The sequence below is a fragment of the Schistocerca serialis genome, chromosome 7 (assembly GCF_023864345.2).
Source record: "Schistocerca serialis cubense isolate TAMUIC-IGC-003099 chromosome 7, iqSchSeri2.2, whole genome shotgun sequence".
NCBI classification, from domain to species: domain Eukaryota; kingdom Metazoa; phylum Arthropoda; class Insecta; order Orthoptera; family Acrididae; genus Schistocerca; species Schistocerca serialis.
The window spans coordinates 17,483,668-17,627,846 of NC_064644.1; positions in this window are offsets into that span (position 1 = coordinate 17,483,668).

Below are 144,179 nucleotides of genomic sequence, written 5' to 3' on the forward strand. Positions count from 1 at the left end.
ATAAAATTGATGAACATTCTTAAGCAGACAGGAATCAACTGGAGAGACTGGAGACTGTCAATTTCTACCTGGGAAAAAGATTAAAAGTGTGAGTGAACTACGGAGAAACAAACAGCGTGGAAGAGGAGCCAGAGAAGGGTGTTGTCTATAGCAGAGTCTCTTCAACCTGAAAGGATAGAAGCTACGAACGGATGCAGAAACTTCAGGATAGGAGGACGACCCCCCCACCAATACCATCGCATATACAGATGATCTGGTCGTACTCATCCAAAATCAAAGGCAACTTCAACGCTTGATGGACCGCTGATTGCAACTGGAAGGAAATATGACATGGAAATCAACATGGTGATTTCAAAAGTGCGGGTATCAAACTGGGAGAAATTTTTGAGTATAACTGTCGACAATCGAGAACTGGAGAATGTGATGCAACTTAAGTGAGTTACAAATCTATCCTTATAAAATTACGGTCGTACAGTCGAACAGAGACTGTGAGAGAATGTTTGATGTTTATGCTACCAATTATGCTTTGTTGACGATGAAGTTCACTTTCACTTGGACGACTTTTTGAAAATAAGCAAATCTGTCGCTACTGGGCAGCAAAAAAACACAGAAGAATTGTGTCTTAAACTACCACACAATGTTAAAGTGACCATGTGGTGAGGAGTTTCCAAAATTAGATTAGGCGAAAATTAATGTTTTGAAGGCGGCGGTAGTGTAACAGCAAATTCTGGAACTTATGATGCAACGCCACGCAATTTTTGGTGGCCTCAACGTGAGGCTTTGGGGAGCAACATGCCAGAAATGCGGTTGCAAAAACATGGAGCTACAGCCCACGCGGCTAATGCCCCGTGGCAGTTGTTAGAGAAATTTTTCTTCAACACTTGATCTCACCGCCATTCGATTCTTTTATTGTTTATTTAAGTAAAACCCAGGCTCTGAGCACTATGGGACTTAACATCTGAGGTCATCAGTCCCCTAGAACTTACAGGTACTTAAACCTAACTAGCCTAAGGATATCACACACATCCATGCCCGAGGCAGGATTCGAACCTCCGACGGTAGCAGTGCGGTTCCAGAATGAAGCCCCTAGAACCGCTCGGCCACATCGGCCGGCTACAACCCAGTTTTCCGCCTTTTATGCCATTCTCAAGTATCTGACTTTATGTCTTTAACATATATTGCAGGACACTTAACGTGTTGTGAGGCTCAAAGTTGGCAATAAATTACTAAAATATTGGCTTTTCTTAATTAATAGTTAATAATTCATAAAAATTACGAAAAACATTCCAGAATGAGATTTTCACTCTGCAGCGAAGTGTGCACTGATATGAAACTTCCTGGCAGATTAAAACTGTGTGCCCGACCGAGACTCGAACTCGGAACCTTTGCCTTTCACGGGCAAGTGCTCTACCATCTGTCCTACCGAAGCACGACTCACGCCCGGTACTCACAGCTTTACTTCTGCCAGTATCTCGTCTCCTACCTTCCAAACTTTACAGAAGGTCTCCTGCGAACCTTGCAGAACTAGTACTCCCTAAAGAAAGGATACTGCGGAGACATGGCTTAGCCACAGCCTGGGGGATGTTTCCAGAATGAGATTTTCACTCTGCAGCGGAATGTGCGCTGATATGAAACTTCCTGGCAGATTAAAACTGTGTGCCCGACCGAGACTCGAACTCGGGACCTATGCCTTTCACGAGCAAGTGCTTTACCATCTGAGCTACCGAAGCACGACTCACGCCCGGTACCCACAGCTTTACTTCTGCCACCTTCCAAACTTTACAGAAGGTCTCCTGCGAACCTCGGGCAGTTTTCTGCCAATAAATCGCAGTCTTTGGTTTGCTCTACTCACAACATTATCTATGTGATTGTTCCAATTTAGGATATTTGTAACTGTAATCCCTAAATATTTAGTTGAATTTACAGCCTTCAGATTTGTGTGAGATATCGCGTAATCGAAATTTAGCTGATTTCTTATTGTACTCAAGTGAATAACTTCACATTTTTCTTTATTCAGGGTCGGTTGCCACTTTTCGCACCATACAGATATCTCGTTTTGATTATCTGATGACTTTACAAGACGGTAAATGACAGAATCATCTGCAAACAATCTAACAGGGCTACTCGGATTGTCTCCTGTGTCGTTACTGTAGATCAGGTACAATATAGGGCCTGTAACACTTCCTTGGGGAACGCCGGATATTACTTCCGTTTTTCCGATTTTCTGACATTAAATCACGAATTCAATCGTACAAATGAGGCGATATTTCATAGGCACACAGTTTGGTTAGAAGACACTTGTGAGAAAGGGTGTAGAAACCCTTCTGGGAATCCAAAAATATGGAATCAATTTCACATCTCCTGTCGATAGCACTCATTACTTCATGAGTATAAAGAGCTAGTTGTGTTTCACAAGAACGATGTTTTCTGAATCCGTGATGGCTATGTGTCAATAAATCGTTTTCTTCGAGGCACTTCATAATGTTCAAATGCAGTATATGTTCCAAAACCCTACTGCAAACCGACGTTAGTGATATGGGCCTGTAATTCAGCGGATTACTCCTATTTCCCTTTTTGGGTATTTGTGTGACCTGAGCAATTTTCCAGTCTTTAAGTGCGGAACTTTCTGTGAGCGAGCGGTTGTATATAATTGCTAAATATGGAGTTATTGTATCAGCATAGTCTGAAAGGAACCTGACTGGTATACAATCTGGACAGGAGGCCTTGTCTTTATTAAATGATTTAAGCTGTTTTGCTACACCGAGGATATCTACTTCTATGTATCTCATCTTGGTAGTTGTTCTTGATTGGAATTCAGAAATATATACTTCGTCTTCTTTGGTGAAGGAGTTCCGGAAAACCGTGTTTAATAACTCTGCTTTAGTGACACTGTCATCAGTGACTTCACAGTTGTAATCGGGCAGTTAAGGTATTAATTGCGTCTTGCCACTGGTGTGCTTCATGTATGACCAGAATCTCTTTGGGTTTTCTGCCAGATTCCGAGACAAAGTTTCGTTGTGTAAATTATTAAAAGCATCTGGCACTGAAGCACGAGCTATATTTCGAACTACTGCAAAACTTTGCCAATATTGGGGATTATGAGTTCTTTTAAATTTGGCATGCTTTTTTCGTTGCTTCTGCAACGGCGATCTGACTCGTTTTGTGTACCATGAGAGATCAGTACCATCACTTATTAATTTATGTGGTATATATCTCTCAAGTTATTATGATCCCATCTTTTTTCAAATCATTCAACATCATTGGACTCATTGTTCAGAATCTCCATGTAGTTTACAGGCAGACAATTAACTCTGTTGAGACACAGCATAACTTATAAGTTTTTTCGATTTCAAGAGCCTCACAGACTTACTTGCACACCAGTTAATTTTCGAGTATTCTTATTACCCCAGTAGCCAAACTTTAGAAAGTTATTAAAAAGTACACAACAGTTGGTCAGTAAGTTAGCAGTTAGCTGACACCATATGGGTGTGATTGGTACAAAGTACAGTGGAGTACAATGTAAATAGTGTTTGTTAGAGTTTAAAACACTTAAACAGTTTTGCACAGAGCCAAACACATGATCCGTTCTGTAGTTGTATATTGTAGCCTCCAATCTGGTATTACGATGTTGTTTAGAAGGACATAAAAGTTTCTTGTAGTCGCATGTCTGGACACTTTACAGAACCCATAAGGAGGTGGTTACCGTACCTATGTTCACACCTGGGATTGTGATCTGACATAAAAATTTGTTGTAAATCTTTACTTTACAATTAGAGGTCATCCACATTAGACAGTCTATTCCAAATGTCTTATCGTTGTCCACAATAACATTGCTACTTCCCTGGCGCTTTCCTTCCATGCAGAAGTCGTGGTCTGATATTAGGTAGTCGCACATCTGGATTTTATTAAAAATCCTTACGAAATCTAACGTTACGTCTAAATCAAAAGGTAATAGTCTTCTACAAGTACCTGCTGCAATATTCCAGGCAACTCTTTCATTAGAAGATGAATTTTATCATCAGCTAATTCAATTTTATGTTGTATAGCAACAGGATTTTTATATTTTTTGGAAATAGTTTGCGGTGCTTCCTTGCCAATTTTATCCGTAGTCCTCTTCCTGTCATACATTCACTTCTGTGTAGGAGAAATGGCAGCTTCACATTGACACAATGTCTTGCAGTGATGAACTTAGAAAATTTGCTACGTAGATATAGCTAAATGAGCCACACAACACCTTCAACGTTACAGATCGTCCCATCTCTAACTGCTCCTGACAGTTCACTTGATCACAGATTTTAACTACCATAACGTTATCGCAAGACGGTGCTGTAATAGGAGTAAGCACAATTAAATTCTTCTACTTAAGAAGCGTACCATTTTCGGTGTAATTTATGTTGCCAATGTCAGAAAGAAGATTGTCCAGGTTCTCCAGCAGTAACTATAAACCAAAGCGTTCGTCGGTTGGTCTCGTCCTCCCAACAGCTGAAGAATGTTAAGCACTTTGGAAGAATCCATCCATGTTGACACTTTCAGCTACCTCAAAAAACTGATCGGTTGCGGCTGTCAGTCCTAATATCATATTCTAAAGACTCAAGATGGCGGTACATCCGGTCACATGATCTTCCGGTAATGCGTTCTAAATTTGATTATACTTGTAATCCAGTTGTAAACTCCTAGCGCAATTGCACTATTTTGTGTGCAAGATGTAGTGGGAGGGAGGCCCACTTTCTACTGCTTTGCATACACAAAAGAAGTATAAGGATTATCGTAAATAGGAGACCATTTTTGGCAGTTAAGGTGTTCTTGCAAGGCAGCGGGTAGTCGGGTGACCTGGAAAAGTAGCAGAAACTGGTGGCCGATCGCAAGACAACCCTCGTTTCGTATCTATATGGAAATCATTTCACTCCTCCACCAGTGCGATTGACAGCTGATGGTGTGTATTATCTGTGCTCTATCAGTTCATGTCCTGCAGAATACTGTCCTTGATTCACATGCAATTATGCATTGTAAGCCATAGAAATTTGGGTTAAATGCGCTGGAATTACGGAAAACACTGAGACGTGTTCTCCATCGTTGCACAAATGGGCCTGCTCCACACCGACGTCTCCTACGTTCATCAAGGAATGTAAGAGCTGAAAATGATCTAGAACATCGAAACCAATAGTCTAAAAAAATAAAAATTATACGTCTTAAATGAGATCACGACTGTGTGTATCGAAATATGTTATAATATTAATGGATCGCTGTTTTTCCTGCACATTTTGTAAGTGTCCTGTCAATAAAACGCACTCTTTGGTTAGCCTTTCCCACTACATTTACTACGTGTTCCATCCAATTTAAGTTATTCGTAATTGTAGATCCCAGGTATTTAGTTGAATTTACGGCATTTAGATTTGACTTATTTATCGTGTAACCGAAGTTTAACGGATTTCTTTTAGCACTCATGTGCATGACCTCACACTTTTTGTTGTTTAGGGCGAACTGCCAATTTTCGCACTATACAGATATCTTTTCTAAATCGTTTTGCGAGTTGTTTTGATCTTCTGGTGGCTTTATTAGTCGATAAACGACAGCGTCGTCTGCAAACAACCTAAGTCGGCTGCTCAGATTGCCTCCCAAATCGTTTATACAGATCAGAAACACAAAGGACCTATAACATTTCCTTGGGGAACGCCAGGAATCACTTGTGTTTTACTCGTCATTTACTTCGAACTGTGACCTCCCAGACAGGAAGTCAAAATCCAATTACATAACTGAGACGATATTCCATAAGCAAGCAATTTCACTACAAGCCGCTTGTGTGGTAGAGTGTCAAAAGCCTTCCGTAAATCCAGAAATACGTAATCAATCTCAAATCCCTAGTCAATTGCACTCAACACTTCATGCGAATAAAGAGCTAGTTGTGTTTCACAAGAAGGATGTTTTCTAAATCCATAGACCGTTTTCTTCGAGATAATTTATAATGTTCGAACACAATATACGTTCCAAAATCCTGCTGCATATCGACGTTAGTGATATGGGCCTGTAATTTAATGGATTACTCCTACTACCTTTCTTGAATATTGGTGTGACCTGTGCAACTTTCCAGTCTTTGGGTGCAGAACTTTCGTCGAGCGAACTGTTGCATATATTTGTCAAGTGTGGAGATATTGCATCAGCATACTCCGAATGGAACCTAATTGGTATACAGTCTGGATCAGAAGCTCTGCTTTTATTAAGTGACTTAAGTTGCTTCACTACTCCAAAGATATTTACTTCTACTTTACTCAGGTTGGCAGCTGTTCTTGAATCTAATTCAGGAATATTTACTTCGTCTTCTTTTGTGAAGGCATTTCGGAAGGCTGTGTTTAGTAACTCTGCTTTGGCAGCACTATCTTCGATCGTATCTCCACTGCTATCGCGCAGAGAAGGCAATGATTTCTTCTTGTCGCTGCGTTAAATTTCGAGCTTCTGTAAAAGATCGCCAATCTTGAGGATTTTGCGTCTGTTTAAATTTGGCATGTTTGGTTCGTTGTTTCTGCAACAGTGTTCTAACCCGTTTTTTGTGCCAAGGAGGATTAGCTCCGTCGTTTGTTAATTTATTTGGTATAAATCTCTCAATTGCTGCCGATACTATTTCTTTGAATTCAAACCACATCTGCTCTACACTTATATCATTAATTTTGAAGGAGTGGAGATTGTCTCTCAGGAAGACGTCAAGTGAATTTTTATCTGCTTTTTTTAATATGTATGTTTTTTGTTTATTTTTGGAGGATTTGGGGGTTACAGTATTCAGTTTCGCTGCGACAACTCTGTGTTCACTAACCCTTGTATCCGTTTTCATGCTCGTCATTAACTCAGGATTATTTGTTGCTAAGAGGTCAAGTGTGTTTTCACAACCGCTTACTATTCACGTGGGCTCATGAACTAACTGCACGAAATAATTTTCAGAGAATGCTCTTAGCACAATTTCGGGTGATATTTTATGCGTAACTTCAGAATTAAACATGTATTTTCGACAACGTATCGAGGGTAATTTACGGTCAGTACCAACTGTAATCGTATGAGCCGAGTACGTGTTTGAAATCAAACTCAAGTTTTCTTTGAACCTTTCAGCAATTGTATCATCTGAATTGGGAGGTCGGTAGAAGGATCCTATTATTATTTTATTCCGCTTGCCAACAATGACCTCTGCCCATACTAAGTCAGAGGAACAATCCGCTTCAATTTCACGACAAGATAAACTACTAACAGCAACAAACACGCCACCGACAAACGTGTTTAGCCTATCGTTTCGGAACACCGTAAGGATCTTTGTTAGATCTCCTCTCTCTCTTCTATCAGTCCTATCTGGTAGGAATCCCAGAGAGATGAACAATACCCTAGAATCGGTCGAACAAGCGACTTATAAGCCAATTCCATCATGGATGAGTTACATTTCCTTAGGATTCTTCCTATGAATCTGAGTCTGGCATCTTATTTTCCCTATTTGTTTTGTATGATCATTCTACTTAAGGTCTCTCTGGATAGTTACTCCTAGGTATTTTACGGCAGATACTGTTTCCAGCGGTTTGTCAACACTAGTGTAGCTACACAGTAGTGGATTTCTTTTCCTATGTATACGCAATATGTTACATTTATTTACATTCAGGGTGAACTGCCAAAGCTTGCTCCATTCCTCAATCCTCCGGAGGTCATTCTGCAAATCGTTACATCTTCTGGCGTTCCTACTTTGTTATAAACGGGTGGCTGTATGTGCCGGTTGGGTCGTTCCAAGCTAAGTGGAGTACGCAGTGTCGCATGTCTACGAGCGGTGCGTGTTAGCTTGGTTCAGTTCCACAAGTGCGTCGCACATTCACCAAAACTGCTTGACTCTTCGGTGAAAGTGTGTTCTCGAAACTTTAACAAAAGCCCGTACCGAGCTACTGAGCATCTCTCCTGCAGAGTCTTCCACTGGAGTTTATCTATCATCTCCGTAACGCTTTCGCGATTACTAAATGATCCTGTAACGAAGCGCGCTGCTCTCCCTTGGATCCTCTCTATCTCTTCTATCAACCCTATCTGGTACTGATCCCACACTGCTGAGCAGTATTCAAGCAGTGGGCGAACAAGCGTACTGTAACCTACTTCCTTTGTTTCCGGATTGCATTTCCTTAGGATTCTTCCAATGAATCTCAGTCTGGCATCTGCTTTTCCGACGATCAACTTTATATGATCATTTCATTTTAAATCAGTCCTAATGCGTACTCTCAGATAATTTATGGAATTAACTGCTTCCGGTTGCTGACCTGCTATTTTGTAGCTAAATGATAAGGGATCTATCTTTCTATGTATTCGCAGCACATTACACTTGTCTACATTGAGATTCAATTGCCATTCCCTGCGCCATGCGTCAATTCGCTGCAGATCCTCCTGCATTTCAGTACAATTTTCCATTGTTACAACCTCTCGATACACCACAGCAACATCTCTAAAAAGCCTCAGTCAACTTCCGATGTCATCCACCAGGTCATTTATGTATATTGTGAATAGCAACGGTCCTATGACACTCCCCTGCGGCACACCTGAAATCACTCTTACTTCGGAAGACTTCTCTCCATTGAGAATGACATGCTGCGTTCTGTTATCTAGGAACTCCTCAATCCAATCACACAATTGGTCTGATAGTCCATCTGCTCTTACTTTGTTCATTAAACGACTGTGAGGAACTGTATCGAACGCCTTGCGGAAGTCAAGAAACACGGCATCTACCTGGGAACCCGTGTCTATGGCCCTCTGAGTCTCGAGGACGAATAGCGCGAGCTGGGTTTCACACGACCGTCTTTTTCGAAACCCATGCTGATTCCTACAGAGTAGATTTCTAGTCTCTAGAAAAGTCATTATACTCGAACATAATACGTGTTCCAAAATTCTACAACTGATCGACGTTAGAGATATAGGTCTATAGTTCTGCACATCTGTTCGACGTCCATTCTTGAAAACGGGGATGATCTGTGCCCTTTTCCAATCCTCTGGAACGCTACGCTCTTCTAGAGACCTACGGTACACCGCTGCAAGAAGGGGGGCAAGTTCCTTCGCGTACTCTATGTAAAATCGAACTGGTATCCTATCAGGTCCAGCGGCCTTTCCTCTTTTGAGCGATTTTAATTGTTTCTCTATCCCTCTGTCGTCTATTTCGATATCTACCAGTCCTTGTGCGTGCAACGCGCTCATCTTTAGACGGGTCTCGAAGCGTGTGTAATGTATATGAGAATGGTATTATAGCACTCTCGACGAAGTGCGCAGTGTTAAGTTTCACTTCTGGTAAACACTTACACTGCTCAAAAAAATCCTTACTGAAGCAAACCTGTGCGAAGTTTTCCGCATTGGCTGCCAGACGTAGGTTTGTTTCCAGACCCCCTGTAGTAGCACGACGGAAAGACTTCATTAAATTAAAAAGTGTGGCACATAAAGAAGTTGGGATGCTAAAATGAAATTTTCACTCTGCAGCAGAGTGTGCGCTGATATGAATCTTCCTGACAGATAAAAACTGTGTGTCGGAGCGAGTGTCGAACTCGGGACGTTTTCCTTTCTCGGGACAGAGGTCTCCCGTCTAAACTACCCAGGCACTACTGACGACCTGTCCTCACAGCTTTACTTCCGGCAACACCTCGTCTCTCTGCCATACCGTATCTTCCTGGAGTGCTATTCTTGCAAGTTTCGCAGGAGAACTAAGGTTCCGAGTTCGAGACCCTCTCCGACATACAGTTTCAATCTGCCCGGAAGATTCAATTGAGGTGCTGTTTATTCATATTAAAATTTCTCAGCTGAGTTTGCCTAACGTGCATTTTTGTTAATTAACCTTTTTTTGTAAACTAAATTTCTCGACTCAAAGTGCACCAATTAATCGAGGCGCTGTGTTTGTTTTTAATGCTTAAATTTGACGATTTATTTAGAAATCAATTTGTCTAGCTTCCTTCTCTAGTTGAGTAATATTTTTGGGCAAATTAAAAGCCTTGTCTTAAAATCAGCTAACAACCCCAAGCTCTGATGTTATTAAGGGTCAAGATATTTTATGGACGTTGCTTGGTTATTGTAAATGTTTAACAGTTGTGCTGAAGAGCTGTTATTGTTAAGTGTAGAAACTGTGTTGGGGTAAGGACAACCTAACAGCCATGCAGTTCGCATGTACGAGTGTTACCAGCCGACCGCACAATCTAAAAATCCACCATGTAAAGGGAGTTCTCTTGGAAACGAGGAGCTTGATGCACACTTATTGTAAAAATGATGGATCTACCTGTCGTTGCATTGCTTATCTTTCGAGTGATTTAATTTGTTGATAACTGTGAATATTTGTTTTCAAATATTTATTACAAAGTTTACCCGATGAAATTTTAAAATTGATGAAATGGTTCAAATGGCTCTGAGCACTATGGGACTTAACATCTTAGGTCATCAGTCCCCTAGAACTTAGAACTACTTAAACCTAACTAACCGAAGGACATCACACACATCCATGCCCGAGGCAGGATTCGAACCTGCGACCGTAGCAGTCCCGCGGTTCCGGACTGCAGCGCCTAGAAACGCAAGACCACCGCGGCCGGCTAATTGATGAAAGCTCTGAAAGCTTTAAAACTGATGTCTTAATATATTGCAAAGTGATGGAACTTTTTTGAGATTTGGTTCTATTGCAAGGCCCCACGTAAATATAAATTTAAAATGTCATTAGTTTTGGAAGCAAAAAAGCTTTCCCTAGAGTCCAATAGACGCCACTAATGGTGATCTGAAAGCAACAGCCTTTGGTGATTTAGTAAAACAATTTTTTAAATGATGATGGTGAGGTCCCATACCCCGAGGAGCACTGAGGACGAGGCGGAAGACCCGCACCGCTGACTAGGCAAGGTCCTAGCGGAGGTGGTTTGCCATTACATTCCTCCGACCGTAATGGGGATGAATGATGATGATGAAGACGACACAACACCCAGTCATCTCGAAGCAGCGGAAATCGAACCCGGGACCCCGTGCACGGGAAGCGAGAACGCTACGACAAGACCTTTAAATAGTCCTTAACATTTGTTGCATCATACCCCTCCTACTCCACAAGCTTGGGCTACCCATTTGATCCGAAAGTAATTAATATTCATCTCATTAAAACTGTCCCAAATAATTTAAACTATATTATTTTCTAAAGTACAGGACCAAATGCATTGTAGTCCCTGCATGCAAGACTGTCTTACTTTCGAAATAATGACAACGTTGGCTGTGCCAGATATGCCATGTATGCCATGGACTGGGAAGAAATGTAGAGTTGCCACCAGTTTTCATTTTCTCCGAGTATATTAATAATGTCAAACCAGTATACTTAAAATAGCGGAAGCAATATCGAATATAATGAAATATATCCTCATAGACTGTGTTTTATTATTCACAACGTAGTATTATGTATGTTATGTTGTGGGCTTTCAAAAATGAAATGTGAGGGTGTGGTGGCCCTCAGCTATGTACCCTCCGACTCAGAGTTGAAATATTAAAAGTTTTGGCTGGTTTCATTGTCTAGGACCTGGATACATAGTTGCCGCATTACAAGTCAAATACTGCTGAGTCTACAGTTCACAATATGAATATGCACCTGAATCGAATGGACGAAGGTTCCTATCACTCAGCAATTGCGAATTTTGAACGTGGCATACACATTTATAAATGAAAGATTGCAATTAAATAAAATCTGCTGGTACTATTTTAACGACTTTGAATGATGAATACGATAGCAGAAGTACTTTTGAGAATGCCATAGATTTCTGCAAAACACTTATTGGTGTCGATGGTCCAGCAATTAAATAAAACATAAGTTGAATAACAGGGAAGCAATAGATTCCTATTGCACATAATTAGTTATGAATGACAACATTGCTGGCGAGATATTCATTTCAAAACGCACACTACTTCTTCACTGTAGAAGCCACGGAAATCTCACAAGTGCACAAGTCGGCATTCTGAAGTATTTCTATCTGTCACGACCACGCGCAAACCGCTCCACACTCTCCGAGTCTCTCCGCGACTCTGTTTCCGTTGCGCCGTCACATCCAGCTCCCCGTGTCCTGTTCCACTGTCCCTCGTGCCACACTGTGCCCAACTGCCACGTGTCCTCTCTCGAAACGATGCTCTTCTCCCACTTCCATCCAGTCTCCCCAATCACGACCGCTGTGATTGACTAGAGCGCTCGCGCCATGTCTTTAAGCCAATGCACACACACAAACGTAATGAAACACATTCGAAATACTGGATTTACATTTAAATAACTCGAAATTAAATAAATATTCCTACGGCTGGGCCATAAACAGGCTCTAGCACACATTATTAGATACATAAACAAATTAAATACACATATATCAAAGGAATAGAACAAAAGGTAGGCCAGTAGCCTAATGTCTCTCTGCTTTCTAAAACACAGTAAATATTTAACCAATATCTTCATGAATAGTATATATCGGATATAAACAAAGACATAAATGAACAAATATATTTATAAGCGTGTTGCTAACGTTTTTTCGTGTAATTGTGGAGTACGTATGGCCTGACGCTATCGATAGTAATCGGCCACTTTGACCTCCAATAACTCATGTACTATTCAAGCTACATGCCTCTAATTCATACCAATTTAGGTTTACACATATAGCTTTCTAAAGACATGGCGATCGACATAATCTGATGAACCGTTTAGATTTTGGAAATTCGTTGTTGCTGCATTACTTGTTTAATTTATTGTCAGGTCCTAAACTTTAAACTAATAAAGATATTGAAAATCTGATTACAGGAACAGAATCATCGTGCAAATAATGCTAATGTAGATGTCTCTTTTTGAGGTATCATGATTCATCTGGCAATTATTAATTTCTGTATGAACTGTGAAATGGCTGCCATTAAGGTTTCACAAATTCCGCCATCTTTGGCACTCTCAGCATACAAGTCTCTTTCGTCGACACAGCGTCACCATGGAATTCTCAGCCACGCGGTGTTGGCCCTCGCTAACCTTCGGCACCATGTGTTTGCTGCCAGGCGCCAGTTGTCGAACTTAGAATATTTCCAGGGTGCCACAACTAGCCTGTTACCTCCCAAAGCTGAAGCCTCCGTAAATGCGATTTTTATGAAACATTATGATAATGTGTGCAGCTGAAATTAGTAGTTGTTTTTCTCAGTCAGCAGCTTTAAATTACAGCAGATATTCTGATCGACTTATATTCTAACAGATCCCACATTGAATGTATACATGATAAGGCAAATTGAATATAGAAATCAAAAAATAGAAAATGTTGTAGAAGTTATTTAAATACAACAAAAATGTTCTTATTCTGAATAATAAATGTGTGACAATACGTGATGACTGTTGAAGAACATGGTGTTTTGTGAGGTACAAAAGCCGTAATATTTACACATGTCATTCATTCCATGAAATGATGTTTCCAGACATTCAACAATTGAGAAGAATACTTTGATACTGGGTCAAAGAAACAAATTATGGGTTATTACAAGGTGCACAAGGTTATAGAGTATTGTGCCAAGTCATCCAAGTAAGGAATACATTTTCTGGGTGAAGAGGACGCAATATTCAAAACTATTACGATTCGCCTGTTTCTCCTACGTAGATTCGGTCATGGTCTCTCTCTCTCTCTCTCTCTCTCTCTCTCTTCGCTCTTGAAGATGGAATTTCAGAATCTCCTTTTTCTTTCACTTGCCGCCATTTACCATTATGTGTTATTATCATCGGTTATCAGCTATGACACTGCACAAATTTCTTAATAATCAGATGTACACTTTCTATTTACGCAGCAAGATTCTGACTGCGTGGTACATACGCAAAAATCAATTTAAAAAAATTAAAAAGTTAGTCCTTTACATTGAAATCAATCTCGTTTCATCAGTGTGAAAAATGTATTCCCAATAATTCACTTTATTACTTTTCAATTTCGAGACAGAAGGAAGGGTACAGCAACGTACAGGCACTAAAGCCTCCGTAATTTTGTGTAGCAATTGCATCATCCGAGAGTTAGAGAGAGGTATCGCCATTTAACAGCACCAAAGTGCATATGCGGTGGCGTAGCGTTAATAATGTAATATAGCAGACTCACACAGAAAGCGGGTGACACTGCGCAGGTGCCAAATAGCGGCACGGTTCGTACAGGGTTAGCTTGCAAAGGGAATTCCATTTTGTGCATGCGCTGCTCTATCAAGCCAGATAAAAGGGAAAGCTCCGTGAATGTACAATGGTACTCCCGTCACAGCGGACTGATGGTATGTGACGTCAGGGGCCTTTCATCGACTCCGATTTCGGTATGACGAGGCCGAATCGGCCACCAGAGCAGAGTCAGCGTAACTTCTAACAATGAATAACGGGTGAGTTGTCAATGACCGATGACTGTGAAACAGGGAACAATGATAATAAGACTAATTGCATGAGGTAGAATCTGCGGCGTCATTCTCTCGCAACATTGCAAAGTTCGTCTAACTTTCAACAACGTTTTCCGGACATTCGGTAGCTTTACATGCTGTTAAAGGGTGGCGCACCTGCTTTCAGCGACCAGGCACAGCACACAAGGACACACGTTTTCGGAAAACTGAAACGGTAAAACGGCCGAGTTCTTTCCCGACCAAGACATCTCGAGTGATAAAAAACAGATTCCAGCAAACGGAATAGGTACCAAACAGCGGGGTTGTGTAACACGTTCATTTCCACATGACTGCTTGGCATGAGAACCAATTTAAAATGAATAACATTCATGCCGAAAACGTTTTTAAGACCTTAAAATGACAGAAAAATCTCTCAAACTGTTTGTTTTTAATAAAGAAATATTGATGCAATCTTGGCTTTAGAATGCTTTTAGCAACTTCATTTCTACATCTACATATACGTCCCCATCCACATCTTAATTTCACTAATCACATTGTGTGGCGGGAAGTATAGTGTGACAGTTATTGAACTGTATGAAAAAAACGTAAATTAGTTATAAGCTAGGGCGTACACACACTTTATTCAATATTTAAACGTCAATACAGATTCGGACTTAGGTTACGTCACGTTCGATTCTCCAGCCATCATTGACCGTGATGTGATGCAGACGATAGCGAAATTCTGCAGGACCCGCTGAGGTGTCGGAACATCGATGCCGTCGATGACCTCCTGAATGGCTGTTTTCGACTCAGCAATGGTTTTGGGGTTATTGCTGTACACCTTGTCTTTAATATAGCCCAACAAAAAGGAGTCGCACGTGTTCAGATTCGCAGAATGTGGCGGCCAATCGAGGCCCAAGCCAGTATACTCTGGGTACCCCAGAGCCAGAATACGGTTGCCAAAGTGCTCCTCCAGGACATCAAACACTCTCCTGCTACGATGGGGTCGAGCTCGGTCTTGCATGAACCACATCATGTCGAAATCAGGCTCACTTTCGATAATGGGGATGAAATCATCTTCCAAAATCTTGACGTACCTTTCGGTAGTCTCCGTGCCATCAAGGAATATCGCACCGATCATTCCGTGACTGTACACTGCACACCACACAGTCAACCGTTGAGGGTGAAGAGACTTCTCAGATCGCGAAACGCGGATTCTCAGTCTCCCAAATGCGCCAATTTCTCATATTGACGTACCCAACCAAATGAAACTGGACTTTGTCGCTAAATCAAACCATGCATGTGCATACTAATTTCCGTAGTGTCCCGCAACCAACCGTGCATTTTGAATGTCCTACCGCAAATAGTTCAGAATTTATGACGATTTTATTTCATGTTGCTGTTGTGGTCTTCAGTCCTGAGACTGGTTTGATGCAGCTCTCCGTGCTACTCTATCCTGTGCAAGCTTCTTCATCTCCCAGTACCTACTGCAACCTACATCCTTCTATATCTGTTTAGTGTATTCATCTCTTGGTCTCCCTCTACGATTTTTACCCTCCACGCTGCCCTCCTATACTAAATTGGTGATCCCTCGATGTCTCAGAACATGTCCTACCAACCGATCCCTTCTTCTAGTCAAGTTGTGCCACAAGCTCCTCTTCTCCCCAATTCTATTCAATACCTCCTCATTAGTTATGTGATCAACCCATCTAATCTTCAGCATTCTTCTGCAGCACCACATTTCGAAAGCTTCTATTCTCTTCTTGTCTAAGCTATTTATCGTCCACTTTTCACTTCCATACATGGCTACACTCCATACAAATACTTTCAGAAACGACTTCCTGACACTTAAATCAATACTCGATGTTAACAAATTTCTCTTCTTCAGAAACGCTTTCCTTGCCATTGCCAGTCTATATTTTATATCCTCTCTACTTCGACCATCATCAGTCATTTTGCTCCCCAAATAGCAAAACTCCTTTACTACTTTAAGTGTCTCATTTCCTAATCTAATTCCCTCAGCATCACCCGACTTAATTCGACTACATTCCATTATCCTCGTTTTGCTTTTGTTGATGTTCATCTTATACCCTCCTTTCAAGACACTGTCCATTCCGTTCAACTGCTCTTCCAAGTCCTTTGCTGTCTCTGACAGAATTACAATGTCATCGGCGAACCTCAAAGTTTTAATTTCTTCTCCATGGATTTTAATACCTACTCCGAACTTTTCTTTTGTTTCCTGATCCATTCGTGAATGGTGCGTGTGAAACTAACTATTTAATTATTTTTCTATTAAACACAGACCTACAAAATTTTCACTGACACAGAAAACTCAAATTTAACCTATTCATTTATTACCCGCAATATGCAAGTCCAACGTAATCTGAGTGCTTTACATTGACAACATGACTTCCAATAACTAACTCCAAAGAATGGCCCTGAATTGCAAGAAATCCTACCAATAATACAAACCCAAAAAATTTGAAATTAAAGAAATATGAAACTACCTCCAACTCTGTTAATTGCCTAAACTCATTTCAATCACGAATGACGATGGTGCACACCCAATTCTTTTTCATAAGTCACTTACCTCAGAGAAATTCTTTATAACACGAACTACAGCAAGTAACAACAATGGTCAGCCAAATAAAAAGATTTTAACTACTACAGACTCTAACTACTAGGAGGCATATGATTAGCAAAATGAAAGATTTTGTTGAAGAGTAAACATTGTATTCAGAAAATTTTACCATATTTTATGTGACATCCAGTTCCAAAAATTCTATACGAGGTGCGACAGTAAAGTAATGAGACTGATGTGAAAAAAATGTTGCTTACCGTTTTAGCCAAGTTTTGTGTTGCCTCCTTCAAAGTACGTAGTTCCCTTGTAAGGTGTCAGGCAAATCCAACACCTTCCATGAAAACCCTGACATGATAAGCAACTCCAGTAGTATATCACATAGGTCTGAATAAATCGTGACATTAAATTAACCAAAGTAATACGAGTAATCGAGTAACGAGTGAGCAAATGGAATACCACAGACTAACACAAGAATGCCTAAATGCATGTCATACCTTCCCACCGTGGGACAGACGCAGTTCCGAGAGGAGAAACGAGAACAGAAGCCGAGAGCAGAACCGTGTTCAGCTGGAAGGCCCTACGATAAGGGACGGACGGACACCCACGTCGCCAGCTAACCGCTAGGACCACACCACCCGCAAGTTTTAGCATGAGACTTTTTCGCGTCTCTGTTACGTTGCAAACTTTAAAAACATTGCCCCACCACGAAAAGTATAACGTTTCTTATTGGATAGACAGAATTTTTGTAGGCGGAGCTTAAGGTTAACATTGAGACCCTGATTGGTCAGATGAATACACAGCCAAGATAGTTTTTTTAAACCAACATAGGTAAATTGTAGTAAGGAGAAGTTAGAGAAGAGTTTCTTCCGAAACAGCGAGGTGAGCAGAGCTGTGCTGTCCGCCGCCCCCTGACGAACACCGACAAGGTAATGAACGCACGCGATGCCGCATTTTTGAGCGCATAAGGCTTCACTCAGAACTGCAGAAGTCTCATCTGTTACATCCCTTTTTTGCGTAATACTACTGTCGATCGTCAATTAAAGCTCATGGTGTTCACATTTGCCACTTGAAGTAAAAATCTGAAACGCGATGATTTTTCTGTTTTATAGTTATTGAGAAGCCACATCAGCCACTATAATTTACGACAAGTTAGGTAAGTAATTAAAGACAACTGAGGGTCACTGTAGACCATTTTGATAGTTTTCTCTTTTGTGAAACTTAATTTAAACCTAGATTATAGATGTGATATGGCATAGGTCATCCTTCGATCCATTGTAGAACTTGGAAACCCATTCAGGGAATATTCGTTCACATTTTTGTTGAACACAGTTGGTTTTTACCATCCTGTATTAAAACATTTCTTTTTATCAATAGCGCAATTTATAAACGATGTTTTGTGAGTAGAATAAAATTTCCAATGGTAAACTTAACTGCTTTTCCGACGTTATTTTACCAGCTAACTAAGAATAGGAAAGCCTTGGACCCCTTCCACTAAATTTAGTTAGTATTAAGATTCTTTTACAGGGAGTGCAGTGGAGCTGACGCTGAAATCATTAAGTATTTGGTTATATCATCGCTAGTCTCACTGAACTCTTCTGAATTCTACATGTCATGTGTGGTCTGGCGTCTCCTTACCAGCAACAGGTCCCAGGTTCAAACTAGTCAATTCCCTAAAAAACACGCTCAGAGCGTCGTTGCGCGAAAGTGGTAGGGAGACACGATATAGAACAAACAGAAACCACGCAGAATGTTTAGAAAATGTCGACCCTGCCAGGATGGTAAAATACCATGATTGAAGGTCGACCACATGCCTAGATAGGTCAGAAAAATATCCTGTTGAAAAATTTTCGTAATTAAAAAAAGTTTTTGAACGTTATAAATAGTCGAAAACAGTAGCTGCAGCGACAGATAGTAATAAAGTATTCAGTAGATAGACATTCTAGCAGAGACAACAGCATAATTAAGTTATGAATTTTAAAAATTGTTAGAATTAAGTTTTCTCTCCAATGCAAGCGCACGGGTGGCGGATACATCGTTGACAAGTTGGTTCTGACCCAACAAGTAAGTGAATGGTTTGTCAAGTCGTGTGAACAAAAAGTTTATGATACGCGTGAGATCGTATGAGCGCATGATGACTCGAAGTAGGGCGCGTGAATCGCTTTTAGAACAGAAAATAAGGGATTCGGAAAGATTAGCAATGGCAGATCGAGACCTTGACCGAATTGAGGTAGAGACCCAACATGAAAATGGACAGAGAATAGAGGACAGTACAACAGACGATGCAGTATCGCGAGAAATAGGACATATAACGCACCATAACGAGGATAATGTACGTCAAGGCATAGAAAATGTAAGTCAGCTTACGACAGAGGAGCAGGAAAGTAGAGAGACAGTCGATGAGGATTCTAACTTGCGTCTTGAATATGTGGAACCCATAGTACAAGTAATCAGAGCTCCCTCACCACAGAGTACAAGGAATGCGAGCAGAAACGTGTCACAGTACAGTTCAATGCAATCGGTTGCGATTCAACACTTGGGCCAAAACACAGAGCGTAGGACGTCGGAAGAAAACGCAATAGGACCCACCAATCTGGCAGAATTATTACAAATAATGACGGAAAACATGAAAAGACAAAATAAATAAATTGCGAACCAAATTAAAATTCAGAATGCAGAAATGACGAAACAAAACGCAGAAACCACGAGACAAATGTGTGCGATTAAAGAAAAAACATAAAAAGTCAGTTACACCTAAGTCATATTGAAGACGAGGCAAAAGAATCTCGAGAAGTGATAGGAAACTTAATAACAGGTTACAATCAGTTGAGAACAGACATTGACAAGGTACAAGTGGACGAACAAACATTGCGTAATGACATTCAGGACGAGATCAAAACATTACGTAACAACACCCAGGGAGAAGTCAAGAGACTAGAGAAACAGATAAACGAAATTACTAGACAAGCAGCAGGTACAGCGCGTGAAATTGTTGAAAACAGTGTGTTACACAAACGTATCATAAAAACAGGGCTGAAAAGATATGATAACCGCATAGTCAAAATAGAAGCGCAAACGAAGCGACAATTTCAGAAATTGCGAACAGAGTTGTTGCAAACCATTGAAGAGCGTAGTGAACAGGATCGAACAAGCACTGAGTCTGCAACCACATCCGTATCTGTAACAGCACCGGAAAAACAAGCAATTAGCGAAGATATTACGCATTTGCGATTGCAATCACAGGCGGAAAGTAACATACGTAACAATGGAAAGCCAGGTCGCGAAGAGTACAGTGCAATGCATTCAGCTACACGTTCACAACCGATGGAAGAAAATTATTGCGTACCACTCCAGCGATACTACGCAAGGGTAGGCGAAAGTTACAGTGGACAATATCCGATGGATCTACCACAACCGGAAAGAACGACGGGGGAAATGATCAGAAACAAAAGTGGCGAAGAATCGCGAATTTCATATGGAACTATGACGAAGTACGACAACGATCATTTCCTCACAGTCAGAAAACTTCAACACTTTCGAGAAGGAAACTCATTACATCCACGAACTTTTATTGATCAATTCCGAGTAGGATTAGCAGAACACTCGACGCGAGCACACAAATTAGACTTTATATGTGCACACATGTCAGGAACAGTCTCAGAAACCATGCAGAATGTTGCAGCGACATGCCGATCGTACGAAGATTTCAGAGAGAAGTTTCTCTCATGATATTGGTCCATCGAAGCACAGAACAGAGTGAAGTACGAATTATTACAGAACCCATATTTTGAAAATTCAGGAGAGAAGAGTCCCGTGAAATTTTTCGAATTAATGGCAAAGAAAAATCAATGCTTAGATGTACCATACAGTGACGGAGAGTTGATTAAATTATGCGCGTTGAAGCTACCATTGAAATACCAGCAATCATTAGTAGGTCGCGGAGGCAATGACGTCGAAGCATTTAAAGATATTCTAAGGGAACAAGAGTTCATATTTTCGGAAGATGACGCAAGAAAAAGACGAAGCGCACGTGAAAACGAAAGCAAAAAGCAGTGGAATCCACAAGACACAGTACGAAGAAATAATAATTACAAACCATGTGATAACTTCGCACCAAGAAACGACAATAGATTTCAACAAAGAACCGGTTATGCATTTAGAAGAGAATATGGCAATAACTATAATTCACCTAGGAACGGCAACAACTATTACAGAGGGAATAACGACAACCGGAACGGGTACTGGAGAACCAATAGACCGAAAAATTATCAACAAAGAAACCACTATCAACAAGCTGCACAAGAAAAGAGAATACAGATAGATGAGGTGGAGGTAAGACCACCAAACCCCGATAAACGTTCGAATTGACAGCTAAGCGCCCATGCCAAAGACAATGACGCACCGACCCAGGACAATTGCAGCACCTTGAACAGAGAAGTAAAAATCTTATCACGAGAAGAGAAGAAGGAAGAAACAAATCAGCAGGGACCAGATGAAAACGAGACAAGAAAATAACGATATCGTGTTGGGACGAAATTAATTGGGAGAATACTGACGAGGAAGATGAATTACCAGAGGCATGCACAACGAATGTAGGAGGAAAGGACGAAGTAATGAGTATTGCAGAGCTATTTGAGATGGAAACCAGGGAAAGCGAATTCAATGAGGATAATGCGCAGTCGACAGAAGTTGAAAATAAGTTACGAGTGGGCACACAACCCAACGTATATAATGAAGGAAGTTATGAAGCGATAATTAGAGCATTTAGATGCGATTATGTGGCAGTAGCGACGAAGAAGGAAAAGATAGACGAGGATGAGGAAAAAGTAGAGGATGTTGAAGAAAGCGTAAATGAAGGAAGAAATAGAGAAGAGGAAATAAAAGAGAGAGAAGTAGCAGTCGAAGCTTATCCTACAGAAAGTTCGAATTCACAAGGGAAATTCCCAAAAAGACTCATGTATGATTCAGTGGAGGATTCGTTGATGCAAGAAGAAGAAGAACAGAACCAACCCTTTCAAATTCAACCAATTGTGAAGGTCATGGTAAAGCATATCCCAGTCGATATTGTAATTGATAGCGGAAGTGAACTGACTGCGATCTCAGAAAATTTATTCATGAAGTGTAATGCCAATGAGGAATTGCCAGTTCTGAAAACACGTAAGATTGAAGTAAGAGGTCCTATTAGAAACAATGCTGAGGAAGTTACGAGACAAACAAGGTTAACTCTTTCGTGTCAAGGTCAAAAGATCGAAGCCAACTTCGTGATTATACCTAAACTAACTGTAGATTTGATTATAGGTGCAGATTTTTTAAATGAGAGACGAGCGATAATAGATATGGGAAAAGGTAGTGTAACATTCGGGAATGTCACACTTCTCTTTGAGCAAAAGCTAAAATTAGAAGAAATACCAGTTATGAACAAACATTTAAGAATGACGCGAGATAAAGAGGATGAAGAATTAGAATGGTATGCACAAAAGGGGGAATCGCCTCAACTCATGTTAGAAGCCCATAAAGAAATCGACGAAAAATTGCAAGAAGTTCAAGGTATTTCGGAACACAGTAAAAGAGAATTGGAGGGTATTTTACGAGATAAAGCAGAGGTATTTTTACCTAAGACTGGCAGTATTAAGCACTTTCAGTACAAGTTTGAAGTAAAACAGCACAAACCATTTGGAGTGCCACCCTATACAATCCCATTAAGCTACAGGAATAAAGTATTCCAGGAGATATCTAAAATGTTAGATGACGATATTATTGAACCAGCTACCTCCACATATAACAGCCCGCTCCATATTGTACAAAAACGAGATGGGAGCATCAGGTTAGTGCTTGATTCCAGACAGATCAACACAATCATAATCACTGGGACAGATCGCCTAGAGAAATTGGAGGAATTGATACAAAACTTCAACGGTGCTAAGATATTTTCATCAATTGATTTACAGAGTAGTTTCTGGCAAATAGAATTGGCCCCAGAATGTAGAAAATTTACAGCATTTATCGTATTCGGTAGATGTTACCAGTTTAAACGATTGCCATTTGGTTTAAACACATCATCAGCAGCGTTTATTAGGGGATTTAATACTATACTCAGTCCTGAAATTTTATAAAAAATTACTTGTTATGTTGATGATGTGATTATAGCAGAACCCTCTTGGAAACATCACAACGACACATTAAATCAGTTTTTAATGATTATGAAAGAGCATGGGGTCACAGTAAATATAACAAAATCCAAATTTGGAAGGCGAGAGGTCAAATTTCTAGGACACATAATTTCCGAGAAAGGGGTAATGCCCGACCCGGAAAAACTAATGGCAATCAAAGAATTCTGTACTCCATATAGTAAGAAAACTCTCAGAGGACTTCTAGGTCTCACCGGATTCTATAAAAAATTTATTTGGATCGACTCTCTCGCAACACCACGCCTATGTACATTGACTGGAAAAAACACGCCATGGGTATGGGATCAACAAGCCAATGGAGAATTTTTAAAAGTAAAAAACGCACTAACAACAGCACCGATTTTAGCACATCCTGATCTAACACAAAATTTTTTTATGGCCACTCATAGCGCGAAAACAGGTTTAGGAGTTGTTTTATTCCAAGAATACGAACAGGCAGGGCTAAGATCGTATAGAACAATTGCATTTGCCAGTCGGGTACTCACAAAAAGCGAAAAAAACTATTCAGTCACGGAGCTGGAAGCATTGGCCATTGTATGGGGCTTCCAACGTTTTCGATACTTCGTATTCGGAAGAAAAACAAAAATTTACACTGACCACAAAGCATTAGAATTTCTGTTATCCGCCAAACTAACTCACGGGAGGTTAGCCAGATTGATGTTAATACTACAAGAATTTGACTTCACTATTACACACATACCAGGACCAGCCAATGTATTAGCAGATGCTTTATCACGATGTCCACAGGGTGCATCCAATAACATAGGTTTGGAAGCAGCAGAAGACCAGTTTACAATGTACTATATGAAACAAGTACCTTTCGAAAACTACATTACGACAGCATTGAAAAACATAGGCAAAGAACAGGACAAGGATCTCGAAATACTAGGAATCAAACACAAGTGGAGAAGTATGGATTTTCCTCACATTCGACAGCACTATCTCGTAAAAAACAATGTTTTATTTTTTAGACGAAATGTTGCAACGAATGAATGGTTAATTTATATCCCAGATGAACTAATTAATAAGTACATATGGTATACACATTTAAGTAGTGGCCACTTTGGACCAAAGAAATGCTTTTTAAAAGTAAAACAAACAAGCCATTTTCCTAATATGGAAAGACGAATTAGAACAGTATTAGTAAAATGCAAAAAATGTATGAGGGCTAAATACGTCACTTTCCAAACCAAACCACCTATGTTTCTAATAATCCCTAAAAGATTAAAATAAATAGCTGCAACAGATTTGATGGGCCCCCTCCCACGCACAAAAAATTGATATATTTTCATATTTGTCGTTTTGGAACTTACTTCTAAATATGTTACCTTGACACCATTAAATCGGGAAACAGATCTTACTATAAGTAAAGCATTTAGACAAGATTTTCTCGGACAAGTAGGTCGAGTGGAACGAATAATTTCGGATAATGGCGCACAATACAAATCAGTGCAATGGCAGAACACGTTAAAACAACACAAAATAAAACCCATCTACATATCTAAGTACAAACCTAGCGTAAATCCAACACAACGATATATGAAGGACATAGGCACTTTATGCCGATTATATGCAGGCAAAAGACACAACACTTGGGATATATACCTTAAAGATTTTCAAGAAGTAATAAATGAAATGCCACATAGCACTACACTACTACCTCCTGTTACTGTACTTAAAAATATTGAACCCCCAAACATAACCAGAGAAAATGTTGGATTTCCTATTGTACCACGTAGACAGCACAAACAAGTCATAGCAACAGCACTCTCCAACATCAGAAAGACAGCTATTAAAAGAAAAGAAAGAGGAGATAGAACAGCAATTAAAAGAACATTCTCAGTAGGCCAGAAAGTATTTGTAAAAACACACCATCTCTCCAGCAAAAGGAAACACAAAATACAAAGGACCTGTCATAATTATCCGAATTGCTCATGAATAATGCTGTGGAACTAATGACCCCAAAAATAGGCAAAACCTTAGGACTTCACCATGTGAGCCATATCAAAAAGTTTGAAGATTAATTTTATTACTGGTAAATAATCAGCACAATATTTCAAGATTATGTTGCAGATAAGATCGTCAGGAGAAAGAAGAATGAAGGGAGAGGAAGGTGGGAAAAAGAAAGTAGTTTCAATAAAAACAAAAACATAAATAACACCAATACTACCATAGATTAGGGTGAAGGGATAAAGCGTAGATAGTCTAACAGCATGAAATACTAAAATGCTATACACCACGACACTACACAAAAATAAAAAACGAATTAGAGGATTTTTGTAGAAGTTAAGACTCGAAATATCATAGAATTGTAACATGAAAAGGGCGCCGAAATTTGTGAAGCTTTTTAAAAAGGCGTAAAACAATGTAGGTACCAGACATATGTTAGATAAATATAAGTAAAACTTTTTGTAAGAACCATTGTAAAAACTCCAGCAAAGACCAGATGCAACGACCCACAAGTTGCAACACGAGAAGTATCAAGAATGAAAAGGACGTAATTGGCAAGACACGATTCCTCATAAAAATAAAAGAATAACTATATTTTACTTATTTTCTTCTTATAAAAACAAAGAATAAAAAATTATCTTGTTGGATGTTTTCCCTTTTTTTAACATTTGTACCATTTGTTAAGATAATATCTCAATACTTGTGTATGTATATTTCTTTGTCAAAGCAATTCTTGGAAATAATTCTTATTCGTTAGTGTAACAATGTTGAAATCAGTGTCTAGAAACAAAAACATTTTACTTGTACATGATATTTAGAAAATGCGTTAGAATTGGTTTTACTTGATCACTACATTTATAAAAAAAATATATTTCTACGAAAATCGATGTGAAAGACTCCTCACTTTCGATAACAAACTTCTTAAAAAACAAACTTCACACTTAAATAAAGAAAGAAAATAATTAAAAATTAATAATAGCATAAAAATATTCTTCTCTTGCCATTTTTGAGAATAATTGGGAAGAATATAAAAATATAAATTAGTAATACAAACTAGCATAGGACCAGAATAACGTGGCTGAACAGTAGGCAACAAAATTTAGATAAAGAAATAATTTTTGACTGACTTAGACAACGATTCAATCATTGCCTAAATTCAGTGCATAAATTAATTTCGAAGGGTGGTGATATGCAAGGTGTCAGGCAAATCCAACACCTTCCATGAAAACCCTGACATGATAAGCAAATCCAGTAGTATATCACATAGCTCCGAATAAATCGTGACATTAAATCAACCAAAGTAACACGAGTAACGAGTGAGCAAATGGAATACCACAGACTAACACAAGAATGCCTAAATGCATGTCATACATTCCCACCATGGCACAGACGCAGTTCCGAGGGGAGAAACGAGAACAGAAGCCGAGAGCAGAACCGTGTTAAGCTGGAAGGCCCTATGATAAGGGACAGACGGACACCCACGTTGCCAGCTACCCGCTAGGACCACACCACCCGCAAGTTTTAGCGTGAGACTTTTTCGCGTCTCTGCTACGTCAAGACCACCCCCAGCCAATGTTAAAAGCTAGATCCCTCCAAAAGAACAGTATATATGTTACGATAACACTAAAGGACCACACCAGATGCAAGTTTTAGCGTGAGACTTTTTCGCATCTCTGATACATTGCAAACTTTAAAAACATTGCCCCACCACGAAAAGTATAACGTTTCTCATTGGATAGACAGAATTTTTGTAGGTGGAGCTTAAGGTTAACATTGAGACCCTGATTGGTCAGATGAAAACACAGCCAGATAGTTTTTTTAAACAAACTTCGGCAAATTGTAGTAAGGAGAAGTTAGGAAAGAGTTGCTTCCGAGACAGCCGGCCGCCGCCACCTGACGAACACCGACAAGGTAATGAACGCACGCGATGCCGCATTTTTGAGCGCATAAGGCTTCACTCAGAACTGCAGAAGTCTCATCTGTTACATCCTCTTTTCGCGTAATACTAGTGTCGATCGTTAATTAAAGCTCATGGTGTTCACATTTGCCACTTGAAGTAAAAATCTGAAACGCGATAATTTTTCTGTTTTATAGTTATTGAGAAGCCACATCAGCCACTATAATTTACGACAAGTTAGATAAGTAATTAAAGATAATTGAGGGTCTCTGTAGACCATTTTGTTAGTTTTCTCTTTTGTGAAACTTAACTTAAACCTAGATTATAGATGTGATATGGCATAGGTCATCCTTCGATCCATTGTAGAACTTGGAAACCCATTCAGGGAATATTCGTTCACATTTTTGTTGAACACAGTTGGTTTTTACCATCTTGTATTAAAACATTTCTTTTTATCAATAGCGCAATTTATAAACGATGTTTTGTGAGTAGAATAAAATTTCCAATGGTAAACTTAACTGCTTTTCCGACGTTATTTTACCAGCTAACTAAGAATAGGAAAGCCTTGGACCCCTTCCACTAAATTTAGTTAGTATTAAGATTCTTTTACAGGGAGTGCAGTGGAGCTGACGCTGAAATCATTAAGTATTTGGTTATATCGTCGCTAGTCTCACTGAACTCTTCTGAATTCTACATGTCATGTGTGGTCTGGCGTCTCCTTACCAGCAACAGGTCCCAGGTTCAAACTAGTCAATTCCCTAAAAAACACGCTCAGAGCGTCGTTGCGCGAAAGTGGTAGGGAGACACGATATAGAACAAAGAGAAACCACGCAGAATGTTTAGACCCTTCTGACTGACACACTTTTTCCAGCGCTTCTGCCATTGATGGTAACATTTCTGGACCTCATCTTCTGTAATATCCTCCAAGACCCTCGTCGGAGCTTTTTGGACATCTTGTGTTGTTTCAAAATGGTGTCCCTTAACCGCCGTATTGACTCTTGCAAATAGAAAAAAGTCGCACGGAGCGATATCTGGTGAATAAGGTGACTGTGGTAGTACTGAAATTTGTTTCAGGTTAAAAATTTCTGTACTGACAGAGCAGTATGGGATGGCGCATTATCATGATGGAGAATCCAATTATCATCAATGTTGGCACAGACACGAAGAACTCTTTTATGAAGTCTTTCTAAAATTTCTTTGTAGTAATATTGGTTAACTGTTTGTCCAGGAGGCACCCACTCTTTATGAACAATTGATGTCCGTCCGTGAGGTTGATGGTCGTCCACTGCGGTCTTCATCTTCAACATCCGTTCTGCCTTCATTAAACATATTATGCCAACGAAAAACTTAAGCTCTTGACATAACCTCATCTCCAAAAGCCTTCTGAAGCTTAGCGTAAGTTGTCATTACGTTTTCACCCAATTTAATGCAAAAAGAAATGGCGTCCCGTTGCGCAATATTATGCGGTTCCATTTCCGTGACGAGAGACACAAACATGTGTTAACTTACTACAGTACAGCTCACGACTGAGCAGTTGCATCGATGTGCCGCTTTGGACTATAAGCAGCTTATAGACCAAGGTCAAAGATATTGTACCCACGCAAGCCTTCAGGGTTGCCACATATTCCAAAGAAAATCAGTTTCGTTACTTTATTATCGCACCTCATAGTTGTCAATAATTCCACTGCCCAAACATTATTAACCATACATCCATCCTCATACATTTCCTTGCCTATTTTCTTATAAACACATCATTTCATCTCACTTTACAATGTATGTCCTACCAACACAGAGTCTCCACTAGGAATATTATGTCCTATCCACTCGCTAACTGCTAGTCCGTCCAACCACAGAATCTCTTGCCGAGTGGGCAGAGTGCTGTCAACGACATTAACATAGTCTACAGCGCTGCCAACATACAAATAGGTTACTTTATTAGTCCCCCTGCTCCCTCAAAAAAATTTTACAAGGTGTTTTCTGAAGTGACTAAGACTAAGATGTTAAAATTTTTATATTAACGACATCAAATAGAGCGGATGCACACAATGCTTAAGTAACATGCCGTTGATCAATAAAGTAAAATTTCTCCTCACAATCCCTAATGAGAGACCTAATAATTCATTAGAAGAGAAGTCTACATCAGTTTTACGCACAAAGGCTGAGCAGTATATGAAAATGCACAAGAAATCAGTGCACAACCATGCAGTCTTGAAGAAGTGTTGTCCTTCCCGACGGAAACATAGTGCTGACTCTTGACATGAAGTTTAGAAATGGTATCGTAAGATCGGTAATGGGCCGCAACAGAGCAGACCCACAGCAGTATGAGTTGAAGTCTTGAGGAATATTGGTACAATTGGTGGGTCACCACAGAGCAGACCCACTGTAGTCCTTGTAGAGATGGGCAGCAGCCATCCGTTACGACTGTGTGGTGCACATTCAAAACTGAAAAGTTTTAAGGATAATATAGCGAATCCATGAGCCACCATTGTCAGTACGCATGCATACTACAAGTCCCTGAACCATCACTTGTGCACTCACCAATTGTTTTGCAATGTCCTTACAACCAGCATTGCTTTTAACGAGTCCCTCGCTGAATTATCAACACACGTACAAGCACTAACACAGTCATATAATCTCTGAGATTTGATACATATAGTATGACCAACAGACAAATGTGTGGAATAAAAAGAATCCCTACTATTCACTTAACTTAGAAAACTGGTGTGTATACAACTACAATTTTAGAGGATAAGAAAACAGTAACAAATGTAAAGAAAACATCATTACAGTAGAGAACACGATAATATGAATAATAATATTTGTACTAACACAGGCTTTACAAAAAGAATAGAAATAAGCATATACATAAGTACTACAGAAATTATGACAGAAATAAATAAATGAAAAATGAGAATATCACTAGAAACATTAACTTGGCACATGAATCTGAAAAGAAAACATAACAGAATAAGTAATGTCTGAACATCTTCCTAAAGTAAAGAACATGGCACGAAAACAGATTACATTTGAAGATAACAGTATCTCTCATCATAGTCAATGCAGCTTAGTATTATAATGAAAAAAATTCTACCAAATTTTCTTATCAGGTAAACACAAAGAGACAGGAAGGACACAGAGACGCAAGGGTACACATAAACCTATCGTAGTAACACAAAACGAAAGGACACGATCTGTTTTCAGGTGTAAATGTGTCAAAGTGTAAGTGTAAGTTCAGTCATTGTAGTGTGTATTTTATACCTCTGTTTCATTTTTCTCTTTTCAAGAATATCTTTCATGGTCATGTCTCCTTTGCTTTCAACCAAAACTATTTCATTTCCCACCAAAACTTCATTTAATTCTCGCAGACCTCTCTTACTTTAACATTTGTTTCCACAAAAATCCTAACTAAGCATGCTCCCTGTATTTATACTTTCAACCAGTGCAAATACTTCCATATTTTTCTTACCTCATCATTCGTTTCCAAAAAAATCCTACCGAAACCTGTTGTCACTATACCCTGCTTATATCTGTTCGTTTCCTCTTTCAAAACAACTGTTCCCCATTATGCAGTACTTTTTGGCCGGACCTTTTCCTTATAGCTTCTCAATGCATTTCTTCCCACTCATCACAACTCATTTTCTTATATAGAATACCCCCTCTAAAGCTAACTTAAATCTACTGAGCTCAGACACATAAACCGGAGAATGAGGCAATGCAGCAGCACAAAAAAATTAACACAAACAAAAACAACAAAAATGCATATTGGCAAAGCAAACACCAACATATCTAAATTAGCAAAGCAAATGCAACAATATGGTTAATATAAGGCAATATGCAGCAAACAAGAAAAATAAATCAGTGGTAAAACTGGCTTAGTACAGTAATACAAAGTAAAATTCAGTAGGACACTCTCTGACAAACAGCAGCAGCAAATGCAACAACGTATACCTAAACACGACAAAGCACAAGCAGAAAAAATATTACAGCAAAGACAGCAATGCAGATAAGAGAAATATATGTGTAAGCTTACAATAGCATGTGTGTATCTGTGATCATCAAAACTATGCACACAGTCAGCACAAGAAACAATATCTATAATGTCTCTCATGTCAAATGTAATGGTTCTAGTCACATATTCACACTAAAGTTGTGCACCACAACTACTTATTTTATCCAAAAATAAAAATTATCAGGTTCTTGAAAAGAAAATTATGTATGCCGTTCCTGTTACTAGTCCCTTCACCTTCTTATTGTTCCATTCTTTCCAAGTGCTCGTATTTACGAATGTGGATCATAAATTATTATTTAATGGATCCGTTGACCGAAAGTGTTCACATTAGCATACGTATTAAATTTTATTTTACAAAACCAATGGTGCAGCGAAGCCAGAAACCAGATATCAAATAAAATAAGAAAATGTGTACAAAGCAAAGCACAGAAACATCATTCAGTAGCAAAGTGGCATTTCATAAGTCAGTAGAAATTCTCTCAACTCTGTAGAGAGACACTTGTCATAATCAGGTATGTAAATGTAAAAATATTTCTCATTTCATAAGCATTGTGGGCGTACAAGCTGTGGCAGGAGATTAGAGCGGCAGTTTCCCGCCACAAAGTACGTGGCTGGCGGTTGCTATGGGGGCCATGGCGAGTGGATAGCATATACACGGGGTTGGAGAAACCCGAGTGGACACTTGGCAGGGGCGCATATGGCCGTGATTGCGGTCTTGGAGAAATTTATATGCCACAGGAAAATTCATAAAAACAGAACTAAGAGTGACACGGAGGTGCGAGTTAGCAGTCATGGACAGAAAAATATGTAAAGCTAAACTATTTGGAAGCGCCACAAAAATATTCAATAGTTAAGAACTTATTGTTGTCTTAAAAACTGTAAAGTTATGAAAGTTCAAAAGCTGATATCTCGGCAATGCTTCAGCCGATTAATATTAACAAAATGTCTACGGACGCAGCTAGTAGGGATCCATCGAGAAATCGTAGCCGATTTAAAATAATATGTACCATTTTTGAATTAGAGGTCGGAACATGGGATTCGACTGGGAGAAACTGTGTTTTTGGTAATAAATAAATTTAACTAACTAGCGGGAGCATTCTAAAGTTTAAAGAGGTAGATGAGTAATTAGGTATGTATTTTTATTTGTTTATTTATGTTTAGTATCAAAAATCGCAGAAAAGCAATTTCACGACACAAGAACATTATTTGCGACGAAACGGTGGCAGATACAGAAAATTGGACCTTAAATTGTTATTGCCCAGAAATTTTCCATATTTTTCAATGTATGATATGTGTTTTTGTGTTTAGTTTTAGAATATTCATAATTCTTTTTGTTAAACATTGAGTTCGGCGGTCCTTTCGAGGTACATAGGGCAGCTACATTTGAGCACAGTGGGGTTTGAGCGACGCTAAGAGACGGACCTGCCGCCCATTTGGGGGTAGTAGTTACTTGGTAGCCACGTTCAGGGACAAGTATGTATGTAGCGACAATTCAGAAGCGATCAAGTGGAGCGAAATATAGTGGCTTAAGACAGCAGACAAGAGTGTGTTTTGTGAACTGTGAACAGACTGTCGAGTGCCGCGATCGCGACATATGAATTTTATAGTGAAGTGTTGTAGCATCAGTTATTTACGGCCATCCTCACCTTAAAAATTGAGTTCACGACAGGTATGAGCTGGCACCCTATGACGAAAAACATAGCCACACATTTGAGATCAGCAACATCTCTGGGCCACTCAATTAACCTGAATGTAACAAATTATATATTTTCGTGCCATAGCACGTGGGGCTCGAGCCAAACTATTCAAACTTCAATAAGTAGTGCCTAGCACTGTCGTAGCATTTCAGTAAATAGCACAAATTTCAATCTCCAAAGCGTAATCATATGTTTGCAAGCAACACAACAACTGGTATATTTCAAGGTGGCTAGCGCGCAGCCCAGCACAGCAGAGCGTTACATCAAGGACACATATACTGTTTACCAAAATATTTATAACAACAGTTTCGGCTATGATGACAGTTTGTAACACCACAGCTCTTATGCTGTATGGATTCATTTCTTTATTTAATGTTACATTGTTGATCTTTTGTAAATGTGTTTGAATCGATAACATAAAATTGTGTACTCTTTTCTTTGTCAAACTTTGATGTTATGATTTGATTGTATGCTGTGTAACATATCTCTCGTTTAAATGCTTTGACCCATTTGGAGGGAACAATACTTACTGTATATGATTGTAATTTTGTGTGAATAATTTTTGTAGAAGTGTCAATATGTGAAAATGTTCTGTTTTATTTAATACATTTGGTTGCTATTATGTAAACTGCTGATCCTCACTTAGGGCTCTTAGTTATTCTGTATGTAAGAGGTAGTGTGGTTCCCCTTGGGAACGGAACTGTGTAGCGCGCACAAATTGTGGTTGGCTTAGGTGGAAAAGGTGGAACTGATAGTCAGTCGGAGACGAGCCACCAGTCGGAAAGGAGCTACCAGTTTGTGCACTGTCAATGTAGAGGTGCATATCATGCTGATTCAGAGAGAGGCTTTTACTGCTTCTTTCCAATGCCTCGGATGGGTGGATAAATAGCTGGATCTATTCTGGAATTTGTATGAATCATCGCCATGAAGATACGATAAAGTCCGGCAATTCTACCTGTAATTCCACTTACCAACATGCAGTTGCCACCACATTGCGCAATCACTGTAACGTAATACTATATTGATGTACAGTGAAGGATCAGCCTAATGGATGTGTTAGTGTGCTGAAATATAAGGTAATTCATATCGGAATTTATTTACCTACCTTGATTTTACTCCTCATCATAACACCTCTCAGGGTCCTCTCCGTTTGAAGTAAAGTGATTACCGAGTGTCCTTACTGAAAGTACGTTGAAGCCTAGAGCTTTGTTAAATAATGCCTCTTGAACTTATTAGAAAGATAGTTAAAGCTAATGTGGTAACAGAGTGAGTTAAAGCAAATGTTATTTGTCCAATAATAATTTTCCTATTGAAACTGTTATTTAAAGTGCTGTTACCAACCTCAAACTTTAGGCTGAGTCTTATGAAGTAAATGATCACGTTGTTGTCTGTAGTAAATTCTAAAAAAGGAGAGTCAGTTCCTTGCAATTTTGTCAACATTGTGTTTCGTTGTAGTAAAAGTGAGAAAGCTGCAGTTGTGAAACGTTACATTCTCATGTATGCCAAGTGTTTGTCTCTCTTGTGTGCATATTAACAGTATAAAGACCACTCAGTTTGTGTAAACCCTGAAAGTGATAGTGTTTTTCTGTACCTGTTATAATTTCGAAAATAGTTCCTGCTGCTCTAACTGTTAGCTTCAATCTTAAAACATGTGTGTTAGAGTTCATTGCACTCGCGTGTTGCTAAGTCTAGGTTGTGTCTGTTGTGTTGTCCATTATAGTTACTTATACCTACTTTCATAAACGAGAATGTTAATCTTTCTCTTGCCTAATTAGGCTGGCGACCGTTTCCCTTATTCTATAAACAGTATAGCTAGGCAAAATTTTGTTTGTCACTATTCCAATATTAACGTAATTCTGACTTTCATTTCCGATAAGCCACTTCCATTAGGAACAATACGGTCAACTTAACAAAATTCCTCTCAGAGGGTAACACTGCTCTGTTGCTTTGTGCCATAGTTACTTTTACAAAATTGTTTTATGTTACAACCTGCTTCTGGCATTGAGGTTATGGTACAGTAGTTAGCAGATGGGGAGTGTTATACGTGGCGCCGCGTGACAGGACGTTGTTCAGTTTGCACCTACAGATGGAAAAAATTATAAGTAGTTAGCATTTTACAAACATTGAGTGAACATAAAACGTCCAGCGGCACGAACCTGTACATTACCTGACAGAACTGGTAGTGAAAGTTCAGTTTAAATTAAAAATAAAAGGTGTCAGTACTTAATAATAGCTAAAATGGACAGGAAACTAGAAATAAATCTAGTCACGCGAGAGCAGAATGCAACCGAGAGCAGTTCAAGCAGCACACCAACAGATGGCATGACGCGCGAGTTAAATTACGTACGTTATCACGCAGACATCAATAAACAGATCGAAGCTGTGTGTGTCGCGCGTACTAAGCAAGACAATATGGGCGATGTTGTCGAAGACAGTGGTTATGTCAATGAATCGCGGGATATGTTCAAATCACCAGAAACTGAGAGGGGTGTAGAATCTGAACACGAAAATGCAGTTGAAACCAAAAGTGAAAAGACACCAGATGTGACTGATTTGTTAAAAATGTTGTCTGCACAAATTGCAGCACACAGTGACAATATTAATGCACAAATCGCAGCACTAGGGCAACAAAATGTAGAACAAAGACAGCTAATTGCAGCACAGGGGCAGTTAATTGCCACACAAGGTAGCGATATTAGCAAACAGATTGAGAAAGTTGATGTAAAAGTAGACATTGTGAGTAATGAAATTAAAAACCTTAAAAGCGAAATTACTGTCATCAATGGCAATATTGCCAACATGCAAGGACAAATTGATGACATTAACGAAAGATTTGACTCTGAAGTAATTAAAATTCAAGATCAAATTGAACCCTTAGTCTGTACTAAGGTTGACGAAAAGGTATTCGGTATTAAATCCGAAATACAAACCGAATGTAACGCGGAATTTGCACAGATTAAACAATCTGTAACAGAAACAAGCAGAGCTCTAACCAAACAGATTCTTACTTGCGAAAAGAAGTGTGAACATAACACTTCACAAATCCAAGGCAAAGTGTATGACTTGGAAAGGAAAATACAAACCGGACCTACACATTTTACTGAAAGAATGCCTCTCAGTAAAATATTAGAGGGCGAGGAAAAATTCGACCCAGCGAAGAGACATAACGGCTGGCACCCCCTAGACTTTGTAAAGAATTGCGAAAGAAATTTTCCTGAATATTTGTCTGATCAGGAAAAAATTAATGTTGTAATTAGTGCACTAACGGGAGAAGCAAAAAGATGGGGGTTGAATCTGGATACTAACCAGATGTATTTTGAAACGTTTAAACAAAAATTTATTGACGAATACTGGTCAGAACAAAAACAAGACCAGTTGTGGCGTGAATTTCTAATGGCTAGGTTGTATGACATCAGAGGTAGGGAAACCATGAAAGAATTCTGCGAATCATGGTACAGAAAACTGATACATTTGAAGGCTAGAAGAACTGAAGCTGAGATCGTTTGGGTTCTTTGGCAGAAACTGCCTGAGGATTCGAAACGATATGTTGGGAGTACACACAGTAGTTTTTCTGCGTTCTTGGAAAGGGTAGAAGATGAAGATCACTGGCGAAGAAATCGCGAGTACCGTCCCCATAATAACAATAATTATTTGCGAGAAAGTAATGACCAAAATGAACAACCTGAAAACGAAAGATATCGTGTAAACGCGATTCAAAGAGGTCGTGCGAGAGGTAGAGGAAATTATACGACGCGCGGCAGAGGATACATAGCACGAAATTCCCAAACTAGAGACGAAATGGAAAACTAAAGACCGCGTGTGTTACGGGCCGGATTCACGCGGAAACCGGTTTTGGGCCCAAAGAAAAGATGCCAAATATTAGATTCGAGAAGGAAAGACGTGAACTACGGGGCAGGAAGGTTAAGGGTGCACCTATAGCAGACGGGCGCGGAATGATACATAGTGGCGTTCCCAGTGCGAAGTCACGTGACCGTTCGTGCTCGGGCCAGCCGTTGCCGAAGCAGCGTACATTGCACTTGGCAGCAGACACAAATGGCAGACGTAAGAACAAGATGGCTGCCATAGAGAGAAACAGAAGAGGCGGGATCGGACACTTCCGATGGCCGGTTTCAGTAGTAGATGCATGTAGAAATGAAAATAAAGTTAATATGTCATATGATAAAGATAACTCAGTATCGGAATCGTGCGAAAAGACTTCATTAAAGAATGAAAGGGAGATAGGAAACGCGAATGAAAAAGAGAATATTGATACTGTTAATAATGTATATGAGGTAAAAGACATAGATGTGGGGGAGGTTATGATGAATAAAGAAGAGAGGAAGGTAGAATACGCCACGCAAAAGACGTGTGCACAATTAATGATAGGTGAAAGTGATATAGAGGAGGACGTTAGTAAACATGACATTATAAGCAGTGCAGGTGAAGTTATTGTTGATGTAAAGGTGCTTAATGATTTTAATGCAGAAGGATCTGATAGGGATTTCGCACGATTTCCTGAAAATGACAGCATGGAAGAAAATGAAATGAAAGTTATCGAAGTACATGACGATTATACTAAGTATGAAGTTAAGGCTGAAATCGTTCAAAGTGATAAAACAGAAGTGTCTGACTGTCCAAACGATGTGCATTGTGTAGAAAATGAGTTAAAAAACGAAGTGGCTGAAACATCTAGTGATAATCTGCCTCATTGTTTAAAAGTTGCCTTACTGCTCGAATCTGATAACGAAATAGAACCTAGTGATAGCTCAGACGAAGGAGAGACGACAGATTCAGATACAGATGAGTTTTCGGAGGTAGACAGACATACTTATACCTTTACAGAAAGAGGTTACGAAAAAATTGACGACATCTTTTCGAAACAAAATCCGGAATGCGTAACTGAAACAAAACCGAAAGAGCCGCCGGATGACACTATATTAGGGCAGGCTTTACTTAATGTAATGACAGAAATAGATTTACAGAAACCTAAAGAATATTCAAAGATAAATATAGTAGAACGTGAACTGTTAAAAGATCTGTAAAGATGTAGAGGTCCACAAACCCAAAAAGCCACCTGATACACAGCTGAAATCAGTAGGTAATATTTCCTGGAAAGACATTATGGTTGAGCAGGATTTGTTATGGGAAGAACAGGAGAAAACGGAACAGAGAATTATTAAACAAACTATCATACCTGTAAATGTTTGTAACACTGAGCTGCAAGTACTTTTAGACACAGGATCCCAAATCAGTGCCATATCAGAATCATTCTTTGATCATATTTCATGTAAGCCAGGGTTAGTAATAATGTCTGTTAGTGGAGTGAAAATTATAGGAGCTACTGGCAGGTCCAGCAAGCCCATTCAAAAACAAGTATTGATGGACTTTGAAATAGGAAGCCAAAAATTTGAACATGATTTTTTAGTGGTCCCTGAACTAAGTGCTGAAATGATTTTAGGTATTGATTGGCTAGACAAGGAAAAAGTAATTTTAGATTGTGGTAATGGAACTGTTAAGATTAATAGGAAAACCGAAACAATAGAAATTAAATTTGAAGGTGACAACCAGGTCCAAGCTGTGAATGTAGAACCCATTTTGTTAAAAATAGAATCTGAAAATGATGGTTTGTCCCAACTATATGAAATATACCATGTGAAAGGTCTATTGCAGGATGATCAAAAAACTGACAGTTTTAGGGAAATTATTGATGTTATTCAAGAAATATCATGTGAACAGAAATATGATTTATTTGATATCTTGAATAGTAATAAGAAAGTGTTCTCTGATAAACCAGGTGTCGTAAACAACTTTGAATACCGTATGGATATCCTGGAACATGAACCATTCTTTGTCAGACCATATCCAATACCTATAGCTAAGAAAGAAGCAGTACAAGCTGAGATTGATAAAATGTTGGAATGGGGGGTAATAGAAAGAAGCAATAGTGAATACAATAGTCCACTTATTATAGTCAATAAAAAGGATGGAGGTGTAAGAGTAGTCATTGATGCACGGACATTAAATAAAATTGTCAGGAGAGAAGTAGACAGGCCAGAAAATTTAGATGATTTATTACAAAAGTTCCATAATGTAAAATATCTAACCAGTTTAGACCTTACTGCTGGATATTGGCAGATCCCATTACACAAAGATTCTAGAAAATATACAGCTTTCTTGTTTGCAGGAAAATGTTACCAATACAAAGTTGTACCGTTTGGTTTGAATACTTCTGTTTCTGTTTTCATTAGGGCTTTGGATTCTGTATTAGGAAAAGAACTTTGTGCCAGATTGACTGTATATGTAGATGACCTATTGATTGCTACTGATAACTGGGAGGAGCATTGTGACCTATTAAACAAAACCCTTATTGCTCTTCAAGCAGGGGGCATGACTTTAAAGTTAAAAAAGTGTGAATTTGTGAGACAAGAAATTAAGTTTTTAGGACACATAATAACCACATCTGGGATTGGCAAGGACCCAGAAAAGCTTAATGCTATTGAAAAGTGCCCTCCTCCAAAGAACAGGAAACAGTTGAAAGCGTTTTTAGGTCTTTGTGGGTTTTACCGCAAATTTGTGAAGGGGCAAGCTTTCAACAGCCCACATTTGAATAGCTTATTAAAGAAAAATAGTGTATATATTTGGACATCTGAATGTCAGAAAGATTTTGAAAATTTGAAAACTGAGTTAGTAAGGGAAAACATTTTACTTCACCCAGTTTTAAGTAAGCCATTCCACATGATTACAGACAGTAGTGCTTATGGTATTGGTGTTGAAATATTTCAGGAAAACACAGAATTTGGGGAAACAAAACATAATACCATTGCTTTTGCTAGTAGGACTTTAACTAAATATGAGAAAAACTATACTATTTCAGAGAAAGAGGCCTTAGCAATCATTTGGGGATTAAAGAAATTTAGGAATTATTTATGGGGACATAAAACTATAATTCATACAGACCACAAGGCATTAACCTTTTTAAAAAACTGTCGACTGTTTACTGGCAGATTGAGTCGATGGGCCCTGTACTTACAACAGTTTGATTATGAGATATTATATATTAAAGGTAGTGACAATTATGTAGCTGACGCTTTATCACGATTGCCTGAGGGTATGAACAGCTTACCAAGGGAATGTAATGAAGAAGGCAAATTTCATATAAGATATATTAAGGAGGTACCAGGTAGGAAAAGAATAGAGCAAATTTGTAAAAGTATGAGGTTCCATCAGAATGAGGATGAAATATGGAAGTCAGTGAAGGTTAATTTTAGTAATCCTAATTACCCACAAATCTGCAGATTTTATAAAATATTTAATGGAATTTTATATAGGAGAAAGAATACCAGCACTGAAGAATGGAAGGTGTGTTGGCCTAGGCAATTTGAAACTGAAGTGATTGATTACTTTCATCTTGCCTTAGGGCATTGTGGTCCCAAGAAGTGTATTGAAAAGTTAACCGATGTCATTGCAATTAATGTAGGTGCTATTAAGAAAATTACTGAGAGAATAAGATCTTGTGATGTATGTCAGAGGGCAAAAGTAACAAATAAAATAAATCAAGGTTTCATGCAGAATACAATACCAGAGGACACATTAGAATTACTGTCAGTGGATTTGTATGGTCCTTTACCAAAAACCTCAGGTAATTGGTCTTACATTGTTGTAGTGTTGGAAGTATTCTCCAAATTTATTAAATTATACCCAATTAGGAAAGCCACTGCTAAAGCAGTCTTTAGTAAGATGACTGAGTATTTTAACACCATTGGTAAACCTAAAGCAGTTTTGTCTGATAATGGGCCACAGTTTATCTCAAAAATTTGGAAGGAAGGCATGAAGCAACATGATGTTCAAGTTAAATATATTTCAGCTTACCACCCAGCTAGTAACCCTGTCGAAAGATATATGCGTGAATTAGGAAGGTTAGGTAGAACCTACTGTCACCATAACCATAAGGCTTGGGGCAGATTTGTAAATGACTTTGAAAAAACCATGAACACCTTATACCATGAAACCACCGGTTTTACCCCTGAAGAAATTCTGTTGGACCGTAAAAGTAAAAGTATTATTGAAGAAATATTGCAATTTCCACCTATTGTAGGAATTAATCTGCATGAGAAAAAAGAGTTAGTTAAGAAAAGAATGAAAGAGAAAGGGGCCGCTAGATCTAAAAGGCATGATAATAACCTAAAAACAACTAAATTTAAGCTTGGAGATTATGTTTTAGTGAAAACCCATGAAAAATCTAGCGAAATTAATAATGAAATTTCTAAATTCAAATACATTTACAATGGGCCTTTTGAAGTGCAAGGAACTCCTCATGCAAATGCTTACTTTCTTGTGTACCCTAGGTCAAGGAAACCTTTAGGAGTTAGAAATATAGTTGACCTGAAGTTGTATGTCCACAGAAACCAATGATAAATGAAATGTAGAACCCTCAGGGGGCAATGCACTCTTTGCATTGTCAGGTGCCTGACGAGCACCAGGGACCCGAGTCGTTGCTAGCACTACTTCCATTTCTTTTCGTGCTGCCAACCTTCCTCTTCATCATTCAGAACTTTTACTATCTTCTTTCCTTCTTCTCTATCAGAGTGTATTGAATAGTGTGGCAATGATGTAAGATATTGTGTATTGTTTGTGGACAAGTAAATGGAAAAATAATATGGGTACACTAGAAAATGGCAAAGAATAATGAAAATATAGTGGGTACTGTAAAGGAAAAATGAAATTAAAAAGTAATTGGAAAGAGAAATATGGATGAGAAAAGGTAAGAATATTGAAAAGAAAAGGTAAATGAATGCCATAATATAATTAAATGTAAATGTTTTTGAAAAAGAAAGGGGCAAATATGGTGTTGAAAAACTGTATATGTGTTTAAAACTGAGGAGATGAACCTGGCTAAGGTATGTGTAAAGTAGATGTGAGGTATGTGTCTAGTGCCAGCAAAAGAGTTGGCAGAAATCACTTGCAATAGGATATGAAATTATTGTCCTGATCTTGATGTATGTAATGACCTAACTGTGTGTGGAAAAGCAATGTTAAAGGAGTAGTAAGAAATACTTTATCCTAACTTGAGCCTGAATATGACATTTAATTCTTTCTCGATTAATGTATATGTTAACTGATTGTGTCATTTAAAAAGAAATGGTTTTGTTACCAGTGTCTAATTGCTGTTTCAAAGTTACAGGTTTCATGTTTTATACCACTAATGCAAATTTTACCAAAAGTGTGTCAGAATGATAAAAAACCTGGAAATGATGACAATAAACTGCTCAAAAATATGTTGATGGGCAGTAAAACAAGACAAAATAATAAAAATGCTGTGGTCCTGATGCTAAGGACTACAAAATATACGATGTGAGCAGTAATCAAAGGATTTGCCATTGTGGGGCAAGGAGCTGATAAGTGGTCATGAACTGCCAAACCTAGAGGATGGGGCAGTGTGTCAATTTAAAAATGTGTTTTTTGTGTATTCTTATTCTAAATTGTGTTTTTGTGTCTAAATATGTATGTAAAAAGACTGCTAAACCAATAATGGGTAGAATGTGTAACATGGACTGCTTGTGCTGAGGCAAGCAGTGAATTAAGTTAGGTTTTTTTGAGCAATATGTTATAAACTGACTATTCTTATTGAAGTCAGTGAAAAGTTATTATAAAATGTATAAGGAATCTTATTTAAATGGATGTAGATGTTTTTGATACTAGGTTTTTTGAAATAACGTAAAGTTTTGGACTGCCTTGTTTTGAAACACAGCAGTGATGATTAAAGATAGGCTCTGAATATGTTAGTGTGTTTATGTGTAACAAATATTTTGGACTGCTATTAATGAAGAGCAGCTTTAAAGTTAATTATTTTGAAACAATCTTGCAAAGTTACATTGGTATTTAAGGAGTCAGTTGGAAAAGGTTTCTCATAGTTGTTTGTATAAATAATTGTGCATATCTGGATGCAAACTGAAATTTTCAATATTTCATTAATTGCTGAACCTTGTTAAATATACTGTGATCATTAATATGCTTGTGTGTCTGTGAAATTTTACATTCCTCTATAATTATTGATATGTAGATGAGTTTGTGTACTGATTGCCTATTAATTGAACTGTGTGTGTATGAAAAGAACATGCTTAAAGATATCTTGTGTAATGGTGCAAAATTAGTTTCCTTAAACCAGTGTGAAATTGAAAATTGCTTTAGATACTTTACTTTGAAAATATTTTGGAAGAAATACATGCAATTTCTTAGTGTATATACTGTATATTTGTAATGTGTGTGTGTGTTTTTTTTTCTCCCAACTGAAGTTGGATGGAATAAATTTTTTTTTTTGCAGCTAGCACCACTTAGGTGTTATGGATGTTTCCTTGAAGTATCCCTGATGGGAAACTTCAACGAAACATGGGGCATGTGTAACACCACAGCTCTTATGCTGTATGGATTCATTTCTTTATTTAATGTTACATTGTTGATCTTTTGTAAATGTGTTTGAATCGATAACATAAAATTGTGTACTCTTTTCTTTGTCAAACTTTGATGTTATGATTTGATTGTATGCTGTGTAACATATCTCTCGTTTAAATGCTTTGACCCATTTGGAGGGAACAATACTTACTGTATATGATTGTAATTTTGTGTGTATAATTTTTGTAGAAGTGTCAATATGTGAAAATGTTCTGTTTTATTTAATACATTTGGTTGCTATTATGTAAACTGCTGATCCTCACTTAGGGCTCTTAGTTATTCTGTATGTAAGAGGTAGTGTGGTTCCCCTTGGGAACGGAACTGTGTAGCGCGCACAAATTGTGGTTGGCTTAGGTGGAAAAGGTGGAACTGATAGTCAGTCGGAGACGAGCCACCAGTCGGAAAGGAGCTACCAGTTTGTGCACTGTCAATGTAGAGGTGCATATCATGCTGATTCAGAGAGAGGCTTTTACTGCTTCTTTCCAATGCCTCGGATGGGTGGATAAATAGCTGGATCTATTCTGGAATTTGTATGAATCATCGCCATGAAGATACGATAAAGTCCGGCAATTCTACCTGTAATTCCACTTACCAACATGCAGTTGCCACCACATTGCGCAATCACTGTAACGTAATACTATATTGATGTACAGTGAAGGATCAGCCTAATGGATGTGTTAGTGTGCTGAAATATAAGGTAATTCATATCGGAATTTATTTACCTACCTTGATTTTACTCCTCATCATAACACCTCTCAGGGTCTTCTCCGTTTGAAGTAAAGTGATTACCGAGTGTCCTTACTGAAAGTACGTTGAAGCCTAGAGCTTTGTTAAATAATGCCTCTTGAACTTATTAGAAAGATAGTTAAAGCTAATGTGGTAACAGAGTGAGTTAAAGCAAATGTTATTTGTCCAATAATAATTTTCCTATTGAAACTGTTATTTAAAGTGCTGTTACCAACCTCAAACTTTAGGCTGAGTCTTATGAAGTAAATGATCACGTTGTTGTCTGTAGTAAATTCTAAAAAAGGAGAGTCAGTTCCTTGCAATTTTGTCAACATTGTGTTTCGTTGTAGTAAAAGTGAGAAAGCTGCAGTTGTGAAACGTTACATTCTCATGTATGCCAAGTGTTTGTCTCTCTTGTGTGCATATTAACAGTATAAAGACCACTCAGTTTGTGTAAACCCTGAAAGTGATAGTGTTTTTCTGTACCTGTTATAATTTCGAAAATAGTTCCTGCTGCTCTAACTGTTAGCTTCAATCTTAAAACATGTGTGTTAGAGTTCATTGCACTCGCGTGTTGCTAAGTCTAGGTTGTGTCTGTTGTGTTGTCCATTATAGTTACTTATACCTACTTTCATAAACGAGAATGTTAATCTTTCTCTTGCCTAATTAGGCTGGCGACCGTTTCCCTTATTCTATAAACAGTATAGCTAGGCAAAATTTTGTTTGTCACTATTCCAATATTAACGTAATTCTGACTTTCATTTCCGATAAGCCACTTCCATTAGGAACAATACGGTCAACTTAACAAAATTCCTCTCAGAGGGTAACACTGCTCTGTTGCTTTGTGCCATAGTTACTTTTACAAAATTGTTTTATGTTACAACCTGCTTCTGGCATTGAGGTTATGGTACAGTAGTTAGCAGATGGGGAGTGTTATAAGTTTCATACAAATAAAGAAATTTCACAGGTTGACAAATTACAGGAGTAGTATTTAGAAACGAAATCTCATCAATAACATTATCCAAAAACGTCTGTCAGAGTTCTGGTACTCACACCCACATATATACTCACCTTTCAAAACCCCTCAAGTACAATTCTTGATTTCCCTAACCCCTGCTCATTATTCATTGCCTCATTACAAATACACATATTCCTTGATAATTCTTCAATATTTCGGCATAATAAACATGTAGCGTAATCATAATCCTCGTATAGCATCACCTTATTGATCATAACCATATCACAACATCATAATACACATCGTCGTCGTAATAATGTCATCGTAAAACATCAATCAAATCTCAAAATCGTCGTACCTTCCTTCAGTAATATCACAACCTCTAAAAATGCACTCTGCTCCTTTCAATAGTGTCACCTACCTCAAACGTACTTCAAACATCATGATCCCGTACAATATACATCACTCAAAGTCCTCGCAGTATCGCAATGGTTCCTAAAATACATGTGAACAGTTCACAAATTGCAGATAAAGTACAATTTCTTAAATGCAATGTAATCCAATTGTGTAATTATGTAGACATGTGTCAGTGACGTATTAAAAGTATTCATTTCTCTCTGCTAAATGACCAGATAGCTGTGTAATTCTGTGTTAGAGAAATATGGTACCAATGTGTAAAACTGTATAAGCAATTACCATATTAGCTAGGGCTCCTTGCACTTGCCACACACATGGTACACAAAGTGAGTGTACCCTTTGAAGGATAATGTAATTACACCTCAGATCATACAGACTAAAATTGCTGAATGAAATGTATCACCGAAAACCTTCTCTGTATCATTGTAGTTCAAAAATATTTCTAATAATGTTTCGATTACAAAAAGTAAACGCTCAAATGCGTGTCATGTAGATCTAAACTGTACTTCTTGCTGTAAGAAAATTTCTGTCATCGCTTATCGGTAAAAACGTGCCAAGTGTCGTAGTTATCGCCGTTCATAAGCAAAGTTCTCCAAAAATCAATGTACTTACCTTGTCATATACAAAAGTAAAGTGCTATGAGTATAAACGTCGTAGTTACTACGTTCATTGCCGTGACCTGTAAAGTACTGTACTGTAATGTGTTGTTTTGTTACGAAAATAATTGTCTCATGACATCCATGCCACGAAAGTCATTACCAAAACGCGTTTTACTTTCCAGAAGAACGTAGAAAAACTGTACAGACATAAAACAGATACAGCGTAAAAGCAATAATGAAAATTGAGTCATTCATTAGTAGAGTCGTAATATAATCGTGTAGCTGTCAAACAAACCAAATACTGTGTCATCTGCGACCTCTCAGAAAGTGCTTTAATTAAAAATGTTTTTTTAGTAAACCAAAATGTTGCAGTATATCCTCATTAGCAGTATATGTTGCAAGAATGTGATTGTAAGATCTCAAAAATGTTCTGCGTATCAGTGTCATTACAGATCTCATTTGTTGATTTCCTCTACATGGTTTGAAAGCCAATCTTCAAATTTCGAGGCTATTGACTTACCTTCTTTCTTCACACTTATTTCAGTGTCGTGAAAGTGTAAAAGTGCTTTCTACTCATTCTACACCTAATACAATGTCTGTCGACAATAATGGAACAATAAGAAAATTCGTAATAAATCCGTGGCTTTGACAAAAGAATTCTAATTTAGTTTGTTGATATATATCTACACTTTTTCCAAAAATTGCACCTCATAATTCAATTCTATGTAAAGGAAGTATAGGGCAATCATTCGATTTGTTGCATTTACTGAAAGCTGTTCCACTCATTACCGAAATATGACTACCAGAGTCAAAGTACTGCCGTAAATTTTATGTCATTTTTTGAGATGTGATTTACAGGATATGCAGTCTTGTTCTGTTGCATGTCATGTTCCTGGAGTAAAATGTCCCTTACGTTTTTCATTTTCACATAATTGATAGTCATGGTAGCTACACTGTCAGCCTCATAAGTACGTTTTGTAGCTGCCTGCGGTGCGAGTCATTGTCTATTATCTCTTTCTTGTCGCGCATCGTCACTGGGATTTGGAGGTCTAAATTCTACAATTTCAACTTGTCAGCAGGACCTTGCCCTATTTGAATCAAGCCAGTTCTGATTAAATTCAGGTCTGTTGCCATGATTATGGAGTCTGTCGTCTTCTTGGTAATTTCTGCGGCTTCTTTCTTGGTCATTAAGTGGTGGAGAATTTCTTCCGGAATCGTAATTACGGGGTCGACTGTTGCCTCTGAAGTCATTTTGTCTCCCTTGATAATAGTTATTCTGGTTCCCATATATCTATGGTTGTCCCTGTCATAGTCATTAACACGGAAATGTGATCTGTCTGTATAATTATTGTTATTCTGCCAATGGTTGTCACAAGGATGGTGTCTGTTTTGGTCATGATTTCCGTTATAACGGTAGATTTTTCGTGTACGGTTATTGTTTCTGTCGTCACGAAATTGTGATAGATTTGACCTGTAATTGTTGTTGTTTTCTTGTTTCCCACCATCCAATTGTACGTGTCGATTTCTAGTTCTTACAAAAGTCGCTGAAAAGCTTCAATATCATCTTTACAACGTCCAGCCAAAACAATGTCTTAAACGTTCAGGCAATTTAATCAAGCAAAAGCGAATAAGTTCCAAGGGACTGTAAGGGTTTGACAAATACTGATCCTTGTGTAACATATCTTCAAAATGTTTTAGTGGGCTGGAAAATTCAGACTGTTCGAAACGCCTCATCATTATTCATCATTATAATACTATGTTTTAATCGATCTTGTGTAGCCTGAGACCAATATGCAGAATGGAAGGCATGACAAAAATTTCCTTCACTATGACAGTCGCGAATTACTCTATTGACTAATCGGGAGGAAAACAGAAAATTGATGAAGCCAAGTTTGTGGATGTATGTCATTACTAGAATTCTTGAATGTTTTAAATTTACACATTGTGATGAAGAGCTTATAGTCAAAGTCATCGTGTCGGCGCTTCCATCTCAAGGCTCGGTGCACCCTCCAACTTCTTTCAAGTTCTCCGAAATACCATGTATTATTACCGTGTAAATTTCCTTATTTCTAATTCCCTCTTCCCGTGTCGGAGCGCGAGTATCCTCTGAAATATGTAATTCTTGTATCACCTGTGCCAACTGGTCTGCACTTCCCGTATTTCTTTTTTGTGTTGCGTATTAATTTGTTTCTGCCTCTGTTTAAATTGTCGTGATTTTCGCGTACAGTGGTCTATAGTTCTTTTATTGCTGCTTCATGGTTCTGTAACGCGGCTTCATGTAGCGAAAAAAATAGGTTGAGAATGCTCACAAATTTGTGTTTTTACATCCTCAGAAATGTTTTGATACTTCGATTCGATTTTGTGTATCTCAGCGGTTAAATCTTCACGTGTTTCTTCAAGTGTTGTTTAATTCTGTCAATTGTGTGCAACTCTTGAAGCTTTTGGTCTGTTTGATCAAATTTTTGAATCAATTGCAATAATGATCAAATTTTTGAATTAATTGCAATAACAATGCATTAGTGACTGAAACATGTTCCTTTGTGTTTTTCGTCAGTGTGTTTGCACCGGCTATATTCGTTTTTTGAAAAGCAAGATGTGTGTATTGACTTAATAGAGAAAGGTGTATAGATGCAAAACGTAAATATACGGAATTTGCAAGATTTTGTTCTGGTATTTTGCATTTCTGAGGTGAACTGCTACCGACCGACAGTTCCCTGTTCACTGATTATTTCAATTTCTACCCCGATATTTACTGTCTGGTCCATGTCCATATGCACCACTACCAAATTGTTGTCTTGAACATTTGACAATGCGATACTAGGTGCTGTTAACAAGCTACATTCGTCGTCACTGCCATTTCTCAATTTTCTTTGCAGCCTAGTGTTACGCTTTTCATTCGCCATGACTATCACACTATTTTACACAATATCACAGACGCAATAGGTTGAAGAGCAAAAGTAAGAAGAAACACAGAAATAACACTGAAAATAATAAATACCTAATTAGCTGCAAAAGCGACTGCGATATACTTAGTGCAAACCCACATGCATGCCACAACTACATTGCTCAGCACAATACAGTACAAAAATAATAAACTATAACTACAAAGGAAATTCCACACATACAATTACGCGCTAGCCGTAAACAATAACTAATTTCTACATGCACTAATTATTCAAACTACAAGGAAATCGGAAGATTACAGTGAAGTATCCTCGGCTAAGGGTCGACAGGTGAAACTACCTGTTTAATTGTTTTTATTAAACACTAACCTATAGAGTTTTCCCTGACAAAGACAACTCAGACTTAACCTATTCATTTATTAGTCACAATACACAAGCCCAAAGCAGTCTGACTGCTATACATTCGCAACATGATTTCCAATAATTAACACAAAAGAATGGCCCTGGATTGCAAGAAATGCTAACAATAATACAAATCCAAAAAATATGAAATTGAAGAAATACGAAACGACCTCCAACTCTGTTAATTGCCTAAACTCATTTCAATCACGAATCCCGAAAGTACAAACCCTATTCTTTTTCATAAGTCACTTATCTCACAGAAAATCTTCATTACACGAACTACAGCAATTACAGCAAGTAGCAACAATGACCAGCTACATAAAAATATTCTAAGTACTGTAGACACTAACTACTAGGAGAGCTATGGTTAGCAAAAAGAAAGATTTTGTTGAAGAGCGAACAATGTATTTAGAAAAATTTAACTTCTTCATGTGACATCCAGTTACAAAGATTATATAGTTGTCAATAATTCCACTGCCCAATCATTATTAACCATACATCCACCCTCATACATTTCCTTGCGTATTTTCTTATAAACACATCATTTCATTTCACTTTACATTACATGTCCTACCGACACAGAGCCTCCACTAAGAATGTCATGTCCATACACTTCCCTATCCAACCACAGAATCTCTTGCCGAGTACGCAGAGCTCTGTAGGCGATACTAACACACGCTACAGCGCTGTCAACATACAAACAGTTTACTTACACGTGGGACGAATGGCGAATGATAAATTTGCATATGAGCTCTAACTTCTCCCTTTCTTTAATTGTTCATGTCGGGAAACGTATGTGGGAGGTATTTATATGGAACGCACCCTCTCGTAATTTTATCAGTGAACCTTCGAGTGACATAGAGCTTCTCTCTTACGAATCCTGTCAGTGGAACTCTCTTAGCATATGCGCAACTTTCTCGCGCTTAATAAACGTTCCCGTAAAAAGAACTAGTGTTATTCGTTGGATTTTTACTATCTTTCTTATTAACTCAACCTTGGTCGAAACTAGAGGTACTGTAACAATTTTTAGTTTGTTTCTGCGGTAGTTTGTTCACCTCAAATTCTCTTTGTATTGCCCCTTCTCCCTCCTCTCAGTCCTTCTCCCATCTCTCTCTCTCTCTCTCTCTCTGCCACATCCTCCACCTACACACTCTCACCATCTCTTCCTGCCCCTCCCTTTGTCCATCTCCTCTACTTTCGTTCCTCTCTCCATCTGCTCCTCCTCCTTTCACTGACCATCTCCTCCCCCCTCCCCCGTAAATGTGTCCATTTCTTTCTTGCCCCTCTATTTCTGTCCATCTCTTCCTCTTCCTTCGCCCTCATGTTACCACCCCCACCCCGGTATGGGCCTGCTGGCTCTTACCCCCGCAGTTTTTCTTTCCTGACGATAATGATATGGATACCAAGTTTCGTTAAAATCCATCCAGAGGTTTACAAGGAGCTTTCTACCTGTTGCTTTGCACATATATGCACATGCCAGACATATAATTTCACATACATTTAATACAAAAAAATGGCTCTGAGCACTATGTGACTTAACTTCTAAGAACTTAGAACTACTTAAACCTAACTAACCTAAGGACATCACACACATCCATGTCCGAGGCAGGATTCGAAACTGCGAACGTAGCGGTCGCGAGGTTCCAGACTGTAGCGCCTAGAACCGCCCGGCCCCGCCGTTTGAGTCTCGTACAGATTCCCGTATGGAGGACATAGTGATAGACTTCCCTGCCGGGGTTGTGAAGCAGCTGAATGGGTTGAAAATAAACAAATCGCCAGGTCCTGATGGAATTCCAATTCGGTTTTACAGAGAGTACTCTACTGCATTTGTTCCTTACTTAGCTTGCATTTATCGCGAATCTCTTGCCCAACGTAAAATCCTGAGCGACTGGAAAAAGCGGAAGTGACGCCTGTATATAAGAAGGGTAGAAGGACGGATCCTCAAAATTACAGACCAATATCCTTAACATCGGTTTGTTGCAGGATTCTCGAACATATTCTCAGTTCGTATATAATGAATTTCATTGAGTCAGAGAAGTTGCTGTCCATGCATCAGCACGGCTTTAGAAAGCATCGCTCCTGCGAAACGCAACTCGCCCTTTTTTCACATGATATCTTGCGAACCATGGATGAAGGGTATCAGACGAATGCCAAATTCCTTGACTATCGGAAAGCGTTTGACTCGGTGCCCCACTGCAGACTCCTAACCAAGGTACGAGCATATGGGATTGGTTCCCAAATATGTGAGTGGCTCGAAGACTTCTTAAGTAATGGAACCGAGTACGTTGTCCTCGATGGTGAGTGGTCATCGGAGGTGAGGGTATCATCTGGAGTGCCCCAGGGAAGTGTGGTAGGTCCGCTGTTGTTTTCTATCTACATAAATGATCTTTTGGATACGGTGGATAGCAATGTGCGGCTGTTTGCTGATGATGCTGTGGTGTACGGGAAGGTGTCGTCGTTGAGTGACTGTAGGAGGATACAAGATGACTTGGACAGGATTTGTGATTGGTGTAGAGAATGGCAGCTAACTCTAAATATTGATAAATGTAAATGAATGTAGATGAATAGGAAAAAGAATCCTGTAATGTTTGAATACTCCATTAGTAGTGTAGCGCTTGACACAGTCACGTCGATTAAATATTTGGGCGTAACATTGCAGAGCGATATGAAGTGGGACAAGCATGTAATGGCAGTTGTGGGGAAGGCGGATAGTCGTCTTCGGTTCATTGGTAGAATTTTGGGAAGATGTGGTTTATCTGTAAAACACTAATACGACCTATTCTTGAGTACTGTTCGAGCGTTTGGGATCCCTATCAGGTCGGATTGAGGGAGGACATAGAAGCAATTCAGAGGCGGGCTGCTAGATTTGTTACCGGTAGGTTTGATCATCACGCGAGTGTTACGGAAATGCTTCAGGAACTAGGGTGCGAGTCTCTAGAGGAAACGAGGCGTTCTTTTCGTGAATCGCTACTGAGGAAATTTTAGAGAACCAGCATTTGAGGCTGACTGCAGTACAATTTTACTGCCGCCAACTTACATTTCGCGGAAAGACCACAAAGATAAGATAGAGAGATTAGGGCTCGTACAGAGACATATAGACAGTCATTTTTCCCTCATTCTGTTTGGGAGTGGTACAGAGAGAGAAAATGCTAGTTGTGGTACGAGGTACCCTCCGCTACGCACTGTATGGTGGATTGTGGAGTATGTATGTAGACGTAGATGTAGATGTATTCATTTTGTCTGTTTTCTATTAGAAACGAAAGGAGAAATTAACAGTGTTTGTAGTGTAATACTGAAATTACGCAGTAAGCTTGGCGTGAGATGACTCCAGACAATTTCCGCTGGACACAGCTGCTTCGCGTGTCTACAATGCTGTTTCGTATACATTTCTATGGCAACGCCTCTTAATAACTCTATAGACGGCTATTGTTCTCGCCTACAACCATCTGCACTTCGCAGTCGAAAGCCGTCAGGATGTAGCATGAATGTATGAGTGTCTTAGTAGTATAGAAAAAAAATGGCTCTGAGCACTATGGGACTTAACATCTATGGTCATCAGTCCCCTAGAACTTAGAACTACTTAAACCTAACTAACCTAAGGACAGCACACAACACCCAGCCATCACGAGGCAGAGAAAATCCCTGACCCCGCCGGGAATCGAACCCGGGAACCCGGGCGTGGGAAGCGAGAACGCTACCGCACAGTAGTATAGAATAAATATATTAAAAATACAAGCATGATGCGGCATTTTTTCACGGATCTCAGTGTTTATGACATCATATCTCTTTAATTACGTGTTCTACAATGGTACCTTTATGAACTTTTTTCTTTAGTTTTCTTGTAGAATAACGTACTGAAATATCTGCATATCTTTGTGAATCACCCTTTATATATGAACTTTCATTTTTTTAATATACTATCTGAGAAACCCACCTTTACCCGAGTATTCATTTTGCACTATTCTTTTGGAAACGAAAACAGAAAATGAACTGTGTTTCTAGTGTAATATTAAAAAATTTCGTTTCCTTGTATTCGTGAAAACATCTTTGAAATTATGAAACAGTCGTACAAAAATCCCGGGTAGTTTCTGTGCGCCGGAAGCAGCTGCTTCGTGTGCCTACAAAGTGATTTTGTAAACGCAAGGCAAAGTCTCTTCACATCTCTATAGGTGGCCACTGGTATCGCTGTTGTAAGCTGTGAGAAGCGCTACCAGGTGTCAGAGATTTCTTTGAGTTGACTCGACTGTATGAGTATCTGGGTGGTAAAAAATAAATGTATTAAAACGTGATGCGTGAGATTCACAAAAAATAGCTCTGAGCACTATGGGACTTAACATGTAAGGTCATCAGTCCCCTAGAACTTAGAACTACTTAAACCTAACTAACCTAAGATCATGACACAGATCCATGCCCGAGGCAGGATTCGAACCTGCGACCGTAGCAGTCGCGCGGTTCCGGACTGAAGCCCATCTAGAACCGCTCGTCCACCGCGGTCGGCTGTGAGATTTACACACCTCAATGTTTATGACGTCACATCTCTTGAACTACGTGTGGTACGACTATACATTTGAGTAGGTACATTCACTTTTGCATGTGGGCACTGCCTGTGAAATACGTTGCAACTAGAGTTAGTAGCAAATAAGTGTTAAACTTAAGCGCCACGCAAGATGCGGCAGATTCTCACGCGTCTCACTGCTTATGAAATCATATCTGCTGAATTACGTATGGTACCATGACATAATTTTTTAGTTGCATTTGGCAATATATGTGGTTACTGCCTACGAAATCAATTGCGAATAGAGTTAGTACGACACAAGTAATAAATTTAAACATCATGCATGATACGGTAATCTTTCACGCATCTCATTGTTTATTACGTCATATTTCCTTAACTATGACAGGTAGGTGGTTCTTACCCACACAGTTGTTGTTGTCCCACCGTGAGAGATACGTGTATCAAGTTTGTCTGAAATTGGTCCTGTGGTTTAGGAGGAAATGTGGAACATACACGCATACATGTAAGGCGGGCCTTAAAAAAACAGATTATTAAGGTTTATAAAAGACATCATATTTACGCCAGTTGTAAGCGTATTGTCATATCACTGGCTTAGTTGTGGAGCATTTTTCCGCGCAGTCGCGTCTGTACAGTGGAGCATGGGACACGGAACTGTTACGTTGCGTAGTGTGTAACTCTGCATGCGAGAGGCATTGTTAGTAAGGAAGTTGAAGTATTTCTGCGAGTGATATTACAGTAAAGTGATGGAATATGGAAGTGACTCAGAGGAAAGTGCGTAATGATGTAATTAAAAGTGAGCAGTGCCGCCGATGGCGTATTTGTGTGTCCTCTCGTTGCGCGTCACACTATTCATCAATCATCCGCGCCGCGTTCGGTCTCCAAGAGTGAACTGATGTGAATCGGTAATACTGTTTACCACGAACGATAGCATTTAAGTGGCAGTGCCTTGTAACGAGCGTGAGAACGTGCGTTCGATCATCGCGTTCCGCATATTCGACAATCAACCGCGCCGCGACGGTTACGCGCACGCTCGTACAACTGAGAACTGTGAACTGTAAATTTACCTTTGTGAACAGTGTTAAAATTTATTACTAGTGTCAAGGAAGACTGGTACCAAATATCTGTTCAAAAATGGTTCAAATGGCTCTGAGCACTATGGGACTGAACTTCTAAGGTCATAAGTCCCCTAGAACTTAGAACTACTTAAACCTAACTAACCTAAGGACATCACACACATCCATGCCCGAGGCAGGATTCGAACCTGCGACCATAGCGGTCACGCGGTTCCAGACTGCAGCGCGTAGAACGGCACGGCCACACCGGCCGGCCAAAATATCTGAGTATGCGTGAAGGGCGTAAGAACTTTCGTGCGATCATTCGGCTTCCGCATCATCAACAATCACCCGCGTCGTGTCGGTTACGCGTACGCTCGTTCAAAAATGGTTCAAATGGCTCTGAGCACTATGGGAGTTAACATCTTAGGTCATCAGTCCCCTAGAACTTAGAACTAGTTAAACCTAACTAACCTAAGGACATCACACACATCCATGCCCGAGGCAGGATTCGAACCTGCGACCGTAGCAGTCGCGCGGTTCCGGACTGCGCGCCTAGAACCGCAAGACCACCGCGGCCGGCCGTACGCTCGTCTGAGAGATATTGTGGACTGGTAATCATCCATTAATTGGGATAAACACTTATGAATTAGAATGTAAACAGTGCAACCTGCGACTTTCTTTTATCGTCTCAGAATATAGTTGTTCATACCAGACGTAGAACAGTGTTGTGTTTCAACGTTGAGTGGCTCCCTTAACTCGCTTGCGTATTTCGATAGATAATTTCAGGCAAGCCAACTGTGGAGCAGAGTAGTACGACCGCCGCGGGATTATCAGGTACGGGGTGTGGACAGGGTGCACGGTCCAGAAGTGAAAACAGTTTAAAGGTACCCCACCCACTTGTACTCCCGGGCGTGTTACACAGTGACTGTAGCACTTTCTTTATTTCACGATTGCAATTTCGGCCTTAGGCCATTATCAAGTGCAGATTTATGTGGCTTTAAGCCAAGTCAACTTAAAATGAGCTGACACATTTATATGTCGTTGTTATTACTATTCGATACAATTATATAACAGCGTCACGAATGTGTTTAATAATAATTACACCGACATATAAATGTGTCAGCACATTTTAAGTCGACATGGCTTAAAGCCACATAAATCTGCACTTGATAATGGCCTAAGGCCGAAATTGCAATCGTGAAGTAAAGAAAGTGTCACAGTCACTGGCGTAAATATGATGTCTTTTATAAAGTTCTACATGACTGTGAACCCCAGGTATAAAAAGTTAATTAGATTATTAGGCAGTTGCACTACAGCTCGAAGTGCAACATATACACGACCCATTTTTCAGTGTAGTCGCGAGGTCTCTGTAAACAACGATTGGAAGCTTCTGCCAGGCGTTCAGTTCTTTCTTTCTTTCTTTCTTTGTCTGAGACTTGTCCCACAGTGACGGAGGGTCGGCCATGATTAATCGGATGGGGCGTGGTAAGTTTAAGGGGTGGCCGGATGCCCTTCCTGCCACCATTCCGTATCCCCTGGGAAGGAATCAGTGGGCCCCAGCTATCTGTGTCTAGTGTAAGCCATGGAATAGTGCGAATGTGTTGCAAATGTCTGCGAGTCATGTAACTGAGGCGGAACGTGGGGACCAGCCCGGTATTCACCTAGGGGAATGTGGAAAACCGCCTAAAAACCACATCCGGGCCCTACATCGTTAATCCGCCGGGCGGTTTCGATCTGGGGCCGGCGCGTCTACCCGAGTCCAGGAAGCAGCGCGTTAGCGCTCACGACTACCCTGGCGGGTTCTACCAGTCGTTCAGTTGGCGACAGAAATTCGCTCCTTGTTCACAGTGGGATTCGTCCACTTCCTATTAGTTGGAAAAACTCGTTCCCCTGTGACGTTCTTTCAGCATGCCATATAAATATGTAAGTAGGCTGTTTATGTTTTCTTATTGGCAACGTTACGTAGCGCTCAATATGAAAATCACTGGCTGTGCCGTGTGCAGTCTGTGGCTAGTTTGCATTGTTGTCTGCCATTGTAGTGTTGGGCAGCGGCAGCTGGATGTGAACAGCGCGTAGCGTTGCGCAGTTGGAGGTGAGCCGCCAGCAGTGGTGGATGTGGGGAGAGAGATGGCGGAGTTTTGAAATTTGTCATGAACTGCTATATTTATATATGATGATATCAAGGTAAATACATTGTTTGTTCTCTATTAATATCTTTCATTTGCTAACTATCCCTATCAGTAGTTAGTGCCTTCCATAGTTTGAATCTTTTATTTAGCTGGCAGTAGTGGCGCTCGCTGTATTGCAGTAGCTTGAGCAGCGAAGATTTTTGTGAGGTAAGTGATTTGTGAAAGGTATAGTTTAATGTTAGTCAGGGCCATTCTTTTGTAGGGAATTTTGAAAGTCAGATTGCGTTGCGCTAACAAAATATTGTGTGTCAGTTTAAGCACAGTCTTGTATAATTGTTCAAAGGGGACGTTTCATATGTCGACCCTTAGCCGAGGATACCTCACTGGAATCTTCCGATTTTTTTCTTGTAGTTTGTGTAATTAGTGTAGCTATTGTTTATTGGTAGCGCGTAATCATAGAGAGAATTTCCTTTGTAGTGGTAGTTTTTCATTGTTGTACAGTAAAACAGTTGTGGCATGCATGTAGATTTGCACCAAGTATTTCGCAGCTGCGCTGGCAATTAAGTAGACATTATTTCCATTGCTATGTTATTTTATTTTGCTCTTCAAATTGTGCTTTTCTGTGTTATCGTGTGAAATATTGTGACAATTATGGCGTGTGAAAAACGTAATACTAGGCTCCAAAGTAAACTGAGAAATGACAGTGAAGACGAAGGCAGTGTGTTAGCGCCGCAGAGTAATGAATTAACTAATGTTCAAAGTAGTAATTTGGTAATTGCGCATAGGGAAATGGAGCGGGCGGCAAACAATGGTGTAGACAGTGAAACAGGTAGTGAACAGGGAAGCGTTATCGATCGATTGGTCGGCAACAGCTCGCCTCAGGAATCGGGAATGACAGAACACAATATTGCAAATACTGCAGACTCAGGTTTTGGGTTCTCACCGTTTTCTCAAATGAGTCAAGACACATTTTCCGCTTGTCAAAATGTGAATGTTGCCGGTGCAACTTCACTGCCGAAAAGCACTGAGGAACATGTTTCAGACACCAGTGCATTGTTATTACAATTAATGCAACAAATGGGACAAAAGCTTGAAAAGTTAGACACAATGGAACAACACCAGAGACAAACACAGCAACAGTTAGACACAGTGGAACAAAATCTCAAAAAGTTAGACACAATGGAACAACACCAGAGACAAACACAGCAACAGTTAGACACAATGGAACAAAATCAGAGACAAACACAGCAACAGCTTCAAAAGTTAGACTCATTGGAACAAACTCTTGAACAAACGCGTGAAGATTTAACTACTGAGTTACATCACATTGAATCGAAATGTCAAAAAGTCTGTAATGACGTAAAAACTCAAATTTGTGAGCATTTTCAACCTATTTTTTCGCGGCATGAAAATGCATTACAGAATCACGAAGCAGCCATAAAAGAACTGCAAATTATTGTTCATGAAAATCATGAGACCTTGCAAGCTAAATTTGACTCAGTTGCATCTACCGATTCGGTTACGCAACTTGCAAAAACTCAGGAAAACTTTAAGGACACAGTAGATACTCTGAAACTTGGTTCAGAAAAACACACTGAGGAAATAAGTACACTATCGGAGAAAGTAGCCGAACTTTTGGATCAGTTCACTATCTACGAAGGTAGATGATAATCTGATTGACGCAAGACCGGTAGTCTTTAATGACACAGAAGAGTACGAACAAATTAGGAAATTCAAACAAAATCAGAATCAAATTAATACACAACACCAAAGAGAAATCCGGGAAGTACAAGATCAGCTGACACAGGTAATACAAGAATTACGTATTTCAGAGGACACTCGCGCTCCAACACGGGAAGAGGGACTTAGAAATACGGAAAAGCCGCAAAATAACAACACAGGGCATTTCGGAAGTTATGAAAGAAATTAGCAATGTGCACCGAATTTTGAGATGGAACGGCCGACACGACCTAACAATGACCGATATGCGACTCGCCGACATGATGATTTTGACTATAAGCTGTTCATTACTACACGTAAATTCAAAACATTTAAAAATTCTGGCAACGACATTCATTCACAAGCATGGCTCCATCAATTCTCTCATTGTTTTCCTCCCAACTGGTCATTGGAGCACAGATTAGAATTTATGTGTGGCTACTTAGAGAATGAACCAGCTGTAAGAATGCGATCGGTCATTCACGATTGCCACAGTGAGGGAGAATTTTACCATGCCTTCCTCTCAGCATATTGGTCTCAAGCCACACAAGACCGTGTAAAACATAGCATCATGATGATGAAACACTTTGAACAATCTGAATTTTCCAGTCTTATGAAATATTTTGAAGACATGTTGCACAAGAATCAGTACCTGTCAAACCCATACAGCCCCTCAGAACTTATCCGCATTTGCTTAATCAAATTGCCTGAACATTTACGACACACTATTTTGGCAGGACGTTGCAAAGACGACATTGAAGCTTTTCAGGGACTGTTACAAGAATTGGAAATTGACACTGACAATCGCGGAATGCGGAAACAGGAACACAACAATTACAGGTCACATCCGTCACAATTCCTCGATAATAACTGGACGCGACAAGGCTATTCTCACAACACAAATCGTGACCAAAACAGACACCACCCGTATGACAACCGTTGGCAGAGTAGTAATAATTACAGGGAAAGATCACCTCTCCGCGGTAATGAATATGACAGAGATAACCATAGAAACAGACAATATGGTAATCAGAACTATTATTATCAAGGGAGACAGAATAACTTGAGACGCAGCGGTCCAGCGCGCAGTTACGATTCAGGGAGAAATTCTCCACCACTTAACCGACAAGAAAGAAACTACAGGAACTACCGACATGACGACAGACGATGTGATCGTAAAGACAGACCTGAATTGCATCAGAACTGGTGGGATTCAAACAGAGCAGGGCACTTTCGACAACGTGAATTTGTAGAAGCTAGGTCTCCTAATCCCAATAACGACGCGCGCCAACAAAGGGACAGACAATGACTCGCACCGCAGGCAGCCGCGTGCGCCAGGTGGCTCAGAGAAAAATAACATAGACGCTAACCTTGAGAAAAATTCCAGTATTCTTCACCGATGTATACCGCCTGACAATTGCATTCAAGTTCAAACTCTGAGTACTAGGAAGAGTAAAGGTTTACACCACATTTCACATGTAAAACCGTTTATTGAAAGATAATCTGCTTTTTAACTTAGTCTTTGTCATAAAATTTTTCGCTTCACATTACTAATATGCTTTGTCAGACTTAGAATCTGTTAACATACAACAATGTTTGAAGTTAAATATCCAATCAAGAACCAAGAGAACTTATTTAAACAGAAATGACGAATGCATTGTTATAGTAAACAGATGTCACAGTGTTATTGTGTGTGTACATTCTTGCTTGTTTGTTGCACGATTACGTAATGACTATAAGGCTCACATACTTAGAACATTTACCAGTACTGCTAATGAGATTTTAATGCAACATTTTGGTTTATTTGAAAATACATTCTGAATTTAAAGTGCTTTCTGAGAGATACCAGATGACACAGAGGTTAGTTTATGTGACAACTACACGGTTTTATCACGACGCTACTAATGAGTGACAATTTACAATGTTGCTTTTGCGGTGTATCTGTTTTATATCTGCACAGTTTTTCTGAATTCTTCTGGAAAGTAAAACATGTTTTAGTAGTAACTTTTGTGGTACAGCAACAATGAGATTGTCTTTTCCGTAGCACAACAATACGTTACAGCACAGTACTTTCTTCATCACGGCAATAAGCGTAATAACTACGATATCTATACGCAAAGCATTTCACTTTTGTTTATCATGAGGTAAGTACATTGGCTTCTGCAGAACTTGGCTTTCGGAGGACGATAAGTACGACACTTCCACAGAATTATCTTACAGCAAGACGCACATTTAGCGCTACAGGACACGCATTTGAGAGATTTTATACTTAAAACATTTATTTTTAAAGATTTTTGAATTACAAAGAAAGTTTTCCGTGATACATTTCATTCCATTGGTGTAATGTGTAACACCTGAGGGTATAATTACAATAATCCTCAGGGGAGTACACGCCTACTTTGTGTACCATGTGTGTGGCAACCACAAGGAACCCTAGCTAATATGGTATTTACTTATACAACTTTACACATCGGTACCATATTTCTCTAACACACAAATTACACAGCTATCTGATCATTTAACTGAGAGATAAACATTTTTTTTTACTACATCAATGACACATGTTTACGCAATACACAGTTGGGTAACTTCACACTTATGAAACTGTATTTTGTCTGTACTTTGTAAACTTTTCATATTTTTTCGGAATCATTGTGATACTATGAGAGCTTTGAATGATGTATTTGGTAAGGGAGCATGATTTTAAAGTACATTTGAGGTAGATGACACTATTGAAATGAGCAGAGAATTTTTTTTAGGTTTTGAAATTATTGGAGGAAGCTACGACGATTTTGAGAGTTGACTAAGATGTTATGATATTATTACGACGACGATGTGTATTATACTGTTGAGGTATGTTTATGATTAATAAGATGATGATACCGTATATGAGGAGTTTGATTATGCTACGTATTTCTTATGATGAAATACTGAAGAAGTGTCGATGAATAAGGTAAGGAATAATGAGTAGTGATTAGGGACTCTGATTTGTGAAAAAGGTTGTTGGAAACCAAGAATCGTACTTTAAGAGTTATGAAATGTGTGTATATGAGTGAATGTATCACAATGCTGGCGAAAATTTTTTGGACACTGTTATATTTATAGGGTTTTGTTTCTACAGATTTGCAACGCTAATTCTTGACCTGTGAAATATTTTTATGTGAGACTGTCACTGTAGCGGAAACTGGTGTCGTAAATATTTCCGTAAGAAAGTTAAGTGACCACCTGCGCGTAATGCGTTGTGGGCACGCACTGTGTCAAACACCTGGAGAACAAGCCATTAGGGTGTGCCTTTCTGGAAGCACAGGTAGAAAAAAAAAAGAAAAAAAGGCAGGCCTTTATCCTCGCCATTGACATTCCTTTAGAGAAAATATTGAAAATGCGACACCCTCATTACTTCCATTAACCTTGCTATTGACATTCCTTTGTAGAAAGCATCACAAATATTACACGCTCATTACCTGAAAACATATGATTACTCGTACTTTGTGCTAATTACCGCAATGCTTATGAATTGATGGGAAATATTCGTACATCTGCACACCTCATTATGACAAGTGTCTTTCTATGAGAGTTGAGAGCTACTGACTTATGAAATGTCACATGACTACTGAATGATATTTTTATACTTTGCTTTTCGTAGTTGCTTATTTCACTTGATATCTGGCTTCCAGCTGTGTTGCAGCATTGCTTTTATAAAATGAATGCATTTGCTAATGTGAACACTTTCTGTCAACAGATCTATTAAATAATTATTTTATGATCCACATTCTTTAAAAAAGGAGCACTTGGAAAGGAAAGAACAATAAGAAGGAACTAGTAACAGTAACACATAATTTTCTTTTCAAGTACATGGTAATATTTCTTTTTACAATCAGTTGTTGTGGTGCACCACTTTAATTACGTAGACATTAAGATGTGAATATACATTTCCCTTATCTGCATTGTTGTCATTAGTGTAATGTTTTTTTCTGCTTGAGCTATGTCATGTTTAGATATAAGTTATTTCTGCTGCTATTTGCCAGGCATAGTGCTACTAAATTTCACTTTGTATTACTCTGTTAAGCTAGTTTTACTATTGATTTATTTTTATTGTTGTTGCACATTGGCCCATATTAGTTGTAATTTTGCATTTTATCTGTTAATTTAGATTTGCTGCTGCTTGCTTTGCAAATTGGCATTTTTTTGTCATTGCTGTTTGTGATAATTTGTTATGTGATGCTGCATTGCCTCGTCCCTTAGTTTAGCATCTGAGCTCAGTAGATTTAAGTTAGCTTAAGAGGAGTAGACTATATAAGAAACTAACTATTATAAATTTATAAGAAATGCATTGAAAAGCTATCAGAAAATGGTCTGGCAAAATAAAAAGGATACTGTACGGTGGAGAAAAACTATTATTGACAGAGGATGTGATAAATACAGAAAGCATGCTTAGATAGAATTTTTTGGTGGAAACAAAGGATGAAATAAGAGGAAAGATATATGAAGTTTTGGGTTGGACTGCAGTACCACATGTTACACTGAAAACGAACCCTGTCCTTTCCTATTGGTGTTATCCCACTATATGTTTGTGTACCCTTGTGTATTTGTTTTCTTCCTGTCTCTGTGTAGTTTCATAGAATTTTTTCTCCTATTAATATTAAGCTACATTCACTATGATGAGGAATACTGTTATCCTCAAATATAATTGGCATTCATAATATGTTATTTACCTTATAAATATGCTTACACATTATTTATTCTGTTTTAATGCTCATGTGTAAAGTTGACGTTTCAAAAGTTATTCTGATCTTTTATGTATTTACTTATGTCATAATTCCTGTAACACTGATGTATATGTTTATTTCTATTCTTTTGTAAAGCCCCTATTACTACAAACGTTATCTGTATTATTATGTTTTTAATGATGTGTTTTGTACCTTTGTTATGGTATTCTTATGTTATAAAATTGTAATTGTCACCAGTTCATGATATTATTAACTTGTTAGTTACATTTCACTGCACACGTTTCTGTTGGTCATAGTATATGGACAATATGTGAGAAGTAGGGACTGATAGTGTTTGCACGTGTGTTAATGATTCAGCAAGGGACTGGATAACAGCATTGCTGGTTCTAAGGACAATTTCAAAAACTTTGTGAGTGCACAAGTGGTGGTTTATGGACTTGCTATATTATCCGCAAGATTCTTCAACGGTGATTGTGCACCTGCACAGTCACAACAGATGGCTGCTGGCTATCTCTCCAAGGACTACAGTGGGTCTGCATCTTTGATGACCCACCAGTACCATTATCTCTACAAGGACTACAGTGGGTCTGCATCTATGATGACCCACCATGCCATTATTTCTACAAGGACTGCAGTGGGTCTGCACCTCTGGTGGCCCACCAATACCGTAATCTCTACCAGGACTACAGTGGGTCTGCTCTGTGATGACCTACCTACCAATACTCTTCAAAATTTCGACTGACTCTGCTGTGGGTTTGCTCTGTTGTGGCCCATTACCTATCTGCATGTCGAGAGTCAGCACTGTCTTTCCATTGGAAGGACAACACTACTTCTTCAAGACTGCATGGAAATCCACTACTTCTGTGTGCATTTTCTTTTACTGCTCAGACTTTGAGAAAAACACTGCTATTCTCCTGTTATGTACGATTAGGACTGTCTTTATGGACTGTGAGACAATTTTAGCTTTAGACCAACATTGTATCAATAAGTATGTGCATTTGATTTCTTTGTTATTGTAATTATGAAAAAATTTTTTTCAAATCTGTATTGGCCACTGCCCAATCCAATTTGTAAAATTTTTTGTGGGGAGCATGGGGGCTATGTAAGTAGGCTGTTTATGTTTTCTTATTGGCAACGTTACGTAGCGCTCAATATGAAAATCACTGGCTGTGCTGTGTGCAGTCTGTGGCTAGTTTGCATTGTTGTCTGCCATTGTAGTGTTGGGCAGCGGCAGCTGGATGTGAACAGCGCGTAGCGTTGCGCAGTTGGAGGTGAGCCGCCAGCAGTGGTGGATGTGGGGAGAGAGATGGCGGAGTTTTGAAATTTGTCATGAACTGCTATATTTATATATGATGATATCAAGGTAAATACATTGTTTGTTCTCTATTAATATCTTTCATTTGCTAACTATCCCTATCAGTAGTTAGTGCCTTCCATAGTTTGAATCTTTTATTTAGCTGGCAGTAGTGGCGCTCGCTGTATTGCAGTAGCTTGAGCAGCGAAGATTTTTGTGAGGTAAGTGATTTGTGAAAGGTATGGTTTAATGTTAGTCAGGGCCATTCTTTTGTAGGGAATTTTGAAAGTCAGATTGCGTTGCGCTAACAAAATATTGTGTGTCAGTTTAAGCACAGTCTTGTATAATTGTTCAAAGGGGACGTTTCAGATAGTATGGAGTAAGATCCGGAGTCTATCATTCACGTCTGTACGGCCCTTGGTCTAATTATCGGTAGCATTTCACTTGGGATGAACGCGACGTGACATGTGGTCCGCTCACTGATTTGACGGTGAATCTGTGTGCAATTTAGAAGTTTTTCCCACAAGAATCGTACTGTCCCGCCTACTTGAACTTTGAAGTACGTTTTCAGCTACCGCGACATTTCACCCACACTGTGATGCACATATCCGTTTCGCGGCGAAACTGTCTCTGCAGGAACCCTATACATGTGTACTCCCGAGACTATTGTTGCACAACGGTAGTAGAGTCGCATGACATGCGAAACCTACTTTCTGAATTCTCTCTCTCTCTCTCTTTGTCTCTCTCTCTCTCTCTCTCTATGCATATGTAAAGGGTGAAGAAATATTCGCGCACTTTGCAGCGCGGTTCCTCACGTACCAGCAATGCAAAAGATATTTCACAACGTCGCGTTCCACTGACTAGTCCTGAGAGGGTGTAGGAAGGACTCCACGAATGTGCGTCATGGAACTTACCGATAAGGTACGTCGAGAACAACTTCTGCTAGTGGGCCGCCTGCTCTTCCCTTGCTTGGCCGAAAAGTAGGCTAGTGAATAGGTTAGAGAATGGAACTCGGCAGGAGTATCGGGGAGCCGAGGAGGATAACATAAAGCTGGAGGTAGGATTACTATTACTAGAAGCACTCCCTGGCACATTCCCTATGTACAAGTCTATCTGCATTTTGTTGTAAGACATCCTGTTCTTCTAAGTCTCGTGGTGCAGAGGCGCGCGCTCTGGCCTGAGTGTCGACTACATCCAGCCGCTGCCACACAGGGACTCTCGCAAACCTCCTCCAGGCGACTATGCAACAAATGGTTCAAATGGCTCTGAGCACTATGGGACTTAACATCTGAGGTCATCAGTCCCCAAGAACTTAGAACTACTTAAACCTAACTAACCTAAGGACATCACACACATCCATGCCCGAGGCAGGATTCGAACCTGCGACCGTAGCAGTCGCACGGTTCCGGACTGCGCGCCTACAACCGCGAGACCACCGCGGCCGACTATGCAACAAAAGACCTTTCCAGTACGGGGGTTATAGCCCTTATATAGACGTGTTTGCGCACGGCCCAATCCTTCTGGAAGTTTCTAACCTGATGTATATGGGTGGGGCTGATCACGCGGGAGTATATGCATGATATTTCCACACTGTGTTCACAGGCCACTTTTCCTGGCTTACTCCGAGCCTCGTGATGCTACAGAATCCGCCGTTATTGGCAGAATAAATAGCAAATAGTGGCTGCGTCCGGTAACGTACGCGCCTCTACTGCTCTGGCCAAGAATTTATGTTGTACTATATTACTAAATCTAACTTGTTCTTTCTGATATTCGAGACAGCAAATAATTTCGCCCTGCGCATGTTTTCGGCAGTAAATGAACGTTACAGGCTGGCAGTCTGACAACAATCGCATCCACCGGAACTACCTCTGTCGGGACACACAAGCAGTGCTTTGCGGCTGGTGCAGTGGATAGCATTTAGGTTACCATGCGGAAGTTCGAGGGTTCGATTCTGAGATGAGGCTCATTTGCTTTTACTTGCTAAAAATAGTCTACGTGGTGCGGTACCTGGCATCTTAATTTTCATCGGTTAACTTGTAAAGAGACCTTCCACATGACGTGGAAGCGAATTGTTTTATACCATTGCATCTACTAGACTTCAAAATTTTGTGTGTACCCTCCAACAATGGTCCATTGATTAATGCCAACTACTATTCTTGCCACGTGCAGGTCCTTTACATTTCGCTAGGGCCTTACGACACCAGTAGAGCTATTACAAAGTGCTTTGCAAATACACACATCAAAAAGTTTTGCATCACTTCGGTTCCGAGAGTTCCGGAACCTGAACGGAAAACTGAAATAGAGACCAACATAAAAATCATTTCCGCCCTTTTTATTGCTCATGAAAATCGCATATTGCATGTTGTACCACCATACAGCGAGACCTTCAGAGGAGGTGGTCCAGATTGCTGTACACACCGGTACCTCTAATACCCAGTAGCACGTCCTCAACCATTGATGCATGCGTCTATTCCTCGTGGCATACTACCCACAAGTTCATCAAGGCACTGTTGGTCCAGATTGTTCCACTCCTCAACGACGATTCGACGTAGATCCCTCAGAGTGGTTGGTGGATCACGTCGTCCATAAACAGCCCTTCTGCATCTATCCCAGGCATGTTCGATAGTGCTCATCTCTGGAGAACAAGCTGATCGCTCTAGTCTATCGATGTCGTTATCCTGAAGGAAGTCATTCACAAGAAGTGCGCGATGGGGGCACGAATTGTCGCCCATGAAGAAAAATGCCTCACCAATATGCTGCCGATATGGTTGCACTATCGGTGCCTTGCATGACCACCAGCGGCGTACGTCGGCCCCAAAATAGCAGGGAACCTCCACCTTGCTGCACTCGCTGGACAGTGTGTCAAAAGCGTTCAGCCTCACCAGGTTGCCTCCAAACACGTCTCCGACTATTGTCTGATTGAAGGCATATGCGCACTCATCGGTGAAGAGAACGTGATGCCAATCCTGAGCGGTCCATTCGGCGTATTGTTGGGCCCATCTGTACCGCGCTGCAAGGTGTCGTGGTTGCAAAGATCGACCTCGCCATGGACGTCGGGAGTGAAGTTGTGCATCATGCAACCTGTTGCGCACAGTTTGAGTCGTAAGACGACGTCCTGTGGCTTCACGAAAAGTATTATTCAACATGGTGGCTTTGCTGTCAGGGTTCCTCAGAGCCATAATCCGGATGTAACGGTCATCCAATGCAGTAGTAGCCCTTAGGAGGCCTGGGCGAGGCATGTCGTCGACAGTTCCTGTCTCCTTCCATGTCCGAACAACATCGCTTTGGTTCACTCCGAGAGCCCTGGACACTTTCCTTCTTGAGAGACCTTACTGGCACAAAGTAACAATGCGGACGGGATCGACCCGCGGTGTTGCCCGTCTAGGGAAGGTTGAACTACAGACAACACGAGCCGTGTACCTCCTTCTTGGTGGAATGACTAGAACTTATCGGCTGTCGGACCCCCTCCGTCTAATAGGGGCTGCTCAAGCATGATTGTTTACATCTTTGGGCGTGTTTAGTGACCTCTCTGGCCAAAGAGACTGTGTCTGTCATAGAGTATCCACAGTCAACGTCTATCTTCAGGAGTTCTGGGAGCCGGGGAGATGCAAGACGTCTTTTGATGTGTGTAATTTTGATAGGCCCATTCGGGGAGGCTACACAGAAAACAAGTTTGGTATGTAGTGGATGCAGTGGGGCGAAACAGTAAGCGTCCACGACGAGCAAAGGGTTTCTTTGAAAGCTGACCAATGAAAACGATTTCCATTTCTGTGTTCCCAGCATGTAACAGCAAATGTTTTGTAGAAGACCCCCGATTAAGACGCCTGATACAGGAACACGTAGACTACATTTAGTAAATAAAAACAAATAAGCCGCGACCTAGAAACGAACCCCCGACCTCCTATATGCTAACCTAAAATGCTACGCACTGGACCAACTGCACAGAACTACTGTGATCTCCTGACAGACGTAGTTATGGTAGACGTGATTTCATTGTTTCCAGAAAGCCAATCATTAACGTCCATTTACTGGCCGAAATATACACAGGACGAAATGCTATGACATCACTACACTTGATGAACTGTGGTATCTTGCTGAAGCTGCATGGGCAGCTGTACCTGTACACGCCTTCCAAGCTCTGTTTGACTCATTGCCCAGGCGTATCAAGGCCGTTATTACGGCCAGAGGTGGTTATTCTGGGTACTGGTTTCTCAGCATCTATGCACCCAAATTGCGTGAAAATGTAATCACATATCAGTTCTAGTATAATATATTTGTCCAATGCATGCCCGTTTATCATCTGCATTTCTTATTGGTGTAGCAATTTTAATGGCCAGTAGTGTACGTTACCTTGCATCTTTTTATATCAGTTATTCCGATCGTGAGGTCAGTAAAAAACAAAGGTACTAGGCGATGTGGAACGCGGCCATGCTGTATAGTTTCGACGGGTCAACTTGAATAAACCCATATCGAGAACGAGCAAGACGAGTGGATGCTAAGTAGGAGGAAGTGTAGGCCAAGGAAACAGTTTGCGGGGGCGGCCTGGCCCTCGCCAGTAGTCGGGATGAGCGTTCGTTTATTGACGCAGCCTCCGCAGGTCGTTTGCGTTCAGAAGCTCTACAACATCTGCTGGTTCCGAAGCAGCGCGAGTGTGTGAGGACGTGGCAGCTCGTCTGCGACGGCGCCGTGTCGAAGGCAGTGGCTCCTAAATGAAAAAAAAATGCCACTGAGAGAAATGCTTCAAAGTGTGCTGAGCTGTTGCCCGTTGGTCGCGATCAGTTACTTCGCCTACTCAGCGACCATTACAAAAGGTCGATTAGAGGGAAAAAGTTGTATAGTCGCATATTTTTGCAAGGTGGAAGGAGGGAGTTCCTTGATCAACGTACCGGAAATCCTAGCCAGTGGGATGTGAGCGTGGGGTTGTGGTAACAGTAGCCTTCAAATGCCACTTTTTATGTGTTTCTTGAATAACTCCAACACTGCGGCTTTTGGTGAAAATGTTTCCATGTACGAAGTTAAACTACACTAAACATCTTACTCCTTTTTTTCCTCTGGAACTAACAGTTTGTGTTACAAATGAAAGCTTATTGTAACGCTTAACATCGTGTTTGTGTCAGGTTAGTATCTGAAAAATGTATAAAACGTATTTCGATATCGAAATACATAAATCTCAGGTCAGGAGAACAGAACTGTATTAAATTTTGAATGGAAATATGTGAAGATCACGCTACACTATGTGAAATGAAGACTAGGCGGTACAGTAAACAATTCGCCTGCGAGAAAGAAATCCATTTACAATGAACTACACATATGCTATCTGACTGCAAAACAAATGACTCAGATTAAAATGTTGACCCTGAATATAGCTAATATTTATCTGTGGCCTTGCAGGCAATCATTGTACCAGAACTGTTACAAAGGACATGAGCTTCGATGCTAATTAAATTTATTGGCATACGTGTGCGAACGGAACGTTCGTCTGCTCTGCAACCTGTCACTATTAGCGATATTGATGTACCTGTCAAGAACCAAATATCATTTGTCGTACTTGCGATGTGCGATGCAAGATGGCATCTTACCAATGTTCACAAAAAAGTGCTTCTCAGTAAACAACTCGCGATGTTCAGTGCTAGTGTGAAAATACAGTCATGAAAGTAAATGAAAATAAGGTACTAATCTTAACGACTGCTAAAAGAGAACAAAGGCTCCAAGTTTAACTATGCTTCATTAAGCCATAGCAACAACACACCTTCTCATAAAGTTTTCACACCTAGGCAAATAAGGAGAATATTTCTTAATAATTTCTTTGTGTGTAATTGCCTTCCTTGACACTTATTTCAACTATCAGCCAACTTCATGTGCTTCACTATAAAATTCTTACAGCAAACTATAACCATACCCAATGTTTTAACAATAACAAATGTAAGTTGGCTGTTTAGGTTTTTATGTTGGTAACGCCACCTTGCGCTCTTTATGAAAATCACTGATCTGTGGTTGGTTGACATTGTTGGAATATTCGCTATTGTTGTGTTTGGTATTTTGATGTGAACAGCGTGTAGCGTTGTGCAGTTGGAGGTGAACCGCCAGCAGTGGTGGATGTGGGGGGAGAGATGGCAGAGTTTTGAGAACGGACGAGCTGGACGTGTGTCCATCAGAAAAAGGAAATTTGTAAGACTGGATGTCGTGAGCTGATACATATATATTATGACTTTTGAACATTATTAAGGTAAATACATTGTTTGTTCCCCATCAAAATCTTTCATCTGATAACTATGCCTATCACTAGTCAGGGCCTTCATTAGTTAGAATCTTTTATTTCGCTGGAAGTATTGGCAGTCGCTGTATTGCAGTAGTTCGGGTAACGAAGATTTTTGTGAGGTAAGTGATTCATGAAAGGTATAGGTTATTGTTAGTCAGGGCCATTCTTTTGTAGGGATTAATAAAAGTCAGACCGCGTTTCGCTAAAAAAAAAAATATTGGGTGTCAGTTTACTGTTGATCAGAATAAGTAAAGAGAGAAATGTCTGAGTACGTTCAGTTTTGCTCAGCTGTTTGAAAACCAAATAACGTAAGAGGTTTTCCAGCACTGTCATTTATAAATTTTTCTATGGGGATGTTTCACACGGAATACATGTACGACTTACTAATAACAGTATTAATGCAAGAAAAGCGAATGGACTGAATCTACGTGAAAATCTGCTTACTGTTCTATACTGCTAGAGGGGAAACTGACTCTTAGTCATCCTGTACGCACGTTCCTCTGAGAATGTTCCTACCCCCCCCCCCCCCCCCTCCCAAGAAGAACGCTGCTCGCTTCTCAGTTTACAAATTATACTTCCCCACTATTTCCTGTCCAGCTCTTTTATGTATGCAGACAAAATAACTTCAGTGAGCTAATGTTCAATCAGGGTGGACCATTTAACCCATAATGGGGAATAAAGAGAGATAGAGCTTAAATATAGCAAAATGCGTTAGATAGAAGTTGTAGGTCGCAAAGAGGATCACCCATTGCTACTAATGACTGCTACCTTGAACATGATTTTCAAGGTAATTTGAAGGTTAAAGTGATTTTATTTTAAAATGGGAACCGCAATTTTAGATTCAAGATTTGAAAACAGTGGCAAATTTTACGTGTAAAATCGTACATTATTCAAGATTATGGCCATGTTCAACCGTAGAATAAGCAAATATGTTTTTAGTTCTAGCACAGATTAACTTGGAACAGAGGAGGGATACAGCAAAATACATTGTTAGACGCAGATTGGAGGGGGCGTGATGTATCATTATCAATACCCATGATTTTAAGAGTAGTTATGGAAGGTCATTCGAAGGTTGAGTTTTGATTCATGGAAACCCTATTTGTGACGTCATATTTGAAAAGAGCAAAGAGAGTTTTGAACTTCAGGTTTTAATTAAAATACTTATTGGCAAAGATAAATACATCACAGCTTATAAATGTTATTCTGACATTTGCTAGACAGAACAAACACAAATAACAGGTATATCATTGATTTACAAAACGTTACATGAGCCCCTTGCCTCTCATTCCTCCCTCGGAATGCGCCTTCCCATTGATATCTAACACTGTATTTTGCAGTATCCCTCCTCTGTTCTAACTTAATCCGTACCAGAAATAAAAACATATTTGCTTATTTGACGATCATCGAGCTACCCACGACCTTGAATAATGTATCATTTTATACGTAAAATTTGCCACTGTTTTCAATCATTAATCAAACATTAGGGTTATCATTCCAAAAATCACTTTCAGCTCCGAATCATCTTGAAAATCACTTTGAAGACCACGGCCATTAGTAGCAGTGGGTGGCCCTCTTTGCCATCTACAAATTTTATCCAATACATTTTTCTGTACTTCATTTTCATCCCGAGTTATTCCCCGTTATGTGTTAAAATGGGCCAACCTGTTATTCTGTTTATTAAGCGGTCACTTACTTGAAGTTGTAAAGAGAGCTTGTAAAATACGTGCCTACACAACAATAGCTGATAAGTGTTTAATTTGTAAGTGTGATGAAGTGTTGGTGAAAAAGGGATAGATAGGACTGGTAAATGTGGCACTTTGCTGCTATCTATCGTTGACAGCGCATCGTAAAGGGGTGTAGCTGTGTTGTAGTCACTTGGTGGAGAAGTAATGAATGATCAGTAAGTTATTTCACTTGTTTCACCATTGATTCTGTTATTCCTGGACTACATAGATATCCTGCAGTCAAGAATTGATGGCACTTGTAGAGTGGGCTGCACTGAGTGGTCCCAATTACCTCACTTCCACAGCATGCCTTCCAAGGTGGACTTGAATATATCTGATGGAACAGGGTTGATGACTTTCAGGTCTAGAAACATAATCCGCTTTAATGGACTGCTTGGCTAGTGTTGACATATGCGAAGTTCCATAACACCTGTGTGACCTTCTGTTGCCAACAGAGACAATTTAAGCCTCTGGCCTCTTCAGATGTCCGGAGAGCTGAAGCTGGGGTGATAGATTTGATACCCCTCATGCTGCGAAAAACAGTTCTGCCATTCATAGTGGAGACAATGAAATCAACACTGTAGAATGTATATTGCCACCATGTTAAGCCTGGGGCAGGCTTTTCAGTGTGATAGACGGCTAACAGCTCCAGAAGTGGTGTTTCACTTTTACTTAAAAGCTCACTTAACAACGGTAAACACGTTCTCACTTCATAAACTAAAAATGACTGCAATGTGTAAACACGAGCCTAGTGAAGTGGTTTTTTTTTTTTTTTTTTTTTTTTGTGAGAGAACTGCACAGGAAATCCTGGGGAAATATAGTCTCTCTGTAAACTGAAAAGTGGCCAGCGCTCTTAATGGGAAAACTTGCCTTTCCCACAAGAACGGTACATTTGTTGTACAAAATGACTAAGAATCTTTTGCCCTCCAGCAGCGTAGAACAGTGCACATACGAGGACGTGGTAAGTAATACGTCCGAATTTTTTATGCGAAACCTCTTGGACTTCCTTAAATAAAACACACGTTTTTAACATTATACACCTTTATTCTTTATGCTTACGTATTTAATTCTCAACATAGTAACCCTCGTGACGAACACATTTCTCCCAACGAGAGACCAGTTTGCTGCTCCGTCGCTGCAGAATGTTTGAGCTTGTTGACGGAGCCACAACCTCACCTCTGCTTACACCGATTCATCAAAAAAATGGTTCAAATGGCTCTGAGCACTATGGGACTTAACAGCTGTGGTCATAAGTCCCCTAGAACTTAGAACTACTTAGACCTAACTAACCTAAGGACATCACACACATCCATGCCCGAGGCAGGATTCGAACCTGCGACCGTAGCAGTCACCGATTCATCACTATCAAAGTGAAGTACTCGTTGGCGTTCTTCAAGATAGGCCAGTTGGGACTGTATATAGGTTGGTCGATGACAGTGAACCCAAGGCGTCGGACTGTTGCAGATGTCGCAGCGCTCATGTGTGGCCTGGCATTGTCATGCTGAAAGGGAGGGGGTGGGGGGTTGGGGAAGGGGGGAGGGTACTCCATGTGTGGACGATGTCTTCTTAGAACTCGAAACTCGATTACAGCACGCTGTTCCTCTGGCACCGACATAGTTACGTCACAAAACCGCCATGTTACACGCTACATTTCGGAGCGCTCTACAAGCAGAGAACTGCAAATATCTATACATGAAGAATAAAGACATTCAATATTAAGAAAGCTTAGACATAAAAAATTCGGAGGCATTAGTCTGAGCACGCTCTCGCAATAAAGAGCCGTTTTAAAGGTATGATGGCATCTACCAGCAGGACAATGCAACGTAGCACGCAGCGTACGTGCTTTGTTCGAAGAGCACCAGCATGAGTTTACCTACTTCCTTGGCCACTGAACTCCCCGAATTTAAACCCAATTGGGAATGTGTGGGACCACCTCAATCGGATGTCTCCACATCCCTGTCGGTACAGTACAGAACCTCACTGACTCTCTTCTTGCACGTCTCGCAGCGATCCGCGCAGCCAAAGACGGTTATTCAGCCTTCCGACAGGTGCTCACATTGATACGACTGGACAGTGTACGTTCGCTACTTCTCTGATATACCTTCCTTGAAATGTATTTCTTGCCAGTCCCCATTTTCTACCCTCTCTACTTCGGACAAAGTAGTAACACTCATCTACTACTTTAGGAAGCCATTTCTTAATCTGAATTACTCACTATAGCCTGATTTAATTTCAGTTCCATTACACTTGTTTTACTTTTGTTGATTTTCGTTTTGCAATCTCATTTTAAGACATAACCAATTCCGTTGAACTGTTCTTCCAAGTTCTTTGCCGTCTGTTGTAGAACACAACGTACTGACGGAGTATATCCCAAAAGTTCAAAGAAAGGCAGCACGTTTTGTGTTATCGCGAAATATGGGACAGAGTGTCACAGAAATGATACAGTATTTGAGCTGGGCATCATTAAAAGAAAGGCGTTTTTCGTTGCAACGGAATCTTGTCACGAAATTCCAATTACCAACTTTCTCCTTCGAATGCGAAAATATTGTGTCATTTTGCAGAGTATTGAAAGGTGGTTACACTGAGCCACAACGCCAGAGATTGCGCCAAAGAGTATTATTCCGCCGCCTCCACTGGCAGTGCTTGTCGAGAACTCGTAGTAGTCAGTGCTTGCTGAGATGTCGTAGTGAAGAGTGCTTGTCGAGGACTCGTAGCAGGCAGTGCTTGCTGAGATGTCGTAGTGAAAAGTTCTTGTCGAGAAGTCGTAGTGGAGAGGGCTTGTTCCATGTTTTATGCAGTTGTTTAATGGGCTAGACAGCAGATGTTGTTCGAATGGAGATATTGTAATGATCAAAGTGCTTTTCGTCAATATATATGAAGGTAAAATATTCCCTGTTTTTTCATTATTTCAGTGTCTTAAATAATGCGTCATTACAGGTTCAGTCAACAAAGCATCTGGCTCGTGTTCTTGTATTAGAGTGTAATTCTGGTTTCCTTACGCAATTATAGTATTTATATTTTTTTAATTACTTCAGTATAAATGATATTTAAAATTTCTTGTCTTATTGAAGAAGAACCGTGCCAGATGTGTACGTTGAATCACACTTCCACACACAGAACAATTACACTTGTGCTTTGTTGTTGCGTTGGTTTTATAGCTGCTGGGGACTTAATTAATTAATTGTGTTAACGGAAAATTTCATTCCATTCTTTGTTGTTATTCTATGCAGTCAGATTGCGTACTAAAACTAGTCAGGGCCAACCGTTTACGAGACCTCGTAATCGGACATACAGCGACTAAAAATTTAAAAAAGAATTTGCATTCATAATATTTAATTAAGCCCCCATGCACGTGGCGACCGCTGCTTCGGATCGTCCCTTGGAATTATTCTGATTGTAAAAATAGTAGACAGTAGTATTGTTGTAGTAATTTCTAGTTTAGTAATTGTAGTCTATTTTGCATGTGTAGATTTGGTAATTGTCATTCTTCTAATGGTATTTCAGAATTTAATTTTGTTGTCTTGTATACGCGTTTGACAATTTAGTGCAATTATTTCAATTGTTCGTTAATCGTGTTTGAGGGAAACATTTCGTGTGAATGGTATTGTTGGAGAGGAGGAGTCATTGTGTGTAATTTTCGTACAGTGACGAGTTTTGTATGTTTTGTTAAAGATTACGCGATCGGTGAAAAAGGCAAATATGATGAATAGTCAGAATAACGAAATTGTTAACATGGCGAACTCGCCAACACAGAAGAACAGTGTTATGAATAATGAAGTGGAAAACAATTTAATAAGTCGGGAAAATAGTCCGAAACTAGTTCAAAATTTTTCACAATCGAAAAATTTTCGGATTACGTGGTTAACGACGGAAGATATGGAGCAGTTGATGGGTGCTATATTAAATTTGGGAGCACGAATGGAAACACAGTTTAGATCTGAATTAAAAACGCAGATGAGAACAATGGAAACACGGTTAGACTCACTGGGATCACAAAAAGGAACAATTAAAACAGAGATAGGAATAATTACAACTGGTATGGGAACAATGGAAACACGGTTAGACTCACAAATAGGAACAATTAGAACTGAGATGGGAACAATGGAAACACGGTTAGATTCACGAATAGGGACGTGTTGCAAAAATATGAAAGATGAATTAAAGAAAGAAATCAGAGAAGAAGTACAACCGATTTTGAATGCTCACAATAATAGATTAATGGCAGTAGAAATCAGACAAAAGGAACAGGATAGAGAACAGGACGAAAGAGATCGCGTGATAGTACAAAAATTTTCAGAGCTAAATTTACAACGTGCACACGATAAGGAAGAAATATTTGAGAGAATCGAGGAATCCGTACCAAATGACAGATTAAATAACCTAGCACAACAATATGAACAGTTAACCACCAAATGTGTCAATACTGAAACCCGAGTCGTGACACTTACAGAAGACGTAAATAAACAGAAAGAACAATTAGGTGACTTATCGGAAAGAGTTGAGGAGATTTCAGATAAATTGACAAGTCTTAGCTTAAATGGGGACAGAGATTCGGATGATACAGCTCCATTACCATTTGCAGAAACTGAAGAGTACCAGAACATAAATAAACATGTTGAAAATCAGGGAAAATTTAATGAACGCGTTAAAAGGGAAGATGAGGCATTACGAAAGCAAGTCAAACAAATTGAAGGCGAAATCGTAGGAAAAGACAGCAGAAGAAATTTAGAATCACAGATAGCAGAGGGCTTTGAAGAAAATAATTTATTTCATTTACGGGATGCAACAAGAGAGCGCCAGGCGCGTGAACTTGACAATAATCGTCATTGGGACTGGGACAGACGCGGTAGGTCTTTGTCGCCACGAGGAGAAAACTTTGACTATAAACACTTCTTAACTGTTCGGAAATTTAAGATCTTTCGCAATTCTAAGAATGACATACATCCATGTTCATGGTTAGATCAATTTACGTACGCACTTCCGCCAAGTTTGCCACTAAGTCACAAACTGGAAATTATGTGCAGCTATTAAGGTCCTCAGGGGATTCACTACACTAAGTGAATATGTGCCATAGCGTGCATTGGGCCCCGAGCTGTAGTGGTGCTATTTCCCTTTTAGTTTTCTGCACCGCTGCTTACTCTTTTACTATTCTTTGCATCTGTCAAAACAACTCTTCTACTATCAATCTATCTAGAGAGTAAGTAAACAATAACCGGATATGACTATTTTACCCAAAAGTGATTTCGGAAATTACCGTTTGGACTTACTGTATCTTCATCAGCATTCATTCCTAGTTTAAACGAAATTTTACCTGTTTATCCTCGTGACAATATTACTTCATATGTTGACGATATTCTTATTGCTAAACATTCTTGGAGTGAGCACAACAAAATTTTGGATTCATTATTACGTATTTTTGCAAGAGTTGGCATTACAGTGAACTTAGAAAAATCTGAATTTGGTCGTTCTCAGGTGAAATTTCTCGGTCACATTATTTCTACAGAAGGTATTCTTCCTGATCCAGAGAAACTAGACGCTATTCGTAATTATGCTGTTCCTACCACAAAACGTGATGTTCGTAGTTTCCTTGGTGTCTGTAATTTTCTTAGACGCTTTGTTAGATTGGACAATTTGGCCACACCTCGTTTTTGCGAACTATCTGGAAAGTTCTTTTTGAATGAAAATCTGTTGACAACTCTGTTTGGTTAGTTTGTATCCCTGATGAGTGGGTTAAAAAATTGATTTGGTACACACATTTCAGTTATGCACACTTTGGTCCCAGAAAATGCTTTCATAAATTACGGGAAAATTGCTACTTCAGTAATATGGAAAAATGTATTCGATCTGTTCTGACCAAATGCAAATAATGTCAAAAGGCTAAGCCGCCGACAGTTTCTCACAGAGCGCCGTTGTTTCCTATCATTCCAGCGAAATTAAAGGAGATGGCTGCAGTCGATTTGTTCGGTGCAGTGGTTCGTTCTACTTATGGTTTTGCGTACATTTTCGTAGCAGTGGAATTGACATCAAAATATGTGTGTTTTACACCTTTACGCAAAGCAACATTTTCTTAAAGAAGTTGGTCATGTTGATAAGGTTATATCAGATAATGGATCACAGTTTCGTTCTAAAATTTGGCTTCGTACTCTACGTCGTCGTAAGATTAAACCAATTTTCATTTCACTTTTTCACCTTCAATCTAACGCTTCAGAGAGATGGATGAAGGAAATCAATAAATTGTGTCGTCTTTATTGTCATCAGAATCACAGAACGTGGGATCAGTATCTTCATATTTTTCAAAACATTCTGAATGAACTCCCTAATGATTCAACTTCTTTACCGCCTTTACTGATATTAAAAAACAAAGCACCGACACATCGCATTTCTGAAATCGTTCCTTTTCCGCCTTCACGGAAACTGCGGCATTCTGAAGTTGTGAACCTGGCTGTGCAAAATATTGCATCTGCGGCTGCTAGAAGAGAGAAATCAGCTAAACGTCCTGGTCGTTTAAAAGCCTTGTCGGTTGGTCAAAAGGTGTTAATTAAGTCTCATCGTTTGTCTCACAAATGAAAGGCTTGTGTCGCAAATTTTTTCTGCTTTATACCGGTCCATATAGAGTTCGCAAAATTATTCATGATAACACTGTCGAAGTAGAAACTCTTAAATCTCGACGCTCTAAGGGAATACATCGTATATCTAACGTTAAAATTTTTGTGGAATGACATACTTTTGAGAAACTAACAGTTACATGTAAACACACGGAGAATGCAAGGATAGCGCGCCGTGTTACGGCGGCGGCACATACTCAAAGCAACAGTCAAGTCTGCGCGCCGCACAAGGCAGTCGTTGACCGCAAATAATTACTTCCTACGTCACGCGCCTACAGCTGATCGAGTGCTCAGTGCGAATGCACTGACAGCCGTAAACAAATACGCAGTCTAATTTCTCCGATTAAATTCAGTATAAAGCTATAGTGACTTGATAAATTATGTTATTAACGTTCAGTATTTTTCAGGATACGGTTGTATAAAATATTTAAGAACTTCAGGTAAATTCTGTGTGTGTCCCACGTTAAGACGACTTGCTATCGAGAACATTTCAGGAAGAATGTAATTTCGAAGAAGAAACTAATATACTAAAAAGGTAACTATTAATTGAGTTTATTTTTCAGGTAACATATTTCCACTTAGGTACGTACTTTAGACGTAATTTTCTGCTCGCGATTATGTGATTCATACATTGTGCTAAATTTCATGTTCTATGAATTTACTTGTGAAGCGACGTGCTTGCGTACATTAACTGATTTTGACAATGATTGATTAATGAACAGGGTTGTTATTTGTATATATTATGCATCCCTTGGCTGCACTGCTTTTTCACTGATGTCATATTTTTTAATTATGTGCCAGCTGTGCTTATTTATTTAAATTATAATTGTCACCTGATTAGTTGTGCTGACATGTATGTAAGTTATACTTTGTGATTTATCTGTTTGCCCCTTCATGTTTACTTATTAAGATTACATGTGAACATTTATGTGCCTGCTGTGCTTATTTATTTAAATTATAATTGTCACCTGATTAGTTGTGCTGATATGTATGTAAGTTACACTTTGTGATTTATCTGCTTGCGCCTTTATGTTTACTTATTAAGATTACATATGAACATTTATTTCCTTATGCTGATATGATGCTAATGATCTGTTTATTATGTAAGATATATGTTTGCTGCTGTGCGTATGGATTGCATATTTATACATTTCTGTTTGTTGTCATAACTATTCTTCAATTTGCTATATATAGAAATGCTGATATACATTGTACGAACATGGAGTTTAGGTTACACTATGGTATTAATTATTGTTCGTTTGGCAGAGCCTCGTTGTAGGGATTGTGCTGCATCCACTTGTTGACATTCTGTTCTCTCCTGGTATATTTACTCGCTATTGCATGTTTTGCTTACGCTCAGTGCCTTGTATTTTAAAGATAAGAAAATGAACTGCTATAATTCGACGAACGACATTGGTACAAGGAACTTCGTTGAAGTCACATGAGCTGGAGGTTTTATGGAAGCTGTATAAATTTATGCTAATAGGAAGGAAGCTAACGACATGACATACCAACACTAGGGTTAGACCATTGACAGTTAATACACTACATTCTTCGTGAGCAATTGAAATAGCAAGTGACACTTGACGCAAAAAATACTCCACATGTTTGCTTCTGCCATGATTCTTGAAGTGGTGTACACACTGTGAAATATTATGATCATTCATACTACGTAATCGTACTTAGTTACTGAGAGTTATTAGAACTAAAGTCTGTTAGAGGTCATGTATGCATTTTTTTTATTTAAAGATGGACAAGGTAACCAAAATGTACTTTATAATTCATAATGAGTAGACGATTTGGCTCAGATGGATTACACAGAGGTTGTGTGTGGACATTGTGTCTTCGGATTGTATGGGATGATGAACTGAAGTTTGCACTAGGATTTTCTCTGTACTTGTTCGAGAAAACTGACTAGAGGAAAGAGTTGTTATGGAAGTAAAATGATATTGGTAATAAGGTTTATATGTATCGACATATTGAAGAGGTATTATTGAGGTATTGAGATTGTGTGAAGTTGATGATTATTGGAGTTTTGGTGGACAAGAGGTAAGGTAAATGATATTGATGATAATGTTTATATGTATCAACGTAAGAGGTATTATTGAAGTATTAAGATTATGTGATGATAATGATTATTGGAGTTTTGGTGGATGAGAGGTAAAGTAAGTTAGGAGCATACTTTTTTGTTGGTCTATATGGAACAAGGAGGATGAAGATAGCAGACTAGAACACTCAAGTGGAAAGAAGATTGCCTACACACACACTTTGTTAAATCAATAAGCAGTATATACTTTTTTTTGGAGAGAGGAAGTAATTGCATATCTTGGCACACTGACAGTTGTTCAGCAAGCGTACATTTTGATTTGGCTTGGCAAACAGCGGTCTTGACATGATGACTATGACGTTGACTAACTATTATTGACTGTTATACACTATGCCACTACTACTTGATACACATGATGAACATCAAATTTTGACAGAATTGCATTCACACAGTTAACACTATTCAATTACACAGTAGCACTAATGTGGATGAAAGATGAGTGAATGTGTTTTGTGTGTTTTCCCTTCCTAATCCCAGAAAAGTGGTACCGACTTACCTCCTAAATATTATTTTACTTGCTTGTTGTGGCTTGCACTGACACCCATAAATATTATAGGTTTACTGATATTTGTGTATTCATAATAGTTAATATGACAATTATCTGATATCATTTGTGTGTGTATTATAATTTGTATGTTTAGTGTAAGAGCATTGATAATAATTTTGTAAAAGCAATTGTGTGTGCATTCAAACTGTTGTTCACACCTGCACCTGTTCAACATTGATGTGTGACACTTAGAAATGTTTAATTTCTGCTGATGAACTGTGTGATTAGTGATAGTGAATATTATGGACTGTTACCTGCACTTTTTCAACATAATGGGTGCCACTTAGAAGTGATTAATTTCTGCTGATGAACTGTGTGATTAGTGATAGTGAATATTATGGACTGTTACCTGCACTTTTTCAACATAATGGGTGCCACTCAGAAATGATTAATTTCTGCTGATGAACTGTGTGATTAGGATAGTGAATATTATGGACTGTTACTTGCACTTTTTCAACATGATTGGTGCCACTAGGACATGTTTAATTTCTGCTTATAAACTCTGATGAACAGTGTGATTAGTGATACTGAATATTATGGACTGCTGTCTGGACCTGCTCTTCATTGCTAGGTGCCACTGATGAACTGCTTCTACTGACATAATGTCACTTGTTGGTGTCTGCACCTGCTCAACATTGCTGGGTGCCACTGATGGACTGCTTCTACTGAGATAATGTCACTTGTTGGTGTATGCACCTGTTCAACATTGCTAGGTGCCACTGATGAACTGCTTCTACTGACATAATGTCACTTGTTGGTGTCTGCACCTGTTCAACATTGCTGGGTGCCACTGATGAACTGGTTCTACTGAAATAATATAACTTGTTGCTGTTTGCACCTGCTCAACATTGCTGGGTGCCACTGATGGACTGCTTCTACTGATATAATGTCACTTGTTGGTGTCTGCACCTGCTCAACATTGCTGGGTGCCACTGATGAACTGCTTCTACTGACATAATGAACTGCTTCTACTGAAATAATATCACTTGTTGCTGTCTGCACCTGCTCAACATTGCTGGGTGCCACTAATGGAACTGCTTCTGTTGAATGATGTCACTTGTTGGTGTCTGCACCTGTTCAACATTGCTGGGTGCCACTGATGGACTGCTTCTACTAAAATGATGTCACTTGTTGGTGTCTGCACCTGTTGACCATTGCTGGGTGCTACTGCTGGAACTAATCATTGAAAGCATTTTATGTGAACATTTGTATAAACTGATTTTTTGTGTATTGTGTGAACTATTATGTAAAGTCACATGTATGAAAGAAGTTGTATTGCTTACTGTATTTCATATATTAGATTATTGAAAGGTCAGTGCAAAGCCAAAACAATTTTATCTAATTATGTGACATTTATGTATTAATATTATCTTATATTTTTGTCTGTATTTTTGTGGACGAATTTGGTGGTATTTTCACCACCAATGCTGGCAAAAATACCATCAAGTTCTGGCCCGTGGAGGAGGGGCATATGAAAGGTGGTTACACTGAGCCACAGCGCCAGAGATTGCGCCAAAGAGTATTATTCCGCCGCCTCCACTGGCAGTGCTTGTCGAGAACTCGTAGTAGTCAGTGCTTGCTGAGATGTCGTAGTGAAGAGTGCTTGTCGAGAACTCGTAGAAGGCAGTGCTTGCTCAGATGTCGTAGTGAAAAGTTCTTGTCGAGAAGTCGTAGTGGAGAGTGCTTGTTCCATGTTTTATGCAGTTGTTTGATGGGCTAGACAGCAGATGTTGTTCAAATGAAGATATTGTAATGATCAAAGTGCTTTTCGTCAATATATATGAAGGTAAAATATTCCCTGTTTTTTCATTATTTCAGTGTCTTAAATAATGCGTCATTACAGGTTCAGTCAACAAAGCATCTGGCTCGTGTTCTTGTATTAGAGTGTAATTCTGGTTTCCTTACGCAATTATAGTATTTATATTTTTTTAATTACTTCAGTATAAATGATATTTAAAATTTCTTGTCTTATTGAAGAAGAACCGTGCCAGATGTGTACGTTGAATCACACTTCCACACACAGATCAGTTACACTTGTGCTTTGTTGTTGCGTTGGTTTTATAGCTGCTGGGGACTTAATTAATTAATTGTGTTAACGGAAAATTTCATTCCATTCTTTGTTGTTATTCTATGCAGTCAGATTGCGTACTAAAACTAGTCAGGGCCAACCGTTTACGAGACCTCGTAATCGGACATACAGCGACTAAAAATTTAAAAAAGAATTTGCATTCATAATATTTAATTAAGACCCCATGCAGTATCCATGTAGATGTAGATGTACTGGACAATCTTCGAAGTTTTAATTTCTTCTCCTTGAACTTTAATTTTTTTGCAAATTTGCTTCACAAATTTATCAACATACTGATTGAATAGCATCGAGGATGTGCTACAATCCTCCCTCGCTCCCTTCTCAACTACTGTTTCCCTTTAATGTTCTTCGACTCCTACAACTGGTCTGGTGTTGGTACAAGCTGTAGAAAACCTTCCGCTCCCTGTATTTTGTCTCTGATACATTCAGATTATCCATTCAACAATGTCAAAAGCTTTTCCTAAATCTACAAATCCCGTAAACCTAATTTCCCTTTTTTTCAGCCTATCTTCTAAGATGAGTCGTAGGATAAATATTGCCCCGTATGCTCCTAAATTTCTCCGGAACCCGAAATAATTTTCCCGGACATCGCCTTCTAACCAGTTTTTCCGTTCTTCTGTAAACAGTTCTGAATGATTTAAATAATGAAAAATTGCAGCAGTTACTTATTTTTCCACACTTAGCACGAAGCGTTTCGAGAATTTATTCTTATTTTCAAGTGCGTATGTTCACATAAATATTTTTTGGTAAAATTCTCTCGAGCTTCCAGCCGCGTAGAGCGGTTTAAAATGCACTACCTGGAGAAGAACCAGTGACGTTAAAGAAAGCAGTGCAACTGCATAAGTCCGGTAGCAGCAACAAAAAGACGGTCTACGCGTGACAATGGCCAATGTGAACTATGCCGAAAGCTCGTGGATTTCAACCACTTAACGCGGCATGAACATTGAGAGAATTTTATCATTATACATCGCCGCGATATGATGCGTTCGTATAAATACACTCCTGGAAATTGAAATAAGAACACCGTGAATTCATTGTCCCAGGAAGGGGAAACTTTATTGACACATTCCTGGGGTCAGATACATCACATGATCACACTGACAGAACCACAGGCACATAGACACAGGCAACAGAGCATGCACAATGTCGGCACTAGTACAGTGCATATCCACCTTTCGCAGCAATGCAGGCTGCTATTCTCCCATGGAGACGATCGTAGAGATGCTGGATGTAGTCCTGTGGAACGGCTTGCCATGCCATTTCCACCTGCGCCTCAGTTGGACCAGCGTTCGTGCTGGACGTGCAGACCGCGTGAGACGACGCTTCATCCAGTCCCAAACATGCTCAATGGGGGACAGATCCGGAGATCTTGCTGGCCAGGGTAGTTGACTTACACCTTCTAGAGCACGTTGAGTGGCACGGGATACATGCGGACGTGCATTGTCCTGTTGGAACAGCAAGTTCCCTTGCCGGTCTAGGAATGGTAGAACGATGGGTTCGATGACGGTTTGGATGTACTGTGCACTATTCAGTGTCCCCTCGACGATCACCAGTGGTGTACGTCCAGTGTAGGAGATCGCTCCCCACACCATGATGCCGGGTGTTGGCCCTGTGTGCCTCGGTCGTATGCAGTCATGATTGTGGCGCTCACCTGCACGGCGCCAAACACGCATACGACCATCATTGGCACCAAGGCAGAAGCGACTCTCATCGCTGAAGACGACACGTCTCCATTCGTCCCTCCATTCACGCCTGTCGCGACACCACTGGAGGCGGGCTGCACGATGTTGGGGCGTGAGCGGAAGACGGCCTAACGGTGTGCGGGACCGTAGCCCAGCTTCATGGAGACGGTTGCGAATGGTCCTCGCCGATACCCCAGGAGCAACAGTGTCCCTAATTTGCTGGGAAGTGGCGGTGCTGTCCCCTACGGCACTGCGTAGGATCCTACGGTCTTGGCGTGCATCCGTGCGTCGCTGCGGTCCGGTCCCAGGTCGACGGGCACGTGCACCTTCCGCCGATCACTGGCGACAACATCGATGTACTGTGGAGACCTCACGCCCCACGTGTTGAGCAATTCGGCGGAACGTCCACCCGGCCTCCCGCATGCCCACTATACGCCCTCGCTCAAAGTCCGTCAACTGCACATACGGTTCACGTCCACGCTGTCGCGGCATGCTACCAGTGTTAAAGACTGCGATGGAGCTCCGTATGCCACGGCAAACTGGCTGACACTGACGGCGGCGGTGCACAAATGCTGCGCAGCTAGCGCCATTCGACGGCCAACACCGCGGTTCCTGGTGCGTCCGCTGCGCCGTGCGTGTGATCATTGCTTGTACAGCCCTCTCGCAGTGTCCGGAGCAAGTATGGAGGGTCTGACACACCGGCGTCAATGTGTTCTTTTTTCCATTTCCAGGAGTGTACATTCTGAGAATTCAGTACCCAGAACAACCACCTCTGGCCGTAATAACGGCCTTGATACGCCTGGGCATTGAGTCAAACAGAGCTTGGATGACATGTACAGGCACAGCTGCCCATGCACTTTAACAGGATACCACAGTTGATCAAGAGTAGTGACTGGCGTATTGTGACGAGCCAGTTGCTCGGCCACCATTGACCAGATTTTTTCAGTTGGTGACAGCTCTGGAGAATGTACTGGCCAGGGCAGCAGTCGAACATTTTCTTTATCCAGAAAGGCCCGTACAGGACATGCAACATGCGGTCGTGCATTATTCTGCTGAAATGTAGGGTTTCGCAGGGATCGAATGAAGGGTAGAGCCACGGGTCGTAACACATCTAAAATATAACGTCCACCGTTCAAAGTGCCGTCAATGACAACAAGAGGTGACCGAGACGTGTAACCAATGGTACCCATACCATTACGCCGAGTGATACGCCAGTATGGCGCTGACGAATAAACGCTTCCAATGTGCGTTCACCGCGATGTCGCCAAACACGGATGCGACCATCATTATGCTGTAAACAGAACCTGGATTCATCCGAAAAAATGACGTTTTGCCATTCGTGTACCCAGGTTCGTCGTTGAGTATACCATCGCAGGCGCTCCTGTCTGTGATGCAGCGTCAGGGGTAACCGCAACCATGGTCTCCGGGCTGATAGCCCATGTTGTTGCAAACGTCGTCGAACTGTTCGTGTAGATGGTTGTTGTCCCTATCTGTGACTCAGGGATCGAGACGTGGCTCCACGATCCGTTACAGCCATGCGGATAAGCTGCCTGTCATTTCGACTGCTAGTGATACGAGGCCGTTGGGATCCAGCACTGCGTTCCGTATTACCCTTCTAAACCCACCGATTACATATTCTGCTGACTGTCATTCGATCTCGACCAATGCGAGCAGAAATGTCGCGATACGTTAAATCGCAATCGCCATAGGCTACAATCCGACCTTTATCAAAGTCGGAAACGTGATGGTACGCATTTCTCCTCCTCACAACAACGTTTCACCAGGCAACGCCGGTCAACTGCTGTTTGTGTATGAGAAATCGGTTGGAAGCTTTCCTCATGTCAGCACGTTGTAGATGTCGCCACCGGCGCCAACCTTACGTGAATGGTCTGAAAAGCTAGGAAGTTGCATATCACAGCATCTCCTTCCTGTTGGTTAAATTTCGCATCTGTAGCATGTCTTCTTCGTGGTGTAGCAATTTTAATGGCCAGTAGTGTAGTTTCATGTGTGTCAGTAATTGGTTTTATGAACTGTTACACCCATTTCATTTAAGGCACGTGTAGCTGAGAGGCATATGTTGCAGTTTACCATCTCATTGGCCGTTTCTCTGTTAGTAGCACATTTCTCTGCAAGGTTAGATTACTGCGTTGTAGTATGAACAGATATAAGGAAAGAGTTTAGTGTGTGTGTCAAGGAAGGTTAGGTTAACCTTAGCACTGCCTTCTGCTTTGTCATTTTTCTTGACAGAAGAATGCCTAATTAGGCTGACGACCTGTTTTAATATGTAATGTTACAACTTGCTTTTGGGCTTGGAGAGCGTCCTTTCCTGACCCACTGTTTACTCTTGATTATACTTTGCTAGAGTGTTTCGAAAACGAATCTCAGTTTGATTGTTCTGTTTCCATTAGGTTATCTCACGGTCAAAACATTCCAAAATTTCTCGCAGAGGTATAACGCTAGCATCGTTTGCCGTTTCAAGGTGGTCGGTGGTAACGTCACAGAGTGTCAGTCATAGATAAAAATTTATGCCTCTGATAGTAAGAGCAAGCAAAGAGTCAGAGAAACCACAGTGAAGACGAAATATTTGGTTGATTATTATGGATGACACATTTTGTAATACTGGCCAGTGAAGACCTAGAACCCTAGAACAATGTTTCCTTTGAGAGCGCTGACGTGAAATGAGATTTTTCCATGATTTATCGAACTGGAAACTCTCGTCTCGATTGAGCAAGCTGTCTCCTAATTTTATTTCCACAGCTTCCTTGACCACTGAATCCCAATAGGATGAGGCTGTGGCCAGTATCTTAACTTCCCCTTAATCCATGGAAAGGCCAGGGCGAATATAATGTTTGGCCACTGAAGATTGGTTGGGCTGTAGTAGGGATTCAGTGCAACGTTCTTTTGTAGTGCGTACTGTATGCCCTATGTACCTTTCGCGACATTCACAAGGAATTCCATATACACTAGCCTTTCGTAAAAGTAAATCATCCTTCACAGATCCCAGAAGAGCTGCTGTCTTAGTCGACTTTATGAGGATCTCATCCACTTTTCTCTTCTTCAGTGGTCTTGTAATCTTTGTAGAAATATTTTCCACGTACGGTAAAAAGGCTGCAATTGTACATCATTTTCTTCTTGCTCTTCTTTTTGTTGACTTGGTGTTTTCGCTTGCAGACACTTAATTTTATGTCTTATATATCCATTCTTACGGAATATACTATGTGATCAAAGGTATCCAGATACCCCCAAAAACATACGTTTTTCATATTAGGTGCATTGTGCTTCCACCTACTGCCAGGAACTCCATATCAGCGACCTCAGTAGTCATTACACATCGTGAAAGAGCGGAATGGGGCGCTCCGCGGAACTCATGGACTTAGGAAGTGGTCAGGTGATTGGATGTCACTTGTGCCATACGTCTCTACGTGAGATTTCCACACTCCTAAACATCCCTATGTCCACTGTTTGCGATATGACAGTGATGTAGAAACGTGAAGGGACACGTACAGCACAAAAGCTTGCAGGCCGACCCCGTCTGTTGACTGACAGAGACCGCCGACAGTTTAAGTGGGTCGTAATGTCTAATAGGCAGAGATCTATACAGACCATGACACAGGAATTCCCGATTGCATCAGGATCCACTGCTGGTACTATGACAGTTAGGAGGGAGGTGAGAAAACGTGGATTTATTGGTCGAGCGGCCGCTCATAAGCCACACGTCACGCCGGTAAATGCCAAATGACGCCTCACTTGGTGTAAGGAGCGTAAACATTGGACGACTGAACAGTGGAAAAACGTTTTGTGGAGTGACTAACCACGGTACACAATGTGGCGATCCGATGGCAGGGTGCAGGTACGGTGAATTGCCGGTGAACGTCATCTGCCAGCGTGTGTAGTGCCAACAGTAAAATTCGGAGGCGGTGGTGTTATGGTGTGGTCGTGTTTTTCATGGAGGAGGCTTGCACCCCTTGTTGTTTTGCGTGGCATTATCACAGTACAGGCCTACACTGATGTTTTAAGCACATTCTGGCTTCTCACTGTTGAACAGCAATTCGGGGATGACGATTGCATCTTTCAACACGATCGAGCACCTGTTCATAATGCACGGCCTGTGGCGGAGTGTTTACACTACAATAACATGCCTGTAACGAACTTACCTGCACAAAGCCCTGACTTGAATCCTATAGGACACCTTTGGGATGTTTTGGAACGCCGACTTTGTGCCAGGCCTCACAGACCGACGTCGATACCTTTTCTCAGTGTAGCACTCCGTGAAGAATGGGCTACCATTCCCCAAGAAACCTTCCAGCATCTGACTGAACGTATGCCTGCGAGAGTGGAAGCTGTCATCAAGGCTAAGGGTGGGCCAACACCATAGTGAATTCCAGCATTACCGATGGAGGGCACCACGAACTTATAAGTCATTTTCAGCCAGGTGTCCGGATACTTTTGATCAGATAGTGTATTTCACCCAGTTATACCATTTCACTTTCTAGGCTTCACCGTGAGACACAACATGAGCCCTGTACAGTAAAGTTTTAAGTTCATTCACAGTTCGCAAACGATGTCGGCAGCTAGAGGTCTGCAAGTATAAATCGATATAGGGGGGCTTACGGTAACTGAATGTCCTAAACACCCATCTTCCTTTCGTCGAAGTAATATCTCCAGTAAAGGCTTATAGTCATTCATTACCTGTTCCATTGTAAACTTGTAACGTTTGTGAATGTAGTTCCGATGTTCAAGAAAGTCGATTAATTTGTCCTCGCCATGGTGCCAAACTATAAATGTATCGTTGACATATCTCCAAAACACTGTAGAGTTGAGTGCTTTCTCTTCGAAATCCTCCATAAACAAAATACCGGCAAATTAAGATACTGGCCGCAACCTCACTCTACTGGGATTTAGTGGTAAAGAAAGCTGGGGAAATAAAATTAGTAGGCCATCTCAGCCGAGGCGTGGGCTTCCAGGTCGAGTAACCATAGAAAACCCTCATTTCTTGTCGGCGCTCTCAAAGGAAATATTGTTCTAGGTCTTCACTGCCTAGCATTACAACATATGCCATCCATAATAATCAACCAAATATCTCGCAATCACAGAGGATTCCTTGACTCTGCGCTTGTTTTTATTTTTCTATATGACTCACATTCTTGTTACCAACAGTGTTATCGTTCACGCATGCGCGTTTACTTGACAGCGTAAAGTGCTTTAAATATGTTCCAAGCGACTCACCTTAAGAGTGGCTGAAAGATTGTCGGCCGAAATATCGGTACACGAGTTATTAATACCCCGGATGTACTCCCAAAAAATGATGCAATATTTGATGCACCAGGAAAACTTCAAGAAATTCTTTTGTGATGTTCGCGTGTTTGATTTTCTGCTTCTCTTGCTCCATAGTTCTGTTTTTGAGGTTATAATCGGACAAAGTGGACAAATGAATCTTGTAATAGTTTTCACATACTTACGTTATCGATAGTATTGTCTTCTACTGAAATGTATTGTGCCTCCTCCATTAAACAGAATATCACACACACGCAAATCATTACTTACGCTGTTTGTTTTTGTAATCAAAACATACAACAGAGATATTACGACAGAATTGTTTCGCAGAGACGTTGTCTACAGTCAGAGGTTTTACATTTTCTAAGTATTACGTTATATACCTAAAGTGCACTATTCTGGCAATTCCGAGAAACTCACAAGACATGTTTTACATGTCACAAAAAAAGGTTACTTTACAAGAAAACACTTCTAAGAATTACATTATATATATAAAGTTGTCAACTTTAAAATTTACCATTATTGACTATTGAGATGTCAATTACGTTTCTATTTTGTTGTAGATGTTGGCTAGAGTCTCCGGTAAATCTACATGCTTATGGAAATTATAACTGATTTCCGTCCCATATTTCCTTCGTGGTGAGTCTTTTTCTTTTTTTTTTTATTCTGCGTAGCAACTACGACTTATTAAACTGATAATTTCGTAATACTAACGGTGGTCGTCGTATGCCTAATTTGTAAGTGAGATTACTATTTATTCTTGGAATATGAGGGTAATTCGACTGTCTCATACCACTAACATACCAGGTGGAATAGTTCTGTCAAGCTTACCGACCTGAGTACTCAGGTCTGAAGATGGTCATTGAAGACCGAAATTAATAACCTGATTAAAAACAAAGATCGTAATCCGAGACTGGAATTGTAATGATGCAATTACTTTCCCGGAACTGTGGAACGTTTTCGTGACTATGTCTCAAGTTACATCTTTGTCATGGCCGGCTGTCCCAACGATCTCAACAACTTTGAGAGTTGCTGACTACATCGGAGGGCTTGTTTTCACATAGGTCTGTCAGTGCTCCATCATATACTTCTCACGGTATTATAATCCGCATCTGATCTTCACTTACTTCCTCTTCCCTTATAATTTTGTCTTCATAGACTCACTGCATATTGCTTCCACACTTCAGCTTTCCCTCCCTTGCTTTGTACTGATTTACCATGTGAGGTCTTAGTGTTCATACAGGTGGTTCTTTTTTCTCCAAAGGTTTCTTTAAATTTCCTGTAGATGGCATCAAAACACTTTTCAAAGTCATACACGCTTCGACGTGTTTTCATTTGCCCTGTAAACATTCCTGATCCGCCACTGTGCACTTTCTGAAGTTTCATATTTTACACATATGTATTCCCGCTTGCATGCTTCATATCCTGTGTTTTTATATTTTCTCCTTTCGTGAGTTAAACTCAGCATGTTGTGTGTTCTACAAGGACTCCTAAGTGAGATTTCTTCTCCCCGTTGATTGCTATTTATAACACTTATTACTGTAAGTAAAAGTCTAAATTTAAGTCAGGCAGCCTATCACAATTTTCGAAAAAAAAAAATACATTACGGTAGCAGATGACATACTGAAATGTAATATCGGAAAAAATGTGGAGGCAGTCAGAAGCAGAGCCCCCTCCTAAAATATTCGACTTTCTATGGAAAGGAGAGTGAATATCTTTCTATGGGAAAAAACTGTATTTGTTGTCATTGAGAAAATGCTTATGAATTAGTTTTTAAATTTCTGTTCATTAAATCAAAAGGACGAAGCGAGGATGATCCAACTGTGTCGAAGCACGCTTGGGACAAATATTCAAATACAGGTAATACTGTTTAGCAGTGATGGAATTCAATTCATAGATTTTTATTTCCCTTTTAATTTAAACAGACACGGTGCTATTTATTTTGCCGTATATGTATACACGTGGCTGTTTTTACAGGTTGCAGAGATGAAGTAGACAAAGGCTGCCGCACAATGGTTCATCAAGCTCGTGTAGAGTTATGTGGCGCTTCACACCACATCTCCATATGGCATTAGCCCTGGAGGACTTGCGATAGATAAATAAATACGTACGGGCCGCTGTCCAAACCGCACTGCAGACAATGTGCACAGTAAACGTCTGTGACCGTCCCTTCGGAAGGCACTAACTGTATTATTTGACAGAGCCGAAAGATCACTTTGCCGCAGCAGTAGCGAAGTTTACGTGTCTAGCTAAAACAGCGTTCAGACTGAAAGTGGCAAGCGTCGCTGTTTCTCAGAGCAAGCTCAGAAAGAGGCGAGGGAATTTTTTTTAACAAAAAATATGCAAGGGTGATGTAAAGCTCGGTAGAGTGTGTTTCCAAAGTACTAATAAGTTAGAAGGCGGGCCGCCAGTTGCCACGTAGCCTGGAGTTCCAATTTCTTATTGAAAAAGGTAAACCGAGACTGTAACTTTTAATTCTAAGAGTTCCATGAACGATTTGCATAAATGTGCTGCGAGGAAGCCGCTCGCCGAAACTTGAAACTGGACGATGTAACACCAGGTTTTTGGGATCGCGTTATCTCCTGTCTCACCGTGGTGAACGTTCGTGCAGAGACCTCCTGCCTTGAGCAGAAGTCAAAATACGTTTCATTGTTTTGCATCTTCTCTTGTGCGTTAAATACATTTTGCAATAAAGATATTTTAATCCGCTCCGATGCCTAGACTGAAATCAAAGACAACTACCTCAAACTCTGCACGTAAACTTTTGCAATCGTCATATGACTAGTGTTCGCATAGAAAGACTTAGAAATAAGGTGTTCTGTCGTTCCGTTCGATGTGAAGTAGTTGATCACGTTGGGAAAGTATATGAAACGATGAGAGTAAGAATATCGTAATTTCGGAGAGAAAGCATTTATACACTACTGGCCATTAAATTGCTACGCCACGAAGATGACGTGCTAAAGACGCGAAATTTAACCGACAGGAAGAAGATGCTGTGATATGCAAATGATTAGCTTTTCAGAGCATTCACACAAGGTTGGCGCCGGTGGCGACACCTACAACGTGCTGACATGAGGACAGTTTCCAACCGATTTCTCATACGCAAACAGCAGTTGACCGGCGTTGCCTGGTGAAACGTTGTTGTGATGCCTCGTGTAAGGAGGAGAAATGCGTACCATCACGTTTCCGACTTTGATAAAGATCGGATTGTAACCTAGCGCGATTGCAGTTTATCGTATCGCAACATTGCTGCTCGCGTTGGTCGAGATCCAATGACTGTTAGCAGAATATGGAATCGGTAGGTTCAGGAGGGTAATACGGAACGCCGTGCTGGATCCCAACGGCTTCGTATCACTAGCAGTCGAGATGACAGCCATCTTATCCGCATGGCTGTAACGGATCGTGCAGCCACGTCTCGATCCCTGACTCAACAGATGGGGACGTCTGCGAGACAACAACCATTTGCACGAACAGTCCCATGAGGTTTATAGCAGCATGTACTATCAGCTCGGAGACCATTGCTGCGGTTACCCTTGACGCTGCATCACAAACAGGAGCGCCTGCGATGGTGTACTCAATGACGACCCTTGGTGCACGAATGGCAAAACGTCACTTTTTCGGATGAATCCAGGTTCTGTTTACAGCATCATGATGGTCGCATCCGTGTTTGGCGACATCGCGGTGAACGCACATTGGAAGCGTGTATTTATCAGCGCCATACTGGAGTATCACCCGGCTTGATGGTGTAGGGTACCATTGGTTACACGTCTCGGTCACCTCTTGTTCGCATTGAGGGCACTTTGAACAGTGGACCTTAGATTTCAGATGTATTGCGACCAGTGGCTCTACCCTTCATTCGATCCCCGTGAAACCCTACATTTCAGCAGGACAATGCACGACCGCATGTTACAGGTCCTGTACGGGCCTTTCTGGATACAGAAAATGTTCGACTGCTGCCCGGTCCTGCACATTCTCCATATCTCTCACCAATTGAAAACGTCTGGTCAATGGCGGCCGAGCAACTGGCTCGTTACAATACGCCAGTCACTACTCTTGATGAAATGTGGTATCGTGTTGAAGCTGCATGGGCAGCTGTACCTGCACGCGCCATCCAAGCTCTGTTTGACTCAATGCCCAGGCGTATCAAGGCCGTTTTTACGGCCAGGAGTGATTCTTCTGGGTACCGATTTCTCAGGATCTGTGCACCCAAATTGAATGAAAATGTAATCACACGTCAGTTCTAGTATAACGTATTTGTCCAATGAATACCCGGTTATCATCTGTATTTCTTCTTGGTGTAGCAATTTTAATTGTAATTCGAAGCTCAGTAGGTAGAGCTACGTGGTAGTATTGGCATACAAAACACTATCTGCGAAAGGTGGTGAATAGCAGATAAAAAAAAAACTCCGTAGTCTTGTGATAAGTCGGGACACGTCACTCGGTTGTAACTACGAGTATAATGCTTCCCTCTTCTCACAATATACAAGGGTCAGTCAACAACAGGCTGGAATTTTTTTAAAGGATCTATTACGAGAATAGACTGCAACACCTATTTATTTTTCGACGCAGTCCCCCTCAAGTTCTATGCTTCTGCCACCGCTGGACAAGCTTATCTATTCCACGTGCAAAGAATTCTTGGGGGCGCGTGCGAAACCAGATACGCACAGCTGCCTGAACGCGCCCATCATCGGCGGACCTTGACCGACTATGAGCTTCTTTCAGTGGGTTGAAAATGTGATAATATGAATCTACCAGACCTTGGGAATGGGCGCTGGAGGGGGGGGGGGGGGCAAGGAGACGAACTTCACGTTTCTCTGCACACCTCCACGTGCCTTTCTTTCACTTCTGGTGTGAAATGTTTTGGAACCCAACTCGCACACACTTTGTAGAACATCACTACGTGTACATCTATTTCTGCATGAATACTCCACAAGTCACCTGACAGTGAGTGCAGAAGGGCACTCCTGGTAACACTAACTGATCCCCTCTTCTCTGTTCCACTTACGAATGGCGAGTGAGAAGAACAATTGCCAGTAGCCTGCCTCTGTGTTACCTCCAATTTGTCGCATTTTTTCATCGTGGTCATTTCGTGAGATGAATGTGGGAGGAAGTAATATGTCGTTCGACTCTTCCCGGAAACTACTGTCTCGACATTTCAATTATAAACCTCCGCTTTGTCGTTGATAATTCTTCCGGGTTATAAAGCCGTGGTCCATGGAATTCTTCAATCCCTAACGTTTCGTCCAATACTACGTTGGACATCTTCATAGGTATGGCTAGTCCTGCTGAGTCCTGCCGACTCAGCAGGACCAGCCATACCACTGAAGATGTCCAACGTTAGGAATTGAAGAACTCCATGGACCACGGCATTATAACCCGGAAGAATTATCAACAACAGTACCATCCGGTCGTGAAAGCCTTCATTGTAAAACCTCCGCTTGTTGCACTGTGACTCTTTTGCAGCGTGTGCCACTGGGGTCTCTTGAACATCTCTTAACGCTCCCGCGCCGGCTAAACGACCGCGTGACAAAATACACAGCCCTTCTCTATTACTTTCAGCCCTGTCTGATAGCGGCCCCAGACTGATGAACAATACTGAAAAATCAGTCGAACAAGCACCTGGTAAGTCACTTATTTTGTGGATAAGTTACATTTCCTTCAGATCCTTCCTATAAATCAAGGTGTGGCATCTGCTTTTCACACTATTGGTTCTACATCTACATGATTACTCTGAAAGTCACGATTAAGTGCCTGGCAGAGAGCTCATCGAACGACCTTTAAGCCACTTCTCCACCGTTCCACTCTCGAATAGCGCGCGGGAAAAACCAACACATGTGCGGATTCTGATTTCTCTTTTTTTATTATTTTTCACAAAATTAACCATTATTGTTACAGTGAGCAACAAATTAACGAAGAAATCGGCAAAAAGTAATCAATCAATTGCTTTAAAGTTGTTTCAATCTGGAAGCACTGGGACATCATAATGTTTTCAACCACCCATCATTTCATGGGATATAGTTGAAAGCAGTTTCGTATTTTTCGTGGACACGATTCCATATCTCGAAACTTCCAAGAACTCATAATGCCTAAAACAAATTATAGTCCTAAATAACAAGCAAAAATTGGGCGATAATTTAATAAATTTGTATCAGAAGTATATACTGCTCCGATGATTTCATTTTGAAACCATTTATGACAGAGGTAGTACAAACTCAAATTTATGTTACAAAAACTTTATATTACTCACTTTCATTGTCAGTGACCTCCTCTACATGATGCGGGCTTTCAAATGAAAATGAAGTGATGGTGGCCCTCAACTACATATCCTCAGACTCAGGGTTGAATTATTAAAAGTTTTGGCTGGTTTCATTGTTTAGGGGCTGAGATATGTAGTTGCCGCATTACAAGCCAAATACTGCTGAGTCTACAGTATACAATACGAATATATACAAGAATCGAATAGTCGAAGGTTCCTATCACTCGACAATTGCGAATTTTGAACCTAAACATTCATACATGAAAGATCGCAATTAAATAAAATTTTCAGGTACTATTTTAACGACTTTAAATGACGAGTACGATAGCAGAAGTACCTTTAAGAATGCCCTTTATTACTGCGAAACACTTACTGGTGTCGATGGTCCAGCAGTTAAATAAAATACAAGTTGAACAACAGGGAAACAATAGATTCCTACTGCGCGTAATTAGTTATGAACAACAACATAGCTCGCGAGATATTCACTTCTAAACGCATACAACTTCTTCACTGCAGAAGCCACGGAAATCACACAAGAGCACAAGTCGGCGCTCCGAAATATTTCTGTCTCCCGCCACCACGCGCAAACTGCTCCACTCTCCAAGTCTTTCCCGCGACTGTGCGTCCATCGAGCCGTACTGTTCAGGTATGTCCTGTGTTCTCTCCTGTACTGTCCAGAACTCTCTTCGTGTCCTTTTTGGAAAGATTGCTGTGATTGGCTAGAGCGCTCCGGCCCTGTCTCCAAGCCAACGCACACTCGCAGTCATAATGTAACACATTCGAAATACTGGATTTACATTTAAATAACTTGAAATTAAATAAATATTCCTATGGTTGGACCATAAACACGCTCTAACGCACATTAATAAATACATAAACAAATTAAATAAACATATATCAAAGGATTAGAACAGAAGTAAGCCAGTAGCCTAATGTCTCTGTGCTTTTTAAAACACAGTAAATAATTGATCAATTTCTTCATGAATAGTTTATATCGGATATAAACAAAGAAATAGATGAATAAATACATTTATAAGCATGCTGCTACTGTTTTTTCGTGTAACTGTGGAGTACTTACGGCCTGATGCTATTAATAGTAATTGGCGACTTTGACCTCCAATAACTCGTGTACTATTCAAGTTACATGCCTGTAATTTATAGCAATTTAGGTTTACACTAATAGCTTCCTAAAGGCACATCGATCGAAAAAATCGGATGAACCGTTAAGATTTTGGAAATTCGTTGCTGGGTGTTATTCGTATAATTTATCGTCAGATACTAAACGTTAAAGTAATAAAGATATTGAAAATCTGATTACACCACCAGAATCGCCGTGCAGATAATGGTACTATACAAGTTTCTTTTTGAGGTATCATGATTCATCTGGCTACTATTACTTTCTATACTAACTGTGAAATGTCCAGCATGGTGGTTTCACAAAGTCCGCCATCTTTGGCACTCCCAGGATACAAGTCTCTTTCATCGACACAGCGTCACCAAGGAAATTCCCAGCCACGCGGCCGGCTAGCAATCACGTGGTCCAGCTACTGTACGGCATCAGGCGGTTACTAACGAGCCGCAGCTTTGACGAGCGTCCACTGCCGCCTCCCCAACTCCGAACATGCAATATTTCCAGGGCGCCACAACTCGCCCGTTACCTCACAATGATCACTACAGAAAGAATTTAAAAAAGCACGTCACAATCTGCTACAGTCACGCAGAACAATCTCCACACCGACTGTTGCTTTGAAATCTATGACAGAGGATTAACCAGCCTTTTGTAGGCTCACTTACTGGTTCGAAAACTGGCAACGCAAGTACACTATAATGTGTACAACAACAGGTAACGTGGCCAGGCGGTTGATTTTTGCTAAGATACACTCGATCGACGTTTACTATATCCGTGTAGTGATGATTCCCATTACAATGCTCAACTGTTGAATTCATCTACATGGGCAACTCCGTTACTCTTTACCTGAATAACAAATGGTTCAAATGGCTCTGAGCACTATGGGACTTAACATCTGAGGTCATCAGTTCCCTAGAACTTAGAACTACTTAAACCTAACTAACCTAAGGACATCACATACGTCCACGCCCGAGACAGGATTCGAACCTGCGACCGTAGTGGTCGCGCGGTTCCAGACAGAAGCGCCTAGAACCGATCGGCCACACCGGCCGCCTACCTGAATAACAGTAGCTATCGAGAAATATTGAATAAAATAACCGATAAAGGAAGTAACTGAATAAAGTAACCAACTTCAGATTCAATCGTCAGTAATTGCACGTTAACCTCAAACAACTTGACTGTGTGCCAGTATACTCAACGAGGGTGTTCTGTATAAAGCCTGTATTATTCTACACGTTTCTGGTCCGAATGTACCGTGAATTAAAGTAAATATCAAATAATGATAAGGCCAAAATGTGTTCGGAATTAACGAGCGACCTTGATCGTAGTGACTCCCCAGATACTGCAGTGAACGACAATAGCTGCGAACAACCACTGCCCAAACATAACCCATTTTTGGTGAACGAACGTGTTTAGTTTACGTGTTGTTAAAACCGGCCAGCTTCTTTGACGAAGCATCAAAATTTTCGGAAAGTGATTAGACGGGATCGAGGATGATCTGCAAAAGTAAATTACGTTTGTAATAAACCAAAACCACCTATAATTTTTTTCCGAAGGAAAACACAAAAAAAACACTCTTTTTTTCGAAGGAATGCTGCCGAACGGTGCGAATAGACTGCGCCGCACATAGCTGACGTGAGCAAGCAAAGAGGCGAAACAACATTTGACCGTTTCATTGACAAAAACTACGTGCACTCGGTGCTAACGTTTTTCTTTTATGCACGACACGTATTATACACAGCTTCTTGGTGTGCAGATGTTCCAGGCGAATCGTAGTCCCATAGGTAAACTGGGTCGCTTGCCGAGGAAAACAGTAGACGTCTTTGAAAATAAGGAAGGACCTCCTGAGCGAAAATCAATACCAAGCAAACGCAAGGACGTTACATACGTAAAAGGGCAAAGATAATGACGAAACGAGAAATATTAGAATATGAGTAAAATTTTAAATGGACAGACAGCAATGTCTAGAACCGCTGTAAGTACGAGGGTTGTGCAGAAAGTAAGTTTCGATCGGTCGCGAAATGGAAACCACTGGGATAATCCGGTAAAGCTTTGCACAGGTGTGTAGGTCAGTATCTGTAGTACGTTCGTCAATCGTGTTGCGTCGCTCTTTTCAGTTTTGAATGAACAGTGAGCATGCAAAGATGCGTAGGGAATAGCGTCTCCCGCAAAGTAAGAGGGCCTGGTTAGAGATTTCGCCTGTGTCATGCAGCCCACATAACACAACTGTCGAGCAGTTCTTTCTTCATGCCAATTCTCGGCCGCACACTGCAGGGGCAATGAAGACGCTCCTGCAGCGTTTCCGATTAGGAGTGTTTGATCACACACAATACAGTCCGTAATTGGCTTCCCCTCAGTCTCATCTCTACTCACAAGAACCGCTGGCTATGAAGACACTATTTTTCCACAGACAACGAGCTGCAGACCAGTGCAGATAACTGGCCGAAAGCACAGGCGGCTGCTTTCTATGATGAGGATATTGGAAAGTTGATACAACACTACGACAGCACTCGAAGTTGGAGCGGCAGCTATGTAGAAAAGTAGGTGGAAGGTCTACCTAACTGTTGCAAATAAAACGTTTCTGGTTTTAACAGTGGTTTCCATTTCGCGACCGATCGGAACATACTTTCTGGACAACACTCGTACAACACGGGAGTTAAAATCGGAATAGCAATGGTGAAAGGTGCATTCTGTAGCAAAATAAGAGTTTTATGCAACAATATGGACAAGTATTCGAAATAAAAGATTGATAAAAGGTTTTGTACTCGTTCTCCTGTGTTGTACTGGAACAGGGAGAGTGAAGGAGAACGATAGAACAAGGCCAGAAGCTTTTGAAACGTGAACGTGGGGGAGTACGGAAGAAATAGGTTGGGTAGATGGGGTAAAACGTGAGTGGATGCTGAGAAGAGTGGAACAGAAGAGACTATTACTGAGTTAATGGTACTGCAGTACTGAAAGCAAGTATTATAGGGCCATTACTGTTAACGGTATACGTAAATGATGTAGTGCAAAGCATCGAAAGCTCCGTGAAGCTTTTTGTGGTTGATGTTGAAGCCTGCAGAAAAGGCTGTAACACCAGAAAACAGTAGCGATTTGCAGAAAAGACTCCGGAGGATCGGCGGTTGGTTCAATTATTGACAGTTGAACCTGAAAGTAAATAAATGTGACGTCCTGCAAGCAAATAGGTGAAGAGATTCATAACTTATCGATTACGCTGTTGGTGAAAAATCACCGGGAACTGTAACAGTTGTAGAATACCTACGAGCAGCCACAGAGAACGACGTGAAGTGAAATGACCACATAAAAGTAATTGTAGGAAAAGCAGTTGAGAGCCTGAGATTCATTTGGAGAACCTTAAGGAAACCACGTAAGAAGTGGCTTATGAAACACTTATAAGACAGTTAGCCGGACGATGTAGCCGAGCGGTTCTTGGCGCTTCAGTCCGGAACCGCACGACTTCTACGGTCGCAGGTTCGACTCCTGCCTCGGGCATGAATGTGTGTGATGTCCTTAGGTTAGTTAGGTTTAAGTAGTTCTAAGTTCTAGGGGATTGATGACCTCAGATGTTGAGTCCCATAGTGCTCAGATCCATTTGAACAATATTTTTGTCATGAAATGGGTTAGTTTTCGAACTGTAACTTGTCGCTGGGATAGAAATGAAGAAGGAACAAAATCACACTGGAAAACATGTAAGTCGGCTGTTTAGGTTTTTATGTTGGTAACGCCACGTAGCGCTCTATATGAAAATCACTGACTGTGCTGTGTTCAGTCTGTGGCTGGTTTGCATTGTTGGAATTTACTATTGTAGTGTTGGGCAGTTGGCTGTTAACAGCGTGTAGCGTTGAGCAGTTGGAGGTGAGCCGCCAGCAGTAGTGGATGTGGGGAGAGAGATGGCGGAGTTTTGAGAGCGGATGATCTGGACGTGTGTCCATCAGAGAGAGTAAATTTGTAAGACTGGATGTCATGAACTGATATATATATATATATATATATATATATATATATATATATATATATATATATATATATATATATATATAGTGACTTTTGAACACTATTAAGGTAAATACATTGTTTGATCTCTATCAAAATCTTTCATTTGCTAACTATGCCTATCAGTAGTTAGTGCCTTCAGTAGTAAGAATCTTTTTATTTAGCTGGCAGTAGTGGCGCTCGCCGTATTGCAGTAGTTCGAGTAACGAAGATTTTTGTGAGGTAAGTGATTGATGAAAGGTATAGGTTATTGTTAGTCAGGGCCATTCTATTGCAGGGATTTTTGAAAGTCAGATTGCGTTGCCCTAAAAATATTGTGTGGCCGAATCAAATAACGTAAGGGGTTTATCAGCACAGTAATTCACAAATTTTTTTAAGGGGACGTTTTAAACAAACCGTACAAATAGTAAATCCTCAGGATTTGGAAGCCGTAAAAAATGGGGTACCCATAGCAAGTACTAGTAAACTGTACAAAGTTCCCACAACAACTCTGATATATAAAATATGTGGAAAATATCAAATTCAGTAAGCCCTTCCTTTATACTGGATGAAGAATTTGAACTCAGTTACCTGGATCGTAGAGCGTCAAAAGAATGGATTCCCTATGGAGAAGGAAACTAACAGAAAGCGTCCACAAATTACTTGCAGAGTTGAAGCGGGATACTTCATTCGAAGGTGGGAAACCTGGCAAAGACTTCCAGACATGACACAAAGACTTCCACACATACGAATAACATGGATATTGTACTTTATTCTCGGAATTACGGACAACATTTTCAGGCTTGCATGAATAAAACTAATCGACAAATGCACGAGGGTGAGTCAAATGAAAACCTTAAATTTGTAATAACAAATCGAAATTTCACTCCGTTATCCTGTAAGTTGGTAAGCGTGCTACAAAAAGCGTGCAGAATGGCCTGTAGGTGGCAGCATAGTGCAGTTGCACACATACCGTCGTAGTATCAGTATAAAGATGGCCGCTCCACTTGCGACTTGTATCAGGGAAGAACAGCGTTCTGTTATTCGGTTTTTGCGTAGTGAAGGTGTGAAACCTATCGAAATTCTTCAACGAATGAAGGTTCAGTATGGTGATGCATGTTTGTCACAGCAGCAAGTCTACGAATGGAGTAGGAAGTTCACAAATGGTGTGACTTCAGTGGAAGATGCTCCTCGTCCAGGTCAGGCACAACGACTTGTGACTCCACAGAACACTGCAGCAGTTGAAGCCATAGTGAAGAAAAACCGCCGAGTGACTGAATGACGCTGCAGCATGTTTACAGATTAGTCATGGGTCAGCACACCACATTGTGCATGATGTGCTCCAGTTTCACAAAGTGTCTGCAAGATGGGTGCCACAGCAGCTGACTCCTGAAATGAGAGAACGACGTGTTGATGCTTGTGAAGAACTTCTTCGGCGCTTTGAACGAGAACGTGATGGCTTCCGTGCAAGAATCGTTACTGGGGACTAAACCTGGGTTCACTTTCACCAACTGGAAACGAAGAGAGAGAGCAAGGAATGGCGCCATTCCTCATCACCAAAGCCAAAGAAATTTCGAACAGAACAATCAGCAGGGAAGGTTATGCTGACTCTATTTTGGGACAAAAAAGGCGTAATTTTGGAGCGTTACATGTCTAGAGGTACCACTGTCACCAATGTATCATACACAGATCTCCTAAAACATCATCTGCGGCCTGCAATCAAATTAAAGCGATGTGGTTTGCTGTCAGCAGGTCTCCTTTTGCAACATGACAATGCAAGGCCCCACACTGCCCGTACAACAGTTGCAATAATCGCAGACCTGCATTTTGAGTGTCTTCCTCATCCGCCACACTCACCAGACCTTGTGCCAAGTGATTTCCATGTGTTTGGACCACTCAGAGACGCAACGGTAAGAAAGAAGTTCCGTTCTGATGGAGAGGTGCGCGACGTGGTGCATGAGTGGTTGCACGGACTACCAAAAGAAATTATTTTTAAAGGAATTTATGCACTTTGTAAGCGCTGGAGGACTTGCATTGAGCGTGGGGGAGATTATGTTGAAAAGTGATACAGCTTTATACCACTTCTGCACAATAAATAATATTTTTAAAAATGTGTAAGGTTTTCATTTGGCTCACCGTCGTACTAAGAAAGGTTGAGCAGAAGCGTGGAAGAAGTTATTCAACGGGAAGAACTTCTCCGATTTCGTATGAATAAAATCAGAGATGTTTTTCACAAGAGGAGAACATTCTCCGTTTTTTGAAGAGAGCTCTGTAGCACCCTTCGAGGTGACTAAGTTCAGTGGAGGTTAAGTTTTACCAAGTTTTTTTCGTAAAAAATGGCAGAACTTATATTGCTCGGAAGGCGAAAAATGATAGATGTTGTTCGAAGAAATACTGAACGGAGAAACCGTGGAAGTTTATACTGGTTTAGGAATAAAAAAGTTATTTAGTTTATGAACTTTCTTCATATCGAGCGAGGTGGCGCAGTGCTTAGCAAAATCGACTCGAATTCGGGAGGACTGTGCTTCAAACCCGCGTCCGGCCATCCTGATTCAGATTTTCTGTGATTTCCCCAAATCGCTTCAGGCAAATGCCGGGATGATTCCTTTGAAAGGGCAAGGCCGATTCCCTTCCCAATCCTTCCCTATTCCGAGGTTGTACTCCGTCTCTAATGACCTCGATGTCGACGGCACGTTAAACACTAATCTTCTCCTCCTCCTCCAGAAAATCATGAAAGAGGAGGATGCGACACTTCAAATGAAACAAAAATGAAAACATTTTCGTGCCATTCAGCAGACAGGTTTTCAGACTGTTGTAGGAGACGATTTAGGTATACACCAGACAACTGTATCCACGACATTTTCAGATGTTCATCAGCATTTTTTTCTCACAGCATAAATTTAATATTTTGTTATGTTGCAAATAAATAGGCCGATCACAAAAACTAATAACTGATTTATACTCCTGGAAATTAAAATAAGAACACCGTGAATTCATTGTCCCAGGAAGGGGAAACTTTATTGACACATTCCTGGCGTCAGATACATCACATGATCACACTGACAGAACCACAGGCACATAGACACAGGCAACAGAGCATGCACAATGTCGGCACTAGTACAGTGTATATCCACCTTTCGCAGCAATGCAGGCTGCTATTCTCCCATTGAGACGATCGTAGAGATGCTGGATGTAGTCCTGTGGAACGGCTTGCCATGCCATTTCCACCTGGCGCCTCAGTTGGACCAGCGTTCGTGCTGGACGTGCAGACCGCGTGAGACGACGCTTCATCCAGTCCCAAACATGCTCAATGGGGGACAGATCCGTAGATCTTGCTGGCCAGGGTACTTGACATACACCTTCTAGAGCACGTTGGGTGGCACGGGATACATGCGGACGTGCATTGTCCTGTTGGAACAGCAAGTTCCCTTGCCGGTCTAGGAATGGTAGAACGATGGGTTCGATGACGGTTTGGATGTACCGTGCACTATTCAGTGTCCCCTCGACGATCACCAGTGGTGTACGGCCAGTGTAGGAGATCGCTCCCCACACCATGATGCCGGGTGTTGGCCCTGTGTGCCTCGGTCGTATGCAGTCCTGATTGTGGCGCTCACCTGCACGGCGCCAAACACGCATACGACCATCATTGGCACCAAGGCAGAAGCGACTCTCATCGCTGAAGACGACACGTCTCCATTCGTCCCTCCATTCACGCCTGTCGCGACACCACTGGAGGAGGGCTGCACGATGTTGGGGCGTGAGCGGAAGACGGCCTAACGGTGTGCGGGACCGTAGCCCAGCTTCATGGAGACGGTTGCGAATGGTCCTCGCCGATACCGCAGGAGCAACAGTGTCCCTAATTTGCTGGGAAGTGGCGGTGCGGTCCCCTACGGCACTGCGTAGGATCCTACGGTCTTGGCGTGCATCCGTGCGTCGCTGCGGTCCGGTCCCAGGTCGACGGGCACGTGCACCTTCCGCCGACCACTGGCGACAACATCGATGTACTGTGGAGACCTCACGCCCCACGTGTTGAGCAATTCGGCGGTACGTCCACCCGGCCTCCCGCATGCCCACTATACGCCCTCGCTCAAAGTCCGTCAACTGCACATACGGTTCACGTCCACGCTGTCGCGGCATGCTACCAGTGTTAAAGACTGCGATGGAGCTCCGTATGCCAAGGCAAACTGGCTGACACTGACGGCGGCGGTGCACAAATGCCGCGCAGCTAGCGCCATTCGACGGCCAACACTGCGGTTCCTGGTGTGTCCGCTGTGCCGTACGTGTGATCATTGCTTGTACAGCCCTCTCGCAGTGTCCGGAGCAAATATGGTGGGTCTGACACACCGGTGTCAATGTGTTCTTTTTTCCATTTCCAGGAGTGTATTACAAATCTAGCGGATGTTTCTAGTAAGGGAAGAGCACTCGCGATCACTGAGGTATTGTGTGGTTCTAATTAATCTGCCGCTACTTTGGGCAGTGCAGACGGAAATCTATTTACCTTGTGGGTAATCAACTTTATAGGAATGATGTTCAGACAGTGTGCTGCAGGATTTGCGTTGTTAGTAGTGTTAATGTCGAGCGGCTAATGGTAAGGCGACGTAGAGTTGTAGAAGAAGCATCAGTGGCATTACAGTTGCAGACAGTCAGCGTGGGCCTGCACTACGTGAGCACGACTTTACTAGTAAAGCTGTACTTTTTTTTCAAAACAATAGCAATAGTGCTTCTAGTCTTCGCGATTATCGATTTATTAAAAGCATACGGAGACGTTTTCTATCCTTAACGGATTCAAAGAAGATGACTCGGAAGTTCGACTTAACTGGTGGTTTGGGAACTGCTCCTAGGAGAGGCCGTCAGCTAAGTGTGCCACAAGTAGTCGAAGAACTTGTTTAAAGGCACATTTTTAGCCACAGCATGTAAATCTATTTTTTTCTTGATCAGAGAACCGTGTTCAATAAAGCATGAAAGCCAATGCAGGTTATCTTGTGCGCGGTCGCATGTGATCGCTGGTGAGACACAGAAAGGATGTCTAGTCTTTTGTTAATTACTTCTTCTGTTATCTGTTCTGGAATGAAGTCGAGGGAGAGCCTCGCACGTTAGGCTGGCCGCTCTAATTTAAACTCTTTAATTTTATAAAACGTCACTGCGTACTGCAGGGCGCATACTAGTAAATATATAAGGAAATTTTCACTGCGCACGGACGAGATACCGACGTACGGATAATCAACAAATCAGTAGTGATTAATATTGTATTCCCAATGTAAGTAGCATAGTGCACTTCAGTAATTATAGTTATGATTAACGCTATTGTGATTTCATTATTTGTTTAATCCATGATGCTAAAATTTCAACATTATATGTAAACTGCATTTTCAGTATTTATCTCATTTCAGCTCAGAAATAACGTGGCCCACGAACGTCCTCCTTACGGCGACAAAATTCTCAAAGTATATGTCCGATGCCACCTTATAATGGTTTAAATATATTCACTGATTTTTTAAATATTTTCATCCGTCTCAATTCAGTTCAACAAAAACCAAAATAATATAAATAATCATATATATATATATATATATATATATATATATATATATTTCTTCTTCGCGGATGGATCACTTAGGACCACGCGTAATCAACATTTGTTGGCCTTCCTTTTCACCCAGTATTCCTTCATAAACAACGAATGGGCTACCTTCCGTTGCGTAGACCATGTATGTCGGTTAGTTTTTCTCTCTTCTTCCTCAAAACCCCGTGTGTTTGTGATTTTTCTGATCTCATTTCTATCATGTAGATTTGGAGACCCTAATTCTCTCAGGTCTTTTATTATTTAATTATTTACACTTGCCATAGTCGAGAATGCTGGAAGCAATGTGCGACCGTCCCGTCTAACAGTGCACGAACTGTGTCAAGACAGTTGAACATTCCATCGTCTCCCGTCCCAAAAATGGCCTGAACAATTCTGAAATGCTATCTTTAGTGCGGTTTCAGATTGTTGCGGATGACGATGGCAGCCACACACAGCAAAGTTTGTAACCTGACACGTAAACATGCTGCGCAATTAACAAACATTGCCCTCTCACGTGGAAATTAAAAAAGTGTTCCTTTCCGTGGTTTATTCGTTATTTCTCTTCCGTATGTTCTTATAAATGTTTCCACAAAGTTTCATTGTCCTTCGAGCACTCTGTTTTCCTGTGGGCCGTCTCAAGCAGCGAAAGTTTAATACGCTGGTGTCCAAAATGAAAGCAACAAACGGAAGTTTTTTCAAGGCTACGTTTATTTTGCCACGAAACAGTACAAACAGGTGATAGTAACAACAGAACATAAATAATTGCTAAATGCATAACGGTAGACAAAAATGTGCTTCGTTTTTTCCAACTTAAATGGATTTGCACTCACATTCCGACAACTGGTTAATGTGCTCAGTGTGGGATATGGCCACCTCTGGCAGCAATACAGACCCGACAACGACAGGGCAGGCTGTGAACGATGTCATCAACCTCATGTTGAGGCAATAACGCTAATTCCGCCTGCGGAGCTGCTCGCAAGTCTTGGAGAGCGGTTGGTGGATGACGGCGTGATGCAACCCGCCTCCCTACCGCATCCCAGACATGCTCTATGGGATTCAAATCGGGAGAGCGAGCAGGCCACGCGATATGTGCAACATTTTCTTTTTCCAAGGAAACATCAACCACCCCTTCTCTATGAGGTCGGGCATTATCGTCCATCAGTATGATGTCTGGGCCCGCACCACCTCGCAACAACAGCACATGAGGTCCCAAGATCTCGTCACGATACCTGACAAGAGTTACATCTTGCCGATTCACCTGTACAATTTCATGAAGAGGTGTTCGAATAGTCAGCATAATACCTGCCCACACCATTACGGATCCTCCTCGATGTCCCCATCTACATCTACATCCATACTCCACAAGCCACCTGACGGTGTGTGGCGGAAGGTACCTTGAGTACCTCTATCGGTTCGCCCTTCTATTGTCTCGTATCGTTCGTGGAAAGAAAGATTGTCGGTATGCCTCTGTGTGGGCTCTAATCTCTCTGATTTTATCCTCTTGGTCTCTTCGCGAGCAATATACTGCTTGACTCCTCGGTGAAGGTGTGTTCTCGAAACTTCTACAAAATCCCGTACCGAGCTACTGAGAATCTCTCTTGCAGAGCCTTCCACTGTAGTTTATCTATCATCTCCGTAACGCTTTCGCGATTGCTAAATGATCCCGTAATGAAGCGCGCTGCTCTCCGTTGGCTCTTCTCTATCTCTTCTATCAACCCTATCTGGTACAGATCCCACACCGGTAATCAGTATTCAAGCAGTGGGCGAACAAGTGTACTGTAACCTACTTCCTTTCTTTTCGGACTGTATTTTCTTAGGATTCTTCCAATGAATCACAGTCTGGTATCTGCTTTGCCGACGACTAATTTTATATGGTCATTCGATTTTAAATCACTCCTAATGCCTACTCCCAGATAATTTATGGAATTAACTGCTTCCAGTTTCTGACCTGCTATATTGTAGCTAAATGATAAAGGATCTTTCTGTGTATTCGCAGCACATTACACTTGTCTACATTGAGATTCAATTGCCATTCCCTGCACCATGCGTCAATTCGTTGCAGATCCTCCTGCATCTGCGTACAATTTTCCATTGTTACAACCTCTCGATATACTACAGCATCATCCGCAAAAAGCCTCAGTTAACTTCCGATGTTATCCACAAGGTCATTTATAAATATTGTGATAGCAGCGGTCCTACGACACTCCCCTGCGGCACATCTGAAATCACTTTTACTTCGGAAGACTTCTCTCCAGTGAGAATGACATGCTGCGTTCTGTTATCTAGAAACTTTTCAATCCAATCACACAATTGGTCTGATACTCCATATGCTCTAACTCTGTTCATTAAACGAATGTTGGGAACTGTATCGAACGCCTTGCGGTAGTAAAGAAACACGGGATCTACGTGGGAACCCGCGTCTATGGCCCTCTGAGTCTCGTGGACGAATAGCGCGAGTTGGGTTTCACACGATCGTCTTTTTCGAAACCCACGCTGATCCCTACAGAGTAGATTTTAGTCTCCAGAAAAGTCATTATACTCGAACATATCTGTCTCTTTCCACAATTCTTTGGTTCTAAAATCGTGTTCCACGTTCCTTCCAGATGCAAATGCTTGCAGAATCACTCTCCAGACCAAATCGGGGCTCATTTGTGAAAAGAACATTGGCCCAACCTACGACGTCCAAGTGGTATGTTGACGACTCCACTCTAGACGTTCCCTTCTGTAAAGACGCATCAGAGATACGCATACAACAGGTCTCCGACAATAAAGGCCACTCTGTCGAAACCTTGTGTACACCGTCTGTTTCGATACAACACGTCCAGTAGATGATTGCAGACCAGATGCCAGTTGCCGTGAAGTACTAAGGCGGCAAATAACGGTCCACTCTTTCTGATGTCACACATTGTCTGCCCCGCCCTCGTCTTCGGGGTAATGTTTCGTTCTCTATAAATTGTCATCACACCCGAGATTCACGTTAAGCCATCGGGCCACATCAGTTTTCGACTGTCCTCCTTCTATTCTTCTTACGGCCCTCCACCTCAAAGAGTCTCTAAGGCGTCTTCTTTGTGCCGTACCAACCCGTCTGTGACTCTAGATACAGCGATTGTGGATGTGGGACTACCCGGCGCACACTAGCCCGTTTGACAGGTACCCTGACGTCATCGTTGGCTTGGTTGACCGTTGACCGAAACGCCAGCTTCCGTGCACAACACGATTGTACAGACACCTGTTTACAGTTTGTATGATTATACCGTGAATTAGACACAAGACGGGGAAATAGCGGTTTGCTGCTTTAATTTTGTTACCATCAGTTAACCACTCTGTACTTGACACGCGAGAGGACCGTTATGCGTCGTATTTAAGCTAATTTATCTCGTGTTAGAAAACTCTGATAGATTTCCGGTTTGGAATAGATGAAATTGTGATGTATTCTTAGGATTTCGTTCCCATAATGTGTCCGCCTAACTTCAACAACAATAAAGTTTTCCACGCGTCGAAAGTTCGGGAACATCGCCAGAAAATGCATTTTTTGAACTGTCAGTAACCGTCTTAATAATTTGTTGCTGCACATAAAAGTATAATCGAAGCGTAGTGCAACTCTTCCAGAACACACTGATGCTAGCACCACATTTGTACACTGAATTGTTTGCCTGTGTGAGCGAGTTGAATGAAATGTAAGATTACGCCCGTGTTCTGTGCCGGACGCCGCAGACTACACAAACCGAGAAACTTCTCAGGGAGGGGAGGTAGTGAGAAAGAGAAAGAATTCCCTCGTCAGAGAATATGCTCTGAATTTTTTATTCAAACGAAATTGAAAACTTTGGAAGAGATCGTTCTTTTGCTCTGACAATCTTTCCCAGGGAAAATTCTCATTTTCGTTCATGTTACCTAATGACTCCATCAAGATGCAGTGTTACAGATAAAAGACTAAGGAGGAAGCATGTTCCGTATGTTGTGGTGTCAAGGGCTTACAATGAATGTCATGAAAGGAAAGATATAATATTAGCATGTTTGGTAAAAAAAGATACAGACTGTACAAAAATACGAAAAATTAAATAATGTTGTTCCTTCATTTGTATAAATGAATATACATAAATTAATAAACTATTATTACAACAAAGCTTCTGTTCTTCTATTCGCTTTCTCCCTTCCTTTTCATTGTAAAATGAACAAGCAAGGCTTGCAGGTTACTTTAAGCACAATGTATGGAACCCAGATATGTTTTGTACTCAAAACTTTACGTGTTTTCATAAATTATGCAGACTAAATTATTTTGGTGCAAAAATTCAATTTTAGTTGACAATCGGAAATCTGTTGTTTCACTGCCACATTATTATAAGTGATCTGCGTGTGTATTGTACTCGAAATCTTCATCTATCTTTATAAATAAAAAGATGGTATTTTTTGTGTGGAACTTAGTTCACTATTTTCTTTGACTGTATAGTATTTACATTTTGTATTTGGTGCATTACGAAGTTACACTTGCCTATTACGAAAATACTCAGTTTAAGTCAGAGCGTAGTATCTGAATTTAACATAAATTTGTATTTTGTACTGGTAGATTGTAAAACTACTTTGTCTAGACACAGAGCGCCTTGTGATAGGTTTATTCTTGTAATATATTCCACTTGCAGAATGATCATGCAAAAGAGAGGAGGAGGAGGAGATTAGTGTTTAACGTCCCGTCGACAACGAGGTCATTAGAGACGGAGCGCAAGCTCGGTGAGGGAAGGATGGAGAAGGAAATCGGCCGTGCCCTTTCAAAGGAACCATCCCGGCATTTGCCTGAAGTGATTTAGGGAAATCACGGTAAACCTAAATCAGGATGGCCGGAGACGGGATTGAACCGTCGTCCTCCCGAATGCAAAAGAGAGCTTTGATAAGTGTCGACAAGACGAAGTAATAAGTAAATTTTGATATTCATAATAGTATATATTGTGTGTGGTGTAAAAGGCTTACTGTGATAGAAATTGAAACTGCGCAAATACGGCACAAACGCGAGCAGCTACTGCAACAGACACGGTATCAGCTCTAACAGAATAGGCTTAATTATTAAAAGAACAGACCGAGAAAATGGCACAGCAGTTACGTAGTCAAATGGGAGATCCTTCCCGATCGGGTCCGAATGGAGTTAAATCAGTACTGGCGGTAACTTCCCCATCCGTGGATCCTATAGCCGCTAGTCTTATTTCCCTTTTTTCTGGCAAACCTTCGGAAGACGTCATTATTTTTATTCAGGACGTGTTACCCGCACCCAGCTTGTGTAGCTGGTCTGAACAAACATCATTGCAGATGGCCTGATACCGCTCGTCTCGTGAGGCTAAGACGTACATCATGTACCATGAAGTTCTGAGCAAAGTAACCACATTTACACAGTTGGAAAATGGCTTAAAGCAACGATACAGAAAACAAAATAGTGCTCATTTCTTTCGAGAAAAGTTAAGTAATTTGACACAATTGCCAAACGAGACTGTCAAAGCGTTTTCGGGCAGCACACGCCAGCTGAACGCCCAGACTTACGAGCCGACAAACAACCCGGACGCTGATGCAGTTTTATTGGGAGAGGCTGAGGATAGGGCGCTAGATGTATTCCTAAGGGGGATTTCTCCAGAATTTTCTCGAAGAGTGAGAGTGGAAAATCCACAAGACGAAGCAACAGCGCTGCAGACAGCCAATTATCTGCGAGAGATAGATAGTGTTACAAAGTGTTGGAATGATCAGAAAATGTTTTTGTCGAACAAAGAATGCTATCGCTGAGGAAGAAAGCCCATTTTAAAGCACTGTGCCGCCAGTCGCAATCATTTAATTGCCAACGGACTGATCATAACGCACAGGAATGTAGTTAAAGAAACAGGGTAACTATAATGGGGAAAGAATATCGTTAAATGACAACGGGTATCTCCTGTCGAGAAGGGTTTCAATTAAATAGAAGTAGATTCAATGCGCACACAGACACAAATTTTTCGTTGGTGGCTTCTTTGAAAGAGAAAAAATAATATTTTTTTGTAGATACAGGGGCACATGTATCAGTTGTCAGTCTGGACCTCGTGGATAAGAGCAGATTACGAAAGCGTAAGTATAGATACTAATTTTACTAAGGTCTGATGCTTCTCTTTTTGTTCTTCGGTGTTTGCGATTTAAAAAGTGGGTTGTTTTGAAAATCAGCCTTTAGCAAACACAATAAGCTTATTTTTATATTTACCCAGACATGTTTCGACACCAATGTGTCATTTTCTGTGGGTCAAATTTTTATTTCTGTGAAGTGCAATATCACATTTATAATAATGTAACTGCTGTAGGCCTATGAATTACAATATGTGCAATTTGCTTTGTTTTGTTTAGCCACTCACCTTAAAATTACATCGCTGACTGAACTGTATTACTATGCGCTGGTTGGTGTCTCGATCAACTACTATTTATGGCATTGTTTTCACTCAGTTTTTCGCCATTGAGACAGAAGAGGAAATGAAACTTAATTTCTCAGACATTGCCATACACAGAATCAACAACAAACATAATTTTCGAATTTTCAGGAAACCTACAGCCACAAGCACAACTATTCACATCAACTCCTACCACTCACAAGCATACAAACTCTCAAGTTGCAAACACAGGTTCAACAAAACTCCACTGGACAAACTCGACTACACATGGGAATTAAATACAATACACCAAATATAAGGAGAGAATGGGTACAACACACAAATGATAAACAAACTGAACAATAAAATTAAAAAAACAATTAAAAGTGGACAAACCATCAACAAATCACCAGCCGCAACAGGGAACCAAGAACACAAACTGGAGACAAACACAGGGTACCCGAAACGCCCTACAAAGAGTGCAGCATGAGACATACTAACAAACAATAACAAAAACGTCCACAGGGTGGGAAACATAATGACGAAACAAGGGCTATAAATATCATTCCGCACAAATAACACAGCACAGAAGGATCTAAGTTCAAAGAATTCTCCAAAGCTGCAATATATCAGTTAACATGTACTTCATGCCAGTCGGTCTACATAGGCCAAATATGCAGAAATTTCAAAACGAGGTACTCTGTACACCTCAGAGCACTAAGAAGTGATAGTACACACTCCACTTTCGCAGACCATCTAATACAAGAAAACCACCACCCAAAAAATATTGAGACTGATCTCAAGATTTTCAGAGAATGCAACAGTCTCTATAAAAAACACACAATAGAGGAGAATTGCCACATACAAAAAGCCATAATGGAGCGAAAGAGAGTACTGAATGAACATACAGCACTGTGCAGCAAAATGCTGTTTAGACCACTCATTGAACTATACAAAGGCGATTCTCCACAAAAACCATAACAATCAAACAGATTTAAAATAATAATAATAATAAAACATTAAAAAAAGTCTTCTGTTTTCTCTGTTCCCTCCCCATCCCTCCTTCCATTTCTCTCTCTCGCACATAGAAACAAGACACACACACTCATACAGATATATGCAACATTGCATAGACTCTGTCCTCTTTCAGCAGCCACACCACACCAGTTCTGCCGAAACATTCAAAATTAGCACCACAACAAACACAATCCAACGATGAGCAAGTGAGCAGCGACAATAACATAACACATCCCACTGAGTATGTTGTCAGAAGTGTCTGCGTCAATCACATTTTGCCACATTTTGTGAAAGTGAAGTAGTGAGCGGAACTTTGTGAAAAACTGAGTGAAAACAATGCAGTAAATAGCAGTTGATCGAGACACCAACCAGAGACACGAAACAGGACGAAAAATGTAAGTACAAAAACGTACATAACCTCTACCCTCGAAATAGTTCTTCACAAACACGCAATAATTTTCATCATGGCTAGTTTGCAGATAACATGCTGTCAAAAAAGAAAAAAAAACGCGACGAAAACAAGCAATAAAGCCGGTATATAATAGTTCAGTTAGTGATGTAATTTTAAGGTGAGTGGCTAAGCAAAACGAAACAAATTCCACATATCGTAATTCTTAGGCCTACAGCAGCTACACTATTATAAATGTGATATTGTACTTTATATAAATAAAAATTTGACCCACAGAATATGACACGTTGGTGTTGGAACATGTCTGGGAAAATATCAAAATAAACTTATTGCGTTTGCATAAGGCTGATTTTCAAAACAACCCACTTGCCAAAGTATAGGTCATGCGCAGTAGGCGGCAATGCAGCGATTTTGTCGGGAAACTAAGGTTCGGTCTTAATGTAGGAAACACAAGGTTTCATGAGCAAATGGAAGTGTTGCCAACTGTGGAACAAGGTTTATCTGCGATTCTTTGGGTAGATATTCCGGTTAGGCATCTTGCTAGAGATCAACCTTTGGCAATGGGTGATTGAATTCGATGCTAAATTATTTCCGTTGTGTATGACAGTAGTTGCAAATGTTTCTATATCACAAGATACGCCCATTTCAAAGGTGGCATCGAATAAACTGTGTATAAGGGCATTAAAAGTTGTTTTTCATGAGAGAATACCTGCAGGCACAGGACAACTAATCTGGGTACCAGAAAATAGTAATATTCCACAGTGTGTAGTGTGTTTGGTAGAACCACTAACAAGTAATGACTTGCTGGATGAGCACCATTGCTTTGTATGTAGGTATGTAATGCGTACAAGAGATATTAATGGTCAGGTCATGGTGCCAATAATTTTGTAATTTTGGGGAAGATGAAGTGAATCTTCCAAAGAGATTACTGATAGCCACGTCAGAGGTTCTCAAAGAGGAAGATATTGAGGATTCTAGTGTACAATATAGAACAAAGCAAGCCGTCAATATACCTGCATTGCAAGAAAAAGTTAAACACCTTCAGTGTGAAGATAAGGTATCAGCTACCTAGACACTTATAGCCTTTAGTAGAGGAATTGGTGAATCATCAGTTATCATATGGGATTACAAAAGATAGTGATTGTCTGTAGTCAGTGAGTATCATGACAGTGGGTAATAAGTCACCAGATGGAACAATGAAATATTGGTTTTGTTGCGACTTTCTTTTTGTCATCAGTCCTCTGACTGGTTAGATGTGACCAGCCACGAATTCCTCTCCTGTGCTAACCTCTTCATCTCAGAGTAGCACTTGCAGCCTACGTCCTCAATTATTTGCTCGATGTATTCCAATCTCTGTCTTCCTCTACAGTTTTTGCTCTCTATAGTTCCCTCTTGTACCATGGATGTCACTCCCTCATGTCTTAACAGATGTCTTATATCCTGTCCCTTCTCCTTATCAGTGTTTTCCACATATTCCTTTCCTCTCCTCATTCCTAAATTCTTAAATGGAAAAACAGTAACAGATGCGTACCCGATTCCTAATATTACTGACACATTAGATAATTTTGGTTGGTGCTAGTTCTTTTCAACTCTAGATTTAAGAAGTGGATATCATGAAAGGGAAGTACACTCTGAAGATAGAAGTAAAGCAGCATTTACCACGACTTCTGGTCATCACCAATATTGTAGGATGCCTTTTGGGCTGAAAGACCCACCATCTCCATTTCAAAGTTTTTTAGATCGAGTCCTCAGCGGTTTAAAACCAAACAAATGCATAGTGTATCTCAATGATATAACTATATTTGCAAAACGCCTGGAAGAGCGTGTACAGCTTTTCAAGATGGTATTTGAAAAGTCGAGAAAGGCTTAAGATTGATAAATGTCACTTTGCACAATCACAAGTAAACTATCTGGGACATAAAAATAGCCTAGACGGAGTAAGGACAGATCCTCAGCTTACACCAGCAGTATCTGGTTAAATAATTACAGTTTTTCCTTGGATTAGCGAACTGTTATAGAAAATTCATTAAGGGGATTGCTGACACAACCACTAACAAAATTATTGCGGAAAAGTATTACGTTTAGCTGGACATCTGAGTGTCAGACAGCATTTCAAAATTGAAAAGATATATTAACTTCAGATTCATATTGCCATGTGATGCAAATGGTACAGCTTTGGGATCTGTTTTAGGGCAAATCATTGATGGGAAAGAACAGTCAATTCTTATGCATCTTGTCACCTTAATAAGGCAGAAAAAAATTCTACCAATGAAAAGGACATTTTAGCATTTATATACGGTATTTATTATTTTATACGTTATCTATACGGACGTAAGTTCACCGTAATTACCGATCATGTAACTTTAAAATGGCTACGTGGGCTAAAAGATCCTTCAAGCCGTCTAATAAGGTGGGCTTTGAAACTAAGTGAATTTCGCTATGATATGATTCACAAACCGGGTGTTAAACACACAAATGCAGACACAATTAGTAGGAAGATTGGGCACTCTGAATTTGATCTAAAATATGTGAAGAAAGCACAACCAAATGATAAAGAGTGTCAGGTGTACTTCACACAGCCACAGTTCATCATGTAAAATGGGGTTTTGTGTAGATCAAACAAGATCACAAGACTGGACCATGTGTTATAGTTCCAGCAGCTTTGCAGACATAAGTATTATGGCAAGCATACGATCATATGTCATCAGGTCACAAGGGTAAGAGAACAACAAATAAAAGAGTAGCGGAAAGGTTTTGGAGGAGAACAAGAAACACCGATGTTCAACAGTACGTCGAGAACTGTGTTACATGGCCACGACATTCTGGTTCATCCCATCAAAAGATCCAATTGCAAAGACTATTGGTGTCCGACTATCCATTTCAAATGATAGGAGCAGATCTTCTGAGGCCATTTCACAGGAGTCAATCTGGTAACAAGTATGTGCTCACAATTATCTTTCATCTCAAGATATCTGGTGATGGTAGTAACACCAGATCAGAAAGCAAGCATAGTAGATTACACTATGATAAATCATTGGGTACTTAAACTTGGGGTCTCACAAATTAATATTACAGAACAGGCCACAAATTTCATATCCAATCTCATTAAGCAGTTGTGTGCTTACTGATAGTTAAGAAATTACGTACAATTCCATCCCCCCTCCCCTCCCCCCCCCCCCCAGTCAAATGGTCGTACAGAAAGAATTCATAGGACTATATCTAAGATACTAAGCCATCACGTGAATTATCAACACCTAGACTGGGACACATGCTTAGATTTTGTAGCTTGCGCCTTAAATTCAATATCTCTTACAGGAACACCTTACGAGGTGGTATATGGACGCAAAATGCCTTCTCTGTTTGATGTGATTAAAGAAGTGTGACAAAAGGTAAAACGGGCTAACACAAAAGCGCTAGAAAGTCAAGAGAGTGTGGGATTAAGTGATAGGAATTTACCACAGTAACAGATAGGTCAGGGTGTATTACCTGCAAACCCTTACACTCCCTACGGTAAGAAAAAAAGATTTTGATGAAGTTTCAAGGTCCTTACCAAGTGGTCTGGGTAAAGTCACCTGTAAATGTAAAGTTACAATTACCAGGACGACCTTCAATAGTCCATATCAGTAGAATCAAACCTTTTCCAAGGGACCATAGATTCCTTTTCTCAAGTACCAGCATAGACGCCACATACTAGCATTAAGAAGCCAAAGAGTAAAAAAATACCGCTGAATAGGCCATATTGGTTGAGACCAAGGAATACATAGTTGTGGATGTAGAGATAGAAGGGTAATAGTCCGGTGTATTTCTTTGTTTTCATTGATTCAGGCACTGAGTCAGGCGGCATTAGCCGGCCGAGACACAAGGAGCAACAAGGAAGTAACCGATTTTGTGACTTTTACGAGTTCCTAACCAGGAGCGAATTTTATACTATCATCTGTGCTTTAATAGTTTGGTTTCTTGAGTTTCTGCGTCTTTATTTAGTATCTAGTAGCAACAGTTCTCGCTCTTTCGTCTGCGTCGGAAAGTAAACCGATTTTGTGACATATTACAAGTTCCTAATCAAGGGCGAATTATTTAGTTTCACCTGAGGGCTTAGGTAGTTAGGTTTTTGAATCTCTGAGTGTTAATCTACTTCATTAGACACAGTTCCTGCGTTTTCGTCAGGGTTGACAGTAGAGTTGCGCAGTACGGGCCGATAGTCCGTTTATCTGCATGGTTTAGTTTTCCACGGTCTTTAGTATGGGCATGGACTGCGATTGTCGTGTGCCGATGCGAGCCGAGTTGGTGACACTTCGCTCTCAGCTTCAGGCTGTGATGGCTTCGGTTACACAGCTTGAGGCTGCAGTGGATGGGCACCACTGTTTTGGCCTTTCATAAGGTTCAAATGGTTCAAATGGCTCTGAGCACTATGGGACTTAACATCTATGGTCATCAGTCCCCTAGAACTTAGAACTACTTAAACCTAACTAACGTAAGGACATCACACAACACCCAGCCATCACGAGACAGAGAAAATCCCTGACCCCGCCGGGAATCGAACCCGGGAACCCGGGCGTGGGAAGCGAGAACGCTACCGCACGACCACGAGCTGCGGGCCTTTCATAAGGATCCAACGGACGTCCAGCACGGCCGAGTCCTCCGATCGGTCCTCACCGGTGGCCAACCCAGTTACTGCTCCCACTGAGGTCGACCCCTCACGTGTGGTCGAGAGCGAGGTCGCCCCGGGGTGTAGCAGGCGGCGAAAGACTTTCCACACGGCTGCACGTAAGGCCTTCCCGATTTGTCTGACAAACAGGTTCCAGGTGCTGTCTGTGGCTGACACCGCCGCTGAGCCAGATGCTGTCGCCTGTCCTGTTTCAGAGGAAACCACTCAGCCTGCAAGATCCGAGAAATCGCAGAGGGTTGGATTTTTGGGGAGCTGGGAGCTCCAACGTTAGGCAACTTATGGGGCCCCTTACTGACATGGCTGCCAAGAACGGAAAGAAAACCAATGTGCACTCCGTGTGCATACCGAGTGGAGTCATTCCAGATGTAGAACGGGTCCTCCCGGGTACCATGAAGATCACAGGGTGCAGCCAACTGCAAGCGGTTGCTCATGTCGGTACCAATGATGTGTGTCACTTTAGATCAGAAGTGGCCAACAGAAGCGGCAAAAGCTGCCAGTCTTGCTCACAAGAAGAAAGCAGAGCTGTCCATTTGCAGCATCGTCGACAGGACCGATTGCGGACCTCTGGTACAGAGCCGAGTGGAGGGTCTGAATCTGAGGCTCAGAAGTTCTGCGACCGTGTAGGCTGTATTCTTCGACTTGCGCCAAAGGGTGGTTGGGTTTCGGGTTCCTTGAATAGGTCAGGTTCCACTACACGCAGGAGGCGGCTACACGGGTAGCAGTGGATGTGTGGCGTGGACTGCGCGGTTTTTTAGGTTAGAGGGTCTCGGGAAAACACGAGAAGGGCTTCAGTCACAAAGGGTGCAGGCTGAACACAGGAAGAACGTAGATACAGGAACCACTGGTATAACAGTTGTAAACTGTCGTAGATGTGTTGGGAAAGTACCAGAGCTCCAAGCGCTAATAGAAAGCACTGATGCTCAAATCGTTATAGGCACAGAAAGCAGCCTAAAGCCGGAGATAAGCTCAGCCGAAATTTTTGCGAAGAACCTAACGGTATTTCGAAAGGATAGGCTAAACACAGTTGGCGGTGTCGTGTTTGTTGCTGTTAGAAGTAGTGCATCTTGTCACGAAATTGAAGTAGATATTTTCTGTGACTTAGTATGGGCAGAGGTCATTGTTCGCAACCGGAATAAAATAATAATTGGATCCTTTTACCGACCTCCCAATTCAGATGATACAGTCGCTGAAAGGTTCAAAGAAAACTAGAGTTTGATTACAAACACGTACCCAACTCATACGATAATAGTTGGTGGTGACTTTAATTTACCCTCGATATTTTGGCAAAAATGCATGTTTAATTCCAGAGGCACCCATGAAACATCATCCAAAATTGTGCTAAACGCATTCCCTGAAAATTATTTCGAGCACATAGTTCATGAGCCCACGTGAATAGTAAACAGTTGTGAAAACACACTTGACCTCTTAGCAACAAACAATCCTGAGTCAATGACGAGCATCATATCGGACACAGGGATTAGTGAACACAGGGTTGTCGTAGCGAGACTGAATATTGTAACCCCCAAATCCTCCAGAAATAAACGAAAAATATACCTGTTCAACAAAGCAGATAAAAATTTACTTGACAACTTCCTGACAGACAATCTCCACTCCTTCCAAATTAATAAGTGTAGACCAGATGTGGCTTGAATTCAAAGAAATAGTTTCGGCAGAAATTGAGAGATTTATACGAAATAAATTAACAAACGACGGAGCTGATCCTCCTTGGTACACAAAACGGCTCACAACATTGTTGCGGAAACAACGAAACAAACATGCCAAATTTAAATAGACCCAAAATCCCCAAGATTGGCGATCTTTTACAGAAGCTTAAAATTTAGCGCAGACTTCAATGCGAGATGCCTATAACAGTTTACACAACGAAACTTTGTCACAAAACCTGGCAGAAAATCAAAAGATATTTTGGTCGTATGTGAAGTATATTAGCGAGAAGACACAATCAATGCCTTCTCTGAGCGATAGCAATAGAGATACTATCGAAGACAGTGCTGTAAAAGCAGAATTACTAAACACAGTCTTCCGAAATGCCTTCACAAAAGAAGACAAAGTAAATATTCCAGAATTCGAATCAAGAACAGCTGCCACCCTGAGTAACCTGGAAGTAAATGTCCTCGGAGTAGTCAAGCAACTTAAATCAATAAAAGCAAGTCTTCTGGTCCTGACTGTATACCAATTGGGTTTCTTTCAGAGTACGCTGATGCAATAGCTCCATAGTTAACAATCATATACAACTGTTGGCTCGAAGAAAGATGCGTACCCATAGACACCAATATTCAAGAAAGGTAGTAGGAATACCCCACTAGATTACAGGCCCATATCATTAATGTCGATATGCAGCAGGATTTTGGAACAAAATTTGTGTTCGCACATTATGAATTACCTCGAAGGAAACGGTCTACTGACACACAGTCAACATGGGTTTAGAAAACATTGTTCTTGTGAAACACAACTAGCTCTTTATTCACATGAAGTGTTACGTGCTACTGACGGATTTCAGATTGATTCTGTATTTCTGGACTTCAAATGGCTCTGAGCACTATGGGCCTTAACATCTGAGGTCATCTGTCCCCTAGAACTTAGAGCTACTTAAACCTAACGAAGCTAAGGACATCACACACATCCATGCCCGAGGCAGGATTCGAACCTGCGACTGTAGCGGTCGCGCGGTTCCAGACTGAAGCGCCTAGACCCGCTCGGCCACAACGGTCGGCTTAAGGATTTCCGGAAGGCTTTTGACACTGTACCAGACAAGCAGCTTGTAGTGAAATTCCGTGCTTATCGAATATCGCCTCAGTTATGTAACTGGATTTGTGACTTCCTGTCAGGGAGGTCACAGTTCGTAGTATTGACGGGAAGTCATAGAGTAAAACAGAAGTGATTTCTGGTGTTCCTGGTAGTGTTATAGGCCCTTTGCTGTTCCTTATGTACATAAACGATTTGGGAGACAATCTGAGCAGCCGTCTTCGGTTGTTTGCAGATGACGCTGTCGTTTATCGACTAATAAAGTCATCAGAAGATCAAAACAAGTTGCAAAACGATTTAGAAAATATATCTGAATGGTGCGAAAATTGGCAGTAGACCCTAAATAACGAAAAGTGAGTGCTAAAAGGAATTCGTTAAACTTCGGTTACAAGATAAATCAGTCAAATCTAAAGGCCGGTAATTCAACTAAATACATAGGAATTAAAGTTACGATCAACTTAAATTGGAAGGAACACATGGAATATGCTGTGGGGAAGGCTAACCAACGACCGTTTTATTGGCAGGACACTTAGAAAATGTAACAGATCTACACTTCGATTGTCCGTCCTCTTTTAGAATATTGCTGGGCAGTGTGGAATCCTTACCAGATAGATTTTTGGACAATATGGTTGTGGAGAGAAGCAGCGATTAGTATTATTAATCAATAATTCAAGAACAGTCTTAATCGCATTTATTATTCTTATAATACCGCCAACCGGTTTCAATTCGACGTAGGGGTCATCTTCTGGGCGTTTACACCATTGGTCGACTGCTGGTGGTGTCACTCCTGTCTACATAACGGCAGGAAACTAGACAGGAGTGACACCAACAGCATTCGACCATTGGTGTAAACGCCCAGAAGATGACCCTTACGCCGGGTTGAAACCGGTTGGCGGTATTATAAGAATAATAAATGCGATTAAGACTGTTCTTGAATTACTGACTTACCAGATAGGACTGACGGAGTACATCGAAAAATTTCAAAGAAGGGCAGCACGTTTTGTATTATCGCGAAATATGGGTGAGAGTGTCACTGAAATGGATTTGGACTGGACGTCATTAAAGGAAAGATGTTTTTTGTTGCGACGGAATCTTCTCACGAACGTTCTCATCCGAAAGCGAAAAACACTTTGTTGACACCGACCTGCATAGGGAAAAACGATCACCACGATAAAACAAGATAAATTAGAGCTCGTACGGAAAGATGAGGCGTCCGTCCTTTCCGCACTCTGTACAAGATTTGAATAACAGAGAATTGTGAAGGTGGTTCGATGAACCCTCTGTCGGGCACTTAAATTTGGTGTGCAGAGTATCCATGTAGATGTAGATGTAGATGTACATTCATCTAGTGTACTTAGGAATATAGGTATTATGTTGTATTCCCACTTTTTTCTAAGGAGGAAGGAAGTATATGATTATAAATTATTTCCTCTAGGGTGATGAACTTGCTCATCGCTGGAGCAGAATGAATTGTCAACCAGCCTTTACAGAAAGGAGTTTCGTTCGCACAGCAGCCGGATGTAGTCCTCACAAATCACAGGTTGTCCTTGAGATTGACATTCGACGCCTGGGAGGTAAGGAACGAAGTGAGTTCTTAGAAGCACTAAAGGAAGCGAAACGTCGCAATATGACATGGGATGTACGAAATGAATATTATGAACTTAAGTTCTCCTATGATAAGCTGAGAGAGTAGTTACAGCAAGTGACAGGCACAATTCCATATTGTCTTGTACGGAGGAAGAGGGGGTGGCTGAATGATAGTGGGAAACTACTAAAATCCATGTTTGTCACAGCAGATAGTGATGATATCTCAATAGAGCAATAGGTCAAGTGCAAGGAGTAGCGAGACATACAGAAATAATAGCGGATTTGCATACGGCGCAGATTACGGGTACGGAGCAAGAACTGTTAAACATAACTAATACTATCATGTTTCCAGAGTTGAAGTTCATTCTGATAACACACAATTCCCCGTAACTAGCTTCAGGTCACAATTAGAGCGTTGTACAATTCACGCACATCGAACTCGATGGAGTCTTATTACAGATGGATTAAAATTTCTGTGTTACCTGTATCTAAACAACGCAAACTGCACGTAGTTCTATCAGTAGAAGATCTTGGTAAGCGTATTAATGAAGTTATTACCATTTGTCGTGCAGGAGTAGCTCAAACGGATAACCGAAATATGAATGCGGCAAAAGGTAAGAAGGTAGTTTTGAAGCCACGGGCAAATTTTCAGCGAGTCGGAAATCGTTGGAGTTCTTGTCTAAAAGCCACAACTACAATAGTGTACTGTTACAAAAACAAGACTATTACAGGAATGAGAAGAGTAGAATTACAGCTTAGCGGTATATTAATCAACGGAACTGAGTGTGATATAGCGGCAGTAGACTTTCATCTACCAGCAACCATCATGGGTACTACAGCAATTACTAGTGTACAATCGACACTGTATTGGCCAGAATATCCCTTCGGCATTTTACCTATTCAAAATATTTCCTTTCTAAATTACACACTACATGCTACGGTACTACAGAGCACTGATCAATTGATTGATGCAAAAAAGGGGCAAATTGCTGTCGACCAAATGTTAGGACATGTTCAGGAACACCGTTACATCAGTGCAGCAACCACTAGCGTAATCGCAGTACTGGCAGTCATTTGTGCAGTTTATCTTCATCTAAGGAGTAAAATAACAAAAGAAGAGTTAACGCACGAGATCCCTCTGGAACGGGTTGTACCAGAAAGGAGAAGAGAAATTGTAACATAGATTAAGTCGATAAAAAATTATAAGTGGAGTAAGATTATTATATTAAAGGTAACGATTTTTTTTGTTTTTCCTACAAATTCGGGATGAATTTCTCTTAGAGAGGAGGGGTATGTCGCATGCCTAACTTGTTTAGGGCAGTAAAATGAGTAAAATTTTCGGAGTACCAGAGCGAAGCCATCTCACTACATTACGGCAATGTCGACACGAGGCGGCCGTAATGAAAGCATTTCGCCACCAAACTGGGTCCGGGCAAAACACGACATCGGCGTTTCAGGCGAACCAGGCAGCAGACTTTAGGGAAATGTAGCGAGTCAGAGCAGCCAAATACGGTCACGTCACCTTCGTTATGTGACGAAAGAAAGGCTAAGGAGAATGCAACGAACGGTAGCAAGAGCTTTTACGAACCAGTTCTATACTACACTGAAACGCCAAAGAAACTGATATAGGCATGCGTATTCAAATGCAGAGGTATATAAACAAGCAGAATACGGCGACGCGGTCGGCACCGCCTTTATTAGGCTACAAGTCTCTGGCGCAGTTGTTAGATCGGCTACTGCTCCTACAATGGCGGGTTCTCGAGATTTAAGTGAGCTTCAAAATGTCGGCGCACGAGCGATGGGACACAGCATGAAGTGGGGATTTTGCCGTGCGACCATTTCACGAGTGTACCTTGAATATCAGGAATCCGGCAAAACATCAAATCTCCGACATCGCTGCGGCCGGAAGAAGATCCTGCAAGAACGGCACCAACTACCGAAGAGAATCGTTCAACGCGACGGAAGTGCAACCCTTACGCAAATTGCTGCAAATTTCAATGCTGGACCATCAACAAGTGCCAGCGTGCGAACCATTCAACGAAACATCATCGATATGGGCTTTCGGAGCCGAAGGACCACACGTGTACCGTTGATGACTGCACGACGCAAAGCTTTACGCCTCGCCTGGGCCCGTCAGCACCGACATTGGACTGTTGATGACTGGAAACATGTTGCCTGCTCGGACGAGTTTCGTTTCAAATTGTATTGAGCGGATGGACGTGTACGAAGAAAACCCCATGAATTCATGGACCCTGCATGTCAGCAGCAGACTATTCAAGCCGGTGGAGACTCTGTAATGGTGTAGGGCGTGTGCAGTTGGAGTGATATGGGTGGGGCCTGTGATACGTCTAGATACGACAGGCAACACGTACGTAAGCATCCTGTCTGATCACCTGCATCATTCATATCAGTGTACATTACGACGGACTTGGACAGTTCCAGCACGACAATGCGACATCCCAAATGTCCAGAATTGCTACAGAATTGCTCTTCTGCGTTTAAACCCTTCCGCTGGCCACCAAACTCCCCAGACATGAACATTACTGAGCATATGTGGGATGCCTTGCAACGTGCTGTTCAGAAGAGATCTCCTCCACCTCGTATTCTTACGGATTTATGGACGGCCGTGCAGGATTCTTGGTGTCAGTTCCCTCCAGCACTACTTTAGACATCAGTCAAGTCCATGCCTCGTGGTGTTGCGACACTTTTGAGTGAAAACCGCCGATACCTTCGCAATAGCGAGCCCTAAGCGGTCATGACGAATGACGTCGGCTATACATTAACCTTCTGAATATTATTTCACTGCGCCTAACGGTGACCACAGATCACTACCATCCCACTGAGGGAAACTGGCAAGGAGCTCAAGGAGCTGACTGGGAGAGTGTCTCCTCACGCAGAACCGACTCTGCTTATGCCCTCGCAATAATCGCCTCTTGCAGATAAAATGTGTTAAAAGTCTCGACTAAACGTCTCATTTTTAGTACAGTTTGTTGTGATATAAAGTGGCGGAAAACGTAACATTGGTGGATAAACATAGTGTTACAGGTATATCCACGATCAAAACTAACATAAAATAAAGCTGTATTACCCTGTCAGTAACATTATTTATATTTTCTTGGTGCATTATCTTGTTCACCTCTAAAATGGTGCTTGGTCTGGTTAGTTTTTGTATATAGCCTCATTTAGGCCTAAGGTGATGTGCCAGTTGCCTGTTTGGCATATTATTTAACCCAGGTGTGTTTTGTAGGAAAATAATATAGATAATTTAGATATGTAAATAACATTGAAACATTTAATTTGAGAAACCGGAGTTGTGTTTTAGATATCACATGGAAGTTACATATTAATTCCACCCTTCCAGTGTCTCACACGTCACTTTAGCTAACATGTTTTTTATAGATCAATAATACGGACATTTTAGAGGCGGTGATAACATTGAAATATACAGGGCTATTACAAATGATTGAAGCGATTTCATAAATTCACTGTAGCTCCATTCATTGGCATATGGTCACGACACACTACAGATATGTAGAAAAACTCATAAAGTTTTGTTCGGTTGAAGCCGCACTTCAGGTTTCTGCCGCCAGAACGCTCGAGAGCGCAGTGAGACAAAATGGCGACAGGAGCCGAGAAAGCGTTATGTCGTGCTTGAAATGCACTCACATCAGTCAGTCATAACAGTGCAACGACACTTCAGGACGCTCTCCCGACTTAACCCTGCTAACTCCATTTGGCGATGGTATGCGCAGTTTAAAGCTCTGGATGCCTCTGTAAGTGGAAATCAACGGGTCGGCCTGCAGTGGACGAAGAAACGGTTGAACGCGTGCGGGCAAGTTTCACGCGTAGCCCGCGGAAGTCGACGATTAAAGCAAGCAGGGAGCTATATGTACCACAGCCGACGGTTTGGAAAATCTTACGGAAAAGGCTAAAGCAGAAGCCTTACCGTTTACAATTGCTACAAGCCCTGACACCCGATGACAAAGTCAAACGCTTTGAATTTTCGGCGCGGTTGCAACAGCTCATGGAAGAGGATGCGTTCAGTGCAAAACTTGTTTTCAGTGATGAAGCAACATTTTTTCTTAATGGTGAAGTGAACAGACACAATGTGCGAATCTGGGCGTTAGAGAATCCTCACGCATTCGTGCAGCAAATTCGCAATTCACCAAAAGTTAATGTGTTTTGTGCAATCTCACGGTTTAAAGTTTACGGCCCCTTTTTCTTCTGCGAAAAAAACGTTACAGGACACGTGTGTCTGGACATGCTGGAAAATTGGCTCATGCCACAACTGGAGACCGAAAGCACCGACTTCATCTTTCAACAGGATGGTGCTCCACCGCACTTCCATCATGATGTTCGGCATTTCTTAAACAGGAGATTGGAAAACCGATGGATCGGTCGTGGTGGAGATCATGATCAGCAATTCATGTCATGGCCTCCACGATCTCCCGACTTAACCCCATGCGATTTCTTTCTGTGGGGTTATGTGAAAGATTCAGTGTTTAAACCTCCTCTACTAAGAAACGTGCCAGAACTGCGAGCTCACATCAACGATGCTTTCGAACTCATTGATGGGGACATGCTGCGCCGAGTGTGGGAGGAACTTGATTATCGGCTTGATGTCTGCCGAATCACTAAAGGGACACATATCGAACATTTGTGAATGCCTAAAAAAACTTTTTGTGTTTTTGTATGTGTGTGCAAAGCATTGTGAAAATATCTCAGATAATAAAGTTATTGTAGAGCTGTGAAATCGCTTCAATCATTTGTAATAACCCTGTACTTTTGTTGGCGAGTACTTACATATTGTGGAACTCTGTGTGTGGAACAATCTGCGTCAGAATTATCTGTGAGACAAATTCAGCCTCAGGAATCAATCAGAGTAAATGTCCACAACGGATTGAATTGAGTTTTAGAAGTTTTTGGTCCTAGCAGTAAAACATAAGGTGGAGTAATCACAATTCTGTTAATCAAAAACGTTGATAACGAGAAAGGGTTTGCGAATTACTTCAGTCAGAATCATGATTTTTGTGAGTCTGAATATATTCCTAACGTTTATATGCACAAATTAACTTTGACAAAAATAAAAGTGAAATAATAACAATAACAATTGGGAAAGTTAATTGTTGGGGAGTCATAAACATTGCCTCCACTTCCCAACGCTGTGCTCACACGAAGTGTTGAGTGCTATTGACAAGGGATTTAAAATTGATTCTGTATTTCTAGATTTACAGAAGGCTTTTGGCACTGTACCACACAAGAGGCTTGTAGTGAAATTCCGTGCTTAAGGAATAACGCCTCTGGTATGTGACTGGATTCGTGATTTCCTGTCAGAGAGGTCACAGTTCGAACTAACTGACGGAAAGTCATCGAGTAAAACACAAGTGATTTCTGGAGTGCCCCAAGGTAGTGTCTTAGGCCGTTTGCTGATCCTCATCTATATAAACGATTTGGGAGACAATCTTAGGTTGTTTGCAGATGCAGTTGTCGTTTATCGACTAGTGAAACCATCAGAAGATTAAAACAAATAGCAAAACGATTCACAAGAAATATCTGAATGGTGCAATTATTGGCAATTGACCACAAACAACGAAAAGTGTGAGGTCATCGACGTGAGTGCTAAAAGGAATCCGCCAAACTTCGGTTACACGATAAAACAGTCAAATCTAAAGGCCGTAGATTCAACTAAACACCTAGGAATTACAATTACGATCAACTTAAATTGGAAGGTACATATAGAAAATGTTGGGAAGATTAACCAAAGACTACGTTTTGCCGGCCGCGGTGGTCTAGCGGTTCTAGGCGCGCAGTCCGGAGCCGCGCGACTGCTACGGTCGCAGGTTCGAATCCTGCCTCGGGCATGGATGTGTGTGATGTCCTTAGGTTAGTTAGGTTTAAGTAGTTCTAAGTTCTAGGGGACTGATGACCACAGTAGTTAAGTCCCATAGTGCTCAGAGCCATTTGAACCATTTGAACTACGTTTTATTGGCAGGACACTTAGAAAATGTAACAGATCTACTAAAGAGAGTGCCTACGCTAAGCTTTTCTGTCCTCTTTTAGAATACCGCTGCGCGGTGTGGGATCCTTACCACATAGCATAACGGAGTACATAGAGAAAGTTGAAAGAAGGGCAGCACGTTTTGTACTATCGCAAAATAGGGGAGAGAGTGTCACTGAAATAATGCAAGATATGAGGTGGACATCATTAAAACAATGGCGTTTTTCGTTGTGGCGGTATCTTCTAACGAAATTTCAATCATCAACTGTCTCCTCCGAATGCGAAAATATTTTGTTGACGCCGACCTACATGGGGAGAAACTATCGCCATAATAAAATAAGGGAAATCAGAGCTCGCACGGAAAGATGTAGGTATTCGTTTCTTCTTCGCGCTGTACGATCTTAGAATAGTGGAGAGCTATTGTGAAGGTGCTTCGATGAACCTTCTGCCAGGTACTTGAATGTGATTTGTAGAGTATTCATGTAGATGTAGATGTAGATGTAACCAATTCGCCGCAACCTGCGTATGTATCAATAACAGTGACTGTACAGCTATAAAGATGAGATGAATTGATCCATGCAGCTGTGACCGGACTGTTGAACTTGGGAAGGCCATAAAAACCACCATTTATCAGCTGGACCTCGGTTTTCTTTTTCATTCTTTTTACCCCTTGGCTCATGCTGTTCCTGGGTTATTGGCTCCAGCACGTGGGCACCACTGCGCCGCTGTCCAGTCCTCTGCTTCCCTACGGACATACTGCTGTGTCGTCCAAACAAGACACCGCCAGGGCAAAAGCACCACCGGCACAATGATGCTAGCTGGCGCCAGTGCCATAGAAACTCGCCACTTGCACGAGTTCCACCAGCGCCACAGGCGGCACTGAGAATGAAGATAACGATTTCACCGCGGCAAGTTTCTGGCCGAGTACAATCCGCCAATGGCCGGACGACAAAGGACAGAAGCGTGCACAGAAGATACAAGAGCATCTCTCGCCGACTTGGTTATAGATCCTCGTTCAGGATGGACACAGACGGGGAACGTCGTTTAGTGGACTCTTATACGTGAATAGATAGTTGTTGTTATTGCATTAGCTATCTACTGCGACCTCCCCCCATGAACCGTGGACCCTCCCGTTGGGGGGGAGGCTTGCGTGCCTCAGCGATACAGATAGCCGTACCGTAGGTGCAACCACAACGGAGGGGTATCTGTTGAGAGGCCAGACAAACGTGTGGTTCCTGAAGAGGGCCAGCAGCCTTTTCAGTAGTTGCAAGGGCAACAGTCTGGATGATTGACTGATCTGGCCTTGTAACACTAACCAAAACGGCCTTGCTGTGCTGGTACTACGAACGGTTGAAAGCAAGGGGAAACTACGGCCGTAATTTTTCCCGAGGACATGCAGCTTTACTGTATGATTAAATGATGATGGCGTCCTCTTGGGTAAAATATTCTGGAGGTAAAATAGTCCCCCATTCGGATCTCCGGGCGGGGACTACTCAAGAGGATGTCGTTATCAGGAGGAAGAAAGCTGGCGTTCTACGGATCGTAGCGTGGAATGTCAAATCTCTTAATCGGGCAGGTAGGTTAGAAAATTTAAAAAGGGAAAATGGATAGGTTAAAGTTAGATATAGTGGGAATTAGTGAAGTACGGTGGCAGGAGGAACAAGACTTCTGGTCAGGTGACTACAGGGCTATAAACATAAGAAATATTGAATTTAATTGATGAAAGGAGAAAATATAAAAATGCAGTAAATGAAGCAGGCAAAAAGGAATACAAACGTCTCAAAAATGAGATCGACAGGAAGTACAAAATGGCTAAGCAGGCATGGCTAGAGGACAAATGTAAGGATGTAGGGGCTTGTCTCACTAGGGGTAAGATAGATACTGCCTACAGGAAAATTAAAGAGACCTTTGAATATAAGAGAACCACTTGTATGAACATCAAGAGCTCAGATGGAAACCCAGTTCTAAGCAAAGAAGTGAAAGCAGAAAGGTGGAAGGAGTATATAGAGGGTCCATACAAGGGCAATGTTCTTGAGTACAATATTATGGAAATGGAAGAGGATGTAGATGAAGATGAAATGGGAGATACGATACTGCATGAAGAGTTTGACAGAGCACTGAAAGACCTGAGTCGCAACAAGGCCCCCGGAGTAGACAACATTCCATTGGAACTACTGACGGCCTTGGGAGAGCCAGTCCTGACAAAACTCTACCATCTGGTGAGCGAGACGTATGAAACAGGCGAAATACCCTCAGATTTCAAGAAGAATATAATAATTCCAATCCCAAAGAAAGCAGGTGTTGACAGATGTGAAAATTACCGAACAATCAGTTTAATAAGCCACAGCTGCAAAATACTAACACGAATTCTTTACAGACGAATGGAAAAACTAGTAGAAGCCGACCTCGGGGAAGATCAGTTTGGATTCCGTAGAAATACTGGAACACGTGAGGCAATACTGGCCTTACGACTTATCTTAGAAGAAAGATTAAGGAAAGGCAATCCTACGTTTCTAGCATTTGTAGACTTAGAGAAAGCTTTTGACAATGTTGACTGGAATATTCTCTTTCAAATTCTAAAGGTGGCAGGGGTAATATACAGGGAGCGAAAGGCTATTTACAATTTGTACAGAAACCAGATGGCAGTTATAAGAGTCGAGGGACACGAAAGGGAAGCAGTTGTTGGGAAGGGAGTAAGACAGGCTTGTAGCCACTCCCCGATGTTATTCAATCTGTATATTGAGCAAGCAGTAAAGGAAACAAAAGAAAAATTCGGAGTAGGTATTAAAATCCATGGAGAAGAAATAAAAACTTTGAGGTTCGCCGATGACATTGTAATTCTGTCAGAGACAGCAAAGGACTTGGAAGAGCAGTTGAATGGAATGGATAGCGTCTTGAAAGGAGGATATAAGATAAACATGATCAAAAGCAAAACGAGGATAATGGAATGTAGTCGAATTAAGTCGGGTGATACTGAGCGAATTAAATTAGGAAATGAGACACTTAAAGTAGTAAAGGAGTTTTGCTATTTGGGGAGCAAAGTAACTGATGATGGTCGAAGTAGAGAGGATATAAAATGTAGACTGGCAATGGCAAGGAAAGCGTTTCTGAAGAAGAGAAATTTGTTAACATCGAGTATAGATTTAAGTGTCAGGAAGTCTTTTCCGAAAGTATTTGTATGGAGTGTAGCCATGTATGGAAATGAAACATGGACGATAAATAGTTTGGACAAGAAGAGAATAGGAGCTTTCGAAATGTGGTGCTACAGAAGAATGCTGAAGATTAGATAGGTAGATCACATAACTAATGAGGAAGTATTGAACAGGATTGGGGAGAATAGAAGTTTATGGCACAACTTGACCAGAAGAAGGGATCGGCTGGTAGGACATGTTCTGAGGCATCAAGGGATCACCAATTTAGTATTGTAGGGCAGCGTGGAGGGTAAAAATCGTAGAGGGAGACCAAGAGATGAATACACTAAGCAGATTCAGAAGGATGTAGGTTGCAGTAGGTACTGGGAGATGAAGAAGCTTGCACAGAATAGAGTAGCATGGAGAGCTGCATCGAACCAGTCTCAGGACTGAAGACCACAACAACAACAATAATCTACTGCGAAGTTTACCTACGATTATTTGCACTCAGCTATTGATGGGCTTTTTGTGTTCTATCACATGCAGTGTTGCAGACTTAATCATTCATCAAGTCACAAAAATAAGAACACCTCTTTAACTCATTTGTGTGACGTTGTTATTAATTACATGAAATGAATACCCTTAGCTGCATACAGGCGTTGATATAAGTCAAAGGGGGCAGTTGAAAATGTGTGACCCACCCAGGACTCGAACCCGGGATTTCTTGTTTACATGGCAGACGCTCTATCCACAGAGGACAGGGTAAGTGCAGGGACTTATCTCTGACACGCCTGCCATGAGACCCACATTCCAAACTTACTGTCCCGCACCATTTGCATAGTTCCCCTGCCCATTATACTCATTACTCGCGGCTTGTTGCCGATTCCCGTAAGAGTTCGGGCACAGTTTGTGAATGTGCACAGAAGAAGATGGTCAAATGGCCGGTGAGCCTTAACTATATACACTCCTGGAAATGGAAAAAAGAACACATTGACACCGGTGTGTCAGACCCACCATACTTGCTCCGGACACTGCGAGAGGGCTGTACAAGCAATGATCACACGCACGGCACAGCGGACACACCAGGAACCGCGGTGTTGGCCGTCGAATGGCGCTAGCTGCGCAGCATTTGTGCACCGCCGCCGTCAGTGTCAGCCAGTTTGCCGTGGCATACGGAGCTCCATCGCAGTCTTTAACACTGGTAGCATGCCGCGACAGCGTGGACGTGAACCGTATGTGCAGTTGACGGACTTTGAGCGAGGCCGTATAGTGGGCATGCGGGAGGCCGGGTGGACGTACCGCCGAATTGCTCAACACGTGGGGCGTGAGGTCTCCACAGTACATCGATGTTGTCGCCAGTGGTCGGCGGAAGGTGCACGTGCCCGTCGACCTGGGACCGGACCGCAGCGACGCACGGATGCACGCCAAGACCGTAGGATCCTACGCAGTGCCGTAGGGGACCGCACCGCCACTTCCCACCAAATTAGGGACACTGTTGCTCCTGGGGTATCGGCGAGGACCATTCGCAACCGTCTCCATGAAGCTGGGCTACGGTCCCGCACACCGTTAGGCCGTCTTCCGCTCACGCCCCAACATCGTGCAGCCCGCCTCCAGTGGTGTCGCGACAGGCGTGAATGGAGGGACGAATGGAGACGTGTCGTTTTCAGCGATGAGAGTCGCTTCTGCCTTGGTGCCAATGATGGTCGTATGCGTGTTTGGCGCCGTGCAGGTGAGCGCCACAGTCGGGACTGCATACGACCGAGGCACACAGGGCCAACACCCGGCATCATGGTGTGGGGAGCGATCTCCTACACTGGCCGTACACCACTGGTGATCGTCGAGGGGACACTGAATAGTGCACGGTACATCCAAACCGTCATCGAACCCATCGTTCTACCATTCCTAGACCGGCAAGGGAACTTGGTGTTCCAACAGGACAATGCACGTCCGCATGTATCCCGTGCCACCCGACGTGCTCTAGAAGGTGTAAGTCAACTACCCTGGCCAGCAAGATCTCCGGATCTGTCCCCCATTGAGCATGTTTGGGACTGGATGAAGCGTCGTCTCACGCGGTCTGCACGTCCAGCACGAACGCTGGTCCAACTGAGGCGCCAGGTGGAAATGGCATGGCAAGCCGTTCCACAGGACTACATCCAGCATCTCTACGATCGTCTCCATGGGAGAATAGCAGCCTGCATTGCTGCGAAAGGTGGATATACACTGTACTAGTGCCGACATTGTGCATGCTCTGTTGCCTGTGTCTATGTGCCTGTGGTTCTGTCAGTGTGATCATGTGATGTATCTGACCCCAGGAATGTGTCAATAAAGTTTCCCCTTCCTGGGACAATGAATTCACGGTGTTCTTATTTCAATTTCCAGGAGTGTATATTACAATTGTATTGACATGTGATTACATTTTCACGCAATTTGGGTGCATAGATCCTGAGAAATCAGTATTCAGAACAACCACCTCTGGCCGTAATAACGGCCTTGATACGCCTGGGCATTGAGTCAGACAGAGCTTGGGTGGCGTGTACAGGTACAGGTGCCCATGCAGCTTCAACACGACACCACAGTTCATCAAGAGTAGTGACTTGCGTATTGTGACGAGCCAGTTGCTCGGCCACCATTGACCAGACGTTTTCAGTTGGTGAGAAATCTGGAGAATGTGCTGGCCAGGGCAGCAGTCGAACATTTTCTGTATCCAGAAAGGCCCGTACAGGACCTGCAACATGCGGTGGTGCATTATCCTGCTGAAATGTTGGGTTTCGCAGGGATCGAATGAAGGGTACTGGTCCACTGTTCAAAGTGCCGTCAATGCTAACAACAGGTGACCGAAACGTGTAACCAACGGCACCCCATACCATCACGCCGGGTGATACGCCAGTATGGCGCTGACGAATACACGCTTCCAATGTGCGTTCATCGCGATGTCGCCAAACACGGATGTGACCATCACGATGCTGTAAACAGAACCTGGATTTATCTGACAAAATGGCACTTTGCCATTCGTGCACCCAGGTTCGTCGATGAGTACACCATCGCAGGCACCACTGTCTGTGATGCAGCGTCAAGGGTAACCACAGCCATGGTCTCCGAGCTGACAGTCGATGCTGCTGCAAACGTCGTCGAACTGTTCGTGAAGATGGTTGTTGTCTTGCAAACGTCCCAATCTGTTGATTCAGGGACCGAGACGTGGCTGCAGGATCCGTTACAGCCATTCGGATAAGATGCTTGTCAACTCGACTGCTAGTGATACGAGGCCGTTGGGATCCAGCACGGTGTTCCGTATTACCCTCCTGAACCCACCGATTCCATATTCTGCTAACAGCCATTGGATCTCGACCACCGCGAGCAGCAGTGTCGCGATACGATAAACCGCAATCGCGATAGGCTACAATCCGACCTTTATCAAAGTCGGAAACGTGATGGTACGCATTTCTCCTCCTTACACGAGGCATCACAATGTTTCACGAGGCAACGCCGGTCAACTGCTGTTTGTGTGTGAGAAATCGGTTGGAAACTTTCTTCATGTCAGCACGTTGTAGGTGTCGCCATCGGCGCCAACCTCGTGTGAATGCTCTGAAAAGCTAATCATTTGCATATCACAGCATCTTCTTGCTGTCAGTTAGATTTCTCGTCTGTAGCACGTCATCTACGTGGTGTAGCAGTTTTAATGGCCAGTAGTGTAATTCTACAATCGATTAATACTCAAATGACACTTATCAAGACGCAGACTTACGTTGGTCCATTGTGCCTTCCAGAGTGACGAGATCACTCAGGGAATGCCACGAAAACATTCCTCAGACCGTGGTCCCGGCGGAGGTTCGAGTCCTCCCTTGGGCTTGGGTGTGTGTCTTTGTCTTTAGGATAATTTAGGTTAAGTAGTGTGTAAGCTTAAGGACTTATGTCCTTAGCAGTTAAGTCCCTTAAGATTTCCCACACATTTGAACATTTTATGAACATTGCTCAGACCATAACGCTCTGATTACTGTTACGCGCTTTTATACTGTACACGCCAGCGACCATTTGTCTGCAGGAGAACAGAACTGGATTCACCTGAAAAGGCCACCTGTCGCTACTCGGTGGACGTCCAGGAGCGGTACTGGCGTACGAATTCCAGCCTTCGTCGCCGATGAACAGCAGTCAGCGTGAGATCATCAACCAGACGCTTGCTGCGGAGGCCCTTAATCAGCAACATCCGCTGACCAGTCATCGAGGAGACACTGCTGGTAACCCCTTGGTTCATCTGGGTGGTCAGTTCCTCAACAACTGCACGTCTGTTCACCCGTAAACATTTTGCAGCCGCCGCTCACCTGTCACCTATGCCCCGTAGTACGCCACAGGTGCCTCAGCCGCCGCAGTGGCGCGAGCGGTTCTAGGGGCTTCAGTCTGTAACCTCGCGACTGCTACGGTCGCAGGTTCGAATCCTGCCTCGGGCATGGATGTGTGTGATGTCCTTAGGTTGGTTAGGTTTAAGTAATTCTAAGTTCTAGGGGACTGATGACCTCAGATGTTAAGTCCCATAGTGCTCAGGGCCATTTGAACCATTTGCCTCAGCGCCGGTTTTGTGCAGTGTCGTTTTGCCATGCATGCATGCTCTGACCAGTGGCGGCATGCGAACAGTTTGCAAACTTAGCGGCTTCGGAACTGCTTCCACCCTTGGCCAGAAAGCCAATGGTCGTACCCTTTTGGGCCGGCCGGTGTGGCCGAGCGGTTCTAGGCGCTTCAGTCTGGAAGCGCGAGACCTCTACGGTCGCATGTTCGAATCCTGCCTCGGGCATGGATGTGCGTGATGTCCTTAGGTTAGTTAGGTTCAAGTAGTTCTAAGTTGTAGGGGACTGATGACCTCAGGTGTTAAGTCCCATGGTGCTCAGAGGCATTTGAACCATTCGTACCCTTTTGGGCGTCACATACAGTACATCGTTCCGTATCCACGTTACGACAAGGACTGCACTGCTTTCCACGTCCCGCCACTACCCTTAAAATACCCTCCACTGCCAGTGCTACCACCTGCTGTCTGTGCGTGTTTATTGCACATCGATGTCGAACATAGGCGGTGGTCACCTTAATGTCAACTGACCGTGCAGGTCTTTCAAATGGTTCAAGTGGCTCTGAGCACTATGGGACTTAACATCGGAGGTCATCAGTCTCCTAGAACGTAGAACTAAACCTAACTAAACCAACGACATCACACACGTCCATGTCGGTTCCGGACTGAAACGCCTAGAACCGCTCGGCCACCGCGGCCGGCGTGCAGGTCTTTATTCGACTTCACAACTTCTTTAGAGTACTTCGAAATCAATATCGAATATATTTTCAGTCATCTGTACTTGCAAGTTGCTTATCATATTGCTCTTACATTCATCAAATAATACTTTGTACGTTAATGTTGGCATGTGGTGATTTGGTTGTTTCTATTGTAAATGGACTGTCTCGTGATCACGGTGAACTGGTATCAGTTACTGGAGGAAGTAAAGCTGTCAGTAATTGTCCTGTGTTAAACTTGGGTAGCTCAGTCGGTAGAGCGCTTGCTAGACCTAGATAAAAGTTCCGAGTTCGACTCTCGGTCTGGCACACAGTTTTAATCTGCCAGATAATATCATGCTGAACTGGACTTCTATATGAAATTTGAGATTTTGAACTTTAATTACTGAACAGGATATTAAAATTGAATATAATGTGGGATTCTTACGAACCTACTTTTCACTCCTATTGGTCTTTGTTTAAGTTAATCCTCTTACGTGTCCCATATCTCCACATGCATTCACATAAGAACTATGTTTTCAAATTTACTAGATTCGCTTTACCGCCATTTAAAATAGACGAGATTTTCATCTAAATGAAACTTTCAGGTATGCAGCTAAGTTAGTGGTGATGTTCAAGTGACGTGCTGCCCCTCTCAGGGGCTCGACGTAGCTCAGAACTTATCAGTTCATTAGATGATGGACGATGCGGAATTCAAAATCGTCTGCAACTCACGAATTACAACTATGAGGTGTAAATCATACAAATGTATTGTAAGTGGCTGTATGTGGTCTGTCTGTGTGTAAGGACTGCGGTTCCCGTTTTGTTTAAATTCAGCTTTTGTTAAAGACCCATTTAATTTTTCTGTGGTACTCTCCGACAGTTTTTGCCGCTACGAAACTCAAAAACAAAACTCGTCATATTGCGCTTATTTACATATGGTTCACCCTTTCTATAAAGGGAAAAAGTTCCAGTTCATTAAACACCGGGCTCATATTCTCTTATGAACTCGCAGGTTAAGTAAAAAGTAGTGTAAGGGCTTTCATATGCGTTTTATAAAAACAGTCGTCGAAGGGAATGTGGATGGAAAGAGGAGGCGATGTAGGGAAATACTTCCTTTCCAGTGCGATGTGCTAGACAGTAATTTTCTTTTTTTTATGTTTCAGTCTTCCGACTGGTTTGATCTGGCCCGCCACGAATTCTCTTCCTGCGCTAACCTCCTCGCCTCTGAGTAGCAACTGCATCCTACATCCTGAATTATTTATTGGATGAATTCAAGTCTCTGTCTACCGCTACAGTTTTTACCTTCTACAGTGCCCTCTAGTACCATGGTTGTTAATCCTTGATGCCTAAAAACTGTCCTATCATCCTGCCCTTCTTCTTGCAAGTGTTTTCCATACGTTCCTTTCAATGCCGATTCTGCAGAATACGTTCTAATTACCCACGTTATCAGTCCATCTGATTTTCAACATTCGTCTGTAGCACCAAATCACAGACGCTTCGATTCTTTTCTGCTCCTGTTTTCCCACTGTCCATAACGTACTACCATACAATGCTGTGATCCAAATGAACATAATCAGACGTTTCTTCTTCAGATTAAGGTCAGTGTTTGTCACCTGTAGACTTCTCTTAGCTGTGAATGCCCGCTTTGGTTCTGCTAGTCTGCTTTTTACGTCCCTCTTGCTTCGTCCGATACCGGCTATTTTGCTTCCATGGTAGCACAATTCCTTAACTTCATCTGCCTCATCATCCCCAAGTTCGATGTTAAGTTTCTCGCTATTCTCATTTCTCGTACATCTCATAATCTTTGTCTTTTTCCTGTTTACTTTCAGTCCATATTCTGTACTCACTAGACTGTTCATTCCATCCAAAAAGTCCCGTAATTCTCCTGCACATTCACTGAGGATAGCAATATTATAAGCGAATCTTTTCGCTGATATCCTTTCACGCTGAATTATAATCCCATTCTTTAATCTTCCTTTTATTCCCGCCATTGCTTCATCAATGTATAGATTTGACACTATTGGCGAGACAAAGCATCCCAGTCTTATACCCATTATTATCCGTGCACAGCGTTTTTCGCCTTCCAGTATTATTTTTCCCTATTAGTTTTGTACATATTGAATATTACCCGCCTTTTCCTGTACCTTACCCCTATTTTTCACAGAAAAAAATGGTTCAAATGGCTCTGAGCACTATGATACTTAACTTCTGAGGCCATCAGTCGCCTAGAACTTAGAACCAATTAAACGTAACTAACCTAAGGACATCACACACATCCATGCCCGAGGCAGGATTCGAACCTGCGACCGTGGCGGTCGCTCGGTTCCAGACTGTAGCGCCTAGAACCGCGCGGCCACGCCGGCCGCCTTTTCTCAGAACTTAGAACATTTTGCACCATTTTACATTGTAGAACGTAGTTTTTCTAGGTTGACGAATACTATGAACTTGTCTTGATTTTTCTTGTGCTTGTTTCCATATTAAGCGCAACGTGATAACTGCCTCCCTCGTGCCTTTACCTTTCGTAAAGCCAGAATGATGATCATTATACTGATGCAGCACATGAAGCAGCGTTAAGAAGAAAGTGATGGACTGCCATAAACGGACTTCCTAAGACAACAATAACTGATGATACTAGGCCCAGCACAGTATTGTGTAAGGAGCCACTGAAAAACGAGGTTTCTTTACATCGAAACCATCACAAAACACCGCTGATTAACCTCTGAAAATATGCAGGTACACATTCGAGTCTCGACCGGTGTAGCTGCAGACCCTGTGCGTCAGCACACTTCGCTGCCTCTCCTCACGCACTTACCCTCGGTTCGGTACCAGCCAATGGCGCAGCGGAGCCAGCGGAGGGCCACCTACCTTGGCGCGCGCGGTAAACTTCGCGAACACACCACGCCGGCAGCTGTTTATCGCGAGATGCAGGGCCTGTTCAGTCTCTGCGTGCGCATCGATAATGAAGAGGTACGGCGTCCACCTCTCGACTGGAGGGGCCACACTCCATGCCAACAGCAGCACGGCACCTCATCGAAGTCCGTCCGCTACGCACTCACCCGCAAGTGCTCTGCACGAGAAGCAAACACTGTAGAACTAGCAACGTGCTGGCTACACAGCCTGTGACTACAACAGCCGTGTAGGCAAGTACACCACCATGAAGATATACAGTGGAGACCATTGGACATGAATAGTGTTTGGAAAATGTAGGTTAGCCACTAGATTTGGTGTCACTCTTCTAAAACAAGAAAACGTATCGAGGAACAATTTAAACTCAACTAGTAAGAGACGGGAGAGTGAAAAAACCTGTGGGGTCATCTTATGGCGGCCAGTTTGTAAACCTCCACCTTGGATGCAACTCGTAAATTTCAAAGAGGAAGGGATATACCATGTGTCTTATAAAACAGATAGGAGATTGCACGAAAAAAATCTGGGTCTTTCATTTGAGCATAGCTTTATTAATTCACGAGTTATATCGCATGTTGAACCCTGAAAGGCAAAAGATCCAACAATACGAGAACCCACATTCTCCATCTCATTTACAAAAGCATTAAATTCAGCACGAAATTCAGTGTGAGATGCTTTTAAATAGTTTCCACAACGAGACTCTGTCTGGAAATCAGGTAGAAACTCCAAAGAGTTTCTGATTGTACGCAAAGTATACTGGTGGCAATATGCAGCCAATACCTTCACTGTGAGATAGCAATGGTAATGTTACTGATGGCAGTGCCACTAAAGCAGATACTGAACACGATTTTCTGATGTTCCTTCACCAAAGGAGACGAGGTAAATATTCCAGAATCCGAATCGATAACAACTGCCAATATGAGGAACTTAGATGTAGATATCATCAGTGTAGCGTAGCAGCTTAAATTACTTAATAAAGCCGAGGCCTCTGATCCAGATTGTACAGCAGTTAAGTTCCTTCCAGAGAATGCTCATACAATAGCTCCATTCTTAGCAATTACATGCAATCGCTAGCTCTTCGAAACATCAGTACTCAAAAGGCTGGAAACTTGCACAGATCACACCACTGCTCAAGAAAGAAAATAGGAGAAATACGCTGAATTACAGACCCATGCCACTAAAGTCTGTCTGCAGTAGTATTTTGAAACATATACCGTGTTGAAACATTACGAGTTACCTCAAACAAAACGTTTTATTGACAAACAACCAGGATGGATTCAGAAAATATCGTTCTTGTGAAACATAGCTGTTTATTCCCATGAAGGAAAAAACTTTGTGGTAAGTTCTATGTGACTAAACTGCTGAGTTCATCGGTCACTAAGCTTACACTCTACTGAATCTAACTTAAACTAACTCACGAGAAGGACAACACACATACCAATGCCCGAGGGAGGACTCGAACGTCCGACAGGGGGAGACGCATGGACCATGACAAGGTGCCTCAGACCGCATGGCTACCCCGCGCGGTTCCCATGAAGGAATGGGCGCTATCGACAGAGGATGTCAAAAATAAATTGATCCCATATTTTTTCGGTTTACAGAAGGCTCCTGACACAGTTCCTCACAAACGACTTCTAATCAAATTGCGGGCCTAGGAGTAGTGTCTTAGTTGATTGAGTGAATTAATTATTTCTTGTCAGAAAGGTCACAGTTCGTAGTAACCGACGGAAATTCATCGAGCAAGGCAGAAGTAATATCTGGAGTTCTCCAAGAAAGTGTTACAGACATTCTGCTGTTTCTGACATATATAAACGATTTATGAGACAATCTGAGCAGCTCGCTTGGATTGTTTGTAGATGATGCTGTCATACGCCGTCTGGTAAAGTCAACAGATGATCAGAATTACCTGCAAAATGATTGAACAAGATATCTGTATGTTGCGAATGGTGACAATTGACTGTAAATAATGAAAGTATGAACTCACCCATATGAATACTAAAAGGAATCCGCCAAATATCGGTTACACGATAAATCACCCAAATCTAAAGACTGTGAACCCAAGTAAATACTTAGAGATAACAATTACAAATAACTTATAATGATCACATACGTAACTTTGTGAGGAAAGCGAACCAAGGACTGCGATTTATTGGCAGTAAATGCAACAGATCTACTAAAGAGACTGCCTACACTACGCCTGTCCGTCCTCTTCTTGACTATGGAGTATTGCTACATGGTGTGGGATCCGCATCAGATAAGGTTGGCGGAGCACATCGAAAAAGTTCAAAGAAGGGCAGGTCGTTTTGTATCATCACGAAGTAGGGGA